General features: G+C 37.6%; 1 protein-coding gene and 1 long non-coding RNA gene across 26 annotated transcripts; one reads left to right on the top strand and one right to left on the bottom strand.

Moving 5' to 3' along the window:
• The first annotated feature begins 5,742 nt into the window (after nt 1–5,742).
• LOC145505986 (uncharacterized) lies at nt 5,743–11,603 on the top strand. Its single transcript, XR_014053436.1, has 2 exons — nt 5,743–5,928; nt 11,485–11,603. It is a non-coding gene; the product is annotated as an uncharacterized LOC145505986 (long non-coding RNA).
• A 10,588-nt stretch (nt 11,604–22,191) lies between these two features.
• SUCO (SUN domain containing ossification factor) lies at nt 22,192–107,139 on the bottom strand. 25 transcript variants are annotated; one of them, XR_014053417.1, is made up of 25 exons: nt 106,787–107,139; nt 84,945–85,053; nt 82,995–83,105; nt 80,547–80,707; nt 76,188–76,325; nt 75,802–75,955; nt 71,829–71,952; nt 71,022–71,146; nt 69,905–69,972; nt 63,196–63,303; nt 62,253–62,358; nt 59,624–59,644; nt 59,366–59,421; nt 58,567–58,658; nt 57,618–57,683; nt 51,804–51,872; nt 50,776–50,866; nt 45,987–47,150; nt 39,638–39,725; nt 36,829–36,933; nt 34,679–34,833; nt 34,137–34,228; nt 25,430–25,485; nt 23,731–24,235; nt 22,192–22,394 (listed from the first exon to the last, which is right to left on the bottom strand). XR_014053417.1 is itself a non-coding variant. In XM_081489429.1 (24 exons), the coding sequence occupies exons 1-24, from the start codon at nt 106,846–106,848 to the stop codon at nt 23,792–23,794; spliced, it is 3,759 nt and encodes a 1,252-aa protein (XP_081345555.1). In that variant the 5' UTR covers nt 106,849–107,139; the 3' UTR covers nt 22,192–23,791. The 25 variants fall into 25 exon arrangements, 21 of the variants coding, with proteins under 21 accessions (XP_081345555.1, XP_081345552.1, XP_081345553.1 ...); XR_014053419.1 differs by lacking the exon at nt 106,787–107,139 and adding an exon at nt 106,364–106,595; XR_014053418.1 differs by lacking the exon at nt 59,624–59,644.
• Between the last annotated feature and the right edge of the window lie 20,338 nt (nt 107,140–127,477).

Genomic DNA, 127,477 nt, shown 5'->3' on the forward strand with positions numbered 1-127,477 from the left:
TTCACCCAAAACTTACTGCATGTTACAGGTGGTGACACTGCAGGCTGAGCTCTGGGACCAGATCGACTTCTGAACAGGAAATAACAGGAGACCTGCACTCCTGTCACCTCGGGGCTACAGGTCGTGCTCTAACTTCTTACCCTTATTCTTATCAACCAGCGACCATCTGGTGCCCCCAGCAATGCTTATTGAGTATCATGAGTGTCACAACAGGGCTTAAATCTGTACCTATAACTAAACTACATTATGATGGATAAGTTACTTAATGTTTGTACCTTAGTTGTCTTATCTGTGAAATGGGGTTAATGATGATAATATACTTCATATGGTGATTTGATGATTAAATGAGAAAATACACAGTGAGCATCCAATAAAACATCTATTCTCTTAACCTTTCCTAAAAATCAAATGGAATATGTATGCAACTTTTAGAAAAGAGTGTATCTGGTATGCTACTATAAAAATATTTAGCTGTTGTGTCTTTTGTGAGACAATGGGTAACTGAGAAAGTCCTTATTCAAAAAAATAAAATAATAAATTGTAGCCAGAAAAAATAGGATCCTGAGTGTCACAGAGTACCCAGATACTGAATCAGATTCTTTATGTGGATTATCATATCAGTCCCTCAAAATAACTCAGTGAGGTTAAATGTCCCCATTGGCAATAAGGAGACCAAAGCTCAGAAAGATTAAATCATTTTTCAAAAGAGTGGCAGGGCCTGGATTCAAACCCAGGCTGTCCAGCTCCAGTGTCCATAACACACTGCATCCAGGAATGGGCTTCTGTTCCCCCATCCCTGAAGCCCTGCCCTCATGCCCATTCCTTTCACACTCGGGCCTGCTTTGCTCACCATTGTCTTCCCTAGGCCTGTTGCCCTGCCAGATTCTCCTTCCAGGGCCATGCCCTGGCACCCTGCTCCTGTCCCCTGGTAAATGCCCCATCAGTCTACCGAGGCACCTATCTGGTATCTCCTGTCCCATGCTTCACCACTGCAGAGGCCAGCCTGCCTGCCTTTTTATTGCCAGCTCCAGAAACCCGTCCCCATCACCACTACAGAGGTTAACTTCTGCATCTTGCTGTCCACTGCAGGTCTGTCCTGCCCCTGAGAGAACTGGTTTTCACGTACACTGAGATACCTAAATGCATCCCCAGGACAGTGACTGACCTGCTGGCTGAATCAGCTTCCTTTCTGCAGATACCTAACTGGTGAGAACCCCGATCCTACAATGCACTTCAACTTTACATATCACATCATTCACATATCAAGGTGATTTGACTGTACAAAAAGGGAGACCTCAGCCCTGGGTCTGGCACTCCTCGGGCTCCAACCCTCTGAGGGTAGGGATTCTGGCTGGGAGAGCAAAGGTGCTAGGGTTTCCTTTATCTTGCAGCTCTGCATCGTCCTTGTTCCTGCACAGCAAGGCTTGCTCTCACATCTGCATCCTGACTTGTGTGTGAACCTACATTCTGACAGCTGACACAGAATGCAAGTTCACACACAGGTTAGGATGTGTGTATGTGTGCAATGTGAGTGTGTTTAACAGCCTGCAATGGCCCTGCTCACTCTCCCTGGGCTCAGGTTAACCCATACCACCACACAGGACAGAGGGAGGGCCCGGAGAGGGCTGGGCAGAGAATAAAGACACAGACAAGGACCCAGTGACAATGGCCACTGAAGCAGTTTCATCTCCACAATACTCCTTCAGTCAATTGTTTCAACTCCAACTCCACAGAGTTAAAGAGCAGGGGGACTGTGGTGGGAGGGACACTGAGGAAGTGGTCAGAGGGCAGCAGGAAGTGCTTCCTTTCACAGGTCTCAGGGGCAGAAGCTAAGCATTATGACCTCTCAGTTCAAACATCTCTTCTCCTGTCCCACAGCCCCTTTTTCTCCAGTTTATAGACACGTATTTTCTGTGTTCTCCATTTTTTTTTCCCACATCTTCCTGGGCCTATGTGCTGTCTTCCCTCCTGAAAAGAGATCCCCGTGCTCATGCTCGCAGAGCTGGAACTGAAATTCATCTTAGCATCCAGCCATCAGTTCATTCTTTCTCTCTTTCACTCTGTATCTACCATGTGCCTGTCCCAGGCATGGACCTGCCTTGGGTTTCAACACAGTATGATCATCCAGGATAACTTCTTAGTTTTCCAGTTGGAAATCTGAGATGAAAGACCTTTCCAAACTGAAATGAGCATCATGGCTGGCAGTATTTCATTTCCATTAATGAAATACCTCAGAATGATTAAACATGAAATAGACACAATTTCCTGTTTCCTGTGCATAAATGTCTCTCTCCCTCCCTGTCTCATATCCTCCATGTTTAGGCATGCAGGGGGCATCTGCTAATTTTTGTGGGCAGTTTCATGTCACAAGGTCAGTGGACAATTCCTAGTTGGTTGACTATGTCCCAGAAACTAAGTCTAGCCCACACTGAATCTGAAGATATCCATGACTTAGTGACATCTCTTGTCCTGAAAGAAGTGTTGAGCATTATTGTCACTCACACTCCTCTTCTTGAATCAAGCAGAAAGGTGTTTTAAAAATTTAATCCTGCAGTGCCTAAGTTTTGCCATATACAAATATGGAGGAGGTGTAACCCAGAGTATTTATTAGAGACTTGAATGTCAGCCCCAGATCAAATACTTTAGAAATAAAGTGCAGTACACTAGAGATAAAACATCCAAAACCTAACATTAGAGATAAGAGAACTGAAGCCCAAAAAAGCCTTAGTGACTGGGTCAGAGCTGGCCAAGTGTCCCAAGCTAGGGCATTACTGAGCAGCTCTGGAACCTTACTGGAGCTATTAGGAAAGAAGTATTCTTGTTCTTCAGGGGTTATTTGTAACACAGAGAGGAGGCCTAGACCTACGTGTCTAGTCATCTATGTGGTAGTGTCTAAGAGAGCAAAGCTGAGAGAGAGGCAAAGGTAAGCACCTGGGGATAGTACCAGAGTATCTGATTCTAAGGGGCCTTACCCTTGGAGATCTACCCCTAAATTTTATAAACTGAGAGGGCCATAAAATTTTCTTTATTTTTAAGTCTAAGCCTATTTGAATTGGGTTTCTGTCACTTAAAACCAAAAGAGACCTAATAAACCCATAACAAGGAGGGTGGAGGAATAGACAGAGTTGGGAGCAGAGGAAATATTTCACTGAGGAGCTTAACTCTGGGATGGGACTTTAAGAATTATCTTCACTGATTTAATTTGATGTCTTAAAAAAAAAGTTTGGGTCCATTCAACTGAACGTTCATATGAAGCAAGTAAACAATTCAAGAGAAAGTGCAAATCTCTGTGGCTGCTTAAAGGGAGTAAGAACTTTAATGAAAGGGCAGTGACAATGTTTGGGGCAACTGGCCTAAGTCTTGCCAGTACGTGAGAAGAGGAAAGGTCAACACCACCCAAAAAATTAGGGCTGCCGGGTGGCAGAGCAGAGCTCACCAGGAGAGCAGGGCTCATCCTGAGCTGACAGAGACACCTCCACCCACCTAACCTTCCAGTGAAATTCAGTGTGAGAACATGAAACTGCTTTTGATGAGGTTTCACCTCCTCTAACTCCCACAATGCTTTCCAGGTCCCCAGAACATAATTTGTATTTTAGAGGCATCTGAAGATGTCTGAATCAGGATTTATCATCAGCCACATTTTTCTATCGCTCAAAACCCAAGGTATGTTTTTTTTTTATAAAAGCTATCCCCGATCTCAAGGTCCTTTCTTTTCCATGACTTCTGCCCCTCCCTGTGTTTATCCAGAACAAACAGGGTGGATATTGTCCTTTGATAAAAGCACATTAGACCTTCATGACTGACTGCAACCCTACTTTTTGGGCAGATGGCTTGAATTCTCATTGCCCTTCCTGATTGATTTCCTGATGATCATCAGTCCCACCCCCACCCCTCCAGCCCCTGTATCTGAAGTTGAGAGAAAAAACAAATTAGACTGAGATGTCACCATAAAGGGGAAAGCAATGGCAACCCACTTCAATACTCTTGCCTGGAAAATCCCATGGACGGAGGAGCCTGGTAGGCTGCAGTCCATGGGGTCGCTGGGAGTTGGACATGACTAAGCGACTTCACTTTCACTTTTCACTTTCATGCATTGGAGAAGGGAATGGCAACCCACTCCAGTGTTCTTGCCTGGAGAATCCCAGGGACAGGGGAGCCTGGTGGGCTGCCATCTATGGGGTTGCACAGAGTCGGACACGACTGGAGCAACTTAGCAGCAGCAGCAGCCACCATAAAGCCAGGAGCCGATCAGTCATTCTATCAATACCTCTGAGCACCTGGCACCACAAACCACTGTAGGCATACAGTGGAACACAAGCTACACCCTGTCCTCAGGGAATTTTCACAGTAAACCACCAGTGGGGATCTTGTTTGTAGCTCTCAGATTATAAAATGGCTATAAAAGTTGGGGGCAGTCAAAAGACTTCACAGTGATGTCATGATGTCATCTATTAGTAGTTATGATTTCATAAAATACTAACTTAAAAATATATATAATATGCATGTATGTACAAATGTGTTTGTATATACTTATATATCACATATAGCATTCGTTCCATTGAATATTCTTAATAATTAAACAATGTCAAAGTGTAAAAAAAAAAAAGACATGATACATTTCTGAAGCCATAGCATGCTGTGTGTTCTACCAACCTCATTTATTTCAAATGTATTTAAAAGATCTCCTGGCCATCTCCTTCCCTGAATATGGCCAGTGCTGGTGGTCGATTACCAGCAGTGGGCCAGGGAAAGGAGCACGTCTAGGAGCCCCTTGGTTCCTCTCTTCATCACTGAGATCCTATGTGCGGTGCCCTCACCACCCACCTCAGGGAGGCAGACAGAGCAAGCCAGTCCTCCAGCTCAGGTTCCCCATGGTTAGAAAAGCTGCGTTGAAGCAGAGAAATCCTCATGTAACAGTAACTGAATTACAGGTGTGATAAATATTCTAGACACCTTCAAATTAGTGTTGTATTAAAAAGGAGGTAAATCTTACTTGGACTGAGGGTGGAGGAATGGACAGAGTTGGGAGCAGAGGAAATACTTCATCGAGGAGGTTTACTCTGACCTGGGACTTGAAGAATTATCCTCACTCATTTAACTTGATGTTTTTTTAAAAAAAAAAAAAGTTCGGGTGCAGTCAACTTAAAGCTTATAGGAAGCAAATAGACAATTGAAGAGAAGAGAAACTGCAGATTTGATCTGCGACCCGAATCTCCCTTGCTCAGTGTGATCAGAACCCCTGGGCAGTCCTGCCAGCCTGGCTCTGCCTGTTCCCCAAGCAGCGAGGTCAGCAGCAGCTGCAACTCCGACTGTCCCATCCACGACCAGCCTTCCTCTTCCAAGGTAAGGCATACACAAGTAATGCCCATCGGAGCCTTTCTCTGCTGCCACCCTTTCAGGGCACAAGCTTCCCAGCCAGCTGCCCAGCTGCCCAAGGCCACTCCTTCCTCCTCCCATCACCCGGGGTTCAAGCCTGGTCACTTTCTTCTGGGGCAGCTCTGACACAGCTTGAAAGTCAGGGTTTCCAGAGATGAGACACATCAGAGGCTGCTCTGCCCACAGCCCTCTGTGGTCTGGCTCCAGATCTCAGGTGTTCCAGAGTGCAGTGGAACAAGTGTGTGCTCCGCTCAAGAAACAGAAAATCAGCCCTCATCTTGTTCCAGGGGTGGCAGCACACAGGCAGAGGGAGCCCCAAACCTGGGTCTTCTAGAAAACCGAGCCAGTCTCTAGGCACCGGCACTGGGGTTCTCAGAATTTTAGACAAAGGAGGCTTTAACCACGGAAACTCAGGCGGCAGCAGCCAGATGCAACCACAGCGCATAGCAAGTCAGACACGCTGGTCAGAGGTGGAGCTGTGCCAGGAGTAGCACTCAGTGTTTGATGCTTGTCAGTTACAAATATGCATCCTGTTTACCTAAGTCATACAGTGTAAGTACACATGGTTAAGTCCCAGCCTGTTGGCACAGGACATACATTCTTCATCTTAAGTGTGTGGATGTGTGTATGAATATGCAAATATGAATGTACAAATATGATATGTGAATGTGCAAACATGATGGGTATACTAGTATCTGTTTCACAACCAGGTAAAGTCAGCTTTGCCTCCTTTGACTCACTGATAATACAAGACAGTATTTTATACTCATTAAGAAGCTGCCCCTAAACCAAAGGACACAAATGTGTGTCCTTTAACTTGGTTTTCTAGGTAACCACATGCACCATTCTGTGTTTTGACAACAGAAAAAAATGCTTTTCTTGCTGGGAAAGGGCATGAAGAAAAGAGAGCAGGAGGATTTTCCTCCCACCCAGCAACTCCCTTACCAAAGATCTTAACAAAGATGTCCCTTTGATTGTCAAATATTTAAAAAATATTAAGGAAATACAGAAGCCCTCGAATGACTATACACTATCTGGCGGGAGATACTGAAAAGTAATTATAAACTTAAACCTCGTGGTGAGAGCAGGGACAGGTGCCACGGAAGCCAGGATGAGGGTCACCAATGTTCCATGGGCAGGGTGGGGGTCAGAGAAAATATTGCAGAGGTTGTGAGGCTCATTAGGTCTTGAGCAGCTAGGCCCCAAGGAAGTGAAAGTGAAGTTGCTCAGTCGTGTCCGACTCTTTGCGACCCTGTGGACTGTAGCCCACCAGGCTCCTCCGTCCATGGGATTCTCCAGGCAAGAGTACCGGAGTGGGTTGCCATTTCCTTCTCCAGGGGATCTTCCCGACCCAGGGATTGAACCTGGGTCTCCTGCACTGCAGGCAGACGCTTTAACCTCTGAGACACCAGGGAAGACAAAGGGAGAGTCATTCCCAGCAGACACAGAGCAGAACAGGGAAGCAAGGCATGTTCTGCAAGCTGCCAGGCAGGAGCTTACCCTATGGTATTTGGCACCATCTGCCATTTTTTACCTTCACTTGTGTATTGTCTATCTCCCTCAACTAGAACATAAGCCGACTGACAGCAGGGACTTTGTTTTGTTCTCTGCTATATCCTCAGCACCTAGAACATGCTTAGAATGTAGTAGGAATCATAAATACTTGCTGAATACATGGATGTTGGCAGGAGTGTGAAATGAAACTGGACAGTCAGGAAGAGTAGCCCGCGCCTCCATGAAGGTCTTGTGCGCTCCGCTAGTGAGTGTGGATGTGAGCTTTGAGACCTAGCACGGCATTTACAAACTGGCAGCCCATAATTTACAGACTGCTCATACAGCTGAATATCAAAAACACAAACAACTCAATCAAAAAATTGGCAGAAGACCTAAATGCATTTCTCCAAAGAAGACATATAGATGGACAAGAGGTACACTCAACATCTCTAATTATCAGAGAAATGCAAATCAAATCTACAATGAGGTATCACCTCACATCAGTCAGAATGGCCATAATTAAAGTCTACAAACAATAACTGCTGGCGAGGGTATGGAGAAGAGGGAATCCTTTTACACCGTTAATGAGAGTGTAAATCAGTGCAGTCACTATGGAGAACAGTATGGAGGTAAAAACAGGGCTACCATGCATGTTTGCATGCTAAGTTACTTCAGTCATGTCCGACTCTTTGCGACCCTAGGGACTATATAGTCCACCAGGCTCCTTTGTCCATGAGATTCTCCAGGCAAGAATACTAGAGTGGGCTACCATGTCCTCCTCTGTTGGAGTTGCACTGAAATAATTCTCACAAACACACAGGATTATGAGAGACAGTGCAGGCAGAGCTCGTGAAAGAGTAACTCCCTGAGGAAACTGCTGAGAGTATATTTATTAGAAACTTATCTGACCGAGCTCAGTGGAGTATCACAAAGACCAGAAATCAGGAACAAAGGCAAACATCTGAGGGAAATGGAATGCACATGTACACTATTTCCTTGAGCTAGTAAAGGATTATGTGGGAATCATAAGGGATTGTTCTGTGTGCAGAACAACATCTGTAGCAGGCTGATATGTCAGCCAAAATATTTGTCTTAGGGGCATGAGAATGGTTACACAAGAAAGAGCACAGCTACAAGATAGCAGTATCAGGAAGCTTCCATAAGCCTCTCATCCTTATTCATCAGAGGGCAGACAGAATGAAAACTACAATCACAGAAAACTAACCAAACTGATCACATGGATCATAGCCTTGTATAACTCAGTGAAACTGAGCCATGTCATATTGGGCCACCCAAGACAGATGGGTCATAGTGGAGAGCTCTGACAAAACATGATCCACTGGAGAGGGGAATGGCAAACCACTTCAGTATTCTTGCCTTGAGAAATCCATGAACAGAATGAAAAGGCAAAAAGATATGACACTGAAAGATGAACTCCCCAAGACGGTAGGTGCCCAATATGCTACCGGAGAAGAGTGGAGAAATAACTCCAGAAAGAATGAAGAGATGGAGCCAAAGCAAAAACAGTGCCCAGTTGTGGATGTGACTGGTGATGGAAGCAAAGTCCAATGCTGTAAAGAACAAAATTGCATAGGAACCTGGAATGTAAGGTCCACAAATCAAGGTAATTGGAAGTGGTCAAGCAGGAGATGGCAAGAGTGAACATCAACATTCTAGGAACCAGTGAATTAAAATGGACTGGAATGGGCAAATTTAATTCAGATGACTATTATATCTACTACTGTGGGCAGGAATCACTTAGAAGAAACGGAGTAGCCCTCATAGTCAACAAAAGAGTCTGAAAAGGAGTACATGGGTGCAATCTCAAAAATGACAGAATGATCTCAGTTTGTTTCCAAGGCAAACCATTCAATATCACAGTAATCCAAATCTATGCTCCAACCAGTAATGCTGAAGAAGCCGAAGTTGAATGATTCTATGAAGACCTACAAGACCTTCTAGAACTAGCACCCCCAAAAAGATACCTTTTTATCATAGGGGACTGGAATGCAAAAGTAGGAAGTCAAGAGATACCTGGAGTAACAAGCAAGTTTGACCTTGGAAGCAGGGCAAAGGCTAATAGAGTTTTGCCAAGAGAATGCACTGGTCATAGCAAACACCCTCTTCCAACAACACAAGAGAAGACTCCACACATGGACATCACCAGATGGTCAACACCAAAACCAGATTGATTATATTCTTTTCAGCCAAAGATGGAAAAGCTCTATACTGGTTGGACTGCAAGGAGATCCAACCAGCCCATCCTAAAGTAAATCAGTCCTGGGTGTTCATGGGAAGGACTGATGCTGAAGCTGAAACTCCAATACTTTGGCCACCTGATGCAAAGAGCTGACTCATTTGAAAAGACCCTGATGTTGGGAAAGATTGAAGGCAGGAGGAGAAGGGGACGACAGAGGATGAATTGGTTAGATGGCATCACCGTCTCAATGGACATGAGTTTGGGTAAACTCCGGGACTTGGTGATGGACAGGGAGGCCTGGAGTGCTGCAGTTCATGGGGCCGCAAGGAGTTGGACATGACTGAGTGACTGAATTGAACTGAACATTAAATGTCAGGCACTGTTCTAGGTGCTGAGGATACAGCAGTAAACAAAAACAGATAAAGGCTTCTGTCCTAATGGAGCTTCCATTCCACTGTTGGAGAAGATATCAAACAAATTTTAAAAAGATGTAGTATGGCAGATAGTGATAAGTACAATGAAAAAAATTAAGTAAGCTAGAGTGATAATGTGGGTGGGGTGGAAGAAACTGGGTTGTAATTGTAAGTAAGTGGGTCAAGGAAGGCCTCCCTGAGCATAGCAGAAAGTGAAAGAGGTCTCTGGGATGGAGAGGGACCATCATATAAAGACCCACTTTGTCCTGTGAATGTAACCTGTAAGTCCTAACATTCTCTGTTTCTGACCGATTCATTTAATAATTCATTGCCCTTGTAATAATATTTGAATTGTTATCTGTTTTCTGAAAAGTATAATATTTAGGAAGTTCTTTTTAAAGTAAGAACAAGAGCTTCGGAATTTCCCTTTTCTTTCTTTTATCATTAAAGATTGTCATAAATCTTGAAAAAAAAAGAAAGATCCAAACATAAAAATGAACTGAAGTCTCATATTGTTACATCTACTGTCAATCACAACTGATAAATATTTATGTCTTCTCCCAATAATTCTGTGAGACAAATGCTATTATATATTATCCTTAATTTACTCAGTTACTTTTTTATCCTATGGTGCTCTATTTCTCTTTTAAGCTACTTTAACTTCTTTTTGGAGCAAGGCAAGATGACACGTTAATCAGGTGAAGGTGGGTGAAGCAACAAATAACCCCCAAGTCTCACTGGCCTAACACAACAGCATATTTCTCATGCACAGAAAGTCCACAATGGCTGGGCTCCACTATGTCTTCATTCAGGGACCCTAGACAGCTGAGGCATCACATTTACACTGTCAGCAGGGAGAAGGAAAGATGGAACACTGTCCCCAGCTCTTCAGTGTTTCTGCTGAAAAGGACACAAGTCATCACCTCTCCTCAGTGAGGGAGGGTGTTCTAAATGCCTAGAAGTAAAAGAAAATAGGTACTGATGAGTAGTTTGTCTAGCATAGATGGATAGGTGGAAATGATAGATGATAGTAGGTAATAATTGATGGAAGGGAGATAGGGACAGAGGGAAAAAGAAAGAAAAAGGAAAGGAGGAAAGAAGAGAGAGAGAAAAGAAAAACTAGGTAAAAGAAAGGAAAATTGAGGCTTAGAAATGGTCAAACATTTTGCACATGGTGAAAATGTTTATAAAGAGCCAAATCAAAATCAGAACCAAATTCTACTTGCTTTTTCATACTAGTCTTAGAGACAGAATACCTGGACTCCCTGCTGCTGAACACAGTTCTCTGATACCAAGTCAGATGTTGTTTCATATCAGGTCAGGCACTGAATGTGCCTCTCTGACTGGGTGTTAAGTGAACCTCTGAATTTTGTTTTCATGAAACACAATTTGAGAACCTCTACATTTTTTTTCCAGTAAATTTTAAAAACTATCATTATTCAAGTATCAATCACCATGGAAAATCTCAGTCAGGCCCACAAACATCACTGTGCCATGGGAATGTGCTTTGAGAATCACTATGATGAAAGTCTCACTCTGGAGTATTTTCCACTACCAGCAACCAATTCTCTGATACTCCAGACACCAATTGTGTATTCAACAACTCAGTGCAGTTCTGACACTAACTTCCCAGAGTACCTCAGCATTTAAGGGCTCAATCTCACAGACTGTGTTCCACTTCAGGTGCCAGTCGAAAGTCCTGGGCCTCCCATACTTCTGACTGACTGGCTATAAAACAGGGTTCAAGCTTCCATGCTGTTTCGGGTCACACCACCCTCCTAGCTCACCTTGTGCTTACCAACCTCAGACTCTCCAAACGCCACTGATTAGGGGTTCTTAATGGAGGTTTCATTATGCAGGTGTGATCAGGTAAAGCACTGACCACCGGTGACTAATTCAATCTCCAGCCCCTCTAACCTCCCCAGAAATTGGGGGTTGTCTTTCTGGCAACCAGCTCCCATCCCCTACTTTGCATAAGAATGTCTTTTCTTACCTCTCCAGGCTGAGACAAGATGCAGTTTTTCTGCTGGCTCTGTCATCATATCCTGAAATGAAGATCCTGCGTGCCGCAACAAAGACCTGGCACAGCCAAATAAATAAATAAAAATTTTTTTTTAAAAGAGGAAATCACTTTCTTAAAAAAAAAAGAAACTTCACCAGATTTGTTTCCACCACCAACCCTGACCCTAAAAAAGGGGAGCGGGAGGGGCAGGAAGGACTTAAAATAATCAAACTTGGGGTTTTAAACCTGTTTGAGAGTGAAAGAGTCCTTTGAGAAACTGATAAAAGTCAAAGACAAATAAGAATTAACTTGAAATTCTGCATGGACTTTCAGTTTCCTCAGACACCTTCTCCAAGTTCAGATGAAATTCCACCCCGGACCCTTGCTTCCCAAAGGTTGGGGGTCCAGGGAGACCCATCAGATCCCTAGGCAGAGAGATTCATACTCTACACCACGCTCCCCACTACTGTAAGGCACACACCTGGAACCACCATCTAAGAAACCTTTTGAATAATTAGAAGTGGATCCCACATGTGTCCTCAGTCTTTGAGTTACTCAAGGAAAATCCTTCCTCCAGGTAGGTCACCTCTTTGATGTGAAGTAATTCTTCCATAAGGGAGAGTCATTATGGAAGAGGGAAATTTTCCTGAAATAAAATTTGTGTCAGGATTTATCTTGGTTTTGATCCAGACTTCTGAACTCAATCTTCCTGGTCATTTGTGTCTTTAGTTTTTTCCATGCCAATTACTGGGGCTTCCCTGGTAGCTCAGGGGTAAAGAATCTGCCTGCAAAGCAGGAGACACAAGAGACATGGGTTCCATCCCTGGGTCGGAAAGATCCCCTGAAGAAGGAAATAGCAACTCACTCCAGTATTCTTGCCTGGGAAATCCCACGGACAGCGGAGCCTTGAAGGCTCCAGTCCACAGGGCTGCAGAGTCAGACACAACTGAGCACAGCACATGCCCATTTTAAAACTTAGATTTTTCTCTTATTTGACTCTGGAATTTTTTTCTATGTCCTTCATGGAGAAAGGCAATGAAGAAAATGAGGAAGTGATCCTTTTCCCCACCCCTTGCCTGAAAGAGATTAAAAATTCCTAAAGTGTCACATATTATAGATATATAAATTAATTCAGCTGATTAACCCAGAATAGAAAGGATCTGTATAGATCCTTAATCACAGCAAAGGCTACTTTCTTAATCCCAGTTGGTCATCATCTCAAACATAAGCCTCCAGTCTCAATGTAACTGAGCGGGACCCTATAGGGATCCCATGTCCTCTGCTTTAGCTTCTCTTGGAAGTACCTAGATAACAGTATCTGATGCACATTTCCCAAGTTGTTTTACAGATGCTAAAGCGAAAGTGAAAGTGTTAGTTGCTCAGTTGTACCTGACTCTTTGTGACCCCCCAGACTGTGGCCCACTGGGCTCCTCTGTCCAAGAATATTGGAGTGGGTTGCATTCCCTTCTTCAGGGGATCTTTCCAACCCAGGGAAAATCTACCACCAAATGGAAGAAATTACTTGATACTCAGGAGCACAGAGGCTCTGACCTACTGGAGCCTGAGGATTAACAATGTTAACCCTGTGACTCCACCCTATTACCTCACCATCAACCAATCAGAGAATTGCCCATGAGCTGATCCCATGCCCTGAGATGCAAAATGCCTTGCTGAAATCCACTGGGGAGTTCAAGCTTTTGGGGCACTAAAGTGAAGTGAAGTGAATGCTCAGCCATGAGCAAAGTTACTACGCCATGGACTGCACCCCCCCAGACTCCTTGGCCCATGGGATTCTCCAGGCAAGAATACTGGAGTGGGTTGCCATTCTCGTCTCTAGGGCATCTTCCCAAACCAGGGATCGAACCCGGGCCTCCTGCATTGTAGGCAGATTCTTTACCGTCTGAGCCACCAAAGAGATTTTGAGCACTAGCTGTCTCAAACTCCCTATTTAGCACCCAGCAACCAATGCTGCACTTTCTTTCACCACAACCTAGTGTCTGGAGACTGGCTTTACTGCCATAGGCAAGCAGACCCAACTTTGGTTTGGTAACAACAGAGAAGGGATAACATTTGGAGGCCCCACGCCTATTAATTAATCTCCATAAGCAGAAAAACTCATGTGGTGTTTCAGTAATGGCATCTTTGTATAATAAGAGAAAGCCAAGAGGAGAGGTAAGAATCTAATGATCTTTGCCTTGGGAGAGAAACTGAAGTCCATCTGGTTAGTGACCAGATATGGTCATGAAGCTCATTGTGCTTTATGCCTCTGAGCTTTTCAGGGCTTTTTTTGGGTAAAATGCCCCCCTGATGGACACTCAGGGTAGTCCCAATTCCTACGCTTGCCCAACAATGTCCACTACCACTGCTTCCATTGCCTGGGAAACTCCTATTCATTCAATTTCTCTCTGAAATCTGCTCTGCCCAGACAGTGGTACACCCTCTGTGTTCCTACCGTTTTTCATCATACCACTACTAGAGCACTTAAACATGATATACTATTAATGGCTGTTCCTTTGCATTTCTCTTGTCAACCCCTGCTCACTAGACTGAGGTTCCTAAGTTTAGGGACTGTCTTAAAACAGCCCCACCTGAGGCCTCTGCATTTTTTCTTGGGCAAGCTTCATAATTGCAAAGTAACCCAAATGATGTTTTAGACAGAATTTAACTAGGAATACATGAGTTAAGACATAACTGAACAAGGCATATCCTTTGAGGTATTTAATCTCAGAAACCTTACAGTTCTAGTGAGGGAGAGGAGACAGAGATATCTAAGAAAATTTTTATCATTATACTATAATGATCAAATAGTACAGGGATACGTGAAAGGACAAATGTTAGAACATCTTTTTCTAAATGAGTATGTACACAGTCTTCCTTTGAAAGTTATGAGGTTTGTTTCATGGAAGTCACATGTATGTGTGCAGGCAAGTGTGTGGATGCCCATATGGACTTGTCCAAGCTGTGCCCATGAGAGACAGAAGCAGGCTCAGACTAAGGCAGGAGGTCAGGTGGACCTGACTTTCTGTTCTTCTGAGGCTATGCCATGAAAGAAAATGAGACAAGACTTGACATAGCCCAGCAGCACCTGGATTGGGTCTGCTTGGCCCTTCTAAAGGGCTCCTCACATTAGGAAAATGTATTCTTGGCTATGGGAATTTTCAAGTACTGGGTGGCATGCTGAAATGTTAATATTTTGGTTAAATTATATTTGGTTAAATATAAATATAAATATATATATATTTGGTTAAATTATATTTGGTTAATATATTTGATTAAATTAAAATTTTATTTAAATTTAAAAAATAAAAACAAAGTACTGGGTGCTGTGTTACTCAGGAAAAGTTTTGAAATGGGTCGGGCAATAAAGGGTCATCTGTTGGATCCTTTATGAACTAAGGGTAATAAATCAGTTAAGTGACTTGATTCCACAGAAAGAGTCCTAGACCTATAAAATTTGTGATAAGGGGGAAATAAGTTCATCTAACTACCAGTGGAAGTTTGCATCTGTAATTGTTCTTATAGGAAGCTGAAATATATTAGCAAGTAATGTTCCCCAGTGGCAATCTTGAGGGCAAATCATTTCGTTAAATTTCATTTGTCTTTCAGTTATGTGACTCCTCTTTCATGAATAGTGCAGAATAGAAATACAGACCCACAGCCACTTTTCAAAAATAGATGAATTGATCATTTCTTTACTGTAAATAATAGTCTCTGAATCAGTTTACAATTCACTCTCACTCCTGATAACATGCAAAGAGGATTACTTATTTTTACAATCAAACAGCTGTGTGTGTGTGTGTGTGTGTGTGTGTGTGTGTGTGTGTAGCAGTGTCTCGACTCTTTTGTGACCCCATGGACTGTAGTCTGCCAGGCTCCTCTGTCCATAGGATTTCCAGGCAAGAATACTGCAGTGGTTTGCCATTTCCTCCTCCAGGGCAAATTCCTGACCCAGGGACTGAACCCACATCTCCTACATTGCAAAGTAGATTCTTTACCACTGAGCCATGGGAGAAGCTGTCAGAGATAGCTCTAAACTGATCCATATTATATTAAAAAAAAAAAAACCAACACACTCTAAAATGCCTAGGGTTCTTTATTTGCTCTAACTATAATTAGGCAAACAATGGCCAGGGGTTCCCAGACAGCACTAGTGGTAAAGAACCCACCTGTCAATGCAGGAGACGCAAGAGACGCTAGTTTGATCCCTGGGTTCCCTGGAGGAGGAAATGGCAATTCACTTGTCTTCTTGCCTATAAAATTCCATGGACAGAACAGCCTGGTGGGCTCCAGTCCATGGGGTCGCAGAGTCAGACACGACTGAGCAACGGAGCACACATAATTAGGCAAACAACGGCCAGAGTTAGCCTGGGATAGACAATATGGCCCTGTGATAAATATCTAAGGTATTTCTGAGTGATTTGATAAACTTGGTCACTCTAAGATTCCTAGAAACATGCAGATCAAAACCCTAGTGAGGCTCATGCGATTCATGTGAAGGGTGCTCTGGGGCTGTAGGGGGGAGATCAGAGACTCTTGGGGGAGAAAAGAAGAGCCACAATTTCCGTTCTCCGCTGTGTTACTAGTTGTTTTATTTAAGCTGAGCCTCTTTGATGTGAGACACATTAACATTTCACACTCCCTCAAATCAATCTTCTTTTTCATGTGGGGATCTTGAGTCATTTTTATACTTACTCTTTAAAGTTCCATAAACCATAATAAATAAGAATTCTGATTGCCTGCTCCTGGGGAGAGCAGACCTTTCGTGACCAGTGATAAAAATGATATTGTTCATTTCTACTGAATGTTGCCTGGTACTTAGAATTGGATTGTGCAAACTTCCTTAAGTTTAAGGGTTGTGGTGGTCCATCCCAAATACATAATGATCACAAAATATTTTATCTCATTGAATAAAATCTCTCTTAAAAGAAAGACCCATCCTTTTTCTTTTTATTGAAGTATAGTTGATTTGCAGTGTTGTATTAGTTTCAGGTGTATAGTCCAGTTATACATATATTTCTTTTTCATACTCTTCTCATATTATGTAACAGTGACTATAACTCCCTGTGCTATACAGTAGGTTCTTGTTTATCTATTTTATGTATAGTAGTGTTCATTTCTTAATCCCAGATTTACAGTTTATCCCTCTCTACTTCCCCTTTGGAAACCATAAGCTGGTTTTCTATGCCATGATTCTACTTATGTTTTCTATGGTTTACTTGTATCATTTTTCACATTTCACATATAAGTGGTATCATACAGTTTGTCTTTCTCTGTTTGACTTCCTTCACTTAGTTGGATAATCTCCAGGTCCATCCATGTTGCTGCAAAAGGCATTATTTCATTCTCTTTTAAGGCTAAATAATATTTCATTATACACACACACACACATATACATACACACACACACATACATACATATAGTTGTTCAGTCGCTAAGTCATGTCTGATTCTTTGCAACCTCATGGACTATAGCACTCCAGGCTTCCCTGTCTGCACTATCTCTTGGAGTTTGCTCAAACTTGTCCACTAAGTCGGTGATGCTATCCAATCATCTCATCCTTTATTGTCCCCTTCTCCCCCTACCCTCAATCTTTCCCAGAATCAAGGTCTTTTCTAATAAGCTGGCTCTTCACATCAGGTGGCCAAAGTATTGGAGCTTCAGCTTCAGCATCAGTCCTTCCAATGAATATTCAGGGTTGATTTCCTTTAGGACTGACTGGTTTGATCTCCTTGCAGTCCAAGTGACTCTCAAAAGTCTTTTCCCACACCACAATTTGAAAGTATCATCTCTTTGGGGCTCAGCTTTCTTTTTGGTAGAATTCTCACATCCATACATGACTACTAGAAAAATCATAGCTTTGACTAGATGGACCTTTGTTGAGCAAAGTGATGTCTCGGCTTTTTAATACACTGTCTAGGTTTGTCATAGCTTTCCTTCCAAGAAGCAAGTAATTTTTAATTTCATGGCTGCAGTCACCATCCACAGTGATTTTGGAGTCTGTAAGAAAATAAAATTTGTCACTATTTCCACTTTTTCCCCTTCTATTTGCCATGAAGAGATGGGACCAGATGCCATTATCTTAGTTTTTAGAATGTTGAGTTTTAAGCCAACTTTTTCACTCTACTCTTTCACCCTCATCACAGTGCTCTTTGCTTTCTGCCTTAAGGGTTATCTGCGTATCTGAGGTTGTTGATATTTCTCCTGGCAATTCTGATTCCAACTTAGATTCCTCCAGCCCAGCATTTCACATGATGTACTCTGCATGTAAGTTAAATAAACAGGGTGACAATACACAGCCTTGATGTACTCTTTTCCCAATTTTGAACTAGTCTGTTGTTCCATGTCTGATTCTAACTGTTACTTCTTGATCTGCATACAGGTTTCTCAGGATACAGGTAAGGTGGTCTGGTATTTCCAACTCTTGAAGAGTTTTCCAGTTTGTTGTGATCCACACAGTCAAAGGCTTTAAAGTAGTCAATGAAGCAGTAGATGTTTTTCTGGAATTCCTTTGCTTTCTCTATGATCCAACGAATGTTGGCACTTTGATCTCTGATTCCTCCGCATTTTCTAAACCCAGTTTGTACATCTATCTGGAAGTTATCAGTTCACGTACTGTTGAAGCCTAGCTTGAAGAATTTAGAGCATTACCATGCTTGTATGTGAAATGAGAGTAATTTTATGGTAGTTTGAACATTCTTTGGCATTGCCCTTCTTTGGGATTGGAATGAAAACTGACCTCTTCCAGTCCTGTGGCCACTGCTGAGTTTTCCAAATTTGCTGACAGATTGAGTACAGCACTTAAACAGCATCATCCTTTAGGATTTTAAATAACTCAGATGGAATTGAATCACCTCCATTAGCTTTGTTTATAGTAATGCTTCCTAAGGCCCACTTGACTTCACACTGCAGGATGTCTGACTCTAGGTGAGTGACCACACCATCATGGTTATCTGGGTCATTGTTTTTTTGTAGCTGTGTATTCTCGCTGCTACTTTTTAATCTCTTCTGCTTCTGTGAGGCCCTTACTGTTTCTGTCCTTTATTGTGCACATCCTTGCATGAAATGTTCCTTTGATATCTCCAATTTTCTTGAAGAGATCTCTGGTCTTTCCCATTCTATTGTTTTCCTCTATTTCTTTACATTGTTCACTTAGAAAGGCTTTCTTATCTCTCCTTGCTATTCCCTGGGACTTTGCATTCAAGTGAGTGTATCTTTCCCCTTCACCCTTGCCTTTCACTTCTTTTCTCAGCTATTTGTAAAGCCTCCTCAGACAAACACTTTGCCTTCTTGCATTTCTTTTTCTTTGGGATGGTTTTGGTCTCCACCTCCTATAAGTTACAAACCTCCATTCATAGTTCTTCAGGTACTCTGTCTACCACATCTCATCTATTGAATCTATTCATCACCCCCACTGTATAATAAGGGATTTGATTTAGGTCATACTTGAACAGCCCAGTGGTTTTCCCTATTTTCTTCAGTTTAAGCCTTAATTTTCCAACAAGGAGCTCATGATCTGAGCCAGTCTGCTCCAGGTCTTGTTTTTGCTGAGTGTATAGAGCCTCTCCATATTCTGTTGCAAAGAATATAATCAATCTGATGTTGACCAACATGTTGTTGTCCATGTGTAGAGTAGTCTCTTGTGTTGTTTAAAGGGGTGTTTGCTATGACCAGTGTGTTCTCTTGGCAAAACTCTGTTAGCCTTTGCCCTGCTTCATTTTGTACTCCAAGGCCAAACTTGTTCATGTCCAGCTCTTTGTGACCCCATGGACTATAGCCCGCCAGGCTTCTCCGTCCATGGGAATTCCCACGGAAGAATACTGAGGTGGATTTCCATTTCTTTCTCCAGGGGATCTTTCTGGCCCAGTGATCGAACCCACATCTCCAGCACTGGTGGGCAGATTTTGTACCACTGTGCTACCAGGGAAGCCCCTGCATACATAGTGCGGGCTCCTATGGTGTCACTCCTTTGCCCTGGGTCCCAGTGCATGTGAAATCTTGTATGCGCCCTCCAGGAGTGGAGTCTCTGTTTCCCCCAGTCCTGTGGAGCTCCTGCATTCAAGCCCCACTGGCCTGCAAAGCTGATGCTCTGGGGGCTCCTCCTCCTGATGCCAGACCCTCAGGCTAGGAATACTGATATGGGGGCTCAGATCTCACTCCTGGGGAGAACCTCTGTGATAAAATTACTTTCTAGTCTGTGGGTTGCTCAACTGCCAGGTATGGGATTTGATTTACATAGTGAAAGGGCCCCTCCTATCACATTGAGACCTCATCTTTGGATGTAAAGTATCTTTTTTGGTAGGTTCCAGTCTTTTTTGCCAACAGTCTTTAAGCAGTTATTTGTGATCTTGGTGTTTTTATGAGAAGAGGTAAGTTCAAGTTCTTCTACTCCTGCCACCTTGTCTGGAATTGAAGGACTGCTTTTAGTTTGGATGCTTGCTGCCTTTTTTGGCAGTGTGTGCTGGCTGTTATTGCCTTGGTATTTGGTATGCAAGCACAATGCACGAAGGCCCACGCACACTCCCAGTAAGCAGGGACCATGATCAGGACCCCCTCCAGGGCCTCCCAGGGGCGGCAGTGGTCCATGATGTCCCGGGATAGCAGGGCTAGCAGTTGGCACTTGCTCCCATGTCTCTAGTAGCAGCGACAGGCTGCCTACTCCCAAGGACAGCAAGGACAGCAACTGGCGCCTGCTCACGGGTCCGTAGTTAGGGGAGTGGCCTGTGCCCATCTCTGGAGCCCATAACGGTGACAGCAGCTTGCACCTGCCCCCGGAGCTCATGTTAGGTGGTGTCCTGCTGCCTGAGAGCCCAGGTACAGGAAACAAAGCTCCTATGGTGGTCCTGCCTCTCTTCTAATGTGCCCCACCCTTACCTAACAATGGTGTCTTGCCTCTCTGGCAGGCCCCCACCTCTTCTGCGTGCACACTTAGTTGCCCCTCTCCAGCCTCTTCAGGCTGTCTCTACACCGCCAATCCCTCTCTCCCTGGGTCTGACTCTGAAGCCTGAGCTTTGGCACCTAGCCTCACCACTCCAACAGATGAACATGTCAGCCAGCATACACAGGGCAGAGGTATGAACCATCTGTGCAGGTCCTTCCACTATAACCAGTTGTTGCACTCTTCCTCCAAGGCTCTGAAGCTCCCCTCCATCTAGGTAGATCTCCCTGCAGGTGAGGGGACTTCCCAGGGTGGGGGAACCTTTCTTCCTTCACATCCCCGTCCCTGGGGTGCAAGTCCTGTCCTGATTCCTTTCTCCCTCTTTTTTCTTTTGTCCTACCTTGTTACATGAAAGTTTTTTTGCCTTTTGGAAGTCTGAGGTCTTCTGCCAGCATTCAGTAGATGTTCAGTGTGAATCATGCCACTCATAGATGTGCTTTTGCTGTATTTGTGGGAGGAGGTAAGGTCCACGTCTTACTCCTCCTCCATCGTGATTCCTCTCCTGTAGCTGTTGACTTTGAAGGGTGTTGAGTTGAAATGGTAAAAGGGAAGTCCATCTTTCAGCCACTCCTGGAAGTCAAGGACAAAGACAGGAAGCATTGTCTTTGCCCTAACAAAAAACAAGGCTTATTTGAAAATCTTATTTGGAGAGTGTCAGTTTTTCCCCTCCCCTACAGCAAAGAGAACTTTTCTTTTAGTGAAAGAAAAGTGATTTGGGAATGGGATAAGAAAAATCAGGATGTAAAGGGAGCTTAAGAAAGCCATCATTGTTGTATTGTTTGGAGGCATGTCTCATGCTTCTGTTGCATGGTTTTGTTCTATAAAATGGAGAATTAAAACAATTCCAAATGGACATGTTGCTTATTATACTGTGACTTTAAATTTGTTTGACTAGGGTAACAAATATACATTTATATCTACTTTATATTCAGGCCGACAAGTTTACATATTCAAATTGGGGGCACATCAAAAACTGGCAAGTAAGTAAGTGGCAAAATAAGCACAGTGACTGGAGATACAGTGCTGAAAACAGTTGCTGCTAGGGAGAAAGAAATCCTTGACTGGCAAAGGTCAGGGTGCAACATGGGGGGGGGTGTAGTGGCAGAGAATAGAGAACTGCTACCTTTCTGTGCAAGGCTTACCTAATAAAATGATTTCATTCCTCAAATTTTATAACTCTATCTGAAAAAAAAATCCAATTAAAAGAACTTCTTTACTTTGTATTCTTGCTCTTACAGATCCCCCGGTTCCTTCTTACTGTTTTAAAGCTTTTCTTAATATCAGAAGAAATAAAATGAAGCTGATTACCAAGGAACATTGAAAGCCTATTTTATACACACACACACATATATAATTTGCTTCTCACCAGGCAGGCACAAATCTATTACTGGCAAGACTTTTTGCTTTTATCCCTTATGTAAGTATAATCTCAGAGAGGAAAAACAAACCCAAATTGTAAAATGTGCTATATTTATATATGTAAAAAATTTAAAAATTAGTAGTCTTACAGATGGCACCTAGTAAGAGAAAGGCACATACGTGTAGTCCACTGAATATTTAAAACTCTCTTTCAGTGTTTGAAATAGAGCAATTCTGACTGTATAGGGAACAAAATATTTATGTGAAAGTTCAATCAGTTTGTAGTCGGCTGAATGTAATCAAGTATTTAACAAGATGCTGCTGTATTTAATTTTAAAAGTGGCAAAAATGAATCTATGTTCAGAGTATTAAGTATGTAAGTTCTCCTTCAAAGAATAGAAGAGCCAGTAATTAATAAAGACAAGTGTTCAGATTTATTTGGAAATTCACAGTTTCTAATGGCACTACAGCTCCGTAGTTACATTATTGAAAGTCTTCTTTCCACAACCCTGGATGCTGCACACAGATGCTGTAACTTCCCGCTCTACCTCTGCTCTCATCTGGACCTCTTTTCAATGGGTTTCTATACAATCAGGCCCTCTTGCTCTGAATGGCTAATTGTACAGATTGGAAAAAAATGTAAATCATCTAAAACATACTGTTAACCTAAAGCAGCAACTTAAACAAACAAAAGAGGCTTTAAATAAGTCACATTACGAACAATACCCCCGTAAGGTATTAGACAAGTTTAAAAACAGTTATTACTAAAAGTGCTCAATAACTTATAACTTAAATCTTACAACACAAAACAGTGAATTCTCTCCCTTTCAAAAAGAAACTTTCCATTTTCACTCCATTACTGTATAAACACATACTTAGAAATCATTTGATGCAAAGTCACTGCCAATTATTTTTAAAGAAAAGAGACAAAATGAATACAAACACATTGACAACACACATGTATATCTGCACATTTGTAGCCAATACAAAGCAAACACCAAGGAGTAATAATCCCTTTAGACTTGACCAATTAGACAAGGCTCGACAAACTCACTAGCTGGTTCTGTGCATATGTACAAAGGCAGTGATTATGAGGCCTGGACTCACTGGATAAATTTTCAAATTTTCCATTTGTAAGAGAAAACAACGATCTCAAAGTCAAGAGGATTAGTGCTTACTGTGAACATTTAAAATGTAACATAGCTAAAGGAAACCCTTAAAAGTGGCTAAACGTGTTTAACACGTGAATTTATAAAAAAAAAATTATTCGCAAATACCAGTCATTTGAAGAAAAAAATCATGTAGTTTCTTTTCCTCTCACTGAATTAGTAACCAAAGAAAATTAGTGTGAATAAGTTAACTGAAAATAACATTAATAAAAGTATCACCACTTACCTAAAAGAACAGACCCAAAAATTCCATCAAGTGTCTGTTTCAGGTGAGTTTGCTAAACAAAAGTCTAGCTGGCCAAGTCTTAAAGGATCTTTACACTGTCTTTACTGATCTTTACTGAACACCAGGCGCAGATCACTTTAAAGCCTTGTAGTGTTTGCAGCTTCAAAAAACTAACAAAGTTATAAAAGAAATCAAATGACAGAAAAAGTTCTCCCTCCTCTTCCAGTGGCATTATAAATAGACAAAAGGCACATAAATATGGGAAGGTGCAAGAACTAGGAACAAAGCTAAAGGAAGAGGTTTAGGCTTTCATTCCTATCCCACCCAAGGAACTGGGCATCCAAATTACTTTTGTCCCAGCAATTAATTAATCTGTGAAAAAACATCTTTATAAAATGTCTACCATTGTCCTTGTAGGAAGTGATCAGTCTTGTAAAACTGCAGCTCATTAACCAAGATTGACATAATCCCACCTACTTTTTATAAAGGCAGAAACCATAATTTCTGAATACTTTTCCCATTAATATTTTCTCCCTCCCCATACCCCTCAAATACCACAGACTGTTCTTCAAAGAACAACAACGAAAAGTCTCCAATATGAAAAGTTCGATTAATTTTAGATATGTCCCGAGACTGCTGTAACACCAAATGTTCCCACGGTGATCTCTTTGTTTCCTTTGATTATGTCATGCAGGCTTGGCAGTGATCCTGACTTAGTCTGTATCAGAGTTTTTATCAATTTTCCTTGGTCTTGGACTTTAGATCGCCTTCGTTTCAAAGCCCTCTTCTCAGTTTTTGTCTTTTGGGACTGTCCATTGCACAAACTTGTGCAAGCTGAAATGCCACAAAAATAAGACTCTTCTGACTGTGATGAAGTTTCTGAGCTTCCTTCAGATGGAGGACCCTTATAAGAAGAGTGATAAACTTCTCCCATATTAGAAAAATCTCTCTGGTTTGTAAAAGGCTTTCTTCCTTTTATGTCTCCATTGGCTACAGGGTGCAATGGATCAGCTGGCTTTATGGTCTCAATTTTTTCAGTTTTGTACTTGCAGCGTTTCTTCTTTAACACAAGTAAAAGAAAGGGTAGGAATTAGACCTCTGAGAGTTACCTAATCAAACATTCAGAGAGCTGAGCTACTGGAGTAAAGTGCCACCTCCTGGTGAAAAGTGAAAGTATTATAAACAGCAAAACACAGTTATGTTCTATACAGGTACTACCATAATTACCTTTCCACTTTGTAATACTATTTAACCAAATTCTTCATTTATCTGTCACCTTTGAATATAGATTAGGTATCTGAATGCTTATTATGTGCCATATATTCTTCCAGTTGCTTTCATGTGTATCTTACTAACCCTGAAAGGTGAGCATTTTGTCCTTGGTTACCAAATGAGAAAACCAAGGTTCACAAGTTTCATTCCCGGTCAAAGTTACACGGCAGTAAGGGGCCAAGTCAGGAATGAATCCCAGGCTATTTGGTTTTAATGGTCAAGTTCTTTAGCCTAGAGACAAACGTTGTTTGCTTAGTCATTAAGTCGTGTCCAACTCTTTTGTGACCTCATGGACTCCTCACTCCATGAGATTTTCCAGGCAAGAATACTGTAGTGGGTGGCCATTTCCTTCTCCAGGGTATCTTCCAGACCCAGGGATAGAACCTGTGTCTCCTGCATTGGCAGGCAGATTCTTTATCACTGAGTTACCTGGACCTCTAATGAATACAACTTACTTTCAGAGGCAAAATGGGAAGAGCCCACACTTTGTAACCAAAAAAGCCTAAGTATATTTTGATTTTTGCCACCTCTTTACTGGGTCATTTAAAGAAGACACAAATTCTGAGTTTCAGTTTTCTCACTTAAAAAAATGGGGAAAGTATCATTTTAAGGTTGATATGAGGATTACAGGAATAGGTACACACACTGCCTGACATGCACTGATAGTAAAGAATGACTATCAACAAGGGGTCAGCAAGTTTTTTCTGTAAAAGCCAGACAGTAAGTATTTTAGGCTTTTCAGGTCACATACTCTCTCTCCTACATATTCACTTTTATTTTATAACCCTTTAAAAATGGTTCCAGGATCATAATAAAACAGGCCATACATGGCTTATGGGACACAGTTTGTGGACCCTGTAAACAAATCATTATCATAATTGAAAATAAGTTTAAGGACCAGTAAAGGTTATAGTAAAACTTTCACCTATTCATCTACACCCACATAACACACCAATACACCTGAAAGGAAACAAAGCATTACCTTTTTTTCTGGAGAGAACTTGAGGGGTTCTACAATGTACAAATCACTTGGGTCTACTGTAAGAAAAAACAAAAAGGCAGATATAAAATGTAAAGTAGATTATACTATGATTAAATACTATAACTATTATCCATTTATGATTATTTTCATAACAGAACCAACGAATTTATATTTGTAACAGGTTAAACATATATTTATGTATTTGAAATTAGTATGCCCAAAGCAACAAGGTAGAAGAGGGCACCATTCTTATCCTGGGCTTGACTGGTCATCACTGAATCACTTAAGTTTAACTAACAGCTGGCTATCACCCAACACCTTGTTTGGACCATCTCTACCCTCTTGTTGTTTAGTCACTAAATCGTGTCCGACTCTTTTGCAACCCCATGGACTGTAGCTCACCAGGTTTCTCTGTCCATGGGATTTCTCAGGCAAGAATACTAGAGTGGATCTTCTATCCTGGGGATAGAACCAGTGTCTCCTGCATTTGTGGGCGGATTCTTTACCACTGAGCCACCTGGGAAGCCTCTACCCTCTAAACTTGATAAGAAAAACAACATTACCAGGTAAGCTAATACCAAATTTACAGATCATATGAATATTTTTCTAAAAGACTAAACTCCACACTGTGTTGCAATTATGGGTTAACTAAGTACAACAAACACATAGTATGAAAGTCAGTTCAAGGAACATACTCACAAAAGGAAGTTTAAGAAGTTTTTTCTAATTGTTTATTACTATGATTTACTGTGATCAAAACCATTGATTTATTGTGGTCAATACCAGAACACTCTGGTACAATAAGAAAATCAGAAATACTAGGTTTCTAAGGTTTAATTATTTTAAGAACATTCAAGACAGCCTTACTGACAAGATAAATGTACATATAAAAGAGGGGCTATGAGATTTTAGTCCTATTCAACCCACTGAAAGTAAATGATTTATGGTCTGATGCAGGCATAACTTTGTAAGTAACAAATTCATAATAAACTTCATGTGCCAGAAGTTTACTAATAACATGATTCAATGTATTACAATTTTTCACATTATGTCTTAGAAACTTGTAGAGAAAGTCATCAAATATATAAAAATATCTAATGATTCCTTTTAACAGTCATTTCTACTAGATTACTAATCTCATTCAAATTGCTTTTTTTTAAAAAAACATGATGTCTACTTCTAGGAATGATTGCTAATGGTTTTCAGATCAAATTTTCCACTAAAAGTAATTAAATACAAATGTGTTTTGTAAGTCACTAACAGCACTTACTTAGGCTGTCAAGACTAAGTAAGTAAGTAATCCCAGGCCACAACTGAAGGAAAAGCAGGAATCCAGACCCGTCAAGTGAAACACAAGTCATTTTTGCCCAGAGAGCCTGCCACCACTGTCGAGCAACATGGAATCATACTGTATATTACTAGCCAGGGAGACATCAAAGTACAGTACAACCAAAGTACAGTTTCTACTGAATGCACGTTGTTTTCACACCATCATAAAGTTGAAAAATTAAGTCAAATCATCATAAACTAGAGATGATCTGTACTCCTCTTTCAACAGAAAATTACAAGGCATTTTAAAAAGGGTAAACACAGTTTGAAAAGACTAAACAAGCATCAGAACCAGAGTTAGATATGACAGAAATGCTGACATTATTAGATCAGAAATTTTTTAAAAAAATACATTAAGGATGTAAATTGAAAAAAAGCAGATAACATGCAAGAACAGATGGATAATATAAGAAGAAAAATTCTAAAAAGGAGTTTAAAAAATGCTAGATAGAGATCAAACACAGGAACAGAAATGAAGAATGCCTCTGGGTTCATTAATAGACTGAGTAAAGAATCACTAAACTTGAGAATATGACAATAGAAATTTCCAAATCTAAAACACAAAGAGAAAAAAGACTTAAAAAAAAAAAAATGACAGACTATCCAAAAACCGTGGGACAACTACAAAAGGTGTAACATACAAGTAATGAGAATACAGGAGGATAAGGATGGGAGAAAGGAATAGATGCAATATTTTAAGTAATAACGACAAAATCTCTTCAAATTGACATCAGACAGTAACCACAGCTCCAGGAAACTTAGAACAACAAGCAGGACAAATGCCCAAAATACTATAACCAGGCATATCATATACAAATTTCAAAAAATCAAAGATATAAGCTAAAATTGAGGACCTAAAATTGCCAACAGACCTGCTTTACAAGTAATGTTAAAAAGCAGTTCTTTAGAAAGGAGGAAAATAAGATAGGTCAGAAACCCAGCTCTGCATAAAGAAAGGAAAAGCATCAGAGAAGGAATAAAGGAAGGGAAGATAAAAACTTTCACTTTTCTTATTCTTAATCCATAACATAACAATTTGTTCAAACAATTATAGCAACAAAGTATTTGAATATGCTTATGTAAATAGACAAGATTAAGTAAAAGTACAAAGAATGACAGCACTGATACAAGAGATGGAAGGGAGGAATTCAAAATAGTTTGTTATTATAAAATATCTGTACTACCTCTAGAGTAATACAGTGTTATTTTAAAGTTGGCTTGTATTAGCTGTAAATGTATACTGCAAACTCTGGGATCCTAAAAAAAAGTCATAATTTTTTAACATATGAAAGGAAAAAAACGAAACCATGTAACATGCTCAGTTAAAACCACAAAAGGCAAAGAAAACGTGGAAGACAGTAACAGGAATAAAGAATGAGGGCAGCAAATAGAAAACAGTAACAAATATAGCAAATATAGTTGGATAAATATCAAATCACTTTAAATTTTAATGGTCTAAATACACCAATTCATAAGACTGTAAAAGTGGATTAAACAACAAGATTCAACCATATGTTGCTCATAAGAAATCCACTTTAAATATAAAGATACATATAGATTAAAGACACACGGATGAAAAAAGATATACCATGCTAACACAAATCAAAAGAAAGCAGGAATGGCATATTAATTTCAGAGAGAGTAAACTTCAGAGCAAGGAAATTTATTCAGGATAAAGAGGGACATTTCATTATGATAAAGGGGTCCATTATCCAAAAAGCATAACAATCTTTAATGTGTATGCATCTCACAGAATGTCAGAATACATGAGGCAAAAACTGGTAGAACTATAAGAAGAAACAGATGAACCTACTATTATAGCTGGAGACTTTAACACTCCTCTATCCGAAGATCCAGCAAGCAGAGAATCAAAGAATATGGCAAATGTCAATAGCACCAAAATCCACTGCGTTTCTACATACCAGCAATAAACACACACACACAAAACGCCATTTTCAACAGCATCAAAAAATATTCTAGAACTCAAACTTTCAAAAGTTTGACTTTTTGGAGTACACAGAGATGCTATATTCTTCCCAAATTGATATGCAGAGTCAATGTAATTGACCAAAAGCCTAATAATTTTTCAGTGAAACACTTAATAAATGATTCTAAATTTACATAGAAACAAAGACCCAATAACAGCTGAACAACCTAAAACAAATGAATTTCATACAAATTTTACAATGGATTCCTTACCTAAAACCACATACAAAAGATCAATTCCAGGTATCTTAGAAATCTAAAAATAAAAACCAAACTCTAGAACTATAAGAGAATATCATCCATTAACAGTAAAAAAAAAAAAAAAAAAAAAAATTCTGTTTAAACAAGACAGAAAAAGCACTAACCACACCGGGAAAAAAAATTTCATAAATTTGATTACAGTAAAATCAAAAGCTTCTTTTTCTTATTTAAAAAGACTCCATGTAAAAGAAAAGAAAATAAATAGCTTCAAGAGTGAAATAAGATTATATGCAACGTTAACGAACTAACAATTAGGATACAAATTTTAAAAATAACTATAAGCCAGCAGGAAAGAGATAAACAACCAAATGAAAGAACAGGCAAAAATTTCAATGTCCAAGAAAGTCAAATGATTAAAAGGCCTAAGTAAGCATGCTCAACTTCACTAGTAATCAGGTAAATGCAAATTACAACTGAAACGAGGTTAACAAAAACACTTTAAAACTTGACAATTCTGACTGTGCACTGGCAAAAGTGTAGAAAATGGAAATTCTCATGGTACTAGTGGAAGGATAAACTGCTATGACTACTTTGGAAAAGTATGCCATTATCGTATAACTTATAGATTAGCATACTCTACAACCCAGCAATTTTAAATCTACGTAATATTTCTAGAGGGGGCTTCCCAGGTGGCTCAGCGGCAAAGAATACGCCTGCCAAGCAGGCAGCTTCAACTCCGGGGGCAGAAAGATTCCATCCCCAACTCCTTCCACCCCAGATGGAAATGGTAACCCACTCCAGTATTCTTGACTGGGAAGTCCCATGGACAGAGGAAACTGGTAGGCTTGCAAAAATCCATAGGCTTACAAAAGCATAGGAATTGACTTAGCAATCCAACAACAAAAGTATTCCTAGAGAAACTTATGCAACTATGTGCCTATATACAAACAAAGGGAATGTTTACCCCAGCATTATCTGTAATAGCCCCAGACTGTAAATAACACAGCAGAATGGATAACTACATTGTGATTTAGTCAGTTACTGAAATACTATACAATACTGAAAATGAAGTACAATTATGTATATGAACCTTACAAATAGAATGCTGAAGGAAAGAAGGCAAAAAGAGCATATATGGTATAATTTCATTTGTCAAAAGCTCAAAACCAGGCAAAAATCCAATTATATTGCTGAGGAACACAAACACTGATGGTAAAACTTATGAAAATGAAGATGACAACTAATCCAAAAGTCAAGATAGTTACCTCTACAAAAAGCAATACCAAAAGTGCTGGTCTTGCTCTATTTCTTGATCTGGGTGTTAGTTACACAGGTGTTCACTTTATAATTACTCTGCATGTTGTACATTTCAGTTTTATGCACTTTTTGGTATTTCACATATTTCACAACAAAAATGTATTACAAAAATCAAAATAGTTTAGGTCTACTTGGATGGTCAACAAAAGTCAGAGATGCAAATCTAAGTATTATCTATAAAACACTGATGAAAGAAATTAAAGAAGGTACAAACGAACTGAACAATATCTCATGTTCACGACTGGAAGACTTCATGTTGTCAACATGTCCATATACCAGCAAAACAATCTATAGATTAAGCATAACCCCTATCAAAATTCCAATAGCATTCTTTTTTTAATGAAATGCATCTTAAAATTCATATCAAATCCCAAGTACCTTAAATAGGCAAAACAATTGTGAAAAAGAAAAATAAAGTTATAGGACTCACACTGCCTGATTTCAAACACAGTAATCAAACAGTACTGGTATAAAGACAGACATACAGGACAACAGGGGGAAAAAAACAGTCCAGAAATAAACCCTCACACAAATGGTCAAATAACCTTCAACAAGGGTGCCAAGACCATTCAATGGGGAATGAACAGTCTCTTCAACGAACAGTGCTAGAAAAGCTGGATGATGCTAAAGAATGAAGTTGAACCCTTATCCTACATCATATACAAAAATTAACTCAAAATAGATGTGGTCCTCTTTGTTTTTGCTTTTGTTGCTTGTACTTTAAATGTCACATCCAAGCCCAGTGTTACAAAAGTTTTTTTTTCCAAAAAGTTATAAAGACTTTATAACACTGGCCTTGGCAATGATTTCTTGGATGTGACAGTTAAAGTACAGGCAACAAAAGCCAAAACAGACAAAGAGGACTACATCAAACTTAGTAAGTTTTTGTCCATCATAGGACAAAATCATCGGGGTGAAAATGCAACCTACAAAATGGGAGAATGTATCTGTGAATCATATACTTGACGCAGGATTAATATCCAGAATATACAGAACTCCTACAATTAAGAGAAAAATAACCTGGTTTAAAAATGAACAAAGGACTTGACTAGACATTTCTTCAAAGATGATTTACAAATGGCCAACAAGCATATGAAAAGATGATCAACATCACTAATCATCAGATAAACACAAATCAAAAGCAAAATGAGATAGCACCACACACCCATCAGGATGGCGACTATCAAAACAGGAAACAAGTATCAGTGAGGATGTGGAGAAATCTGGAACCACTATGCACTGCTGGGGGAACTGTACAATGGTGCAAGCACTATGGAAAACACTGTAAAGGTTCTTCAAAAAATAGAACTACCATATGATTCAGCAATCCCGCTTGAGTACACAGTTGACCCTCTAACAACATGGGTTTGAAGTCTACTTATACATGGATATGTGAGTCTATTTATATATGGATTTTTTTCAACAGTAAATACTACAGTACTACATAATATGTGGTTGGCTGACTCTGTGGATGCAGAACCTCGAATATGGAGGAACCATGGATATGGAGGGCTAACTATAAATTATACATGTATTTTCAACTGTACAGATTCGGTGGCCCTAACTCCAGCACTGTTCAAGTGTCAACTACATATCCAGAACTGAAAGCAAGGACTTAAAAGACATATTTGCACACTCATATTCACAGCAGCATTATTTCACAATAGCCAAGAGGCAGAAGCAACCCAAGTGCCCATCAACAGATGAATAAACAAAGTATAGTATCTATCTGTACAACATAATATTATTCAGTCTTTAGACAGAAATCCTGTCACACATTACAACATGGATGAAACTTGAGGACACTATGCTAAGTGAAATAAGCCAGTCAGAGAAAGATGAATAGTATATGATTTCACTTATATAAGGTACCTGAAGTATTCAAATTCACAAGATCAGAAAACACACTGATGGTGACCAGGGGCTGGGAGGAAGGGGAAAAAAGGCAATTGTTTAATAAATACAGTGTTCCAGATTTACAAAATGAAAAACTTCTGGAGACCTGTTTCACATCATTGTGAACATACTAAACATTACTAAAGTATATACATAATAATTAAATTTCTAAGAGAAACTTAAATTTCAAGATGGTAAATTTTATATTGTGTGTTTTTTTACTATAATAAGAAAACAAAATAAGAAATGGACCCTTCTCAGAGAGTCTGGAATTAAAAATAAGGCCAGTACAAGATGGCTAAAACCAAAGTAGACAATAGTAAATGTCATAAGAAGAGATTTAATTCAAACAGGAGAAGAAATAAATGAGTTAATGAATAGCAGAATCAGAATTAGTTTCCTGACTATTGTACTCAACTTTTTAAATTATAAAGATGAACCAAGGTGATTCTTGGTTTAAAATACAAGTAATACTACTATCAGGTACAAAAGGCTATATTCTAGCTGGCCTTGAAGAGTTACATAAAGAGAAGAGAAACAGTCAGGCTTTCAACTAATTTAGAATGGGACTAGAAATGCTGAGAAGGAAAAACACCTCAACATATTGATATTTCATAATCACATGAATACAGCTAAAAGATCAACAATACTAAATGTTAAATCTTAATATGGATGTGGAACAAGTGGAACTCTAAAAAACAGCTGAATGTTCACACAACATTCTTAGCAAACTGTGTGGCAGTATTTACTAAAGTGGAGTAGACACAATCTTATGATCCAGCAATTCCATTTCTGCTATATATCCAACAGATGTGTGTATGCAAGAAAATAATCCAATGGAAACAAATAATGAGTAGTATGTTTGCATAAGGCAACACTAACTACAACTATACTCAACGACATGGTGAATCTCACAATGTCAAAATATGCAGTGACTCTACTGAGAGGAAATGGGTAGTGACTAAGGAGCACAAGGAAGTTTCTGGGGTGCTAGATAATGCTGTACTTCTTAATCTGGGTGTTGGTCACACAATTATGTGTCGTTTGTAAAAATCCACCAAACTTTATAAATGATTAAGTATAAAATCCTGTGTAAATTATACGTCATTAAAAAAAATTCAGTTATAAAAGACATATCAGCCAAAAGAAAAAAAAAAAAGAGCAGGAAGTAGGAAGAAATTTACTAGTTTTAAGTAAACACACATATAATGGATTAAGTCCATAAAGTTTCATGGTAACAGTAAACCAGAGCAGCATAGGAATGATTGCCTGAATGATTTAATCAATTGAAACACGCTGCTCAATTGCTAAATCCTAAAGAAAGAGAATCCAATGATTATTAAGAAAGAATTAGCTGAAATATATAATTAATTTGGTTATTTTAATACTGCTATGAAGATATGTCTCAGTAAGCACTAATTACAGTACTAATTATTAAAAAGCACTGATACAGGAAAGCCACTCAGTACACATTCATTCATTTACTAAATTTAAGTATTCATCAAGTGTTAGACTATAGGATACTATTATAGACTCTGGACTGTAAAAAAGAAAAAGATTTATTTTTCATAAAGTTCCTCACAGTCCTAGAGACAAAAGGGGTCCTACCTGCATAGGAAGAGGAGGCAGATAAGCACATGATACTATGGGAGCACATTCAGGTTTTCCATATCTGCTGAACTTTCTCAAACACCCCTTTCTAAAAAGAAATACTTCTAAACAGGAGCATGTGCAAACAGGCCATCAATGGCTCATTAATGGCTAATTAAACTAAGCCCACCTGCCCCACCCTCTGGGCTTTTAGGAACAAAGATAAAGTGTGGGAATGGTAGCGGCTTTGACACAGCACAAACGAAGGCCACTCACACCCACTGTTCGGTTGCAGATGGTCTCCAACACAACATCGACATTATACTTGTTCTAGAAGGAGGCTAGATTCACTTTTCAATATACATGTTACATATGCACAAAAACCTACCTTCTTTCCCAGTTAACTGTAGAGACTTGGATCTAATGAGTGGAAATGAAGTTCTCCTTTTCAAACTCATATCATCATAGGAAGAGAAACACCTAACATTAAGAAAAATCAACATTGGGAACGATGAGTAAAATACATATAATTTACTCTGTATTTGGGGTTAGGTGAATGCTAGAAAACTGTACATGCCATATAGGACTTATCTCTAAGGTAACACTCCAGTTATAGATAACACATGTAAAAAAAAACTCACCAATTATTCTCTGAAAGGTGCTGTATTAAAATACCTATTCTCCTCCTCCCCCTTTGAATTCCACATTGAAGTATCTTTCACAACCATTACATGGGTTTTTTATGTACTTAGTGTTTTCTCTATCAGAGTCTACAGAACCTTCCAGGCACAGGAACCTCTCACAAGTTTCAATGATATTTTTAACATTTTGGTTTCAAGATAATCATATGGGGAAAGAAATTATCTCAGTATCTTTTACTTGCCCAAGTTTCTCAAATAAGAAGACAATTGTAAAATAATGCTGACTTACCTTTTAGGGCTTGGATACTGATTACTTTTAGGAAGTTTTGAAATATAATCTCCATCAAATTGAGAAGTGTTTCGACAACGCTGCATACAAAGCATCAGTCCCAAGACAACACAGAGAACCAAAGATATGACAAGATAGCTTTGTCGATCTGAAACCTGAGATGAGAAGAGAGCTTAATAACAATTTGAAAATCGTATTAGGAAAAAACACTGAAATCTAAAGTTTAAAGGACAAACCATTTTAAAAATTTTTTTCAAAGTTCTTCAAAACCATAAAGGCAGGGCAAGTCCTTTGAAAATGTACTACAAAGGCAACATTTTCCTTTTTCTTCTTTCCCCCTCTAATTTTTTAAAAATTTTCAAACCCATGGAAAATTTTTTTTTTTTACTTTACAATAATGTATTGGTTTTGCCATACATTGACTTGAATCCACCATGGGTATACATGTGTTCCGAAAAGTTTTAAAAATAGTACAATGAACATATGTATGCCTTTCACCTATGTTCTCCAATCTTACATTCTACCACATACGTTTCATTTTTTATTATTTGTACTATCCTTTTGAGTGAGAAAAAAAAATGCTCCTACCTATCTCTCTCATACAAAACTAAACCACCCATTACCCAATGATTTAAGCCTAAGGATCACCCTTAATCCCTTATGACTTACATCCAATTTCCCAACAAGCTTGTCCTTTTACTTCTTAAATATATTCTGAGTTTAGCAACTCCACACTATCCCCCACTTCTAAAATCCCAAACCAAGCCAATATCACCTCATTCAGGCTATTTCAATCACTTCCTTAATTGGTTTCCTCCCTACTTGCGCTCTAGATGGTCTCTAAGAAGCAATTTTCCACAGAGCAACAAGTAGGGAGTTCTCAAAAGTGTTGTTGATGAAATGATCCATGTTACTTCTTTACTTAATACTTTCCAATGACTTGCAATGATGAGAATAAAATTCATCTCTAAACTCTTAACTGCCTACAAAGGGCTATATGACCAGGTCTCTGCCGATTAACTGAACTCATTTCTTACCTTCACCTCTCACATTCACTCTGCTCCAGCTACACCAACTTTCTTCTTCCTTTTTTTTTTTTTGGGTGAATTAAGACCTTTGTTGCAAAATTAATTATCAAGCAAAACATTAGAAACTATGTACTTGGCTTCACGGGCTAAGTGCATAAACCCACAGGAATGCCAGGCCACAGTGCAAACTATAGAATCCGGGGATGAGGGAGCTCTCCATGAACGAACGTGGAATGATGTCTGTTATGTATTGCACACCAGCCTTCTTTCCAACCCCAAACACATTACACTGTTTTTAATCACAGGCCCTTTGTCCTACTTCTGCTACTAACAGGCTTGTTCTGACCCCAAGCTCTGTGTGGATGCTATCTTCCCTTGAGCACTCAGTTCTAAAGCCACTTCCTCAGGTAAGCCTTCCAACATCACCTGAGCTAAAGCAGCAACACTTAAAGCACCACCAGTCCACACATAAACATTTCCTTCTCTACCAGGGGCTACTGACTGCTGTATGCCTAAACCAAGGATTGGACAGCTCATGGCTGACACACATTTGTGTTGCAATAAATGCTTCTTAAATCAATGAAAAGTTTGTTTCATTAAGCAGCTTAATTGGGCTTCCCAGGTGGCTCAGTGGTAAATAAAAGAATCCACCTGCCAATGCAGGAAACACAAGAGACACAGGTTCAATCCCTGGATTGGGAAGATCCCCGGAGGAGGATATGGCAACTCACTCCAGTATTCTAGTCTAGAAAATCCCATGGACAGAGGAACCTGGTGGACTCTAGTCCATGGAGTCGCAGAGTTGGACCCAAGTGAGCAGTAGCAAGCAACTTAATAATAAGCCTTTCTGAACTGAAAATGAAGTATATATTGCAACTACCAATGGTTTTCAAAAGGCCTAACAGAATTGCTTTATAACTGTATTGTAGGTAAGACCTAAGCTATGAAAGCCATGTTTTCCAAAACATTATGATAATTAATGTATTTCCATAACTTTAAACTACCACATTCTGGTGTTCTGAAAAAGTTCTCTATAAATGACAATCTTCTTGGATTAAAGTTCTTAGATATGAAGCCAACCTTTATGACACTGTTTCCTACAGTACCATCAATAACAATTACCTCATGTTTTAATTCTGCTACTGTTGTTGATAAATTTGAAACAAGCCGTGTCATGTTGGTCAGCTGTGCTTGCAGCAATTGGATGGCTTCAGTTTGCCGCTGATCCTATAACAAAGGAAGAAATAAATATTTTCCTTTGTGTTTCATGTACACATTAGCTACATTATAAATTCAAATAAAATAATCTAGAAAAACTGTTAAGTTCCTCAAGGCGGGGTGACATATTAATAGGTAGCTCTTAATGAATACATTATAAATCTGGACCAGAAATCTAAAAAAAAAAATCTAAAACCCTTAAGAATCTAATTAAGACTATTCAACCTTCCTCCCCAATCTGAGCAAACAAAAACACCTTTTGCCATTCACTGCTACCATGTAGAATACTGCCTAGCAAATTGTAATAAACTATTTCTCAAGTTAATGTGGGCTCTGTATGTGTAAACAAGTATATAACCAGCTATCTGCAAAATCGTCATTTTGTCAAGTGTGATTTTTCTAAATCAAAGCAGTCAATACAAAGACATACTGAAACATTTTTGAAGAATGTTTCTGGATACAAAGCTGGCTCATACCAAGAAGTTTTTAAAAGTTCTATTTCACCGCATGATAGGATGAAACTTAGGAAGTCACACAGTCAAAAAATGACAATGGATCATCTAATCAAAGCTAGGTTATCACCAGTGAAAAGAAATTCATCAAGAACACCCATCTATCAGAATTTTATAAACTTATAATCAACAAACATGTCTTTATTTAAAATATCACTCACATGCATATTTTAGAAGCTTATGCAATATGCTCATGGTCATGAACTTACACTAAGCAGACTACTGAAAATGTGTACTTACTAGTGAATTTTGGAAGAAGGAAAAGAAAGCAGCAGGAAGTCAAGGAAATCTAACACTTTAATTTAGGATCCTATATGAAATATCTACATAGCCATTTATGATTCTAAAGTTAAATGTTTCAACTTTACATTTAAGTAAGTTTTAAGTCTTGACTATGTATGGGGGGTGGGGGTGGGAGAGTAGGTGGATGTTGTAAACTGTAACAAAAAGTTTCACTTACTTCCCTCACTGTGATCCACTGTGGTACTTTCTATCCTATTTCATCTTTTTAAAATGCTGAATGTGAGTCATTAAACTGTTTCTTTTGACTCACATTTGATAAACACTGATAAACTATAGACAGTTTAAAAGGACAAATTATTAAATTTACGATATTGGTTAACACTTTTAATCAAGATTTACTTCCAATAGTGCTAATGGTACACAACATTATTTAAAAAGTACTTAGAAAAATCTTTCATAAAACATAGACTTACATATAAAGCAAACAGAAAATACAGAGAGAAATATTAAAATTAATAAAGAACTAAATAAATACTGTGTTCATGGGACAGAGGACTTAAGACTACTAAAATGTCAACTCTCCAAATTGATCTATAAATTCAACATAATCCCAATCAGTATCCAAACAGGTTTTTGTTTCTGGTAGCAACTGACAAATTGATTCTAAAATCTGTGTTAGTCAAATCCGGATTAGCCAAAACAATTTTGGAAAGGAAGTACAAAGTTAGAGGATTTACGCTATCTGGTTTCAAGAGTTCCTATATAGCTAGCCATCAAAACAGTGTAGTATAAACAAAAAGATAGACAAGTAGATGAACAGAACAAAGAGAAGCCCAGAAACACAGCCACATGTATATGGCGAATTGACTTAAAATAAGTGCAAAGAAAATTCAGTGGAGAAAAGATAGTCTTTTCAACAAATGATGCTGGAAGAAAGGAATATTCATGCTTCTCAATCCCCTAGCCCTCACAAAAAAGCACTTTGATCCATACTTTGTAACACTGTAACACAGAATTTAAAATAGATCATAAACCAAATGTAAAACTAAAACCATACAAATTTTAGAAGAAAATATAGGCAATCTTTGTGACTTTGGGTTAGGCAAAGTTTCTGTACAGCAAAGAGAAAACAGGTAAACATGGCTTTAACAAATTCTGCTCTTTAAAAGGTATCTTATTTAAGAGAATGAAAAAACAAGTAATGGATTGGGAGAAAATATTTGCAAAGCCTGTCTCTGATAAAGAACTTGTACTTAGAATATGCAAATAACTTTCAAATCTCAACTGAAAGAAAAAAAAAGGGTGGGTTGGAAGAACTTTACTTGGAACCACAATTATGTGTCACAAACTCAGAGTAAGATGCAACTCTGCAACTTGGGACTTCTTTACCTCATTTCATCATCCTTTAGTCCCAAATAGCCTTTAGAAAAGTATAAAATTTCTTCATCATGGTAACAAACCATAAAAAAATTATTCATGAACATCACATTTAATGGTGAAATACAGAAATCAATCCCTTAAAATCAACAAGACAGGGAAATGGCTACTATCACCAGTCCTATTGCATCACTGTATAGCTCTAAGTAAGAGATAAGAGAAAACAAGAAGAAAAAAGTACAATGATTACAATGAAATAGAGCTGTTCTTACTTACAAACAAAAAAATTGTCTATATAGAAACCCACAAATGATTTTAGAGTTTAACAAAATTTCAAAAAAGTCCACTACACTTCTACGCACATATATATACATACAAATCTTGAAATGTAACATGAATAATGCTCAAGAAAATTTTCTCTTGGGTATATACTGATACTAAGAGCTAGAAAGCATTGTATTACAGAGTAATCATCAACTATCAGGGAAAAAGTGAACGAACATTACTGATCTTCTTACCAGAGAGAGCCTATAAAATTCAGTGGAAATTTATGTAAAAAGGAAGACATGAAGATGACCAACCTGCTCCTCTGCTATTCTTGAAGTATTCTGAAGTTTCACTATTGTTTTATTGAATGCCTTTTGCATTTCTTCCATTTGTTTTCGGTACCTACGGAGTAAGAATTGATTTAAATTGGTTTTAATTTCTTATTTACTTATTTATTATTGGAAATACACTTCTGATTTCAATATATGAGATAAAGCCATATTTCTGAAAATGACTCTTATTGAGGTCTGTGCAATAAAGGAAAACTTATAAAGGTAAAATATAGAGGTCCCTTGAGGTATTTGCTACCTCAACAGCAATTCTATGCTCCTCGTTGCTCTAAAAGATTTACTAGTCAAATACATAGTCAATTTATAACAAAAGATCTATGAATACACAATGGGGAAAGGACAGTCACTTTAATAAATAGTGCTAGGAAAACCAAACACCCACAGGCAACAGAAACTGGACCCCTATCTTACACCATACACAAAAAACTCAAAATGTATAAAGACTTAAATGTAAAAACGGAAACAACAGAACTCCTAGAAGAAAACATAGGCAGTAAGTTCCTTGAATTCAGTCATGGAAATGTTTTTTGGATTTAACACCAAAAACAAAGGCAATAAAAGCAAAAACAGGTTGAACTATATCAAACTGAAAAGCTACACAGCAAAAGAAACCATCAACAAAATGAAAAGGCTACCTACCAAATGGGAGAAAATATATGCAAGCCATTCATTAATCTTATAAGGGGTTAATATCCAATATATTGAGTACATACATAATTCATACAACTCAACAGCAAAAAACAAACCATTTAAAAATGGGCATTTTCCCAAAGAAAACAAATAGATGGAAGAAGATGAAAAGATACTCAACATCATAAAGAACATGCAAATCAAATCACAATGAGTTATCACCCCCCCATCTATTAAAATAGCTATTATCAAAAGGACAAACAATAACATGTTGGAGAGGATGTAGAGAAACAAGAACCCTTGTACAGTTGGTAGGAATATAAATTGGTGTAGCCACTACAGGAAACAGTATGGTGGTATCTCAAAAAAATTAAAAACAGAACTACCATATGACTTAGCTATTCCACTTTTGAGTATTTAACTGAAGAAAACAAAAAACACTATCTTGCAAAGATACCTGCATCCCCATTTTCACTGCAGCATTATGTACAATAGCTGTGACATGGAAGCAAACTAATCAACAAAAGAATGGATAAAGAAATGTGGTATGTGTATACCAAGGAATATTATGCAACCATAAAAAAGAAGGAAGATTTGCCATTTGTGACAACATGGATGGACCTTGAGGGCATTATGCTACGTGAAACAAGTAAGAGAAGGACAAATATCATATGATCTAACTTACATGTGGAATTAAAAACAAAAATCTTAAACTCATAGATACAGAGAACAGACTGGTGATTGTCAATTGCAGGGGGTAGAGGTAGGCAAAGGGTAAAATTTTAAATGATTAAGTAATAAGAATATATGAAAAGGCAAAAAGATAGGACACTGAAAGATGAACTCCCCAGGAAGGTAGGTGTCCAATATGCTACTGGAGCTCAGTGGAGAAATAACTCCAGAAAGAATGAAAGGATGGAGCCAAAGCAAAAACACCAAGTTGTGGGTGTGACTGGTGATAGAAGCAAGGTCCGATGCTGTAAAGAGCAATATTGCATAGGAACCTGGAATGTTAGGTCCATGAATCAAGGCAAATTGGAAGCGGTCAAACAGGAGATGGCAAGAGTGAACACTGACATTCCGGGAATCAGCGAACTAAGATGGACTGGAATGGGTGAATTTAACTCAGATGACCATTATATCTACTACTGTGGGCAGGAATCCCTTAGAAGAAATGGAGTAGCCATCATAGTCAACAAAAGAGTTCAAAATGCAGTACTTGGATGCAATCTCAAAAACGACAGAATGATGTCTGTTCATTTCCAAGGCAAACCATTCAATATCACGGTAATCCAAGTCTATGCCCCGACCAGTAAGGCTGAAGAAGCTGAAGTGAACGGTTCTATGAAGACCTACAAGACCTTCTAGAACTAACATCCAAAAAAGACGTCCTTTTCATTATAGGGGACTGGAATGCAAAAGTAGGAAGTCAAGAAACACCTGGAGTAACAGGCAAATTTGACCTTGGAGTACAGAATGAAGCAGGGCAAAGGCTAATAGAGTTTTGCCAAGAGAATGCACTGGTCATAGCAAACACCCTCTTCCAACAACACAAAAGAAGACTATACACATGGACATCATTAGATGGCCAACACTGAAATCAGATTGATTATATTCTTTGCAGCCAAAGATGGAGAAGCTCTAAAGAGTCTGCAAAAACAAGACTGGGAGCTGACTGTGGCTCAGATCATGAACTCCTTATTGCCAAATTCAGACTTAAATTGAAGAAAGTGGGGAAAACCACTAGACCATTCAGGTATGACCTAAACCAAATCCCTTACGATTATACAGTAGAAGTCAGAAATAGATTTAAGGGACTAAATCTGATAAACAAGAGTGCCTGATGAACTATGGATGGAGGTTCATGACACTGTACAGGAGACAGGGGGCAAGACCACCTTCAAGAAAAAGAAATGCAAAAAAGCAAAATGGCTGTCTGAGGAGGCCTTACAAATAGCTGGGAAAAGAAGAGAAGTGCAAAGCAAAGGAGAAAAGGGAAGATAGACCCATTTGAATGCAGAGTTCCAAAGAATACCAAGGAGAGATAAGAAAGCCTTCCTCAGTGACCAATGCAAAGAAATAGAGGAAAACAACAGATTGGGAAAGACTAGAGATCTCTTCAAGAAAATTAGAGATGCCAAGGGAATATTTCATGCAAAGATGGGCACAGTAAGGACAGAAATGGTATGGACCTAATAGAAGCAGAAGATATTAAGAAGAGGTGGCAAGAATACACAGAACTGTACAAAAAAAGATCTTCATGACCCAGAATATCAAGATGGTGTGACCACTCACCTAGAGCCAGACATCCTGGAATGTGAAGTCAAGTGGGCCTTAGGAAGCATCACTACAAACAAAGCTAGTGGAGGTGATGGAATTCCAGTTGAGCTATTTCAAGTCCTAAAAGATCATGCTGTGAAAGTACGGCACTCAATATGCCAGCAAATTTGGAAAACTCAGCAATGGCCATGGGACTGGAAAAAGGTCAGTTTTCATTCCAATCCCAAAGAAAGGATATGCCAAAGAATGCTCAAACTACTGCACATTTGCACTCATCTCACATGCTAGCAAAGTAATGCTCAAAATTCTCCAAGCCAGGCTTCAGCAATATGTGAACTGTGAACTTCCAGATGTTCAAGCTGGTTTTAGAAAAGGCAGAGGAACCAGAGATCAAATTGCCAACAACCAATGGATCATCGAAAAAGCAAGAGAGTGCCAGAAAAACCTCTATTTCTGCTTTATTGATTATGCCAAAGCCTTTGACTGTGTGGATCACAACAAACTGTGGAAAGTTCTGAAAGAGATGGGAATACCAGACCACCTGACCTGCCTCTTGAGAAATCTGTATGCAGGTCAGGAAGCAACAGTTAGAACTGGACATGGAACAACAGACTGGTTCCAAATAGGAAAAGGAGTACGTCAAGGCTGTATATTGTCACCCTGCTTATTTAACTTCTATGCAGAGTACATCGTGAGAAACGCTGGGCTGGATGAAGCACAAGCTGGAATCAAGATTGCTAGGACAAATATCAATAACCTCAGATATGCAGATGACACCATCCTTATGGCAGAAAGTGAAGAAAAACTAAAGAGCCTCTTGATGAATGTGAAAGAGGAGAGTGAAAAAGTTGGCTTAAAGCTCAACATTCAGAAATCTAAGATCATGGCATCCAGTCCCATCAGTTCAGTCGCTCAGTTGTGTCCAACTCTGCGACCCCATGAACCACAGCACGTCAGGCCTCCCTGTCCATCACTAACTCCCAGAGTCCACCTAAACCCATGTCCATTGAGTCGGTGATGCCATCCAACCATCTCATCCTCTGTGGTCCCCTTCTCCTCCTGCCCTCAATCTTTCCCAGTATCAGGGTCTTTCAAAAGAGTCAGCTCTTCACATGAGGTAGCCAAAGTATTGGAGTTTCAGCTTCAGCATCAGTCCTTCCAATGAACACCCAGGACTGACCTCCTTTAGGATGAACTGGTTTGATCTTGCAGTCCAAGGGACTCTCAAGAGTCTTCTCCAACACCACAGTTGAAAAGCATCAATTCTTTAGCGCTCAGCCTTTTATAGTCCAAGTCTCATATCCATACACGACCACTGGAAAAATCATAGCCTTGACTAGACAGACCTTTGTTGACAAAGTAATGTCTCTGCATTTTAATACGCTGTCTAGGTTGGACACAACTTTCCTTCCAAGGAGTAACGGTCTTTTAATTTCATGGCTGCCGGTCCCATCACTTCATGACAAATAGATGGGGGGACAGTGGAAACAGTGGCTGACTTTATTTTTCTGGGCTCCAAAATCACTGCAGATGGTGACTGCAACCATGAAATTAAAAGACACTTGCTCCTTGGAAGGAAAGTTATGACCAACGTAGACAGCATATTAAAAAGCAGCATTATTTTGCCAACAAAGGTCCGTCTAGTCAAGGCTATGGTTTTTCCAGTAGTCATGTATGGATGTGCGAGTTGGACTTTATATAAAGAAAGCTTAGTGCCGAAGAACTGATGCTTTTGAACTGTGGTGTTGGAGGAGACTCTTCAGAGTCCCTTGGACTTCAAGGAGATCCAACCAGTCCATCCTAAAGGAGATCAGTCCTGGGTGTTCATTGGAAGGACTGATGTTGAAGCTGAAACTCCAATACTTTGGCCACCTGAGGCAAAGAGGTGACTCATTTGAAAAGACCCTGATGTTGGGAAAAGATTGTGGGCAGGAGATGGGGACGACAGAGGATGAGATGGTTGAATGGCCTCATCAACTCAATGGACATGAGTTTGGGTAAGCTCCAGGAGTCGGTGATAGACAGGGAGGTCTGGCATGCTGTGGTCCAGGGGTCACAAACAGTCGGACATGACTGAGCAACTGAACTGAATAAGAATATAAAGTATAGCATGTTGACTACAGTTGATAATACTGGATTGTATATTTGAAAGTTGTTAACAGATTAGATCTTAAAACTTATCACGAGGAAAAAAACCTGTAACTACATGGTGATGATATTAACAGATTTACTGCGGTAATCTTTTAGAATATATAGAAATATCAAATCATTGTTATACCTAAAATAATAAAATATTACACATCACTTACATCTCAATTAAAAAAGGAAGGTTTATCATGCATGATTTCAGTGGTTCCTTTAGTGGGGGTAAAAAGGGTGGCAGTGGGGAGAGGCTTGAGCGACTATGATGTAAGCATGCACATACACCCACATAAAATTTGCCAATAAATTATATGTATGAATTAAGAAGTAATATCTTTTAGCATATAATACTGACTTTAGGGACATTTCATTAGTAGCATTTTAATTTAAGAGGATTAGGAAAAGGTAGCATTTCAGAAATTCTGGGCACTGAGTGCCTTGTAGTTACAAAATGTTGGAAAAGTCCTAAGGAACAATGACACTTAAGGAACAACAACAATAACAAAAATTGGCTTTAAAAAGTGGAGAACTGTGCCAGGGGTCTTCATCACTGCATAAGCAAACTGGCATTGCCTCTGGCATTTTATAAGCACAAGAAGATAAATTATTACAACTAGGAGTAGGATTCTGGATACTTGCTGAAAGAGTTCAAATGTTGCCTAATCATCTAGTTTAGTCTATTTCAGTCTTCACTTATTTAAATTTTAAATAATACCTAGTCAAGTTCCACAAAGAGCTTTAAGGTCTATAAACTTTAATTTTTCCAGGAGTGCTCTGGGAATCAAACAGCAAAAGTAGCTAAAGTTAAGCAACAGGAGAAAGGAGAAACCGATTATAGATAATTCAAATTTGTTATGTCACTTAGTATTTCTAAAAATGGAAATCACTTCTTAAAATTACTGACCAACATCCAAATAACTTTCTCTCTCCAGCTAAAATGCTGCTTATTACTATTACATTTATTGTTTAGCCGCTAAGCCGAGTCTGATCTCTTGCAACCCCATGGATTATAGCCTGCCAGGCTCCTCTGTCCATGAGATTTCCCAGGCAAGAATACTGGAGTGGGTTGCCATTTCCTTCTCCAGAGGATCTTCCTGACCCAGGGATTAAACCCATGTCTCCTGCATTGGCAGGCAAGTTCCTGACCATTGAGCTACCAAGGAATCATGAGATAATTAAATCCTCTCCTTTAGTCAGATTATACTCTGCTACTTAACTCACCGTGCAAGGTGGATTGTGCTAAATCATTAAGAAAGCTTACCTTTGACTAAGTTCCTCCAAGTAGCGACCACTGAGAGACATGTTAACTTCTAAGGCTTTAATACGGTTATTAAGTCTCATAAATACTGATTCCTTTTGGTTTGATCCATGTACAAGATTTCCATTAGCATATCCTAGATCTGAGGAGTTTTGCAATTCAGCATAAAAATCTGTAGCTGTCCTCTGTAACCCTCTTAAAAGGACATCTTCTGGAGACTGTTCATCATCTTTTACTTCAGGTAATGAAGAAGAATCCACAACAGGAGTTGAAATTTGCTTTGGTGTGTCAGCTATGTTCATTTTGGCTTCCCCATCTTCAATGTCTGGCATAGTAGCTGTGTTTACAGGTGGCACTATTGTTTCAGATAGCTTTGTGGTAATTTGCATGGAGTTTATGTCTTCTTTTACAACATTATCCATTACTTCATCAAGTATTTTTGTTTCGTAGATCACAGTTGGTTTCTCTATAGAACTAAAACTCTCTGACCTTTTTTCTGTTTCATTATCAACCTCAACAGAACTCTCTTGGGGAATCACTTGTGATGGTGAATGCCCTGCCTCATATTTAATAGGCTCAGATACTTCTATTTTAGATAATGAGTTAATTTCTGGAGTAACATCTAAGAGAACAGACTGAGAAAGAGTTTGAGGATGGCTTGGTTCAAGTTCTATTGCATCTAAAGTGTGATTAATCAAATCTTCCTGGAGCACACCACTAAAATCATCTAGAACAATGGTTTCAGCTTCCTTTTCCTTATTCTTACTGTCTGGTTCTCCACCTGGAGGCTGCAATAGTGAAACATCTACTGGTTCTTCAGGAAGTACTAGTCGTGGTTCAGCTGACATAAGATACTCTTTTTCTTTACTCACAGTAGTTCTGCTGCATTGCCGATAACGAGCAACTCTAACTGAACACCATTTATATATATATTCCGAAAAACTAGAAATACAACAAATTGTGGTGAGTTCACTGCAAAATATTTGTGTCTCTGACTCAAACCAAGGTGATGTTTCATCCTCTTGTTCACCACTACCCAGAAGGGTCACTGTTGAAGGACTTGCCTCCTCTTCTTCATCTTGAACTAGTTGTACAATGGGACTTTCTTTTGTAGTATCTGGTGACAATGACTCGGTGTCACGAATGTGTCCTTCAGTGGTTTCAAACCTAGAAATACATATCCGTAATTATGCTTAAGGAAAATAAATGTATCACACATAAGATAAAAAGAAGGGGAAGTACAGAAAACACTCAAATTTACTTTGAATGAATTACTGTCCTTCAAATCACTTTCATTATAAAAACAGTATTATTCAGGAATGGTAACAGAAAGATAATCTATCAAGTGACAAGCCAGATGATTCATATCACCGTAGTTACCAAATCAAGTTTTTCTTTAATCTCTATTTAAGAATAATTTGTTATGTGAATATTTCCATTTACTGAACATAGTACCTTTACTGAATATTTCCATTTAGTGAATATAGTACCCTTCCTCCCATATTCACCAATATCACAAGCTTTATCAGCCCTTATATCAGAAATTGAGCTACCCAAGGGCTATAAAAGTCCCAGTTAGAACAAGAAGCCAGGACTCTTACTCTGAATGCACTTTGTGCCTGAGTATCCTATTTTCAACAGTCATCCTACAGTTGACCCTTGAACCCGTATGCAGTGAGTCAGAGTTGCTGGCCTTACACACTGTGTAACTTACAGCCTGTCCTCCATATCCACAGTTCCTCTATATTTTAGTTCTGCATCCACAGATTCAACCAACTGAGATCATCTGTACTGCAGTATTTACTAATGAAAAAAATCCATGTGTAAATAGATCTGTACAGTTCAAACCCATTATTCAAGGGTCAACTGCAGATTTCTCAAAGATCATTTCTCTATGGAGATTTGAGGAATTTCAATGTGGCATCACACACACACACACAGAGGATTATCTGCTCTAGAAAGAAGAAAATATTCCTACGCCCCCCAAATAATCTCAGTATTATCTAGGCTAATTTTCAATTATTGAAAGCTAAATACTTAACCGCTGTAATGAAAATCCTGGCTAATAATAAACTACTAGTGTCACTAACTTAGTCCTATCTTTGGGCTCTGGAGTATGCGTGTCCAGTAGGGAAGAGTGGGGACATTCAAGCTGGTGGGAACAGCGTTGTAAATTATAATATCTGTGGTCCCTTCCAAGATAAAAGTAATGAATTTCCAGGTGCAGCCTTTGTAGCAACAAAGGTATAATTTGAAAAAAAACAAAGTAATTTGAATACCAAAAAGAAATCTTCATATGCAAATTTTCCTACTGTGAAACACTACTAAAATTGCCAGGAAATGTCTTTAAATGAAGTCTAATATCACAATAGCAAAAGTAGGAATAAAAAAAAAAACCCAGTATCTAGGGACTTCCTTTGCAGTCAGTCCAGTGACTAGAACTTTGCCTTACAATGCACGGGTATGGGTTTGATCCCTGGTCAGGAGGCTAAGAGCACAATGCTCAGAGTCAAAAAACCAAAACATAAAACAGAAGTAATATCATAACAAATTCAATGAAGGCTTTAAAAATGGTCCACATTTTTTAAAAAACATGTTTTTCTACAGAAATTTTTTTTAAAAGACAGTATCTAAAACCTGGACTTTCATTTTGTTGACAATAAAATAGTAAACAGACTAAATTAAAACATAATTAGGCTAAGCTTCCCTTAACAGATGATATAGATACAGACAGCTGTATATAGTGTCTATACAATATTTCTTACAACTAAATTGAATTAATTTGGTAAAAATTAAGTTATACTATCTTTGTGGTGTGCTGTGCTTAGTCGCTCAGTCGTGTTCTTCTCTTTGCGACCCCATGGACTGTAGCCTGCCAGGCTCCTCTGTCCATGGGGATTCTCTAGGCAAGAGTATTGGAGTGGGTTGCCATGCCCTTCTCCAGGGAAGATCAGGGATCGAATTCAGGTCTCCTACATTGCAGGCAGATTCTTTATTATCTGAGTCACCAGGGAAGCCTTACCATCTATGTATACACTCTAATCAGAATTACACTTTAAAAAACTCAAACCTGGGAAAAGAAAGTAAGTCATCGTTTCATAAAAACTTTGAGTGATACCGTATCATGGGTTCTTTTATTTTTTTCAGAGAACTGCCACATAATCTTCAAAAAGAATTTAAAACAAACATACATGAAGAAACATTAAGTAAAGAAAGTTATGCAAGAATATCTACTAAAAAACAAAACTCTAAAGCAGAAGAGTAAAAACTGCTACACTAGCCTGATGTGGTATCTTTCAATAAATATTTACACACACACATACACAAGGGGGTAAATGTATATATATACGTACATATATATATGTGTATGTGTGTGTACATGTGTAAAATCAAATTAATTTAGGTTTGAAAAATAAAGACATGCTATGTGTTATTCACTGAAGAACCTAGTTACAAAACCGAGACAGATCCACATAATTAGAAACGTCAAGAATTTCTATCCCAAAGTGATTTCTTAGGACCATCTAGGAATCAGTAACACATAATGCTATATTTCAGGAAAACACAAACTTGACACTGTGCCCTTCAAAGCACAAAAATCTCATTTTTAAATTAACATAGTACCTTGGAATTACAGCTCAAAAGCATACTCACTGCAGGTTTCATTACTTATTACCTTGAACGGTTTCATGTAAATATCTTATCTCATTATGTAGAGTTCCTCTAAGAGAAATGTCTGTCAAAGTTTACAGGGAGTATATCTAATGAAATATATATAGCTAAATTTATAATAACTATAACCAGATTATCCCAATAACCCAAATCATTAATGAGCCTATCTATTTTAGATCAGAGGTTGAGGTAAAAACAAACCTTAATCACCTCCACCTCTGGTCTAGAAAAGACCAGAGTTTGAGTAAGCTCCAGGAGTTGGCGATGGACAGGGAAGCCTGGTGTGCTGCAGTCCATGCAGTCACAAAGAGTCAGACACGACTGAGCGACTTAACTGACTGACGCATATATATCCCTGCCCAAAGTAACCACTGCAACCTGGGGAAAGACCTGTATCATTCAATTTCAGAAATTGAACACTCTAAGAGTAAGCTGTGTGACCAACACATCATTTAAAAATCACTGCTCTAAGTATTTCAGGTACCCTTTATAGCTTTCTAGGCATGGCACAGATATATAAATAATCAAGGCTTTAAAATCTGAACTTAATAAAACAGGCCTTTAAAATTTGTCCTCAAACCTATACCTGCAGAGTTAATTATCTGCAATAAGGAAAAGATTAAGTATTGTAAATAATAAAAGTAACACTATATCAAAATAACACACATTTGGTCTATCTACGGTGAACTGTTGCTGCTGCTGCTGCTAAGTTGCTTCAGTCATGTCCAACTCTGTGAGACCCCATAGACGGCAGCCCACCAGGCTCCGCCGTCCCTGGGATTCTCCAGGCAAGAATACTGGAGTGGGTTGCCATTTCCTTCTCCAATGCATGAAAGTGAAAAGTAAAAGTGAAGTCGCTCAGTCGTGTCCGACTCTTAGCGACCCCATGGACTGCAGCCTACCAGGCTCCTCCGTCCATGGGATTTTCCAAGCAAGAGTACTGGAGTGGGGTGCCATTGCCTTCTCCAGTATACAAAAAGCAACTTGAAGATGTTGTAAGTGGCTGCGGAATGTCTGTCTCATGATTCAGAGTTTTTCATTTCCCACATATCACAAGTACCTTTTTATGTACAAGTATATCTCCCTTTTAATAGAACTCTAATATCCCAATATAACTTACTCATGTGATGGAACAGGAGCTGAAACAGGAGCTGATTCAGGCATTTTGGGTGCAGCTGTGGCAGAAGCATTCTCAGATATAGTTTTATTTCCTATTTTAAGAAAGATGTCGATATTGAGTTTAATTTTAAAAAGCTATACCATGAAAATATTTCACTATAACAAATAAGGAACTTTAGATTCTCAAGGGAGAAGAAAAAAAGTCAAACAGGTTTACTACTGCAGACTCTGTTTTTTTCCATCAAGTTCTTTTAAAAAGAAATAATCGTCGAAAGTCACAACTATAAGTAGTGCATATTCTTTCTCAACTTCTCAGAAAATCAAAGCAAGTAAGATAACTATGAGTTTTGTGTAATCTTACATGATTAATAAGACACCGGAGTTACTAAAGAGAATAAGAAGAAATAATTTTAAGTTTGCACTTAGAACTAAATTTTATTGAAGTATATTTGACATACAATATTATATTCATTTTCATGTATATAATGTAGTGATTTGACATTTGTATACACTGCAAAATGATCACCACAATAAGTCTAGCTGCCATCTGCCACCACATTGCATTCCCCATGTTATATATTACAACCCCATGACATAATTTATTTTATAACTGGAATGAAATATTTTTGAAAACAAAAAAAGGGCAAGATTGTTTCCCCTTGCTCATAATATTCATATTTCCATTACTTTCTAAATTGAATTGCTATTTGATAAATAAAAGCATACTTCAAGTAACCATTAGAGCATCAAAACCTCAGGAAAGAACTAGGGATAAAATCATTACTTCAACACCAGCTTAAGACTGAAAAATCAAATTAATGATTTTTATATAGACAAGATCCTATTTATTAAAGAGAATTTGTGAAATTCAAATAAACAATGAATAATAGAAGACTGGCAAGTTCCTCTGAATGGTTTCTGTATTTCTAAATAAAAAAATCAAACTGCTTGGCTAATTAATTAATTTTACTAACTAGGAAGACCCCTGGAGTATCATATATTTAAAAGACCCATAAAATGATTAGGTACCTTCTGTCAGGTCTTCAGTTTTTGCTCCCAGAATATTAGCGGCAATATTCACCATATTTAGAATGGCATCTAAAACAAAATTCAATCAGAAAAAAATACTAATACACCTAAATATTTTCATATAACTTGATATCAGATAGTAAAAAACCATTTGTAATGGTCTTTTTGCATTTTTTGGACTAATTACCTTTTTGCACACCTTACTATATTAGTCCAAAACAGGATACAAATTTCAGGCAAAAAGTATTATATATAAATCTGAACTTTTATGTTCAGAAGGATTTTAAAATCTAATTATACTTTTTTTTACAAAACTTCCCCAAACCTTTCAGCAAATACTACCTTCAGCATATCATAAGATTCAAATATAATTCAGCATATAGCCTGCACTGAGACAGGAAAGGAACGTGACAACCAAAATCCATAATTTACAGAAAAGCCTTTTTTTTAAAAGAAAAGGTTCTACAGTTTAAACCAAAAACAAACAAAAAATCCTTTTCCTAAACATGTGACTTTCATAGGTAAAAATAAATAAAATGGGAAGATTATTATTCAAAGGACAGCAGAAAGACTGTTTTCAACTATGAATATAAAATATCTAAGTAATATGGTTAAATCCCAAATTGACACTGCATAGAATCATGCCTTTGATGACTTGTAACGTTGTTTTATGGACAAATTCTTTTGTGAACTGGGTGAATATGGGCATGGGAAGATGAATTAAAAGTCAAAGTCATAAAACTTAAGTGCTGTAGGTAAAGCAATCTGCATTCTTTCTAATTATTCCTCTCTTTCTAAAGAGGTTATCTCAACGATGAGTAAAGTGCTACAAACCGTAACATCTACATAAATGGCTGAAGATACATGAGGACCATGAAATATCATAACTCCATAAAGAGCTGGCTTGGAACAGAAGACTTCCTCCTAGTAATTTAATGTAATTTCACAGGAAATTAAATTCCAACTCCAATCTAATCTCTGAAATTCTACTAGAAGGTAATTCACCAGGTTTTTCTACCATTAAAATACTAACATCTGGCAGGGGCTCATCACTTTTTTCCATTTTGGTTTCCTTTCCTAAAAGAGATCCGAGTTTTCATCGCACTTTCATGAAAACCAGAGATGTGAGAAGTAGGGAAGGATCTAGAGCAGGAACAGCTAGCATATCCAGGAGGCTGGGAACAGCCAAGCATCGTCACCTGGCGCTGATGCTGCAAATGCTTGCTTTATGACAGGTGGAAACAGGAGATTTTAGGCTTTTAAATGTGATGACTAGTAGTGCATAATTATTCATTTTAAACTTTACATAACTATGATTCTGTAATCTGAAAGACAACAAGCAGTGGTACTTTGTTTCCAATCATTATTTTTAACACACAAAAGCTTTGTATTTGCTTTTGAAATATCTAGGATTATAGGTCAACCTTGTCCTTTCACCTGGGAAATTGTTAAAACAGAGAAGCAATCTTAGATCTTAGGCCAAAGAGACACCTCAGCATAAAAACAGGAAATGGAAACTCCATTCCCTTATAAACAAAAATAAAGTAGCAATGGAAACTCGGTATTTCCTCATAAATCAAATTTTAATGTCAACCAATACTCCAAGGAGATAAAACCAGTCAATCCTAAAGGAAATCAATCCTGAAGATTCATTGGAAGGACTGATGCTGAAGCTCCAATACTTTGGCCACTTGATGTGAAGAGCCGACTGATTAGAAAAGACACTGATGCTGGGAAAGATTGAAGGCAGGAGGAGAAGGGGATGACAGAGGATGAGATGGTTGGATGACTCGACGGACATGAGTTTGAGCAAGCTCCAGGAGTTGGTAATGGACAGGGAAGCCTGGCATGCTGCAGTCCATGGGGTCGCAAAGGGTCGGGACACGACTGAGCAACTGAACTGCACTAGTATCTGATCCTCTACTTAGCCTGACAGCTGAAGTTCGATCAAAACTGACCACTCACAGAACCCAAATTCTGAAATTAAGTCTATATTCTAAGTCTCTTGTGCTTGCTTCAAAGGGCAATCTTACCTGAGATTTCAAATTTTTGCATTTAAAATTTTTGGTATTATTATTAAAAGCTTTAAAAATCCTTATCTGTTAATCTGTGTAAAGAAAGAAGTTTTAGAGTATTACTTTTTAACGTACATTTTTATACTAGTACCTAAAATAAGGAAGATTTATACTACTCATCATTTAAAAATATTGTTTATTATTTCAGAGGGCCACTTGGTAACAAAAGCAAAATCTGGCAGATTCTTCTTTCTCAGCCTATCTAACCTATAAGAAATAATCTTGCTATGTTCACAGAATGCTGTCAAATACAGTCTTTTTCTTTTGAGAGAAAGCAGCTTTGTGAATTTTCTTACCAGTCTCACTTTGCATCCAAACACATGACTACTTGTCATGTTCATAATCTAATCACTGAAAAGCCTCCAGAAAGGCTAAAGGGTAATAGCAACAATTTGGAATATAGTGCCATGCTAGACACCTGCTCTCAATTTCTCATGGATTTGCCAACTCCTTTCTCTTGAATTGGGTAACTTTTTCATCCCATCCCACTACTTTAGGAATGAAACTCTCTCCTACGGACCAAATATCAACATGTTATATACACTAAGCCCTCAACACACCAATGGATCTTTTTGATACAGAAAACCAAATGCTTATACTACAACACAAGAATACAAACCAGTGAAAAAACTACTTCCTCCTATGTGTACTGAGCTACTAACTCTGCAACACGCCTACCTTCATTCTCTGTTCCTTCTAGGATCTTAAAATAAATACATTCATAAAAAGTATTCTGACTTCAAACAAAAACTACACTTTGTCTTGAACTTATACAGAAAAAGGAGCAGAAATCTGGCCCTTAGCAAATCTGATGACTCTAATAAAACACAGATCATATTTAGGAGTAAAGGCAGACTTGCAAGAATATCAAAGTAGAGAGTGGCCTAGAAGACCCACATGACCAAGCACAAGTAGAGTAGACCGATACGAAGAATTTCTGTTGATGTAAAATATTTAAATGTTCTGGCTCAAGAATGTAAACAAAAGATTCAGGCAGAAGAGTCCCAGAACTGGCATACATACAAAGCCAAGAACGCTGCTCTAAGATAGTAGTCTCTCCCTTTCTGGAAGTTCAGTAAATTACACAATATCAAAAATGTCTAAATAAGCAGCATACATGTTCTTTGACAACCAAGTCCATTAGAAGCAACATACTCTGGTGACATATATTTCCTGTGACTACCAATTACTCAATAGCAAAGGAAAAAAAAGAGTTTCTCTTTTAAATTAAAGGCACAGAATTCTGTTTTGGAGACATTATGTAAATATTAAAAATAAATTAGGTGCAAAATTGGCCAATTTCAAGCTAATTTAGAAAGTGGTGATGATTATAGTCAAATTCAGACATTCCACTGCCAGAGACGAGCTCTTTGGCCTGATTTCACCTTATTATTTTTTCCTAACATTATATTACATTGGAGGAAGTAACTAGGTCAAGCTCAAAACCAGTCTAGACTATTCAGAGAAAACCAGAAGGATACAGGTATCGAAGGCAGCAGTATTAGGTCATGCTTATTAACTTAATGACAGCAAAGTCTTATCACTCAGCTACTACTGCCTCTCTTGTTCTGAAACATCAAGAAATGGATATCTTTTTAAACCTCTCATGCTTGGGCTCAGCTGATATCCTCCATCCACCTTGTCTCACTATATAAAATTTTTCAATACCTAGGAACACTGGAAGATAAATGGACTGCTCTTCCAGAAAGCCATAGAAACAAAAATGAAATGTGTTACCAAGAAACATTTCTTCAAGGAAAAAGATCCAGAAAATAGGGTCTAAAAAAATTCTATGTCTCATTAATTAAAATAATGCATCAGTCAGAGAAGTGATTACAAATAGGGAAATGTCCTCTAATGAGAACATTTTAATGCTATCTTGGGAGTTAATTCCATAGGAAGATAGAGAAAGAAAGCAAAATATCAACAAAATTTTCCCTTATCTAAAACTATAGTAAATCATTACTTCTAGAACCTTCTAGAAGTAACCAGTAACCACCAAAAACTAAAGAACTTTTAGTCTGGGGCTATTTTCTGACCCCATAAAATAACAATGCCACCTCACAGCTAAATCAGCATTACTGAATTATGATATGCTGACTATTACATAACATAGTTTTTAAAATACAAATTTAAGGACATGAATAAACATATTAACATCCAACTGAATAAAATGGCATCATTGTCTCACTCCTAAAAAACTACCCCATAGAAGTGAATGAGGCACCTGTTTTTAATGCTATCATCAGCAGATATTGCTAACTATACACTTAAAAGTAGTCAATAATATCTAAAAAGTCAGTTGACTAGCAACAGAGTAAAAATATATTAAGCTAACCTATAACAAAGTTAAATATTACATAAAAGCATTCCCTTTATGCAGTTATTTTTTAACATTCTTTTTCCTATTCTCTAAAAAAGTTCACTGAAATCTATAGTCTTCTATGCAGAGGGAGAGGACAAGAAGGGAAGAAAGGGAAAAAGACACAAGATGAAAAGAAAGACAAGTGACTCTTAATTCCATATAGTGTAGCCACCCAAATATCTACCTAAGTATAGGTACTACTGGTTGAGTACCTTAAAAAGCTATGAGGACAAGATACACAGTGAGACTGGGATTCAAACAACTCAAGAGTAAAAGAAAAATGCACAAATCGTCTTCTATGTTACTAAGATTTACTTTCACTAAATTCAATTACTAACCTCCAAATAAAAAGTCCTTATTTGGGGGGACTAACCAAAAATAACAAATGTAAAATATACCTACCTGCATTCTAAAAATAAAGTGTCAGTCGGTAAAGGTCTTTCCAGGAGTCTACTTGGCTAGCCTATCTATAAGTTCAGATAATAGGTTGGCAAGACAAGAAGCTAAACAACTAGTATCTTAGTCACTTTTTTTTTCCAGTTTACAAAGAGTGTATTATTATTACTATTATTGTTACTGCTTGGGAATCATCATTATCATGAATAAGAATAGCCTTTATGCTTTATAATTAATCAGGAAACTAACCATACCCACACATTAACAAATCCTCATTTGGTAGGATTTCACTGATGAGTACCACTTCTAAAATAAACTCCTTTCCTACCAAGTATGATTACCTAGGTGGTCTTATTTATATGGTCTGCTGCTGCTGCTGCTAAGTCGCTTCAGTCGTGCCCGACTCTGTGCGACCCTATAGACGGCAGCCCACCAGGCTCCACCGTCCCTAGGATTCTCCAGGCAAGAATACTGGAGTGGGTTGCCATTTCCTTCTCCAGTGCATGAAAGGGAAAAGTGAAAGTGAAGTCGCTCAGTCGTGTCCGACTCTTAGCGACCCCATGGACTATAGCCTACCAGGCTCCTCCGTCCATGGGATTTTCCAGGCAAGAGTACTGGAGTGGGGTGCCATTGCCTTCTCCGTTATATGGTCTAGGACCTCTTTAATAATTCTTTCCCCAAGTAAATTCATATCCCATTCTTCACTCTAAGGAGTTTGCCTAAAAATATAACTACTTCATTTTTGTAAAAGAACCGACTTATGCTTGCATTTTTCCTCTCTTCTTTGTTTACATATATTCTTTCTATTTTATCCTTATGAAAACACTTTTGAAAAGTATTCTTTGATTTCAACTCAAAGTTCAACATTAGGACAGAAGGAGCCCCCTAAACTTCAAAACAAAATGTTCACATATGCCAGGAAACAAAAGTTGAGATATACTTTAAAACTAGTGACTAGAAAAACCCCCAAATACTCACTTGTAGCAGAACCAAGAAGGTTTTTTGAGGATTTATCCTCCCCAGTATTATAATCCAGTGGGTAATCTGTTCAAAGAGGAAATGAAGGTTAATTACACTGAGAACTATCTCAGATGATATGTTTAAAAGCACAAATTATGTCCTGTCAAGTCAGTTGACAAAACAATTTTACAGTTTTCATTATACATTCAAAGCACATTAACAAAAAAGGAAATTCATAGGCCATTTATCAAACAGATAAAAACCAAAGACTACATGTCTACTGCTTACCAAAATTTTAATCACATTTATAAGACTTTTATTCAAGCTTTCAGTGAGGTTTACCAAGCCCTAGTAAATGACTTCACTTCACTTATGGGAAAACCAGGGAATGCAAAAATTAGATTTTTCAGACTACAGTTTAAGACATCTTAAAACAAGAACTTAATAAAATAGAAATGGAAGGTGTCATAAAACGTTCTCTGACCTCTGCAGGCTCAGGGGAATTTCTCAAAAACTCATGCTTCAATATGCTTGCTCTTAGGCTAAAGGCAAATGAAAATTCATGCTCAATTCTACTATGTCAGTTGCCTTTGAGTAACAGGCTTTTGGGCCTGGCATAGGGATATAACTATAATTTATTAGCACTGGGGTAATGGAACTGGAGAATCCCAGGGACGGGGGAGCCTGGTGGGCTGCCGTCTATGGGGTCGCACAGAGTCGGACACGACTGAAGCAACTTAACAGCAGTAGCAGCAGCAATGGAAGGGAGTTTCAAGTCACAAATAACTGATCAACAAGCAGAAACTTATTTTAGAAAATAGGTTTAGGAGAAAATTAGTTACTAGGGTTAAAAACAAGGAAAAAACTAAAGACTAATCATCATGGAGATCTTTTTAAGTGACCTACATTTACCCATTTAAAAAACAAAAAAATATACATAAATAGTTACTTTTTAAAAATCACTCACCATAGTCCTCATCAAATAGTTCTTGACGTTCTGACTGGTACTGGGAATCAGCAATCTCTTCATATTCTTCCACCATGCTAGTGCCAAATACCCTGTTAACAATAATTTCATTGAAGTTTTTCATTAAAGTCTTGTTAAGATTCATCTCTTCATAATAATGACAAACTATAATAATTTTGGTTATGTTTTGTGGATCATTAACTTCTGGACTCAAAAATAATGACTTTCTCAATCCACTGTTTTCATCAGAATGTTAATCTATTTAACGCATTTAAAAATATAATGACTTATTGGTCTAAAATGTTTCCATTTATTATCATCCTATCAAGCAAGCTAAATCGAACACATAAAATGAAAGTTCTTTTTTCCTAACAAGGAAATTTTTTTTTTTTAGGAGGATTCACAAATTGTGGTTTATTCAGATTGTGAAACTTACATAGCAGTTTAAAGAAATCAGAAATATACTATTATGGTCATTATCAAATCATACTGATAGATACAAAATGAAACTGCAAAATATATATAGCTTAGCATAAAAAATTTAAAATACTTTTTTCAAGGATATAATTATGCATATAAATTCTCAAAACAATTTAGAAATGATACATGCCAAATTCCTATCTAAATTTTTACACTTTTCTAAACTGTATGCAAAAGGAAGAAAGGTTTAGCAGCATATTTTTTACGGTGTTATCTGCACGTAATAACAAATTATTTTTTCACTTTAAATATACTGGGATTTTTATGTTGCCTTTTTTTCTTTTTAAACCACTCAGTAAATGTTTTTGCTCTGTATTACCTTATAAGGCTTAATGGACAAAAGTGCTCTGATCCAAAATGTGATACCAACTCCACCTAAAGAATAAAAGCACACAAAATGGGAAGTCAGCACAGTGTATGTGAGATTATCTAACAAAATACTCAGTTTTTTCATTATAACATTTCTAAAAATAAAGTCCTAATTTTCCCCAAAACTAGTATTTGTAAAGTTTTGCTTTGCCATGCAATAATGTGCCATGCCCTATTATTCAATATTGCAAAAGAGAAGGTTGCTAACCTTTATGTACTTGATGAACATCTGAAGCAAGAGAAAGGAAAAGAAAAAGAAATCAGTTCCAAAGTCTGAATAACATGCCATAAGCAACATTCAATATTTGTAAATTATATTGTATAATTAAAGTATAGAAAGCAGTATACTGTGATGGATAACATTGTAGTACTCATTTCTTTGCAGAAACCAAAGCAATGATTTACATTTATTTTTACCATCACAACTAGAAAATATAGTGTTAACTGTAATGAAATAAATTAACTTTAACCTAAAATAAACTGCTGCTGTTTTATTTATCCATTAGATATGAAAGCATTCTAAAAGTAATTAAAGCATATCTAGAAATAACCTTATATTATACTAAATATTATAAATGTCATGTATATACCTACATATTAATTAATACATTGATACCTATATGTGGCAATACATATCTATGAACATACATACTGATAAAAAGATTAACATAATAAAAAATAAGATTTATTCTTGCACAATACTGTACACAAACTATTTTGGGGAAAACCTGGATTTCTGATATGCTGCTATTTTAGGTATAACTTATAGAACCAGAGGATATTTATCAATTCATTTTTAAAATGCTAAGTCGCTTCAGTCGTGTCCGACTCTGTGCGACCCCATGGACAGCAGCCCACCAGGTTCCTCCGTCCACAGGATTCTCTAGGCAAGAATCATTTTTAAAATATAAGCTATTAAAAAGTATTTTTTAAATATGGGTTTTAATTCTTTTGGGATGAGCAAAACTCAGGTAAACTTATATAACATTTATCAGTATAAAATAAGAATCAGAAGTAAATGTTTTTTGCTTTTAGGTTTAAATCTACCAAAAAGGGCTTTTAAGAAAACCAGTCATCAAAATGCTCTATAGTCTCCCATTATAAAGAGGACAAAGTAGGGAGCTTTATATAGGATTTTTTTGTATCACCAATAAAATGTTCTGTTATTAACAAAGTAGACACTATAAGAATGATTCTTGGAACTATTTCATAACATGCGAATTGTTTTAATTGCAAAATCAGGTACAATTGTATCATCTGCCAAAATATTTTAAATATTTTTTTCGGCATCCCAGTGTAGAAACTGCTACATAAAAAGGTCATTAAACTGGTTCAGAATTCACTTTAAAAAGAAACTGAAAATGTATCATCATTTTTCTGAACACTGTTGAATCATTAACTGAAAATATCAATTGTACTTTAAAAACAGCATTTTTATGAAAGTATTTTTATATTGAGAGTAGGAATACTACAAGTTTACCCACTTACAGAAGCCAATTTAATACATGCTTACAAAAGACACAGACAGTAAAATCCCAAGAGACAAGTAGGTAGGTATAAGTTTTCACATTTAAAGAAGAAATAATTAGGAAGAAAATTAGAGCTGCTGTCATTCCAAAAGGTCTTACTAACAACACAGTTGTACTTTAAGGTATGGCTATAGTATTATAAAGAAAAAAAAGGAGGAAATAAAGAGGAGTAAGAAATTCCCATATTTTGTCTAAATTCAATTCAAGAGTGATAATTGTATTTTGGTAGATAACTCCACCTCAACACTGGTGAGGAGGCAGTAGGAATTTATTTATGGCTTTTATTAGAGTATAGTTGATTTACAATGTTGCGTTCGTTTCCGCTGTACAGCAAAGTTTATCAGATATATATATATATATATACACACACATACTCTTTTAGATTCTTCACCCATAGAGGTCATTACAGAGTACTGAGAAGAGTTTCCTGTGCTATATGGTAGGTGCTTATTGGTTACCAACTTTATGTATAGTAATGTGCATTTGTCAATCCCAGTCTCCCAATTTCTCTCTCCTCCTAGCCTCCACCTTACCCCCTGGTAACCGTAAGTTTGTTTTCTACATCTGTAGCTCTATTTCTGTTTGTAAGTAGTTCATTTGTACAATTTTTTAGATTCTACATATAAGCAATATCACATGATATTTATCTTTCTCTGTCTTATTTCACTCAGTACGACAATTTCTAGGTCCATCCGTGTTGCTGCAAATGGCATTCTTTTGTTCTTTTATGGCTGAATAATAGTCCATCATATATATGTATCACAGCTTTTTTTATCCATTCTTCTGTCAATGGACATTTAGGTTGCAGCAGGAATTTAAATGGTTAAAACTTTATTTGAAATTGTTACTTAGACATATAATATTTCACCTGAATATACAAAAGACAAAAAGCTATAAGGATAAACAACTGGGCATTAAAATAGAAATCTCAGAATCAGATGCTAATAAGAAACCAGACCAGCTTTTAGACAGCAGTGAGTAACTGATTTGGGTTTTAAAATATAAAGAAATATAATACTATAAAGATGACATTTTATATCAAGACTTCAAAAATATTAAGAGTTATAATTTGGAATTTCATCAAAGCCACAGATATCAAAAAACTTGCCTAGGTTTCCAGTTACATAAAAGGGAATGTATTAGTATCTGTCTCATAAAATAACACATTCAAGGAAGAATTGTTTTATTAAAAGGAATACAGCAATACATTTCCTCTTAATTTTTCTTATTTCTAAACAGGTGAGGTACCAAGTATGAGTAATAGGTATGTTTCATTATAGAACATAGTTCTGTAAAGATAAACATTACCTTCACATATTTTGCATACATCTGTTCATCTAAAGGGAAACTCTGGACATTCCTCTCATCTCTACCATGGAAAGTACCCAGCTTAATCCATTTATTTGTGGGGTATCTAGAAAATAAAAAAAAAATATTAACATTTCTTTTTAGAAAATCATAAATCACACATTGAGAGGTCCTATCATTTTCAAATGAGGTCTTGTACATTTTTATTTTCCCCTCTCCAGGTAACACATTCACTTAACATAGTTTAAATATGAGTTAAGCATCAAGCTGAATAAATACATTTTCTTTTCCAACTAAACTTTGACAGGTTTCTCCTTATGAAGAAAGACTTGAAACTGATTTTTGACAGAACTATAAATACATAAATGTGTAAAAAAGACTGGAAGGGATGTATTAAAATGTTAATATAGGTATCTTTGGTTGATAGAACTGGGATTCTCTACCAAATTCCTTAGAATGTATGTTTCTCTTATAATCACACATATACACCAAAGTTTTTAAAATATACTTTAACAAAAACATATGCTATAAAATGATGTAAAATGAAATACTCATATATGTTTTTAATAACTTTTTAAAGAAATGTTTGGAAGCAATACAGCGTAATAATTAAAAGTAAAAACTTCAAAGTCATAGAGATCTATGTTTGAATCTTGGTTGTCCAGCTCACAAATCATGTGACCTAGAAAGGCTATTTAATCTCTCTCTGTTTCCTCATCTCATTACATAATAACATCTAGGGTTGTTATAAGCACTATATAAGTTAATGAAAGTAAACTAACAAATGACTACCCTACAATAGTATTATTACTGTTCTTACAAATGGATACAAGTTGATTAAAACAAAAAATAAAATAATTAAAGTATTAAAACATGACCCATTTTAAAATTTTTATTCTGAAAATCCAATATTAACTCCACAGAAACCAGCTTTAGAATTTACCTGTCACTGATAGAAACCAGAAAGTCTTTAGGAGTAGAAGAAAATAATTCATAATTTGCAATATCAAACTGTTTTACTTGAATTGGTTCACAGAGTTCAATAACAAACCTTTAAAAAGAGCACAAGACAATTATTTAGATAAACCAACTAGAATAACAATTCATATTAAACATGACATTAACAGCTTACATAAACTAGACCTCCATTAAGTTATTCATTAAAAAATGCAAGGAAGGAAGAGGATTTGAAAAAGAACACCCCTAAGTATTTCCCAATCATGGCATTAGTGGGAAAAAAAATACTGATTTTGTCCTACAGTATTTTTTTAATAAAGATTCTTTTCTAATGACAAAGCTCATTCTTGGAGAAGGAATGACTTGACGAAGAACAGCTAGTAAGAGTGTAACCTAACTAGTCTAGAGAGCAGTTTAGCCATATTATTGCAAAAGGTTACCACAGCTGTTGATTAAGCAATATACTCTTAGAAAGTTAATCTACGGACACACAGTTCCAAATGATCACTCTTGTGTATGCATCTTAATAAATATATCGAAGCACAGTCTATAAAAGTGAGGGCTAGGGGGCAGGAAGTCAACCTAAATGTTTAGTATAGAGGATTGATTGACAAATTATGGCCCCATTCAGACAATGAAATACCAAACAGCTATTAAAAATGGTACTAAAACTATAACAAATTATGGCCCCATTCAGACAATGAAATACCAAACAGCTATTAAAAATGGTACTAGAAACTATATATTGCATTTATATAAAAATATAGAAAATACAGACCAATGTATAGTGACAGAAAACAGATCTGTAATTGCTATGGGAGTAAGGGCTGGAAGAGAAAAATTATAAAGGAGCATAAAGAAAATTTGGGGGGAGACAGATATGTTTATTATCTTCACTGTGGTGATGGCTTCATAGATGAATAAATATCAAAACTTATCAAATTGTACACTTTAACATTTTACTATTTATTTTATGTGTAGTTTTTTATATGTCAATTACGCACCAATAAAACTGTTTTTAAAAATAACAACACACTAGTGAGTAAAACAAAAAAGAAGCAGACTCACAGGTATAGAGAACAAACGGTTACCAGTGGGGAGATGGAACAGGGGATCGCAAATAGGGGTAGGGAAAGAAAACTAAGTGTTATTATGGAACTATATGAAATCACGTGTGTGAAATTTTTGAAAAAAAAATGATATTTGAGATACGTATCATGGACCTGGAAAAGATGCCACGAAATATTGCTATTTAGGAAAACATTAACAGTATGGTTCTACATGTGTAAAATAAAACTACATCTAGCATGGCATTTGGGGAAAGAAATACTCATGACATCTAGGACTCTAATCAATACTTTAATAAACTAATTATTATATCAAATGAGATTATATACACTGACAAGTAAATGTTAAATTAAAAGCATTACAATTAACATACTGTGTTAATCTTGGGGAGCAACAGAACTGAATTCCAGAAGATGGTAAGAACAGCCATGATTCAGAGAACAGGTCCTGATGAAAAGTAAACTAACAGTTGCTGAATGCTTAGTCTGTGTCAGATATCATTTTAGATGATTTATGTCCATGGTCTGATTTAATTCTACAACCAAAATGCATAGGAGATTATCTCTATTTTACAGAATCATTCAATTGGTTACTTCACATTTTTCCTTTCTGCTTTTTAAAACAGAACTTGTTCCCCTCTCCAAAGATGTAGCCAAGCATACAGTCACTAATCAAAGACTGTTTTTCCCAGTCTTGGCAATGTTACTTAATTATGGTGACGGGATATGGGCAGAAGTGTCCAGTGCAACTTTCAGTTCAAGCCTTCAAAAGGAAGCTGCTACCTCTACTTCTGCTTCCTCTCACCTTACAGGTCAGAATGAGGATGTGATAGGAAGAAATCATCACAGCAATGCAGGCAGGGACAACATCTCGGGGGTGGTAGAAAAACACGACAGAAGGTATATGTGTCCTTTAATTGTTTTCTACTATACCCCCGCCCCGCCTACCAACTTGAGGTTTTTGTGTCAGAGAAAATTAACTATCTTTTTCAAACCACAGTTCATTAGTCTCTGTTAAAACGGCAAATCAAGAGCCCTAAGAGTCATTTAGCCAGCAACTAACAAAGTTAAAAGTCAAAAGACACATCTATCTGGATCCAAAGCCTAAACACTGTCTGTACCACCACCCCAGGGAGAGGAAACTAAAAATCAGACTCAGATTTTGCTTTCTATTTACAAATCTAAAAGAGCACTAAGAAGAAAAAGCAAATTCTCTTCTACCTCTTTTGCATACAACGTTCTCAATTTCTAAGATATGAGCTATATTATTGATATTATTAAAATAAATTTTTGGACAAATGTATTACCAGGTATACTGTCAATCCACCAAGAAGATTTAACATTTCTAAAACTTTTATTAAAGTAGTAAACACTCATAATATATACAAAATTAGTAGTACATATGCAATTGTTCCTCATAAAGGTTGATTTTAAAATGCTTTTTTATCTAAGCCTCATCTTTTATATTTTCTTAGAGGTAGATAACACTGCATGTAAATTAGTAAAACTACATATAAAAGCTGACACATCTAATTTCATCATACTTCTCTTAATTAATAGTAGGCCAGAAATTTTAAAAGATCAGTAAAGTAGCAGACCTAATCATAAGAGTATTTTGATAAAATACTATGTGTCAAAATTTAGATGATATGAATGTATTACACAAGGCAATCTACAAATGCAATGCAATTCCTATCAAAATACCAATGACATTTTTACAAAACTAGAATACATAACTCTAAAATTTATGTGGAAACACAAAATACCCCAAATAGCCAAAATAATCTTGAGAAAGAACAGAGCTGACCTTAGACTAATCTGCAAAGGTACAAAGAAAAGATCTTTAAACTGTAAGAGAATATCATAAACAACTCCATTACAAAAACTTTCAAAATGGATTAAAGGCAAATTTCTAGAAAAACATAATTAACCAAACTAATTTACTAAAACTAAGTTGAGAAGAAGTAGGAAACCTATACAGTCTCATGTATGGGCTTCCCAGGTGGTGCTAGTGGTAAAGAACCTGCCTACCAATGAAGGAGACTTAAGAGACAAGGGTCTGATCCCTGGGTCAGGAAGATCCCCTGGAGGAGGGCATGACAACCCACTCCAGTATTCTTGCCTGGAGAATCCCATGGACTGAGGAGCCTGGTGGGCTATATAGTCCATGTGGTTGCAAACAGTCGGAGATGACTAAAGCAACTTAGCACACATACAGTCTCATAATTACTTCTTTTAAATATGGTTTCTAAACCTTCCCATCTATTCACACAAGTATAAAACAATGCATGCACAATCTTATTTATAATAACTATCTGTTATGGCAAAAGATTACCATAAACAACCCAAATACTATCAACGTAAGACTAGTTAAATCTTGGTATAATCATATAATGGAATTTCATGAAGTTATCAAAAAAAAAGAAAAGTTTTACATATGAATGAAACAGAAACATGACCAGAAAATTTTAAGTTAAAACTTAATTCAAGGTGATAAATATTATGTATAATATGCTGCTGTGAAAACTGAGAGATAAATAAAATCTCTGTTCTTTTGCATAAAGAAAATAAAAAGGTATCTAAAAATTTAACACTGAATTGGAAGATAGATGACAGATTGGAAGTGTAGTTCTCATCATAACTCTTCTACCTCTTTTAAATACCTTTTTGAGTTTGAGCCACATGAATGTCCTATTTTTGAAATCACATATTTAATTTAAAATTAACATCTTCCCTGAGGCATGGAAGGCTTTACAGCTCAGATTCAAACTTAGAATATCTTGAGAAAAAAGAAGCTTGAGATATCATGCTCCCTAATTTCAGATTATACAACAAACCTACAGTAATCAAAACAGCATAGCAGAGATACAAAAACAGATACACAGATCAGCAGATCAGGACAGAGGCCAGAAATGAACCCACGTACTTAACGGTCAATCAATCTATGACAAGAAGACAAGAATAAAATAAACTCATGGCTAACAGGAGGGAGAGGGAAGGGGAGGGACAAGAGAGGGGCAGAATTAAGAGACACAAAATACTATATATAGACTAAATAAGCAACAAAGATATATTGTACAGCATGGGAAAATATACTCATTATTTTGTAATAACTTTAAATGGAATATAATCAAGAAAAATACTGAAGCACTATTTTGTACACCTGAAACTAATACAATTTTGTAAATCAACTATGTGCTTTAAGTCACTTCAGTCTTGTCTGACTCTTTGTGGCCCAATGGGCTGTAGCCTGTCAGGCTCCTCTGTCCATGGGATTCTCTGGGCAAGAATACTGGAGTGGGTTGCCATGCCCTCCTCCAGGGGATCTTCCCAACCCACGGAGTGAACCCACATCTCTACATCTCCTGCACTCACAGATGGGTTCTTTACCACTAGCATCACCTACACTTCAGTAAACAAAAAACACAAAACACATATCTTATAAGTATTAGGTTAGATGCACTGCATTCAAAATAAGGAATAAGATGAAAACTGCCCACTATCACTATGCACAATTTTCTCAATGATCTAGCCAGCATGTGATGACAAAAAGAAAGTAAAATACAATAAAAAGGATTAGAAAATTTTAAAAAGGAGAAAAATATGTAGGGAAGCTGTAAGTTTCTATGCAGAAATCCTCAAAGATTCTACATATAAACTATTAAAATAGGAGAATATAAAAAAAAGTAGCTGGATATAAGACTCATACATTAAAAAAAAACTGGATATCTAAACAACAAAACATCATTTTTTAAAGATATTTAGAATCGTAAGAAAAAACTTAACCACCAATGAATTTTTTATTAATTTTTACTGGGGTATAGCTGCTTTACAATGTTGTGTTAGTTTCCTGCTGATACCCACAAATGAATTTAACAGAAGATACACAATACTTTCATGAAAAGTTAAAAAAATAATAATAATTGAAAGACATTAAAAACAACTTAAAGATATGCCCTATATAGGATAAGTAAACTCAATATCAAAAAGTCAGCAAAAGATGCAATACAAGCCCAAACAAAATCCACTGGGACACTTGGGGAACTCAACAGAATAAGTCTAAGATTTAACAGGAAAAAAAACAAAACAAAACAAAGCAGTGGCAGAACAGCCAAGTCAGTCCTGAAGAATATGATACAAAAACTTGCCCTACCAGGTATTAAGATTTATAAAGCTAAAGAATGTGGTGTTTCTGCAGGTAATGATAAACTGACCAAAGGAACAGGACAAAGAGTATAGAAACAAATTCCCACACATAAAAGAACTTTATGATAAGTGCATTATTGTAAACCAGAGGGAAAAGTGTGAATAAACAATTATCTAAAGAGGAAAATGGGCTTCCCAGGAGGCTCAGTGGTAAAGAATCCACCTGCCAAGCAGGAGATGCAGGTTCAATCTCTGGGTTGGGAAGATCCCCTGGAGAAGAAACTGGCAACCCACTCCAGTATTCTTGCTTAGGAAATTCCATGGAGAGAGGAGCCTGGCAGGCTACAGTCCATAGGGTCGCAAAGAGTCAGACACGACTTAGTGACTACACCACATCATTAATCAATCAGTAAAATGGTGGTGATTTACCTCAATTCGTTTTTAAAATAGCTGCTTTTGATCAATGAAATCAAGTAATCTAATAAAATCTAATGTTGGCATATTAAACATTATTTCCCCTATATATCCCCCATAAGTTTCTTTGTCTATATTCTTAGTTAATGGAAGAATTAGATTGAAGCAATGAAGCCAAAATCCAGGGAGATTTACCAGATGCCTCTGCCTTCTTCACATCCAATTTCTAAGCAAAAGCTGTCAATTTTAACTGCTATAAACATTTTTCAGATTTTCTTCTCTCTTCTTTATCCAAATTGCCATGCCTTAATTAAAGCTCTTATTTTCCACATGAGCTATGACAGCAGGTTCCTAACTGGTTTCACTGCTTCCAACTGCATTATGCTGTAGGCCATCTTTTGAGGATAAGCCTTCCCAAAATGCCAGTGAGGTCATGTCGTTTCCTTACTTAAAACAAACACTACCCTCCGTGGTCTTTAAGATAAACCTCAGAAACTTTTAAGCTGTGTATACATAGCATGAATGGCCTAATTACTGCTACACTGAGTCTCTTGGCTCACCTTCCATGGTTATTCTAGTGGTACCTCTATTCTTGTAATCACTAAAGCAGGTTCTTCAGTTTGCTCCTACTTACAGCTGCCCAGAAGGCATTAGCGCTGGTCCCTTCTTACATTTCCTGAATACCTCTCTCTCCCTTATCTGTGACTTACTTATGAATTCAAGGAATTAATTCTCCAAGATTCAGCTCATAAATCACTTCTTCTACCAAGCTCCTTCTCTTCTGCAGTTATATATCATCTCTGTTTCTATAGTATCTCTTCAGCCATACTTTTCATACTATTTGATAATTGTTGAACTAGATCTGTCAATTTTGTGTGACATTCTTAAAAGGAAAGACATTTTGTCTTCAGCTTTATACCCCAGGACCTAAGGAAAGTATAGTATCAGCACCAATCATAAATGCTTATTAAGTGATATATGAACAAATCAATCTAACCCTAACATAAAAGGTTAATATTTTCTATATATATATATAAAGCATACTTTATTAAATTTTATATTACTTACCAAATTTTAGTGCTGCAAGGATTCAACATATAAAGATCCATATTTTCTATAAGAATAGCAGATGTGCTCTATTTTTAAAAAAGGGGAAGGGAATAAATTACTTAAAGAAAAATATTTATTTCAACTCAAGTTTTCTAGGTTTTCTATATTTTTAGATCTTAAAATATACCTAAGAGACTGAAACACCTGGGAAGAAAGCATAAAAGCGGCTAAAATTTACAAGTTTTGTCTATACTGTGCTAAGTAAGGCTTGTAATAAAACACCTAAAATTAAATGCCTGTTGCTATAGAAGAAAAATGATTTTTTCTATTAGCTATTTCCTTTTAAAACACAGGTTTTAAAAGTTTAAAAACCAAGTGTACGCCCTTCAGTAGGTGAATGGATAAACTATGGTACATCCAGACAATGAAGTATTATTCAATACTAAAAAGAAAGGAGCTATCAAGTCATGGAAAGACACGGATGAAACTTAAATGCATATTACTAAGTGAAAGAATCAGTCTGAAAAAGCTACATATGGTATGATTTCAACTATACGATATTCTGGAAAAGATAAAACTAGGGAGATAGTGAAAAGATCAGTGGCTGTCAAAAGTTGGGGGAAGGAAGAAGTGAATAGGTAGAGCTCAGAGGATTTTTAGGACAGTAAAAATACTCCATATGATACTATAATGACAGATATATGTCATTATACATTTATCCAAACCCACAGAATGTATAAGAGTAAACTCTAATGTAAACTATGGATTTCAGGGGATAACAATCTGTCAATATAAATTCATCAACTATAACAAATGTACCACTCTGGTGGGAGATGCTGGTAAGGGAGGAGACTAACACATGTGGGGACAGCAGGTGTATGGCAGATCTCTGGACTTTCCTCTCAATTTTGCTGGGAACCTGTAACTGCTCTTAAAAAAAAAAAAATGGTGCAATGCATCAACCAATACACTAAGAATTCATGCAAGAAATTATGTCTTTAAAAGCATAATCTTGCACTTATTAGTGGATTAGGAAAATAGTTCATGTTAAAATATAGTTTCCAGGAAACGATTGCTTATATTTAATAAAATCTCTAGCTTCCTATATGTATAGAAGAATTTTACACTTAAGTACCTTGGCTTCAGGGTTAGCTGCCAAAATTTTGGCACCACATTCTACTGAAGCATAATTATTTCGATTTTTCTGGACCTTTTTTGTGGCATGTAGACCTCCATTAGAAGATGGATGCATTGATTGACCTGCAGACAAACCTTATTATGAACATATATGTATGACGATTATGATTGAAAATACCAACAGCAAACAATCTCAAGAACAACAGGCTGCCATCTGGAGTCCAGGTTTTAATATTAAAGAGAATATTTTTAAAACCCATATGAAATAGCTTTATATCTTTAGTAAACAAATTAACTACAAAAATCCACATTACTTGACTTATGCTTAGTTTAATTCACAAAATGAAGTTTACTATGAGAATCAAAACTTTTGCATATACATTTTATTGTATTAAGGATAGAAGTTTATCCATCACTAACCCCAACAATAATTTTTAACTCTGAGACTTTTACAACAACAAAGAGAAAGTGTAATATTTTAGTCCAATTCTGTTTACAGTTTAAAGCTTTATGACTGAGAACTTTCCATGCTTAAACTTTCCTCTTATAAACTGAGATGGAAAACCACTGCTTTGCGCACTTTATCTTATTTTAGCCTTGTTTAATAATTTACAATAATGGATTTTAATTAAGATCAATAAGACACAGACACAGATAAATTCCATGTGGGTAACCAAAAGCATATTGGTAAGTTTCACCTTTAAAAAATTTTCAGAAGTTTTACTTTATTTTACCAATTAAAAAGAGAAACTGCATATTTAAACCAATCCCTTAAAAAAAAAAAGACATTATAGTGCTTCCTTACTTTTTTCTTTTTCTACTTCCATAACTTTCTTCTTCCATTCATCAAATGTTGGTATATCTTCTGGGTCTTTGGAATTTGTAACAGGTGTAGGGTCAATTTCTCCTGGCTTTGTATAATCAGAACTCTGAAAGAAATGTCAAAAATAAATAGATTTCAGATTTCAAAGAATATAGAGAAAATAGAATAAATTATACTAGTAAATACAAATGTTTCTGTCAAATTAAACTAGAAGTCCAATTTTATAATGAATGGAAAACAAATGTTTTGGAAAAACAAAAACATACAAAGAAAAGTTTTGGCTTAACTTAAAAGCTGAGTTTCTCTTTGAAGAATTAAAACCTACCTGAATACCACAAGATGAATCCCTTCATATGTTAGCAATATTAGCATGGGTTGTAAAAAACTCTATATAATTTCATAAGCCAACAATTACCCATACAAAAACTGTACAGATACTATAATTACTGTGAATCTACCTTAAAATCTACATTAAAATAATATATATATTAAAGCAAGCTAATTTTAGATGTAGTACTGAGCAACTAAGCATGCATGCATGCATACTATTTCTACTAAATCCTTAATAAAAAGTACCATTTATATAACTAATAAAGACCTACAGTATAGGCACATGGAACACTGTAATAACCTATATGGGAAAAAAATCTAAAGTTGATATATGTATATATACAACTGATTCACTTTTCTATACAACAGATTCACTTTTCTATACAACAGAAAGTAACACAGCGTGCTCAGTCACTTCAGTAGTGTCCAACTCTTATACAACACTATCAATCAGCTATTGTTGCTGTTGTTATTTAGTCACTAAGTGATATCCAACTCTTTGCAACCCCATGGACTTTACCCGCCAGGCTCCTCTGCCTATGGGATTTCCCAGCAAGAATACTGGAATGGGTTGCCAGTTCCTTCTCCAAGGTATCTTCCAGACCCAGGGATTGAACATGCAACTCCTGCTTAGGCAGGTGGGTTCTTTACCGCTGAGCCACCAGAAGATTTCAATAAAAAATTTTAAGGTGGCTGTAAAAGCTTAAATGTGAAAAGCAAAGCTTTAAAGAAAGTATAGAAAAGATATCTTCATGATTCAGGCTATACCAGGATTCAGCAAGATGAAGGAAATCATTTTTCAAAAGGCTGATACATCTGGCTAGATTAAAATTTGAAAATTAAATATATCAAAAGACCATAAACCACACAGTTCAATAAGCCACAGACAGAAATATATGAAATACATTCAGACAACAAAAGATTATTACTAACCATAAATACTGCCTGTAAATCAATAATGGGGAAAAGTGGAAGAGGAACAACAAATTGAGTAAAGAGAAAATACAAAATGCTCACTCTCAGTAAAATCAGGGAATGCAAATGAAAACTAAAGATAATAAATTATACCAATCTGATGGAGGTTAAAATGTGATAGCCTATTGAGCCATGGGACATCTATGAGACTGCTAAAGTAAGTGTGACATTTAGTAATATTAAAGATATGCATACTTTATGACCCAATAATTTAATTCCTATGTATAAATATCAATGAAAACATACATATGTGCCTAAGAAAATATGCATAAGGACACTTATTATAGCACTATTCATAATGTCAAAAAATTAGAAATAATCTAAGTATCTATGAATTGAAGAACAGGTAAATTGTGGTAGAATCAAATATAACAGTGAAAACAAAGAATAAACAAAACTCAAAAACAATGTTGAGTAAAATGATATTTAAGAATGATATCATTTTATGTTTCAAAATATGCCAAGTAACAGTATGTATTGTTTATAGCAATGAATATTTGAAAAAAGTTTAAAAACATCCTCTAAAATGTAAAAAAAAAAAACAAAAACAAATTCAAGATAGTGGTTATATTTGAAGCAGAGAGAAGAAATGTAACTGAAGAGGGCATACAATTCAATCCGTTATTTTAACCTTAATTGGAAGAATATATGCAAGGATGTTCGTTCCATTTTAACATTATTTCTGTCTTACTAAAATAATACATAATGCATTAATTAATAGGGCCTTGAGAAGTATACAAAATCTATTTAGACCGTAAATCTTGGAGAAGGAAATGGCAGCCCACTCCAGTCTTCTTGTCTGGAGAATTCCATGGACAGAGGAGCCTGGTGGGCTCCAGTTCATGGGGTGCAAAGAGTCAGACACGACTGAGAGACTATCACTCACTCACTCACTCACTTCAGGAAATGGCACAAATATCATATTAGGGTACATTTTTGAGTACTAATGCTAATCTGTATATTAGTATAATACAGCAACACAAATTTCTATAACCTCTCTTTAGGAAGACCAACTAGCAAATTGGTTCCTCTACAACCTCCATGTTGGGAGTGTTTTGCAGAACACACAAACTTATAAAAGTATGTAGCTATTTAAAAAATAATACACAGAAAATAAAACTAAAAAACCAGCATTACACTAATTTAAAAATTAAATAGTAAAGATTTAGTCTAAGTGAGAAAATAAGCAAATATTTATAAAATTAATCTAGTTGAGATGCTTGAGAGTAAAGCCCAAATACTAAAAGAAATACAATAAAAAGTAAGAACACACACATACTCTTTGAGGGCCAGGCAGAGCAATCACTCTCACCTCTTAGCAACAAATAAAAAAACTAAACTGTAACACAATAAAATTACTTTGCGAAGCATTATAACAAGCAAAGGAAGGGAATTTTGAATTAATTACCTCCTAAATTATTTAATACTCCAGAAAAACTGTCAGAGAATGAACATATCATAGTGTCCAGTAGTTCTATACACTATCCAGTTCAGAATAGTTCGCCCATTTAAGTCTGTGTGAGTAGGAGAGCTTATCCCTGTTATCTCAAGGATCTGCAAGACACTGCTGTGAATGGTCAAGGCGAACAAGCAAATCTTGGACAAAACTAGCTGCCATGCTTGAGTTCTACATTTGGTACTTAAATAGCTTAAAGAAGACATTTTTGTATTGTCTAATTTTATTTATGCCTGTGGTATTTGACAACTGAACTGTAACACACACTTAACTTGGTTTCACTGGGAAATTGTTCCTACAAGATCTCGGACTATGAAATATTGACCTCCTACATTTATAAGAAGCATTATACAAACAGCTAGTCCAATGATAGTGAGGTCTCCAGAATGAAGTTTAATTAATGATGAATGTAGATTCACAGAAACTATGTAAAAGAAAAGGTGGAGAACAGAAAAGTTAAATGAGAAACAAACAAATACAGACGAGGCACTTAGTACTTTGAACTCTGATTCCACGTTTTGTTTTTGTTAAGTTCACAGTGGCCTTTCTCTCTTTTATTTAAGTATTTCTTAGATGAAGGGAATATACTTCTCTGCCAACATTCTTTCAGGAAATTCTGTACTGGCCTGTGTACTGGCCTCTACATGAAGTCAAAGTAAAACTCAAAAGGAGAAAAGAAAATAAAACTATTATACAGGGATGAGCCTTGCCTTTAAGAATCATATTCGTTAATATAAGCCGGTCTAGTTGAATTTTGCACACAAATAACAAAGGGTAAAATGTCCCTTTAAAATAATTCTAGTTGAAGAGCCTAAATTTAATCCTATATTACTGAGTTATAGTCTAAAGATACTTAAAACAATCATAACTTCTGTAAAGCTCTCTTTAAAAATTGCTTAAAAAAGGACTTTATGCATCTGGTACCAGTCTATGGTGGCAGAAAACCATTTATAATTAAATATAACCAAAGAGAGTTCATACTTGGGATGACTTTATGTATGAACATTACATTGGCAATAGTTTCATGAAGTAACCACTTGTTCTCTGGGAGTACACTTCACCTCAGTTCCACATTCATCACTAACTATTGATCCCCTAACTTTATGGCAAATATGATTAACAAATTACAAGATTAGTTAAAAATGAAAACACACTGTGTAACAAAGTAGGAGATAGCGCATGTTATTTACCTACCTCATTTTTTAAATTATCTGAAGAAGCATTCAATGCAGATTTTGGATCACTATCACCCTGATCACTTGACGAAACTTTTGATTCAAATTCTGATTTTGTTATCTTTCCTTTGCCGTGCGAAGATGACACATTTTCTATATGTTGGCCGACGAGGCTATTTGAAATCAAAAGGCGTATTAAATCAACAAACTTCAGCTGAATAACAAGTATACACAAATCCAAACCATAAAAAGTATACATGAATACAAAGTAAACCAAGAAAGGAGAACAGAGAAGTAAGTTTTCTCTCAATCATAAAGTTGAATTAAGTATGCACCAAAGTCTACTCAAAGGTGACACTGCCGTTTATTATAGATTCATATAAAGGGCAAACAGCTCACACTCACCTTTCAGGTGGACTGACAAAGGAAGGCTGGTCAACTGGAGCATTTGCATCAAGGGCCTCACCAACATCACAGTCAGTTTCAGACTGCTCAGTTTCCCCTGGCTTGGCTATAGGGATAGTACCAGAGTCTTCTATTTCACTAAAATAGAAACAAAAAAGACCATCTGACAATTTAATGGACATAATACAGCATAAGTTAAAAGTGATGTTAGTGATTTCCAAAACAAATCCAAGCCAGGAAAAAATGCTTTCAAGTTCTACAGAGGGTTTTCAAGAATTCACATATTGTAAGTTGTGTAAAGATTTAAAACATGTGAACTGTGGACCCTTGATCTGCTGGTGCCCTTGCCTGGCCTCTAAATAGTAATTACCAAAATTTAAAACAAAATATTATAGGTTAATATATGATTTTGTCAAAAATAAGATTTTTAAATTATTTATTCTAAATGCATCTTCTCCCATGTTTCACTTCTATTAGTACATCCTAACAACATTAGAGTTATTGCCTACAATATCAAGAAATCATCTATTATCTCAAAATGTTTCACTAAAGTTCTTAAAGCACCTTTATAATTTCATTTAAAATATATATAACTTAGTATTTCTCCCTACTTTACTTTCATTTCACTAGACAATCATGTTCAATATAATGAGAAAATAAGATGTACTGTTCAGATATATAGTATCTAGGCTTAAATACTAAGTGTTTAATATTTAAAAATTTTAAAAACCATCATTATTTCTAAGCATGTCTTCTGTTTCCTTGTCCCTTACCAGGGCAAACTCCTAAATGATAACTGTACCATCTTTGTGTACAACTCCTTCAACCCAGTCCCTCATATTCTAGAAAAGAATATGTATCTAAAAAGTGCCTGTGGAAGAAAAATAGTAGTGATGATAAAAATTATATTAACTGACGCATATATTCTTACTCTATGCCAGATACTGTCCTATACGTTTTATATAAGCTAACTCATTTGACAAAGGATATGTTTAATATACTATTAAAAGATAGGGGTTTTGTTCTTTGTAATGCTGCTGAAGCTAGGAGTACAAAAGACACTTTCTAAATTAAGGAAACTTTCAACATCACTATCATCAGGGAAAAGGAAAATCAAGACCACAAAGAGATATCTGTCAGATGGCTATTATCAAAAAGTTTACAGGGATTTCCCTGGTGGTACAGTGGTTAAGAATCCACCTCCCAATGGAGGAACCTGGGTTAAATCCCTGGCCTGGAAACTAAGATTCCCTATGCTGCGAGGCACCTAAGCCTGTGCACTACAACTAGAGAATAATCCCCACTTGTCGCAACTGAGAGAAAGCCCATGCACAGCAATGAAGATCCAGTGCAGCCAAAACTAAATAAATTCCAAAAAAAAAGTAGTAAGTAACAAATGTCGGCAAGGATCTGGAGAAGAGAGAACCCATGCACACTGTTGGTGGGAATGTAAATAGGTGCATCCACTGTGGAAAACAGTATGGAGGTTTCTCAAAAAACTAAAACTATGACCCAGCAATTTCACTTGGAGTATGTACTTGAAAAAAAAACAGAACACTAAATTGAAAAGATACATGTACTCGATGTTCAGCGCAGCATTATTTACAATTCCCATTCATGGAAACAACCTAAGTGTTCACCAACAGATGAATGGATAAAGAAACTGTCATATATATATCCACACATGCAATGGAATACTACCCAGCCAAAAACAAAAAAAAAGGAATGAAATCTTGCCATTTGCAGCAAATGGACTTGGAGGGCATTATGCTAAAAGTGAAATAAGTCAGAGAAAGGTAAATACTGTATGAGTTAGCTTATATGTGGAATCTAAAAAATACAACAAATTAGTGAATGTAACAAAAAAAAAAAGCAGACACACAGATACAGAGACCAAACTAGTGGCTACCAATGGGGAGGGTTCAGTTCAGTTCAGTCGCTCAGTCGTGTCCAACTCTTTGCGACCCCACATACTGCAGCACTCCAGGCTTCCCTATTCCTCATCACCAACTCCCGGAGCCTACTCAAACTCATGTCCATTGAGTCGGTGATGCCATCCAACCATCTCATCCTCTGTCATCCCTCGCTCCTCCTGCCTTCAACCTTTCCCAGCATCAGGGTCTTTCCAAGAGTTGGTTCTTTGCATCAGGTGGCCAAAGAAGTGGAGTTTCAGCTTCAGCATCGGTCCTTGCAATGTATATTCAGGACTGATTTCCTTTAGGATTGACTGGCTGGATCTCCTTGCAGTCCAAGGGACTCTCAAGAGCCTTCTCCAACATCACAGTTCAAAAGCATCAATTCTTCAACACTCAGTTTTCTTTACTGTCCAACTCTCACATCCATACATGACTACTAGAAAAACCATAGCTTTGACTAGACAGATCTTTGTTGGTAAAGTAATGTCTCTGCTTTTTAATATGCTGTCTAGGTTGGTCATAGCTTTTCTTCCAAGGAACAAGCATCTTTTAATTTCATGGTTGCAATCACCAGCTGCAGAGATTTTAGAGTCCCCAAAACTAAAGCCTGTCGCTGTTTCCATTGTTTCCCCATCAATTTGCCGTGAAGTGATGGGACTGGATGCCATAATCTTAGTTTTCTGAATGTTGAGCTTCAAGACAACTTTTTCACACTCTCCTCTTTCACTTTCATCAAGAGGCTCTTCAGTTCTTCTTTACTTTCTGCCATAGGGTGGTGTCATCTGCATATCTGAGGTTATTGATATTTCTCCCAGCAATCTTGATTCCAGCTTGTGCTTCCTCCAGCCCAGCGTTTCTCATGATGTACTCTGCATATAAGTTAAATAAGCAGAGTAACAACATACAGCCTTGATGTACTCCTTTCCCAATTTGGAACCAGTCCTTGTTCCATGCTCAGTTGTAACTGTTGCTTCTTGACCTGCATACAGGGTTTCTCAGGAAGTAGGTCAGGTGGTCTGGTATTCCATCTCTTTCAGAACTTTCCACAGTTTGTTGTGATCCACACAGTCAAAGGCTTTGGCATAGTCAATAAAGCAAAAATAGATGTTTTTCTGGAACTCTCTTGCTTTTCTATGATCCATCAGATGTTGGCAATTTGATCTCTGGTTCCTCTGCCTTTTCTAAATCCAGCCTGAATATCTGAAGTTCACAGTTCACATACTATTGAAGCCTGGCTTGGAGAATTTTGAGCATTACTTTGCTAGCACGTGAGATGAGTGCAACTGTGTGGTAGTTTGAACATTCTTTGGCATTACCTTTCTTTGGGACTGGAATGAAAACTGACCTTTTCCAGTCCTGTGGCCACTGCTGAGTTTTCCAGATTTGCTGGCATATTAAGTGCAGCACTTTTAACAGCATCATCTTTTAGGATTTGAAATAGCTCAACTGGAATTCCATCACCTCCACTAGCTTTGTTCATAGTGATGCTTCCTAAGGCCCACTTGACTTCACAATCCAGGATGTTTGGTTCTAGGTGAGTGATCACACCATCATTATCATCTGGGTCATGAAGATCTTTTTTCATATAGTTCTTCTGTGTATTCTTGCCACTTCTTCTTAATATCTTCTGCTTCTGTTAGGTCCATACCATTTCTGAACTTTATTGTGCTCATCTTTACATGAAATGTTCCCTTGGTATCTCAAATTTTCTTGAAGAGATCTCTAGTTTTTCCCATTGTATTGTTTTCCTCTAATTCTTTGCATTGATCATTAAGGAAGGCTTTCTTATCTCTCCTTGCTTTTCTTTGGAACTCTGCATTCAAATGGGTATATCTTTCCTTTTCTGTAGGAAGGAGCAATACAGGGGTTGGGGAGTGGGAGGCACAAAGTACTGGGTGTAAGAGAGGCTCAAGTATGTAGTATAAAACATGGGGAATATAGCCAATACTTTGTAATAACTGAAAATGGAAAGTAGCCTTTAAAAATGGTATAAAACATTTTTAAAGAGAAAAAGAAACCAAAATATTCCAAATATATCTAGATATTCTGAATATTTATTATCAAGCTTGAAAAAGTTAGCTATCATACAAAGATATACTATGAATGGAATGACACAGTAATACTTAATGGAAATGAATACTCTGACATTGGAATTTTTGATAATTATAGGAAAGATTATTCAGTTAAGTACCATGTTTCTTAAACAAGAATTTCATTTTACCTATATTATGAAGATAATTCATGGCTGGGATACAATCAACTTCCCTGAGTTAGAAGAATAAATACCCATTATGCTATAAGATCATTATATTAAAAAAAAAAAACACAAAACACATGCACTATTATATATGTCTGCTATATAGCCTAAAGGTCAAATTTAAGTATCAAAGAAATTTTTCTGTCATTATCTAATGATATTCTTTTTTTCTTTGTAATGACTTACTCAAGCTTTGAGATTGGAGTGATCTCTGAGGTAGATGAACTGGAAATATTTTCAGTATTTTCACTGTCCACAACTACACTGGAAGAATCTTCATGAAGATCAACTGTAGGGAGTGTCTCAGTCACAGATGGACTTAACTTTTTTGACTCTGTATCCTGTTTCTAAAAAAGTCAATCATATTTAATGTTGGGATTAACAAATTCTCTCTTTATTTGAAAATGATATTATAAAAAGTATGTCTCAAAAGTAACAATATAATGTTCACTAAAAAAGTACTTTTATAAAAATCCCTTCTTCTAACATGACCACCCTAAGGAATATATTTCATATTACAATACAGGCTCTACAGATTTGTCATGGCACTTCATAAACCAGGACAAAGCAGCTTGTCTTTCTTCTTTCCTATTTTGTATCAGGACCTATTTTGTATTTGTACTTCTCTCTTACTATAATTACCTTAATGTATCCTACAGTAACACAAAAATCCTATATAAATATATAAAACAGTATATATTAAACAGTATTATTATTTACTGGTATAAAATACTATATACTAGTATTTAATATATAATAGTATACACTAAAATAGTATAAAATAGTGTACCACATAGTTTTTTGTCCCTGAGCAGTTTAGAAGATAATGTTTATCAACAAATAACAATACAAGGCATGTATAAATAACATTACAAAGCAATACACGATTCTGGCTGCTCTTTTAAGGCCTGTATGCCCTGTTTCACTCTTCCAAAACATAATCTGAAACGTACTTAATACCTACTTATGTTTGCAAACCTCTTATAAGTACTTCCCCCCACCAACCAACTCCATATAGAATTAGCCATTCCCCTTCTTCTATGCCTCCAGTGCTATCTGTATTGACTTTAATCACAGCATCTGTAACACCTTAATTGCCCTCATTTATTTATTTCTCCTCTTCAATTCCATTATAAATGTCTTGAGTAAGGACTACGTTTTCTTGATCTTCATGCTCTTAGTGCCTAGCATGTACTAGTGCCTAGCACACAGTAGGCAATACTTACTGAGTATCAAATGAGAGGTACTCATGCTCAGTTCAAAGAAAAGAGAAACTAAGGACTGCTATGAACTAGAACTAGGACTTTGAAGAAAAGAAGAAGCCAGTACAGCAGCAGAAAGAAAATAAGAGGCAGAGTCAGAAGAATATAAAATAAAGAATGCGATATAAAATTAAAATTCTTTATAAAATAAGAATGTAAAATAAAATGTGATCATTTGAGGAATTTATACTGGAATGAAAAATTAGCAAAGGAATAGAAATAGTTTGCATTTTATGATGGAGGCTTTGAGAAAACAACCATTACCTTATTATCAAATATTGCATTATCATTCAACATAAAAAATTAATAAGATATTTTACACTCCTTTTTCTCTTTTATTAATACTAAGTCTCCAAAATCGATGTGAATCTTATAGCAAATCTCAACTAGGACTATCCACATATCCAATGTGCAAGAGCTACATACAGGTAGCTAGTATGTACTGAACAGCACAGGTCTCTAAAGATGCAGTAAGTACTTCAATGTATTTGAACAAGAGGATACCATGATAAAAATTCAGGAAAATGAATAATGGCAAGACTGTTTGGGATACTCATATAACTGAAGGGCTACAGAGATCACTTTTCCCTTACTCTTAGGCACAAATCTTTTCCTAATGTCCTCCAAAATTCATTAAAATGAAACGTACCATATCTCCTTATATAACCCAATTAAATCATAAAATAACTCTGGCTGTGTTTTTTTAAAGAGCATTTCCCCTCCTTTTAAGCTGAAATTTATTTTTGTTAATATTTAAGATATTTAGTTTTTACTTAGTCCTTCTTCCTTCCAGATCAAATATCCCCAGTTTCTTCAGTTATTCCTGATATTAAATGGTTTCCAGATGCATCAGCATTCTGATCAACTTACACTCTGGCCTAGTTTTAAATATTTCCTAAAATCTGGTATAAAAATGAAAAATAATGTTTAGGATATAATATGAGAGAAAAGGGGAAAAACATAATCTATTAGTTAATGATTATTTATTAATATTCCACACTAAGTGATAAAATTTTGGTTATCAAAATACTCTGTATTCTACATACAGATACTTTAAGTCAGAAAAATGTCCCCTGACATCTGAAAACCTGAGAGAAGATAAATTATACTGAGCCAAAATGGAACCTAAAAAGAAAGATTTACAACCAAACTTACACTACAAGGAAAATGGTCACATTTACTATTACATCGGTAATTTTGAATTTTCTCAAAAACAGGACCTAGCAGGTGACTAGTGTTAAAGCCAGTTGAATGGTATCACAAAAAGAAAGGGGAAAAAAAACACACAATATGTTGACCAAATAAAGGTATTCTATGTTGTGAAGTGGTTTGAAAAGCCATATCATTAAAAAATCAAAGCAACAAATCTTACCTGTACATTCACAATGTAGTCATCTTTTAATTTGTTTTCTTCTGGAGGAACAGGTAAGCTTGAACCTACTTTTCCCGATAATTCAGCATTGACAGGTCCCCCTCTTTCATCCTATATTGCAACAAAGAAAAGGCCGACTGATAAAATTGCTTCACAAACTAGTCCTGAAGCAATATTAAGACTGTCTTTCTATGCAACCAAAACACTTTATTGTGATTTTAATAATTTTGTTTCGATGCTTATTGTCTACCTTCATGCATTATTCTCCTCATTGCTTCACTTCAAATGTATACTACATGTATACACTAGCGGTATAGTAATGAGCATAGCTGCCTTCCAAATATACACTACATTTGATTTCTTAATAAGCACTTTACTCCTATCACCCAGCACTGTATGTTAGACACACAGTAAGACCAGTAAATATCTGGTAAATACATATGCTTATAGCTTTTTATGTCATCTCTTCTGATACTGTTAAGTTAGAATTTCAGATATATTGTCTTTAAATGTATATTCTAGCATATAAGTTTCATAAAAGCAAAGTTCATATCCACCATATTCTAACCCTGTAAAGAACATAATAGATAACCAAATGTTTGCTGAAAGAATGTCTATTTCCCCTTCCTTAACGCTTTGCTTAAATTCATTCTTAACAACATTTAAGTCTTAGTTCTCATCACAGAAGAGATTAGCTTTAAGTCTTACAGATTGTGCATAGAATCATACAATTATACTTTTTTTGGAGAGGTATCCAGCAAGAGTCTTCAAAGTTTTAACTGCTCCATCCTTGAAACAGATCCTGTATAACTCAGAAATTTAAATCCATTCTAAACATCATGCCAAAAAAAGAAAGCACCTAAGCATGTAATTAAAAGTTTATGCATTCACACACACACAAATGCAGACACAATCATGCACGTATAAACACAGCTGAGGGCCTGTCAATTAAAAAAATGCTTAAATAAATTCAACATATCCATATAATGGAATAAAAATGTAGCTATTCAGAATAATACAGTAACATACAAAGGTATCCACGAGATATTGCTGGGGAAGAAGGGAAGTCAACTTGTGCAATATTTATGGCATTTTACTAAAATTTAAAACATTAATTTGTGAGCTGTGATGTACCTATACCCAAAGAAAATGGTCTGAGTGTTTTAAAAAGAAACAGCAAATTTTTGTTCCTTTGGGAATGGGAAGGGGATACAAAGATGAGTATCTTACAAAGATGAGTGTGTATAAATTATTCCTCTAATTTAAAATAAGTACATTGATTTTCGGGGGGGATGCTGCTGCTGCTGCTGCTGCTAAGTCGCTTCAGTTGTGTCCGACTCTGTGCGACCCCACAGACGGAAGCCCACCAGGCTCCCCCGTCCCTGGGATTCTCCAGGTAAGAAAACTGGAGTGGGTTGCCATTTCCTTCTCCAACGCATGGATGAGGGGGAGCCAAATCTAGCTGAAGTCAATAATCATCTTTTATCATTTAAAATGATAAAATAATAAACTATTTAGAGACCATCAGATTTTTTAGACTCTGCCTATTCACTCTACCCAATTATATGAAACAAAGTACATAACCATTAATTTCAGATTCTCCCTATAATTCTCATTTCTAATAGTTTTTAATTTATAAGACTCAGGTTTCTTTAGAAACACTTTAAGTAGTTAAAGTATTAAAAAGAGAGTCCTAGGTTTTAGTTCTCTGAACAGGCACTATTTTTCTCCTTAGGACTACAACATTCCAAATACAAGCAATAAGAATAAATAAATAAATATTTAGGTTAATTTCAGAATTACCTAAGTAACTCCTCAGAGTACAGCAAAGAAAATTACAAATCTCCATCAAAAATAAGTCATAGTATTTTTGAAATATTTTTATTCCAAATGTTTTGAGAAGACAGAGAGCTAATACACAAATTACAACTTCACCTTTATTTAAGGTACCTTTTTCTGGGATTGTACATCTTCATTTTCTAGTGCACAATTGTCATCTTGAGAGTAATACGATGAAGCTGAAGAACTCTCTTTACAACACACGTGCCAACTGGGAAGCCTGTAAAACATCCACCGTCACCATCAAAAAAAAGAAAGTAATGTTGTTAAATCAACATATTCCATACCATGAACTAGAATTTGAGGCAATAGACAAACAGATGGTTCTTATCCTAATGTTCTTGACAATTTGACAATTTAATGATGAAGACAAATGTACATAAGACAAAGGGTTTTTATTTAATACCCTAAGAAAAATATAAACAGTGTTATCAGCACTCCAAGTAAGGCACCATGAATCTCACAAAGGTAAAAGAGGAAATACTTCACAATAAGAGTATCTGACAATTATCACAGGAGGAACAGAGAAAGTTGACAAACAGCTAACCTCCTCAAAAGCACCAGATGCCACTGATATTCTAAATTCTACCAAATATTTAAGAACAGATAATGCTAAAGCTGACTGTATAGAGCTTCTCCATCTTTGGCTGCAAAGAATATAATCAATCTGATTTTGGTGTCGACCATCTGGTGACGTCCATGTGTAGAGTCTTCTCTTGTGTTGTTGGAAGAGGGTGTTTACTATGACTAGTGTGTTCTCTTGGCAGAACTCTATTAGCCTTTGCCCTGCTTCCTTCTGTATTCCAAGGCCAAATTTGCCTGTTACTCCAGGTGTTTCTTGACTTCCTACTTTTGCATTCCAATCCCCTATAATGAAAAGGACACCTTTTTTGGGTGTTAGTTCTAGAAGGTCTTGTAGGTCTTCATAGAACTATTCAACTTCAGCTTCTTCAGCGTTACTGGTCGGGGTAACTGGTCGGGGTTACTGGTCAATAGCCTCAGATATGCAGATGACACCACCCTTATGGCAGAAAGTGAAGAAGAACTAAAGAGCCTCTTGATGAAAGTGAAAGAGGAGAGTGAAGAAGTTGGCTTAAAGCTCAACATTCAGAAAACTAAGATCATGGCATCTGGTCCCATCACTTCATTGCAGATAGATGGGGAAACAGTGGAAACAGTGGCTGACTTTATTTTTCTGGGCTCCAAGATCACTGCAGATGGTGATTGCAGCAATGAAATTAAAAGACACTTACTCCTTGGAAGGAAAGTTATGACCAACCTAGACAGCATATTAAAAAGCAGAGACATTACTTTGCCAACAAAAGTCAGTCTAGTCAAGGCTATGGTTTTTCCAGTGGTCATGTATGGATGTGAGAGTTGGACTATAAAGAAAGCTGAGCACCGAAGAATTGATGCTTTTGAACTGTGGTGTTGGAGAAGACTCTTGAGAGTCCCTTGGACTGCAAGGAGATCCAACCAGTCCATCCTAAAGGAGATCAGTCCTGGATGTTCATTGGAAGGACTGATGTTGAAGCTGAAACTCCAATACTTTGGCCACCTGATGTGGAGAGGTGACTCATTGGAAAAGACCCTGATGCTGGGAAAGATTGAGGGCAGGAGGAGAAGGGGACCACAGAGGATGAGATGGCTGGATGGCATCACTGACTCGATGGACATGGGTTTGGGTGGACTCAGGGAGTTGGGGATGGACAGGGAGGCCTGGCACGCTGCGGTTCACGTGCTTGCAAAGAGTCGGACACAATTGAGCGACTGAACTGAACTGAAATGAATGCTAAAGCTACCTAAACTATTTCAAAGTATAGAAGTAAATAATACGTATGAAATCAGACACAAAAGTTCTAAAGAAAAGAAAAAAATCTCCATTAACATACCAAGGATGTAACACACCACTGTTATTTATGGTCAAGTAGAGTTTAGCTCTGATATTCCACAATGGTTTAAAATATATTTACTTTGCTATGCAAAAATATCAAGGAAAAATAATCTCAAGATTATCATCACCAAAGGACATTTGATAAATTTATACAGCCATCAAGATTTTGAAAGTCAATAAAATAGTAATAAGTAGATATTTAACATGGGGAATACATAAAACATGCATAACACATAAGCCTAAGAGTCACTATCATAATCAGTGAAGAAACCAAAATACCCCTATTTAGATCTGAAACAAGACAAGAATGTCCGTTATCACTAGTATTACATAATACGAGGACAAAGGCAGTATAAAAATGGGAAAGGATACAGTAGAATTATCATTAATTGCAGATGAGTTTTTACGGTTGGAAAACTAAAAAGTAACTGTTAAAAGAAGGCATGGGTATAAAATAATATTCCTAGGTATAAAATTAAGAAAGAAATCAACAGATACTCTACTCATCACCACCAGTTGTAAGAGTTAACAAAAGAAAAGTCCCCATTTATAATAGAAACAATAAAATACCAAATATAAACTTAGCAAGAAATGTTCTACACAAATACACATACGTGTTCTATGTTCTTAATAGTAAAAATATTTGAAATTGATATTATTGAAGTTGAAAAAAAAGCCAATTTTATACAATTCAAGGTTATATGGAAGATTTGTAAACCACACACTGAAGCTGCAAAAAAGAAAGCTTTAAAAAAATGAAGACAAACTGACTCTAAAGTTTACATAAACAGAATAGTCAAGAAGATTTTAATGTGGGAAATCAGACATCTAAGAAACCACAATAATTACAACAATATAGTAGTGAGATGAAAGAGCAAAAGGGAATTCCCAGGGTGACTGCAAAGAGAATTCCGTGGATGACAGCTGTACGTACACAAAGAGGGCAATTGAAACTAAATTGGAGGTCATCAGAAGCTCAGGAAGAGTCTTCTTTTGGAGGATGGAATTAACAGCACAACTTAGGGGAGTCTCTGAAAATCTCAAGAACAGATCTACATAACTAGCAGATAATTTGTAACTAAAGAGAAAAATAAGAACACAAGTCAAATATTAGCCCCACGAAAATGGAAAAGTAGAACAGAAAAAGGAAAAGTAACCATGTTTTACTACATGGCTCAGTTGTATCATTTATAGTCATGAATACTGATCTAATCCAAATTATGACTGAACTACATTACCAGGAGAATCTGATCATTTACAGTAACATACCTAAAACTGACATTAATATTTTAGAGACAAAGAAGTAAACAAAATTCATCAGCTAAAAGATCAAAGTGGTTTCCTTGAAAAAGAAAAGGAAAGAGGGATGAAGGACTGACTTCTTAGCAAAGGCAAATAAACAAAAATCCTTGTAGAACTATCTTTTTGTTATGAATACATCATTTTGATAAAAATTAAAATCAAATAAAAGAGCAAAGTACATAATAACATATACATGTAGTATGCTACTATGTGTGCACATGTGTACTAAAGGCACCTGTACGTGCATAAATTTCTCTGAAAGAATTAAAAACCAAAGGGAAAAAAAGCACCACCTTGGTTGCCTCCAGGGTGGAAAACTGAGTGACTGAATAGATGGATATCTTTCACTCTATAATACCCTAAGCCTTTTGAATTTTGAAGCCATTAGAATATATTAGTCAAATTTTCATACAGATATATCATTATGTATTAAATATTTCCTTATTGACAGACTTTTGCATTGTTTCTCACATGGGTGTTTGTAGTTGTATTTATCAGTGTATATATACACATATTTGGGACAGCAAAGTTTCAGATATTCAAAACTATGGGTGTTAGAATTTTGCTGATTATGCCCACTTATTTTCTTTATTCTTTTTTATACTTTCTAAATTTCTACTACAAATAGAATCTGTAATTCGGCATGTGTATATGTATATATAAATCCCAATATTCACAGTTAGTGTGAAGACAGCCAAAAGACATTAAATCTCATGAGACTTATTTTTACTATCACATAATCAAATTCCATTATCCGAAGTTAGGAGCTTTTTGGGTGACATTAGCATTGGAATCTGCAGTCCATGAGGTCGCAACTAGTCAGACACAACTTGGCAACTGAACAACAACAGGAAGATGAATCAGTGGACTCAGTAGACTGTCCTCCCCAATATGAGTGGGCATCATCTAATCCTTTAAGGGACTGATCAGAAGAATTTGTCCTTTTATCCCCTGCCTCACTATCTGAGCTGTGGCTCAGAGTCTCATGTTCTCTACCCCTTTTACTGGGATTATATCTTCTGCTTCACTGGTTAATAGGCGTTCAGACTTGATCTGAATTATACCACTGGCTTTCCTCAGTCTCCAGCTTTAAGACAGTAGAACTTCTCAGCTTTCATAATCGTGTGACCCAACATCTCATTTTACATATAAAGTGGGTTTTATTTCTCTGAAGAACCCTAGTACACCTGACATTAGTATGTAATACATTATTAGCTTATCTACTCTATTGATAAAGCTACCCTATAGCTTTATCAATAGTATCACTGTTTACCTCTAATATATCAGTCCCTATATAAAGACAGATGCTAATTAAAGACAGACCTATAAAGATATCCTTAATTTTGTGTATAAGAAAAAAAGCCTAAAATAGATAAAAATGATCACCAGCTAAGAACTGTCAAAAAATTTTAAATCACCAAAGTAAAATGAAATACCACAAACCCACACCAACTACATTGAAGAAGAATGAATCTCTATAATGCAGTCTTTACTGTCAACAAGTTCTCCCAGGTGAATTAGATATGCATGCCCCATCATTAAGAATCCGTGGGTCACATTAAAATAGCTGAGGGCACTTTGCTGCACGACTAAATGGATCTGATTCCATACTACTGAAGCAACTTTCAAAAACTGTACTGTGAAAACCCCAAGCCTGATGAAATTACTTTCAAAACTTTTAAGAAATTCAGCACCAAAAATCACATCAAGCAAGATAAATGGCAGTCTGTGAGCCACTGACACTCTTCCCTCAGACTCTATTCAGTTCAGTTCAGTTCAGTTCAGTTCAGTCGCTCAGTCGTGTCTGACTCTTTGCGACCCCAAGAATCACAGCACGCCAGGCCTCCCTGTCCATCACTAACTCCTGGAGTTTACCCAAACTCATGTCCATGGAGTTGGTGATGCCATCCAGCCATCTCATCCTCTGTCATCCCCTTCTCCTCCTGTCCCCAATCCTTCCCAGCAGACTCTATTACTATTGATTAAATTGATTGTGAGCCAAGTATATCCTCTTACACTTAAACTCTCTGAGAATCAATTTCATATTCCCAACTACTTTAGCCCCTCCCTACATAGCCAAAACCTACAAACATTAGGTGTTTAATAAATACTTACTAATGAGGGTTCTTAGGGGAACTGTTTTGTAGCACACAGCAGAAACAAAATTCAATCACTTTTCATTCCTCTTCCCATCAGCCCCATCTCCTGCCTCGATCACTACCACTACCTCCCCAACTCAGATACCCATCCACCACCCCCTCACACAAACACACAAACTCAAAAAATAGAATCTGGAAAATAAGAGGACATTTGTTTCTTGTTGGGACCTCCCCCTCCCCGCACCACCCCTCTGCCCCCCGCAATGTGGCATGGATTCACCATTCATATGGAAAGGTATTAACTTTCAGAGTAGATGTAATTAAAAGTCTTGTAAAATTTGCATTTGAGTGTCATTTAGGATACAAACAGCTAACCACCTTCTAAAGCCTGTAAACTAAATTATAAAGCAGATTATTAAAGAAGAAAATACAGGGCACATTACAAAATATTAGAGCAGAAGACTACAGGTCAAAACTGGTAGGATGCAGGTAAAACAGCAGCAGGAAAACTATCCTTCTAAGCATATCTGGAGACGAATTACAAAAGAGCTACTCTTTCAACTCAAGAAGATAAAAGAACAGTTTAAATCTAAGGAAAAAAGGACGACTCTTAAGGACAGAAATCACTGAAATAAAAACCAAACCAAAAGATTAAAACCAAAAGTTGGTTCTTCAAGGAAAATATTAAAAAGACAAACCTCTGGAAAAACTGGTAAAGGAGAGTTGGTGATGTGAATTAACAAAATATGTTCTAAAAGCATGAAATAACCATAGGCAAGACATATTTTTTAAAATTATAAAATATTAACAGCTATATATACTAATATATTTGAAAACTCAGAAGACATGGATGTTTCTAGAAAAATAACAAAATTGGGACAAAGTATACAAAAACTGGAATTCACTGACTATAATCTAAAAATTTTGAGTGGATTAATCAACACCTTATCTAGAGAAAAGGAAATCCCAATCTTTTTTCCCCCTACTTTTTATTTGGAAATAATTTCAAGCTTTCAGAAGAAATGCCAACATAGTACAAAGAACAACTGCAAACCCTCTCTACCTATTGTGACCCATTTGTCCCATCATTTGCCATTCTCACAGCAAGTTCATGGCCCTCTCTCTTTCCCCACTCCATGTAATCTATCTCGAAGTATCTCTGTACATGTTTCTTCAGAATAAGGATCTTTTCTTACACAACCACACTGCAATTAACAACCTGAGTAAATGTTACATTGACACAATAATCTATGTCCCCAGTAGTGTCCTTTCAGCATCCCCCCTCTTCCCCTCAACCCCAAGCACAGAATCAAGTCTAAGACCATGTCCTGTGTCTTCAGCCTCCTTTAACCTGGAACAGTTCTTGGCCTTTATCTTATGTCGTACTGACACTTTTGAAGGACATAATCCTTTTATTTTTAAATACCACGGTCCTTTTTTGAGGTGTGTCTTATGTTTCATCATGACCAGATTCAGGTTATATATTCCTGGCTGGAATCCTTCATAAGCAATGTGTCTTTCTCAGGGTACTAGCTCCAGAAGCATAGGATATCCATCTGTTTCAGTACTTGCAATTCCCCTTTTAGGTACTTCTTAAGAGAAATGAAAACTATGTGTACAAAAATGTCTCTAGTAGCTTTCACTCCTAATAGCCAAAACCTGGAAGCTGTCCAGATGCTCAACAACAGGAGAATATAAATAAACTGTAATATATTCATACAACGTATTATACTAGTTCTCACAATAAAAAGGAATGAATTACTAATGAATGAAATAAGACAGATAAATCTTGGAAACATTACACTGAGTGAAATAAGTCAGACACAAGAATAAATACTGTATTAATTCTATTTAAATAGGTTTCCAGAAGTAGCAAAACTAATCCATGGTGAGAGAAATCAAATCGCCAGTTGCTTCAGGGAATTCTGTAGAATGCGACATAAGAAAACATTCTGGAGTGATAGAAATGCTCTGCATCTTGATGGGTGTGAGTTACACAGATGTATGCATTTGTCAAAACTATACAGTTGACAACATGTGCACTTAGCTGTATGTAAATTATTGCAATTTAAAAAATAAGCAAAAAAGTCAATATTTTCCTCCCTAGCAATAACAAGATCGAAAATAAACCATTAGCAATAACATTTTTTTAATAATTTAGAAATTAACCTTAAAAACTACACAACCATTTATAGAGGAAAAAAGGTTAACTCTAATAATGACCATAAAATGAAGAGACAACTGAAGATCTAGTATGTTCATGGGTGGAGTGCTGTTGACAGCAAAGTAAAGACAGCAATTCTCCCCGAACTAATTTAGCACTCCAATATAATTCTTATCAAAATACCTGAAGGATTCTTACCATATAGCACAGGGAACTCTACTCAATACTGTGTAATAATCTATGTGGGAAAAGAAAACAACAAAGAATAGATACATGAGTTATGTATAACTAAATCACTCTGCTGTACGCCTGCAACTGACTCAACACTGTAAATTTACTATATACTCCAATATAAACTAAAAAAAAAATTTTTAAGAAAATCCTAGAGAAAAAAACCTGAAAGATGTTCTAAATATGGAAAAACTTATCTAAGAATAACTATATTAACAAAAAAAGCAAAGGCAAGTGGTTCACCTTGACAGATAATTAAGATTTATCACAAAACCACTCTAATTAGTCTATAGTACTAGGATAGCAAAAGATAAGCAAATGGAACATAATACTCCCAAATGCATTTGTTGGTATGAAGTCTCTCTTTAGAAGCAGCATACATGCAAAGGGCTCAATAAATACTCAGTGAATAAATGACATCAGCCCTTCCTGAGGCATCTGCCACACTACTCAGAATTCACATAATGGTGATTCCAGTAACTAGAACAAGTTAGCGTTTTTTTTTTTTTTTTAAGTGTTAGGTAGAAGGAAATAGGAAAAAGAATGAGATTAATAGCATTATACCATTTATGCAAATTTTAAAACATATAAACAAAACATTATTTTTGGAAGAAATCAGAAATCTAAGTAAATACATGAAGATTAACTGGAAAAACACATCAAATATACTCCAGGGTAAATGCCCAACATGGAGGAGATAGAAGCGAAAATGAAGATAGAATATAAAAGAGTAATGATGTAAAGTGGAGGGAAAAGGGGGGACCTATAAAGAATGTAGCATAAACTGAGTATGACCAATCCGATCTTAAGTATTTGATGTCTCTAGAAGAGAACACAGTCTTTCTTTAATGTGTCAAGCTGTTTACATAAAATATTAATTTAACTTTTACCCATAAAGAAACTTAACCTCAGAAGTTAATTGGTCCAAAGTCACTCAACCAATCTAGATCTGTCTCTCCAAAGCCTATCATCTTTCTGTACTGCTACATTTCCCATGTCATATTCTCTAGTCAACGGATAAATGAAAAGAAAGGTGAGAAAATAACATTAATCCATTCTCTTAAGAATTGATCATGTTATTAAGGCTAGTTACTGCAGGTACAAATATAAGATCACAAAGGAGGGGCAATGTTTACCTCTTGATTTAGATAACAGCCCCAAAAGACAAAGTTTTGTAGTGAGTGGCTAGGGCATGGACTTCAGAGTCAAAACTTGTTGTTCAGTCACTAAGGCCTGTCTAACTCTTTGTGACTCCATGGACTGCAGCACTCCAGGCTTCCCTGTCCTTTACTATTTCCCAGAGTTTGTTCAAATTCATGTCCATTGAAATGGTGATGCTATCTAACCATCTTATCCTCTGCCACCCGCTTCATCTTTTCCTTCAATCTTTCCCAGCATCATGGTCTTTTCCAAAGAGTCAGTTCTTCGCATCAGGTAGTCAAAGTACTGGAGCTTTAGCAACAGTCCTTCCAATGCATACTCAGGGTTGATTTCCTTTAGGATTCACCAGCTTGATCTCCTTGCAGTCCTGGGGACTGCAAGAGTCTTCTCTAGCACAATAATTCAAAAGCATCGATTCTTTGGTGCTCAGCCTTCTTTATAAACCAACTCTTACATCCTGGGTTCCCCCTTTTATTATGTGCATTCTCTTGGACAAACTAATTACAAAAGCCTTAAGTCTCAACATAAACACTGTAAAACAGGAAAATGAAATAATGTATGTGCAATGCTTCAGTTCAGCTGCTCAGTTGTGTCCGACTCTTTGCGACCCCATGGACGGCAGCACGCCAGGAATCCCTGTCCATCACCAACTCCCAGAGCTTGCTCAAACTCATGTCTATTGAGTCAGTGATGCCATCCAATCATCTCATCCTCTGTCGTCCCCTTCTCCTCCTCCCTTCAATCTTTCCCAGCATCAGGGTCTTTTCTAATGAATCAGTTCTTCCCATCAGGTGGCCAAAGTCCTAATGGAGCTTCAGCATCAGTCCTTCCGATGAATATTCAGCACTGATTTCCTTTAGGATTGTCTGGTTTGATCTTGCAGTCCAAGGGACTCTCAAGAGTCTTCTCCACACCACAGTTCAAAAGCATCAATTCTTCGGCACTCAGCTTTCTTTACAGTCCAACTCTCACATCCATACATGACTACTGGAAAAACCATAGTGGCTCAGACGTTAAAGCGTCTGCTTCCAATGCGGGAGACCCGGGTTCAATCCCTGGGTTGGAAAGAACCCCTGGAGAAGGAAATGGCAACCCACTCCAGTATTCTTGCCTGGAGAATCCGATGGACGGAGGAGCCTGGTAGGCTACAGTCCATGGGGTCGCAAAGAGTCGGACACGACTGAGCGACTTCACTTTCACTTTGACTAGATGGACCTTTGTTGGCAAAGTAATGTCTCTGCTTTTTAATATGCTGTCTAGGTTGGTTATAGCTTTTCTTCCAAGAAGCAAGCATCTTTTAATTTCATGGCTACAGTCACCATTTGCAGTGATTTTTGGAGCCCGAGAAAATAAAGTCTGTTACTGTTTCCATTGTTTCCCTATCTATTTGCCATGAAGTGATGGGACTGGATGCCATGATCTTCATTTTTTGAATGTTGAGTTTATGCCAGCTTTTTCACTTTCCTCTTTCATTTTCATCAAGAGACTCTTTAGTTCCTCTTTGCTTTCTGCCATTAAGTGGTGTCATCTACATATCTGAGGTTATTGATATTTTTCCTGGCAATCTTGATTCCAGCTTGCGCTTCATCCAGCCCAGAATTTCACATGATGTATTCTGCATATAAGTTAAATAAGCAGGGTGACAATATACAGCCCTTGACGTATACTCCTTTCCCAATTTGGAACCAGTCCATTGTTCCATGTCCGGTTTTAACTGTTGCTTCTTGACCTCCATACAGATTTCTCAGGAGACAGTTAAGTGGGTCTGGTATTTCTACCTCTTGAAGAATTTTCCACAGTTTCTCATGATCCACAGTAAAAGGCTTTAGTGTAGTCAATGAAGCAGAAGTAGATGTTTTTCTGGAACTCTCTTGCTTTTTCTATGATCCAGCGGATGTTGGCAATTTGATCTCTTGTTCCTCTGCCTTTTCTAAATCCAGCTTGAACATCTGAAAGTTCTCAGTTCACGTACTGTTGAAGCCTGGCTTTGAGAATTTTGAGCATTACTTTGCTAGCATGTGAGATGAGTGCAACTGTTCAGTAGTTTGAACATTCTTAGGTATTGTCTTTGTGATTGGAATGAAAACTGACCTTTTTCAATGCTGTGGCCACTTCTCAGTTTTCCAGATTTGCTGGCATATCGAGTGCAGCACTTTCACAGAATCATCTTTTAGGATTTGAAATAGCTCAGCTGGAATTCCATCACCTCCACTAGCTTTGTTCGTAGTGATGGTTCCCAAGGCTCACTTGACTTCGCACTCCAGGATGTCTGCCTCTAGGTGAGTGATAACACCATCGTGGTTTTCTGGGTCATGAAGATCTTTTTTTTACAGTTCTTGCCACCTCTTCTTAATATCTTCTGTTTCTGTTAGCTCCATACCGTTTCTGTCCTTTATTGAGCCCATCTTTGCATGAAATGTTCCCTTGGTATCTCTAATTTTCTTGAAGAGATCTCTAGTCTTTCCCATTCTATTGTTTTCCTCTATTTCTTTGCACTGATCACTGAGGAAGGCTTTCTTATCTCTCCTTGCTATTCGTTGGAACTCTGCATTCAGATGGGTATATCTTTCCTTTTCCCCTTTGCCTTTCGCTTCTCTTTTCTCAGCTATTTGTAAGACCTCCTCAGACAACCATTTTGCCTTTCTGCATTTCTTTTTCTTGGGGATGGTTTTGATCACTGCCTCCTGTACAATGTCACGAACCTCCACCCATAGTTCTTCAGGCACTCTGTCTATCAGACCTTATCCCCTGAATCTATTTGTGCAATGCTTAGTCTGGCATAGAATATGCATTCAAATGTCAGCAGTTGCTATCAGCTGCTGTCCTTCTCATCGTCTTTCACTTACCAAATTCCAAAGTAGTGAAAACAGTTGTTCCTAGGTATCTTGGTTCTAGGACCCTCTTTAGATGCCAAAATCCACGGATGCTCAAGTCCATTGCAGGAGGCCTTCAGCATCTTTGGATTCAATCAACCTCAGGTGGAAACGGGTTGGATAATTTGAAGCAAATCAACCTCAGATGGAAATGGGTTGGACAATTTGAAGCATACAGGAGGTTACTCCAACCTCTTGCATTCCTTCTGGCTGCCAAACAAATGTGTACGAACTCACACCTACCACTCTTCAAATATTTTCTATTTCCACTCACAAAAGTTTATCAATCACCTCTCTCTCTTGAAAACAGGTCCTTTTCTCAATTTTCAAGCTTCTCAGGCTATCTGACACTTTTGTATTTCTGACCTCATTAAACTTCTTTCCCTATTTTCTTCCTTCTCTTCAGAGCCTTAGTTTGCTTGTCACTTTCTTTGTTTTAAGTATCTGCAGCAACTCCATGTTCAGTTAAAAGGTTTTGTTTCCTAAATGATCCCCTCTACAAGAACAGCTCCAGCCAAAGTGTCATCTTTACTGAAGTCTGCATTTAAGTCCCTATATGACGTCTCCCTTGTACCTTCCTTTGTGGTTCAGCTGGTAAAGAATCCACCTGCACTGCAGGAGACCTGAGTTCAATCCTTGGGTTGGGAAGATCCCCTGGAGAAGGTAAAGGCTACCCACTCCAGTATTCTGGCCTGGAGAATTCCATGGACTGTATCGTCCATGGGCCCGCAAAGAGTCAGAAACGACTAAGCGACTTTCACTCATACAACGTCTCCACTAGGATATTCTACTCACCTCAACTAAAAACTCCTTCTCTTTTAAAACTCTTTGCAACTCTTCTAATTCTTTTTTAACACCTTCAATTCCTCTAGTTGCTCAAGTTAAAAGAAAAAAGTTCACTCCTCTCTTTGAACTTTATTTCAGATTCATAATTTTAGACCCTAGAATTTATTTTCTCAACCATAGTCGGCTCCAAGAAAACAGCTACTTTGTCTGTTTTGTCCACCAGAATCCTGCATAGAACACAGCAAACAGAAGCCTCAGTAAACATCTTTTGACACTGAGATAGATGACAGAAAGGCAGGGTCGAAGGCCAAGAGCTGGTCAGAGGCAAACCAAAACTCAGTTCCTTTGAATCATAGCCCAATGCTGTTTCTGTTGTCCTGCATTGCCAACCTGCCATCCTATCACCAAACCTGATCACTGACTTGCTCAAAACCTCTGTTCAACACACCCTTTTCATTTCTACTGCCAAGTTAAGTCCTTGTTATGACAAACTTCACCATTCCAATTGCTTTTCATTTAGTATTCATCCCTCCAGCCGTTCTTCTCTGAGAAATATCTAGTACAATGATGTCAAAATAATAGTCTCCAAACACCACTTCTCTTGCTGGATCTTTGCTGCCTAACTCCTTGGTTTAACTTGCAAAACCCATCACAATCTCCAGAAAACATCTGTCCCTCCACATCCACATGTTCTAAATCCGTTTATACAGAGGGCAAAGTGACTATGCCACTTTACAAAGCAGACTTAAACATCGAGGTGGGGTCCTGGAAGCAATCCCCCACAAATACCAAGGAATGACTTTATTTCCTACTCAGGCTTGTCTGCTTACTATCATTTCCACCCATATCAAGTACACTGTCTCCTTTACCCATAAGTCTTTCTCATTTCTCCTGACAATTAAGTACTATCTGCCCACTGCAGGCAGGCAAGCAGGAGCATACACACACACAACCTAGGGAAAGGCCACTAATAGCACCAGTATATCTTCTTTCAGTTTGTGAAGCGCCTGTATTCCACAGAAGCAAAGTTTTATGAACCACAGACGTCATTTCTCTTAAAACCAAGTCTTACCTGACAACTCTTGTCCAGTTTTTCTCTTCAAGCTCCTATAACCAACTCAGCTTTTTGTACTGTTCACTAATGCTCAAATCAGTGATTTTAGAATGTTAAAAGTGCAAAAGAAAAATCTCAGAATTCATTTAATTTAGTAGTAACTACTGGAACACACAAAAGAATACTCCAAACTTATCAAATCTCCCAAGGTAAGTGGCTTAGGCATTTTTTTCTTAAAGCTTCATGAATGAGGAATGCCAATATTCATTCCTCATTGAGTCAATCCAGTCAACCTCATTTTTTAGATAAGAAAACTGACAAAAGGTAGAGAAACTTGCCTACGGCCACCTATCAGCCTACAGGTAGCACAGGGTAGTGGTTAAGAGCACAGGCTCAGATTCAAAGGCTACTTAAATTCCAGCCCATTGCTTACTGATAATTTTGGCAAGTTGGTTAACTTTTCTGTGCCTTTCTTAATCTCTTTAAAATGTGGCGACTATCTCAAAAAGAGTTTAATAAAGTCAAAATGAGTTAGTGTATATAAAGCACTTAGAACAAAGATAAGTACCCCAAAAGGTTCACTGCAAATACAGGAAAGAACGGATTACAATCAAGCTCTAACTTGGTTTCATGCCCTTTTCATTACACCAATACCTTTGTATATTCTGACATCAACTTGTATACTCCTCAGGGCAGAGCTCAAGTCTCCTGCTTCTTCAGCAACCACCACCACAACCAATATATTGTTGGCAACCAAATAATATTTTGAACAAACGTATGGATTCCTATTTCTGAACTCTGATACCTCAGCCTAGGATCCAACTTCTGCCAAAGTATCCAGACTGAGTGAATAATAAGAACTTACCTAACAGGGCTTACTAAGAGCAAAGCACTGTTTTAAGCACTTTACACATTTTCTCCTGTTACTGATTTCAAATACTCCATAATAAGAAATACAAAATAAACTTAATACTTACGGGCTATGTCAATGCTACAAAACATTTTCTAACAAAGTGTTACTTTTATGAAAAATATAAAATAATTTTTAACTGAGTCATTACAAAAACAAAGTCCTAAAACTAAAATCAAATTTTCTTTCAAAAAACTCAGCATTTATGAAACAAATGTATACCAAAGGACTGACATACTGCAAATACTCAAAAGCCATTTTCATTCCCTTGAGACATGTACAATTTTATTTTCTGAAACTACTTAAAATACAGCCTTGAAAACAAAACAGGTGAACAGACACCTGGCACTGAAGTACAATCTGCAACACGTACAGGTTTCCAACAAAGAGTATTTAGTTTCTCACAAACGTATTCCAAATATATAAATGTTTCTACACAAAGATGACTTGAGAGAATAATAAAGCACTTAAATTTCTAGTAAACTTATCTCTTTCCTTTCACTAAAAAGCACTAGACTATTAGGTATACATGTAAATTCATTTCTCTATTCAGATTGTTGAGAAAAGTGAAAGAATACTTAAAGAGTTCATGAACAGCTGAAAAATGAAAAGGTAAGTTTGGTGCTGACATCTTTTGTTTTTTTCAATGTCTGCCAAGACATTTTTTACTGTCTACTACTTCCATCTATTACAATACATCCTCAAATGTTTAATAATCTAAAGAGGCTATTATGATATACATCCAGTTCTTCAAAAAATAATTCCAAAGGATATTATAAGTAAATTATTTACCATTTTTTACTGAAGACACATGTTCAGCTTTTACACAAAGACATCGTACACCTTCTTTCACAGATTTTTTCCTATTTAGGCAATCTGGTTTCATCTCATTTGTCTGAAGGGATCTGACACTGTTTTTAACAACCCAAGACCTCTTTTAAGTACCAGATATTTGCTATGGAATGTATATACCAGACTAAAAATAAACTTTCTTCCCAAACTTTTTCACATAAAGTTCCATAAGAAAGTATTTAATTTTTTCTACTGAGATATAATTGACATATAACATTATATTGGTTTCAGGTGTACAATATGATTCAATATTAGTATTTATTGCTATACGATCACCACAAAAGTTTAGCTGACATCCACCATCACTAGTACAAATGCTTTTTCTTGTGATGAGAATTCTTAAGATCTACCCTCTTAGCAACTTTCAAACATACAATATACTATCATTATGTACACTCACCATGCTGAACATTACATTCTCAGAACAAGACAGACTTTTTTTTAAAGTCATCAAATGATTTGGAGAAGAAGGGCTATTTTATTATTTTACTTATTTTGAATATTATTTGATTCAGAAAAGAAGCAGATTTACAGTCTTTAAAAAGTTACAGAAACAAAACATAGGGAAAAAAATCTCCAGATCAAAGATAGAGTTGGGATTTTTCAAGGAAAATTTTTTCCCCCAAGGAAATTTCTAATCATTATCTTTAAAAGGAAAAAAAAAATACTGCTTATAAAAATATAAGCACAAAAAAATCAAGTTTCTTATTTTTCTGCTCACTTATGCATATTAACAAATGAGCAAGAAACTAGCAAAACTGTCAGAGAAAAAGCAAAATAAAAGTACAGAGACAAAATTACAAATCAAGAAATAAACCTCTTAAATCAATGAAAACTAGGTGACAGACCCTCAGAAAAATTACTATTAATACTAAGGCCGAAAAGGCCAGCAAAACAGACTACCCTGAATTAGGTTATCTATCAACTCTCCCCTAGCGTGCTGCCACTTCACCATTCTCAAGCCATTTTATGGATGAGAACTGAAGCTCACAGAGGTAACTTGTCCAAGGACACACAGCTAGAGATAAACCATATCTATTATAGAATACAAAGTCTTCCCTTCGAGTTCCTAAAGATCTTTTAAACTATTTTTGAACTATTTTTGGTAACTATCTGTCAAATGTATGAGAATCGTTTAAATGTCAGGCTCCTCTCTCATTAGCTCTAAATATGAGCTCCTCAAAGATGATCCTTTTCGGTGCAAAAAGAAAAAAATAGATTTTTTTAGTCTTAAATAAATTAAACCACTCTGGTGGGAGATGCTGATAATGGAAGAAGTTATACATGTGGTGGGGGCAGAGATCAAGTATAAAGGTAATTTCTGTACCTTCTGCTCAATCTTGCTATGAACCTAAAAATGCTCCAAAAAAAAATTAACTTTTAATTTATTTAGCTTTACCAAGATTAATATAAGGATTCACACTTCATCTAAAGGTCAGTCAGTCATAACAGCAGAGACTATACAGTCTGAAAGTCAAGGAAAGAATGAAAGTTCCACAAACAGTAAACCATAAAATAAACTTTACTTCCAGCAAATTGTGATGCAATGTCATTTACATGTGCCCAATGAAGCAGATTTAGGGGTTAAATTATTTAGTTTTAACTAAACTGATTCTCACAACATGGAAAAGTGGCTCTGAAAAAAAATTCCCACAAAGATAATAATAAGGCAAGCATAAGCCAACAACAAAATCACAGGGCTAAGTACAAGCTATCTACATTATGATGTAAAATAATCTAGTCAGTCAATTACACACCTCTCACCAAATTATTACTTTTTAAATAAGAACAAAAAGATCTGTTAACAAAGTATTAGATTATTTTCTTTCTCACCTTTCTTGATCACCTAATTTGTGTCACTTATTACATACACTGCTATTAGTATATAAATATACTAATACCATATTTGCACATGTATAAACCTTATAAACAATTAAGTACATAATAAAGCTACATACACAATGTTTTTCTGATGAGTTCAGTTCAGTCGCTCAGTCGTGTCCAACTCTTTGCAACCCCATGAATCGCAGCACGCCAGGCCTCCCTGTCCATCACCAACTCCCTGAGTCCACCCAAACCCATGTCCATTGAGTCGGTGATGCCATCCAACCATCTCATCCTCTGTCGTCCCCTTCTCCTCTTGCCCTCAATCCTTCCCAGCATCAGGGTCTTTTCAAATGAGTCAGCTCTTTGCATTAGGTGGCCAAAGTATTGGAGTTTCAGCTTCAACATCAGTCCTTCCAATGAACACCCAGGACTGACCTCCTTTAGGATGGGTTGGTTGGATCTCCTTGCAGTCAAAGGGACTCTCAAGAGTCTTCTCCAACACCACAGTTCAAAAGCATCAATTCTTCGGCGCTCAGCTTTCTTTATAGTCCAACTCTCACATCCATACATGACCACTGGAAAAACCATAGCCTTGACTAGACGGACCTTTAATGACAAAATAATGTCCCTGCTTTTTAATATGCTGTCTAGGTTGGTCATAACTTTCCTTCCAAGGAGTAAGCGTCCTTTAATTTCTGATGAGGGGAGGACACAAAAAAAATCTGAATATCTACCACTTAAGGCAAGTGTTTTTTTTCCTTTTTAGAATGGTGATCAACAGAATGCAAGCAGCCCCAAGAAGCTGAAGTCAAGAAGTAGATTCTTCCCCTTAGAGTCTCAAGAAGGAACCAGGCATGCTGACACCTTGACTTCAGCCCAGTTAAGACTTATTTTGGACTTTTGGCCCCCAAAACTGACAATAAATGTATGTTGTTTTAAGTCACTAAATTTTTGGTAACTTGTTACAGCAGCAATAGGAAACTAACACAGAGGATTCCTGGGACTTGGGGCTTTTACTGCTAAAACCAGGAGTTGGTCACCCTATTTTCAGGTTTTCAATGCCAATAACAACATCTGGTACATAATGAGCATGCAAAAAAACCTTTGTTGAATGAGTGAAATATATAGATAATGGTGAAATGGTGAAATATATAGATAATGTACCCTTACTATGTTACAAAGATCTACCATATATATTCTCTCTCGTATTACCATCTTAACAACCCTGTGGGCTGTAAATGAATTAGTTTTCCCACTTTTAGGGTATAAGAAATAAGATTCGAAGATACCACAAAACATGTCCAAGGATGCAGATCTACTAAATGATGGAGCCATAACTACAATATAGGCTTTCTGGCCCACAGTCAAAGGATTACAGCAGTCAGGATCCTATGAATCAGGCAGCCTAGGTTCAAATCCAAGCTCCAGAACTTAATAGCTGCTTTGCCTTAGCCAAGTTACTTCTCTACTTCCTCAACTATAAAATGTAAAATTAATTTATCAATAATACACATAGGGTTGTTGTGAAGATTAAAGGTGCTGAAGAATAAAGGTGCTAAAATGTGCTAAGTACACACCACAGGCTTGACAAAGAGGTAGCTGACAATAAATAATAGCTATCATAATTATTCTTGCTGTTAGCTATAGTACATTTACGCCTAAAATACTCTGTGCTACTTGATAATCACATAAAAGTATGAAAAAAGGAAAAAAACAGCAACCAGAATGAATAATAAAGATTGGATGGGTCTTCTGTGAAAGTAATCTAAGGTTAGGACTCCAGGCTGGAAAGACAAAAGGAGAGGGGAGACATAATCAAGATCTGTAAATATGTGACAATATAAATAAGGTGGTTACAAAATGCAGTGATATTGGTAGGATGAGGAGGCTGGAAATTTAGAAACTAGAGTGTTGTAGTATAAACATATAGCACTCAAAATTCTAAAAAATGATACAACTTAAAAAAGAAATGAATCACAAAATCTTGGAACATTTTATGAATGACAAAGTCAAAAATGCTGCTGCTGCTGCTGCTAAGTCGCTTCAGTCGTGTCCAACTCTGTGCGACCCCATAGACGGCAGCCCACCAGGCTCCGCCGTCCCTGGGATTCTCCAGGCAAGAATACTGGAGTGGGTTGCCATTTCCTTCTCCAGTGCATGAAAGGGAAAAGTGAAAGTGAAGTTGCTCAGTCGTATCCGACTCTTAGCGACCCCATGGGCTGTAGCCTACTAGGCTCCTCCGTCCATGGGATTTTCCAGGCAAGAGTACTGGAGTGGGGTGCCATTGCCTTCTCCGAGACAAAAATGACTCTTTTGCAAAACCTGCTAAACTCTACAGTGGCATTAGGCTAAGGGAGAATGGAGATGTTGAGAAATGACCTAACAGACCAGACTGTAGCAAGGGCCAGATCGTCAGGTGAGTCAGTGACTTAATTTCATTATTCCAATTTCCCAAGGAAGAAAAGTCTCTTTGCCAATCACACCATACACCACTCCCCTTCCTGATCTCATCATGGCCCTTCCAAAAAATTCTCAAGCCTTAATATTCTACTTTAATGCCTTCCCACCATTTCAGTAAAGAGCAATTAAAATCTCTATGATTTTGGCAGTGCAAACAAATCTCAAAACAAACTAACCCAATTGTTTCTTAAACAAAAGCTTCTTATTCTTAAATTTTGCATTACTTAAACCCTCAACATCCATTTTTCATTGTGAAAATCAACAAACTTTACAGAACTTTATGACTATTATTTTCAATAGGCCAACTGATTTCTTTTCCCCTAAGAGGTCATGGCATCATCGACTCAATGGACACGAGTTTGAGCAAATTCCAGGAGACAGTGAAGGACAGAAGCCTGATGTGCTGGCAGTCCACAGGGTTGCAAAGAATCGAACACGACTGCGAGACTGAACAACAAGTCATGAGCTCATCACTATTTCTAATGAATCAAGTTGAGAAACCATATTGAGATTAGCTTAAGCAAAAGACAGCCAGAAATTAAACAAAGTAATAGAAGCACAGTTAATTTAAATCCACAAATGATTTTTAAAACTACACTGAAATGCTTGATTTCACTGCCACCAACCAATTAATTTTTTTTCAGTTCCATTTAAGGGCAGAAACTTGCAACTGGTAGATAAGTTAGTCCTGAAGACCACTGTATAGTTAGTATAAACAACACTACTGTATGATAATTATCAACTTGCTGAGACTAGATCTTAATTATTCCCACCACAAGAAGGAATGGCTATGAAATATGATAGAGGTGCTTAACTACTGCTATAATGGTAATCATATTACAATATGTAAATGTATCAAATCAATATGTTCTACAACTGAAATTACACAATGTTGTATGTCAGGTATATTTCAACTTAAAAAAAAAATCAGAGATCCTGGTGTGTTTTAAATGTGAATGAAAAGTGTAACCTCTTTGCCCTAAACCATTTCAGAAAGTAATGAAGAATAATAACATGGTCTAAAGATGGGTAAGATCAGGAAGAAAGAGAAAAGATACATAACCTACAACTAAACAGCCAACAGAAAGAAGTGGTTATGAATACAAGGTTTCCCTCTCTCATGTACAAATTTGAATTTAAAATGAGGTGAGTGTACTCACTTCCTACAAACACTTTTTGTATCCAACATGATGCTGGTAAGTATTAAGGTGAGGTAACACTGTTCTTACTAAAGGGTTGAGAGTAAATGTCAAAAAGGCCAAATTTCTTGTTCTCTAAAACGTCTATCAACCTACCAATCAAAATTCTTCAGCCAGGCAAGTGTTCCCTTTTCTTCTTATTTATCTATTATTTTCTGGTACAACTTCAGTGTCTTTGGAATCCGTTAGGCACCCCACATTAATGAAAAAAATTGTTGGTGTTTTGCAGAAATAAGCTAAACAAGAAACTTAGTTTACCTAGATTTTAATGTAACAGCAAATCACTTTGACTGAAGAAGCATCTGTTCAATCAACAAACATCACACAGCTCTGAAGAAATCCCCTCGAAGTACAGAAGGGATTTTTCAAGTGCAATGGTAACGATCCTTTGACTGATAAGCTTTCTCTGCTCCTCCCAAAAACCCAGATGTGCCAGGGATTAACAGAAACTCCATACATAAACTTATAGACAAAGCACTCTTCCCGCCTTCAACATGCAGGGCTTATCCTTCCATTACTAAGGGACATTATCCATGGCACACTATCAGAAACTCCCGTGCACACTACACCTAAGACACACTCCACTGAACAGCTTCTTATCATCTACCCCTTGAAAAAGTGCTTCCTAACGCCCCCCAGAACGGCAACCCCAAGAGTATCCGAGGCAAAGACCAGAAGAGAAAAGGGCCAGGAGAACTACTGTTTGTACATTACTCACCTTCACAAGTCACGTTTTTAAAATCGCCTGTCGGGAACACGCCACATTCGACACGCTTTCTGCCCTTCGCACACCATGAAAACAAGTGGCTGGTACTAAGCCCGAACAACTTAGCCAGTCTCTATCTGAACACTACCCAAACACCCCTCCATCACCAAGGGCCAGGGTAACTGGGTACAAAGGCACCCGGGCGCTTCCTCTGCCACTTAAGACTCTGTAAATTCCAAAATGCACCATGAAAACCTCCATACAGAGTGCTGCCAGGCCAGTCCGCCGGGAAGTCACGGAATAATGTGTTTGTTGCTTCATAGGTGCCTCGGAGACCCGCATCCCAAAAGCCAGGATAATTTGGGGGTGTGACCTGGGCCGCTCCCTGCCCCGTCTCCCCTCACGGGAAACTCCCGTGTGGTCGCGGCTACTCACCAGACCAGGGAACACAGAGAGAGGCAGGAGACCAGGGCCAAGGCCCGCCGGTACTTCTTCATCTTCTCCTCCTTCTTCCCCCTGCCAGAAGGCGGCACATCCTCCCTGCAGCTGCCACTGCCGAGGCCAAGATGGAGGAGCCGGAGCAGGAGAGTGAGGATGGGACCGAGAGTCCGAAGGGCTGCGGCGCTGGAGGACCGGCTCCCGAGCGGCTCGCGCGCTGGCTGCCCTCTCCTAGGCGCCCACAGGGGCGCCGACGGGGGCGCTTCACAGGACGACTCCGGGGACTGCCGCTGCTGCCGCGGCCGCCGGCTCGTCCGCGCCCGCCTTCTCCAGCCGCCACCGCCACTGCCGCCCCATATCCCCCCCGCCCGCCCCGGCTCTCGCTCCGTGCTGCCGGCGACCAACGGCCGCTGCGCACTCGCCTCTCAACAGCCAATCGCCAGCGGAGCCGCGACACCTCACACACCGCTGAGCTGGAAGGAGACGCGTCACCCACGTCCCGCGGCGCTCGCACCCCCACCAGCCTCCGCGCGGGCCACGCCCCCTCCGACGTTTCTGGCTGCTGAGGCCGAGGGAGGAGGACACAAAGCGGGAGAGCCGAGGTGGCCACCGCCCCGCCCACTTCAAGTCCCGCCCACTTCAGGAAGTCCTAGAGCAGCCTCGTGACCCTCAGCCTCCTTCCTACGCTGGTCCGCCCTCTTGCTCGGGGAGCGCGGAGTTCGAGCAAAGGCCCTTGGGAGTTGTAGTTTTCTCTCCAGAACCCTCATTTCCCTGTCCCTGTCCCTCTTAGTATCACTAAGAGGTCTGTGGTTTCGCTTCTCACCGCAAGACTGACCAGCTTTGGAAGCATTACATGCAGTTTTCCTTTTTTGACCGCAGTTTGTGGAAAGGCCTAGAATGACGGTGGGGGGGTGGGGAAGCCATACTAATAAAATTTAAAAGGCGTTTTCCCTGTGTCAGTGGGCCGGGCCCATCGAACTATATGCTAATTGGCTGGCGGGAAGGGGGTGTGCCACGATGTCCTCTAATCTGATTGGTGGGGGTGGGACGACTTTCTCATCTTTTCCGCCTCAGGGAGAGTTTCGCAGCCCGCTGGATTCCTCTGTTGGAAGCGGCTGGATTCATCTCTATTCTTTTGGATTCGTGCTTTGGGTTTGCTGTGGTGGGGCCAGAAAGGAAAACTGCGGCTCCTGCTGGGGGAGTTTCAAGTTATGGGGTTCACCGAAAGCAGGGGAAGTGGTCGCCTTCACAAGTCTTTAGCTACCGTCTGAGACCAAAAACTGACCGCTTCTCAGGCTTTAAAACGAGCAATGTACCCATCCGAGATTTTTATGCCCCTGAGGCTTCTAAAGATCTCTCAGAAGCTAGTTCAGGGACCCTCTGCCTGAAAGTCTGCAATTCTTAACCACTCTTCTTCCCAAGCGCCCCTTAACGTAGCTCTCTTCTTGTAGACTGTATAGAGGAAGAGGCATTAGCTTCTGATTTGGGAAGAAGACATCTGGCCTCTGGCCTAACGTGTTCTTTCTATCCCTGGTGATACATTTGTTTCAGACTCTTGACACTACCAGGGAAGTTAGTCGCTACCAAGCCGCTTATTTCTTTTATAAAATAAGAAATATAACTGAATGGTGTTTTCCTTTTTGTCTTGGCTACCTTCTCCAGAAAGCATCCAGACAAATGGGAGAATGGAGACTCCCAACTGTCCGATTGTCCAATGGTCAAAGCAAGTGTTATTAAAGTATGAGGCATTTATTGCTTATGTGATTGAAGGAAAAAAGGCTCCGTAAAATGTCCATCTAATTTTGAGCCATGTAATTTCCTTGTAAACCTTCTAGGTTGAATTGTTCGTTAATTGTATTCCCAGGAAACTGAATGTTTTGACTCATTCTAAAATTCTGGCTATAAGTTAACTGGATATTTAAAAAAATTCTACAAAGCATGATCTGGTTTTAGAGAAATTCATCCTAAACTAATTTTTCTTGCAAAAACTAGAATGATCTGTTCATGGACCTTTTGGCATATGACAATAAAGGCTCTTCATCTCTCTCACTGCAGTAGGCAAGCACTTAACTAGCCCAAGAGCAGTATCAAATGATTAATATGTAAATTTAAAGGAAGGTAGGGACAAAAGAAGTACGGGGATTATTTTACATTCTTTACCATGTTGGGCACCCTTTTCCTTTCACTCCAGGAACTAGGTTATTCAGGACAAAGCTGAGCTGATTCTCCATAGATCACAGCCAACAAAGTTCTGTTAGAAAACATACTCATCTCAAGCCTGACAAGTTATCAGGTGCCTCCCTTGTATCCTGTCCTTCTCACTCCAAACCCACAAGTCCACATACAACTAGTAGATAGAATTTTTCTTCCTTCTTTTCTCCCTCCCTTCTTTCCTTTCTTTCTTCGTTTTTCCTACAGTTGAGGCTTTAGAGTGACCGCTGTGGTAGGGTTGTCATTCACTTATTATTAACGAGTCATTGGCTACTATTGTTTCAAGCAATAAATATCCTTTTCTCTTTTTGCTAGTTTCATGTCCATAGCTTCATGTTAAGGTTTAATCTTCAGTCCCTTTAGCTTTTCATTTTTCTCTAGGATTTTTCATAGTTTCAGTTCTCAGCTATACAGTTGACTCCCAGGTCTAGATCCCAGCCTCTATTCAAGTAGTGGCTGGACATAACACTTATTCTACCATCACTACATAAAATAAAACTTGCTGCTTCATAAATTTAATTTCCCCATAAATTAAGTTCTTCACTTGAGTTTCTATTTGCATTAATTCTTCTTTGTTTTAAGGCCTCAGATAGTGAGGATAAGAGGAGTTCTGTGGAGCTGACCTTTGAAAAACTGGTAGATGTTTTTCTGCATGGTTGTTAAATATAATGAGAAAAAATAATGGAAGAAATTTTATTATAACACAATAAATATTATAAAATAAGTAAGTATCATATAAAATATATTGAGTATAGATAACTGCCCTCATACTCAAATATATACCATATGCCAGAAAATGGCAAGAAAACTATGTATTTAATCTTAGTGCAAGCTAACTAACCACCATTTACCACCTCTTAACTGTACTACAATGATTGCCAACCAGCAGCAATTGTTTCCCTTGAGGGTAAATTGGCAATGTCTAAAAACGTTTTTGGTTATCACAACTGAGGAAGTGCTACATCTAATGGGTAAAGACCAGGGATGCTACATCCTACAATGCAGAAGGCAGCCTTACACAACAAAAAATGATTTGGCCTGAAAAGTCAAAAGTGCCCAGCTAGAGAAACCCTCCTATAAGAGAATCACCCAATTCTATAAAATCTATAAAGCATTGACTACACACATATAACTTATGTGCCTTGCAGATCCTTGGATTATTTAGGAAGTCACCAAGGACAAGACACATGGTGAACAAGAGTTCTCCTGTTCTTAAAAGGTTAAAAACATAGAAATTCTGGACAGGTTAAGTCCCTGCCAAGATAAAAATCAGATACTCTGTTTGCTCATGGTGAAAAAGAACAAGCAGATCTCAGATAAGAAGTCAACCCCCCTGGCCAGCTCCTTTGTACTTTGTCTCATGTATAAATCACACTTAAAAAACCCCAGAGAAGACATATTTGTTCAAGTTGGTGGTATATGATGAGCAAGCTTTGACATATTTTGAATTTGTTGAAAACTTATCTGCCCTTTTCAATATTATAAAATACTGAGACACTGTGTATTACAGAAGAACAGCTGAGGCTCAATGAAATTAGATGCTCGCAGAGTAAAACTAGTTAGGACAAAAGTTCCCTGGAAATCAGTGAAAGCCCAGAGAACTGAGAAAAGACTAATACAGTGACAAGGAAAGGGACTAAACCAGAAGGGAAGAAGGGTGAATGTGGTGATCAGCACTTAAAAATATTATCTACATATAGATACAGTAGAGAGAGAGATTTGTTACTATTTGTATTCACTCCATTTGCTGCTGTTTCTTTGAGTGTGTATAGATATGTGCATAGAATAGCACATGCCTGTTTTATTTAGCCACTCCTTGTTTGAGGAGAGCTTCCCCTATGGCTCAGCAAATAAAGGATCTGCCTGCAATACAGGAAACATAGGGGATGCGGGTTTGATCCCTGGATTGGGAAGATCCCCTGGAGAAGGAAATGGCAACCCACTCCAGTATTCTTGCCTGGAGAATCCCATGGACAGAAGAGCCTGAGGCGCTACAGTCCAAAGCATCACAAAGAGTCAGATATGACTGACCAACTAAACTTGCTTGCTTGCCTGAGGAGAGCCTAAACTACTTTACCCAATCTACCTTAGAGCGCTGATGATGTAGCTACTTGAGGAACTAAAGGTAGAATTCAGAGGGAGATAAAACTTGCTTCTCTAGGACAGCCTGAGAACTCAGTTTCTTAACAGAAGAACCACAAACTGTAATGTCAGTCTGTTTAGTTCTGTTTATATTGCAAATAACAAAAGATTTCTCCTTAAAATCTTTGCACTTGATGACTACCAGTTTAGTCTTCTATCACTGGTTAACCATGCTATAACATGGTTTCTCAACCGGGCACATTGGCTTTTCACTGTCTACTTTGAAAATATATGAGTTTAGCAGTAATGAAATCAGCCAGAGAAAGGATTACTCAGGAAGTAGATGATGGAGAGGGAGAAATCTAAGAGGATTTCTGAGAAGGCATGTAGTCATGACATGAATAGAAAAGTCAGGAGTTGCAGGTTTGTAGGGAAGATTAGTTTGGTTTTAGAAATGTAGTATTGAGCTTTAGGTTCTGGTGGAAGCATCTGACAAGCATTTACAAATATATATTTCCCAAAAAGGAGAGAAACAAAGCAACTGATGATGACGTGTTAAGAGTTCTAACTGCTATGTCCTTCAGGGGTGCTAGTAGTTTAGTTGTGTCCGACTCTTTGCGACCCCATGGACTGTAGCCCAACAGTCTCCTCAGTCCATGGGATTCTGCAGGCAAGAATACTGGAGTGGGTTACCATTCCCTTCACCAGGAGATCTTCCCCACCCAGGGATTGAGCCCAGGTCTCCTGAATTGCAGGCAGATTCTTAACTGTCTGAGCCACCAGGGAAGTCCGTGTCCCCCCCGTACCTCCTGTATAATGCTCTCAGGTGAAGTTTCCTAAAACATTACCTCCTTCACATCCTTTTTTCTGGATGAAGTAGAAAAGGATAGCTTTATTGCTTTGCCAGGCAAAGGGGGCCACAACGGGCTCATGTCCTCAAAATCATGGGTCCTAACTTACGGAAAAGAATGAAAAGTTTTATATCAATTGTCCAAAGAGGGCGGGATCAGCTCGTGGACATTCTTCTGATGTGATATTGGCGAGCGAAATAGGAGTCAGCATCATCAACCCTCATGTCCAACTGGTCTGGGGTCTACATGCTTGTGGGAAACCTACCATCATTAATTGTTAACTTCTCCCACGTAGAAGGGGTTTCAGTATCTACAAAATGACTCAAAGATATTGTTGTGTGTATCTTTTTATGGGGAAATAGGACCTTGCCCAACACTGTTCTTAACAGTTTTTTCTACCTGGTCTCCCTTCCCTAATCAAGAACTACTTGTTTGACTCTGCCCATTGGAATTCAGGGAAGTTCATGGAGGTTAAATGAAGGCTATTTCCTATAATCAAAGAAATGGGGGACACAGAAAGGCCTTGTGTCCAGGAGCCCCACAGGGCCCTGCATGGTATCATTACCACGTGCTGGGGCTATGCTAAGTGTTTTCACATATTAATTAATTTAATCCTTATGACGCTATGATAGGTACCAGCCTTGTCCCCATTGTACAAATAAAGAAACAGAGGCGTGAGCACACTAAGTAACTTCCTCAAGGTCACCCAAGCATCAAAGTTTAGATGTGAACCTAGGATGTAACGGGTCCTAATAGGGCCCATATCCTATGGGAGGAACACAGCACCTGCTTTCTCAAGACCTGTGGGTGGCAGTGCTGGCAGCCATGTGGGGGATGGTACTGCCCATGTGGCCACCTGCCACTGGCCAGGCACCATCCAGCGAGGAACCTCGCATAGAGGACAAGATGCCGGGAAGAAGATGCATAGACTGAGGGGTGTGAGGGTGCTGATAGGTGGATGTCTTGGGTGAGCAAGGGTCAGGGCAGGTCTCCCTAGGAGGGAACATCTGGGTGGAGATCTGTAGCTACCCAGGGATTCAGGGAAGGAGCATTCCAGGCCAAGGAAAGAGCTCATGCAAACACACACAAACATCTTTGCCCATCACATCCTTTCTTTGATGCCAAAAGAAAAAAGAAAGAAAGAAAATCTCCAATAGCACTTAAATATTTGTTGAATAAGGTCCTGTTTTTAAAGCTTCCCAGGATCCAACTCAGCTGACAGTGTAAGACATATCTTCCACTGTTTCCTTTCAGGACTCAACCTTCTCACAGTCCATGCTGCTTGCCAAGTTCTGAAACCCCTGTGTTCTCAGTTCTTATAATGTCTATCTCCCCAAGCGGTGTATCAATTCCTTATGCAAAGAGGTCATGTGTTATATATGTAAAACACAATGTTTTTTTTTTATTACAGAGGCCAAAAAAATGAGTTTTTACTTAGTTACTATTTCATTTGTCTAATCATACCAAATTACAATCTGCCCAATATTTTTAATTCCTAGGAATAGCAAACCCCTAAGTTTTAGCAACTGACTAGAGATACTAGCCAACTATCTCTTCCACTGCTGCTACTGCTGCTAAGTCGCTTCAGTCGTGTCCGACTCTGTGCGACCCCATAGACGGCAGCCCACCAGGCTCCACCATCCCTGGGATTCTCCAGGCAAGAATACTGGAGTGGGTTGCCATTTCCTTCTCCAGTGCATGAAAGGGAAAAGTGAAAGTGAAGTTGCTCAGTCGTGTCTGACCCTTAGCGACCCCATGGACTGTAGCCTACCAGGCTCCTCCATCCATGGGATATTCCAGGCAAGAGTACTGGGGTGGGGTGCCATTGCCTTCTCCGTCTCTTCCACTACAAGTAGCCAAATTAGCTTTTTAGCATAACACTGTTTGACGTGTATGTGACTAAACTTTTCTGGGTTTAAATTATCCTTGAGTAATCTGGAGAAACAACGTGTTCAGCAAATATTTATTGAGCTTTTTTTATATGAAAGGTGCTGCAGTAGATTATTTGTCTCCAGGAAACTCAGTGTTCTTGTAGTTTCTCAATCTTCTTCCAGACTGCACCTTTTTGGCAGGCTCATGATACACATGAGTCCCTTCTCAGAGTGTTTTTAGGCAGATTCTTCACTGTCTTAATCACCAGGGAAGCCCTCAGAGTATTTGTAAGGGAATAAAATAAAATAATAGATTACAAAAGAAACCAATTAAACTGAAATACAGTTGTGAAACTATTTCAAAGCAAATTTGTGATTAGTAATTGAATCTACCTGCCAAGAAGGAGGCGCTGGAGGTGTGGGTTCTATCTTTGGGTTAGGAAGATCCCTTAGAAGAGTAAATGGCAACCCATTCCAGTATTCTTGCCTGAAAACTCCCATGTACAGAGGAACCTGGCTGGCTGCCATCCATGGGGTCGTAAGAGTTGGACACGACTTAGCAACTAAACTACCATTGCTAGTGGTAATTTTCAATCATCCAAAGAGTGATGAGTTTAAAATGTATTTTAAAATACCTACAATATGCATCATGTGACATGGAGACTTCTATTAGTGACCAATTTCTGAGATTAGTTACCTACATTCTTAATAAGAGAGAATTCTAAATTTCAGTAAAAGGTTAGTGAAAGTAAAGACATAATCATTGTTTGTCCAAATTCATGGACCAGTGAATTTGTATTTGGATTCTAAGTCAAGAATCCCTGCAGTAGGGCATTATTTTTTAAATTGTGAGTCACAACTCATTAGAGAGTCAAGTAATCAATTTTCAGGGACATCAGAAATTTTTAAAAAGCAAAAGGTAATAATTTATAAAATATCAGTGTCTCAGTAAGGGGTAGTATTATCTCAGTTACTCCTGTTTCAGTGATATAAATGTCGTATATATATGCACATGTATGCATGTGTGTATATTTGTGTGTGTTCTGTTATATATGTATATGCATATTAAGTTGCAATGTAAAACATATGTCTTAGTGTGGGCTGCAGTAGAAATAAAGTGAAAGCCATTGCACTAGGGGAAATAAGATACATAAGACATGGAATAAATGCAACAAACAATACAAATCATGTGTGTCACAAGATTTTAGAGGAAAAAGAAAATTTTTTTCTTTCAAGGAAATTATCAGGGAAGACCTGAAAATGTAGTAGATTTAAGGTGAGCTTTGAAAGATGAGTAGTATTAGAGATGTGAGGAGAACCTATTTCAGGTATAGAGAACAGTAAACTCTATAATTTAATTAAAAACTACCTTAACAATTTTTACCATGTACCTTATAATTTTGGTTTGTCTGACATTTATTTGGTACTCTGTGTTTGACATAATCAGTGATGGTGAGTTCTAAACAAAAAATAAAGAAACAGGTATTTGTTGAATATCTACATAAAATAATTCATGTTAGGTCATATGATAACTTTAAAGACTAAGTGTTAGAGATGCTATCCCCTTTGATAGCCTTCAAGAACAAGAAACAAGACATTCAAGAACATTAAAATACCAAAAAGTGATGCCAAGTACAAAGTGATCACAGTGAGTTCAAGATCATTAAATTGGGTAAAAATAATACAGTTGAACACACACAATTACCTTTATTCACAAAACTCCATAAAACAACAGGAAAGTTTTATTTGTTCTTTGTACATAAAGTCACAAGGATGGAGAGGTCAGGTGAGAGAATCAAAAGAGCAAAACTTTGAAGCTGAAAATTATATTGGTAAGGAAACAACTTCCTAATGTGACCTTCCAAGGACAATTCTGGTTTACCCTTATTGATGGTCCTGGCATAATTAATAATAGCGGGAACTTTTACTTTCAAATATGTTCTGGTTTGAACAATAAATAATAATCTTCAACATAGCAGACATGAAAAAACTGAACCCTAACTTAGCAACAGGAAATGGCAAAAACTGACTCAATTTGTGACGCAGAAAGCCCATTCAGGAAACAATACACAAAGTATCATGGGAAGTAAGGTTAATGGTATGTGTGTTTGGTAGTGTGGTAGTGGAAAGGGGTTGCAAATTAAAAAATAGAGACCCTCCACTGCTCTCCATGGCTAGATGAGTGCCCTTCCCCTACCACCACCAACAAAAAAAAAGAAAAAGAAAAAAAACCTATAGATTTATTATCAGTGGAAGATAAAGGTAAAGCTTGGATTTGGGAACATCTAGCATAGTTTAAGCAAGCTCCAGGAGTTGGTGATGCACAGGGAAGCCTGGTATGCTGCAGTACATGGGGTCACAGAGTCGGATACAACTGAGCAACTGAACTGAACTGAGCATAGTTTAAAGCAAAAGTATCATGCAAAAAAAAAAAAAAAAAGAGTATTTTTTTGTGACAAACTTGGGAAAACTTGAATAAGGACTGGTCATTAATTAATAAATTATTTTTTCTTAGATATGATAATGCCATTATGTAGGAAACGTCCTCACATTAAGGAGACATATGCTGAAATATTGAGGAGTGAAATGTCATAGTGACGGCATCTTACTTCCAAAGATTCAAAGAGAGAGAACAAATAGGAGCAGCTGTTAACTTCAAGTGAGAAGAAATGAGACTATGAAGTGAGAAGAAATCTTAAACGAAAGAAAGAAATTCTAACATTCTAACTTGCCAGATATTGCCACCATAAAATAGGAGCAGGATACTAAAAAGAAGGAACCTGTCAAGAACAACAACATCTTCCAAGAACTCTTAGGAAGTAAAGCTATGAAATAAAAAAACTCGACAGAAAGAAATTGGAAGATAAAGTTGCGAAAATCATCTAGAAAGTAGACAGAAAGATAAAGGACTCATCCAGGAAGTCCAGACATATATCTGTAATAGAGGAAGAGAGAAGACATACATGAGGTAATAAACAATTTTCAAGACATTTTCCTAGAGTTCAGAGTTTCTGTATTGAAAGTTCCCTAGTCAAAGTGACCAGCATACTCGATAAAAATGGCCAACACTAAGGTGACTCACTGTGAAATTTGAGAACAATGGAGGCAAAGAGAAGATCACAGAAGTTTTAGAGACAGGAGAGAAAAATAGACCATGCACAGAGAATCAGGAATTAATACTAGTTTCAGACTTGTCTACAATTACATGGAAAGCGGAAAGGCAGTGGAGCAGCATGTTTGAAATACTGGAGGAAGGTTATTTCCAACCAAGGATTCTTTGCTCATTCAAGCCATCAATCAATCCCCAAGTGCCAGAGGGAATAAAGACATTTTCAGAAAGGCAAGATCTCAATAAATTTACCTGTTGGGAATTTCTCATGAAAAGAGATTTTGCTCTACCAAAACAGGGAGGAAACCAAATAAAGAAGAAGACATTTGATACAGGAAACAGGAAATCCAGTACAGAGGAAAGAGGTGAAAGGGATCCCCAGGGTGATAGTGAAGAAAGAACCCAGCATGACAGCTGAGAACCAGACATAGGAAGGAGGCAGCCATGCAGACTGACACAGGTCAGCAGCCCTGAGAGAGATGTCAAGAAGATGACATCTGTAGAACATCTACTGGATCTGAGTGATTTGGTGGGAACTTAGAAGTTTATGAAAAAAAGAGTTGAATTAGTGAGAAGCACTTAGAAAACTAAAACATAACAATTTAGGAAACAGCCATGCAGGAAAGTTTCATCTGTGATTAACATTTATATGATCTTAATAACAAACAGTGAAATTAAATCCAAACAAAATTATAACTGCATGAGAAGGATGGGAGGATTGGAAAGATTATAGGTTTCTGGTAGGAGTTCTTGGTCAGGAAAAAGGAACAAGAGCAAAATCCTCAGCTTGCATAACTGAAAGTCAATCAATAATGCCTAAAACTTGGAAAAACAGAAACAAAAAATAACAATGCGGTTTTTAGGATATGGAGGCAAATATGAAAATAGCTGACAATAAGTAGTAGAAGCAGTTGATTTTTGAACAGGAAGAAATAGAAGGTGAGCAGTAGGGAATTGCTTTTTTCATAACTTTGTTACAACTATTTGATTCTTCTGTGCATGTATAACTTTGGATTTTTAAAAAATTAATATTTATTTTTGGGGGGTCATGTTGCATGGTTTGTGGGATCTCAGTTCCCCGACCAGGAACTGAACCTGGGCCACAGCAACGAAAGCCTGGAATGCTGACCACTAGAATACATCCTAGTTCCCATGAGGGTACTCCCCCAAATTAAGATATTTTATTACAATGTTTGTGATTTGTGGCAAAATAAGTTCATATCTTTCATGTATTCACATTTTTCTCCTTTTCCATTTGTCTGTACTGGGTCTGTGGAACAAAGTAAACTACATGCTATGATGTGTAGGTTTCACAATTGTTCATTCAGTGCCTAGACTTGAAAATCTGAGTCAAATATAAGAAGATAATAAAGAGTGGAGATGTGGAGCAAATGAACACTTTCCTATTGATTATTTTTCTCTTTTAGAATAGGAAAGCCAGTTATTAGAACTGTTTCCGCTACCCCTGCTTTCAGAACCACCTATTTAGTGTTTAAAATGTAACTTTTTCCAGGCCTAAAAGTTTCTGCTTCCCTCTGTTATCTGTGTCTATTTTTAAACCATCTTTCTACTGTTCCATGAAGTGAAGCAACTACTTGGATAATTGAGGCATACTTACTTTGCCTCCTTGTTCAGTCATTATCCTGTTTTGAGGCCTAAACTGTGAAGATTGTTATATAGATCAAGTAATTTCACCTCTTCATTTTGCACAGGGAGATAATGCGATATTAAGGCGTGTCAGTCAGTAAATCTTTAAAGGATCTGCATGAAATGATATTCAAGGTAAACTAGCATTGAAGAGCCTTTGCAGTTTCCTTCCACAAAACAACTTTCAATACGTGACCCTGGAACAACTCAAACCATTTAATTGAACTCATTGGGAAAGTCTGTTCCATAGGAAAGCATTAAACACTCATCATTCCATATCACTAAATATTTAATGAAGAGTAACAAGGATGCTTCTGGGGAAAGTTGTTGAGATTTTTGCATTTATACAGAAACTTTTTGTAGGCTGGCTGAAAAGCCACTTTATAAAGTGTGGCAGAATCCTGCTGTGCAATCCCTCCACTTTGTGAACGTCATAGTGTGCATTATTACATTCTGACATACACTACAGTTAGTGTGTCCTTCACTGGAGGGATGGGAAGTATCTTATTTCACCTCTGTCACCCCCACAGCATGTAGCATGATTCTTGGTACAAAGGAGCCATTTAATCGAGTCAAACTATGAGGAAGATACTGGTGATGCTGGCAATGACTCACAAAGTGGGACACTTAAATTTACTGGGCATCTTTTATATTCAGAGTTAGAGCTTTTGTGTGCATTCTTCCATTTAAAATTACAACTACACTGAAAAAAAAAAAAATCACTCAAAGCTACAATGAAGCAATACAACCCTCCTTATATTACTTACATAAGATAGAACATTAGTCTCATGTTTTTAGAATGTTTAGAAACATTCAGTCTTTATAGGACTTTATTAGGACTGTCAGTAGTTAAAGTCCCAGGACTGTCAGTAGTTCAAGTCCCATCTTTCAAGATATGATTGAAAACAAAAACATACTCTAAGAAGTTTGGAAAGAGAAAAAAAAAAGGTTATTCCTGAAGAATAAGGATGAAGATGAAAGGGATTTTTGATCATTATGAGAAGCATTTAAATTTTGAATCCTTTAAAATGACTTTGATTAATTTTAAACATTGTATGTTTTTGATTTTACCTTTTTTCAGAAAACTACTTATAGGCTAAAAAAATTAGCGTGATGCATTTATTTGCACAGTTGTGAGTAACTATCTACTTTTTAGTCAGAGACTCACATTTGTTGGAAATATCTTGACAGATGTATTTTGAATTAATTTATTTTTACTGTATTTATCTGCAATCCTGCTGACGTAGATTCAGTCAACTTGTGAAAGGTGCACAAAGCATGTAATGAGCTGTGCTTCTGTTTTTTTATTTGCACAAGCAGTTCTTTGGGATTTCACTCCTCTTTGGTCAACTACAATTTCTCCTAGATCTGAATTTTCTAAATTTTCCTTGTAATGGAATCCTCTGTAAAAAGTATAGTTTCTTAAGCCCACCCTACAAACACAAAATCAGAATCTCCAGAAGACAGTCTCTGAAATCCATATATAAGAGGTGGTTTTTGCTGTCAAATAAGTTTGGAAACATCTATTGTAAGACATTCTTCCCTCGTCTCCTTGAGCCATTATCTGTACAGGACTATATAAAGCATCTCCATTGTTTTGGACTAAAAGTGTGGCTGTGGGGAAATTTGATAAACTTGATTCTAATTTCAGTCAGTTTTTAAGTTGTACCACCACTCTGATTAATGGACAACTCCCATTCTCATTATAGAGTGAACAAGTGAAGTGTAAGAGATTTTCCTTTGCCCTCCTCCTCCCCACGCTCATTGAGACAGGTAAACACCCTAAGGCTGGAGTCTCATTTTTTATTTTACCTCTGCATCTCGCAGACCTAAGCAGAATGGTTTGGAGATCATTCTGCTAATCTTCTGCTGACCAAGACCCAGCTGCTATCAACCTAGATCTCTCACTTGGCACGATGAGTGGGAGATACTTTAAAAAAAAAGTTCCTTCCACTCATCTTCTCTCCCATGTACTCACTTTCCTTCTTTCCCTGCTCCCTCTGTTGGGTCTGTTTTGTCCTTCCATACTCAAGTAATGGCTTTATATCTGTATTTACAAATATAACATAAGGGACGTCCCGTGGTCCCTCAGTGGTTAAGACTCCAAGCTTCCAGTGAAGAAGGCACGGGGTTTGATCCCTGATTGGGGAATGAAGAGCCTATGTACTATGCAGCATAGCCAAAAGAAAACAAAAAATCTGACATAAATATAACACAGAACATAAATTTCAATAAGACAGGGTATCTCTCAACAGAACTTTCTGGTCTTGGTCAACATATTAATAAGCAGCAGTTCCCGGACTATAAACCAAACCATTTCAGTGATGAAAGTGAGGCCTTTCTTTAGCAGAAAAGCAACTTGCAGCAGACACTTGATAACACTGCACTAAGGAATCTCTCAGCTATCAAAAAAAGATCTGGGCCTGAAAATCTGGCTCATCTGGGTTTTTCAGCAGCAATTGGGTACAACTGACTTAACCGCAAGAAAAAGCATGACAACAGCTGTGGTAGATTGTATCTTCCCAAAATTGCCCTTGTCAGGAGAAGGACGGGAGGAAAAGGGAACGACAGAGGATGAGATGGTTGGATGGCGTCACCGACTTGATGAACATGAGTTTGAGCAAGCTCCGGGAGTTGGTGATGGACAGGAAAGCCTGGTGTGCTGCAGTCCATGGGGCTGCGAAGAGTTGGACATGAATGAGTGATTGAACTGAACCGAACTGAACTGAAAACTGTCACATAAACTTGTCTAGTTCCCCATGTTTTTCTGGAACCTTGTCACTCCTCCATTAAGAGGCAGAGACTATCTCTCCTCCCCTTGAAACTAGAGGGGGAGGTGGGCTTTGTGACTGCCGGACCGGTACACTGTGGTGAAAGTGAGGCTGTGTGATTTCCAAGGTTGTGTCATCAAAGATCTGAAAACATGACACAGGGACTTCCCTGGTGATCCAGTTTTAAGATTCCGTGCTCCCTATGTGGGGGGCCTGGGTTTGATCCCCGGTCAAGGAACTAGATCCTACATGCCACAGCTAATACCTCTTGCAAATAAATAAATAAATAAGGAGCTGTGGATTCTGCCTGGTTCTCTTACTTGGAAACACCCTCAGAAAATGACTTCCTATTTACAAGGAAGCCCAGGAGACACAGAGGTCGCATGGAGATGTTCTGGCCGATAGCCTCAGCTTACATTCCAGTCAACAGTCAGCATCCCCTGCCAGATATCTGAGTGAAGGAGCCTTCAGACAATTCCAGACTTCAGCTGTTGTCACCTCAAACCTTTCATCTTCCAGCAGAGGGCCCAGACATCATGGTGCAAAGATGAATCCTCCCTGCGTACACTTATGTCCGATCCGTGGAACCCATGAGCACAGTAAAGCCCTGTTTACTCCACTAGGTTTGGAGATGATTTTATTACTCAGAATATAACTGGAACAATGGCTAATATGCTGAAAGGAAGAGAACACAAAAGCTACCTAACATATCAAACAAAACATTAATCATGGAAATCCTCCCCCACACACATTTCTGAGAGAAAAATAATTGAGTGGCCTGTTGTAAACATGAGCTGGGAGAAATAATCCTGTATCGTCACTAGAAGATTTGCGAGCAAAAAGTCAACAGAGGTTGATGCATGATTTTTCAGTGTTTCATCACATCTTATTCTTTTTAGGTTCATGATAGTTAATTTGGAAAATACAGATACTACCAAGAAAACAATCATTCCACTGCTCAAAATCAACCAGCTAGTATTTTTCTGTATTCCTTGTCCTTCCTTTTTCTAAGCATCTGTTTTTAAAATCTCATTGAGATCACATTATTGATACAACATTTTAACCTCACGTACAGTTTTTTAATCCACTATTTAGTTTAGTTCCCACCATCAGAATGGTCCTGCATTTCTCTTTTCTGCCCAGCTAAAACTCTTCCTTGTCTAGGAAGCCTTCTGGGACCACCTAACCCACAAAGATGTCTACCTCAAAATCATAGCACTAATCCCCCATGCCACTTATTTGTTACACAATCACATATTACTTCATGACATTTTATGTATTAATCTTTTAATATCTATATCATATAATCTTTTCCATCATTCCTTATCTTCCTAACAAGACTGAAAGTGACTTTAGGACAGAGATGGGTATTTTAATCTTTCTATTCCCTACAGTACTGAATACATATATAGCAGGCTCTTACCTGAAAATACCACATACAGAGGAGCCTGGTGGGCTACAGTCCAAAGGGAAGCAAAGAGTCGAACGCAACTGAGCGAATGACAGTGAGGATGAGCATTCCCTATAGCAGCAACCACATGTATGTATGCACTGCTGTGCTCAGCCTTGTCCGACTCTTGGCAGCCCCATGGACTATAGCCCGCCAGGGTCCTCTGCCCATGGGTTTCCCAGGCAAGAATACTGGAGTGCATTGCCATTTCCTTCTTCAGGGGATCTTCCTGACCCAAGGATCAAACCCACGTGTCTTGCATCTCCTGTACTGGCAGATGGATTCTTTACCACAGTACCACCTGGAAAGCTTAAATATTATACACAGTAGGTATTAAATATTTGTTGAAAGAAAGGAAAAGTGGGAAGGAAGGAAGGAAAGATTTATTCCTAATATTTTACATATTTGTTTCACTGTTCTTTCATCTCAAAACTACATGAATAACAGATGTTTGGACTCAGTGGGAGAAGGCAAAGGGGGGATGATTTGAGAGGATAGCGTTGAAACATATATTACCATACGTAAAATAGATAACCAGTGCAAGTTTGATGCATGACACAGGGTACTCAAAACCGGTGCTCTGGGACAACCTGGAGGGATAGGGTAGGCAGGCAGGTGGGAGGGCAGTTCAGGATGGAGGGGACACATGTATACCTATGAAATGTGTTAGTCACTCGGTCATGTCCGATTCTTTGAGACCCCATGGTCTGTCCATGGAATTCTCCAGGCAAAAATAGTGGAGTGGGTTGCCATTCCCTTCTCCAGAGGATCTCCCCAACCCAGGGATCAAACCCAAGTCTTCTGCATTGCAGGCAGATTCGTAACCATCTGAGCTACCAGAGAAGCAAACTGATGTATAGCAAAGTCATAACGATATTGTAAAGTAACTATCCTCCAATTAAAATAAATAAATAAATAAACCACATGAGTTATTAATTATCATGTTTGACATGTGTATGGCAATGAATATATATATATATAAATCCTTTTTAGGATTTTGTCTGAAGGTCTACAAGGTTTCCATTATCTTTCACAAATATGTCTTTACTATAGAAGCAAAATAGGGTATTCAAAAATGCTTTTTAACAATTTATTTTTCACAACTTATTAAGAGCATGTTATCCCCAAAATTGTAAGGATATGGGTACATACACACTAGAGAACCAAAGTGCCAGGTGGTTTTGTCTGATGTGTCAAAGCCTTTGGCGTACGTGCAGACTAGACTGCAGGACAAGACTGAGACTGCCTGAAGCTGTTCTAATACCAAGTTAGAACTTTCAGGAAAAGGCTAGAGAAGGGAAGGGAGAAGAATATAATATATATATTCAGGTTTTAGTTCTGGCCAAGAGGATGCTGCTGCTGCTGCTGCTGCTGCTGCTAAGTCGCTTCAGTCGTGTCCGACTCTGTGCGACCCCATAGACGGCAGCCCACCAGGCTCCGCTGTCCCTGTGATTCTCCAGGCAAGAATACTGGAGTGGGTTGCCATTTCCTTCTCCAGTGCATGAAAGGGAAAAGTGAAAGTGAAGTCGCTCAGTCGTGTCCGACGCTCAGCGACCCCATGGACCGTAGCCTACCAGGCTCCTCCATCCATGGGATTTTCCAGGCAAGAGTACTGGAGTGGGGTGCCATTGCCTTCTCCGCAAGAGGATGCAGAAGGAGCCAAAAGCAACATCAGCAGCAGCATTTAGGAAGTTAAGCACAATTTAGTGGACATTTGGCCAACTGGGGTATAGAGTGTGTGAGTGTGTGAGTGTGTGAGTGTGTGAGTGTGTGTGTGTGTGTGTGTGTGTGTGTGTGTGTGTGTGTGTGTGTGTGTGTGTGTGTACGGTATGTATAGTGGTCTCTCCAAATGGAAAAGATGTTTCTAAAAGGTTGAGCTGGAGTTTGAGAAGTCTTGTTGAGTTTCTACTATCAATAAGACTGACAGCTGCAGGATGAGGCCAAAGTGAAGAAAGAGAGAGACAGAATTAGCACAGCTATACAAGAGGACTAGTGAAAAAGGGTTCTATAAGGTATACAATCAGGACCAGAAGGTGATGTTTTACTTTCATCACTTCTCTCTAATTAGTCTCTCTGTTTTCATCATCTACTTTCCTCACCCTCCCTTCACTAAGACACACACACATACCACTTTTTTAAAGCATGCTAAATTTTATGAAGAGCATCATCTTCAGGTTCACTGTCAGTATGTTTTCATCATGGAGATTAACTTTTGCCTGACACAAGTAAGTGCCACAGGTGTTCAGAGAAGAAAAGAAGAGATGGAGCAAGGTGAGATACTCAAGGAAGGCAGAGGAAGAGATGGACCTAGGATGGGACCTTCATGGATAGATGCACTTTCCCCAGCAGAAGGAGTATGTGAGGTCCCATGTGTGTGCCTGTCATGTTTTAGGAATGGGATGGTGTTTTCCAGGCAGTGGGAAGAGCATGTAAGCTAAGGTCTGGGACCTGCCTCATAGACTAAGGGAAAAGAAAGAAGTTCAGTCTACCTTGAGAGAAGACTACAGGCGTGTCAGGGGACTACAGGAGACAAGGCTGTAAAGGTAGTTTGGGGCGTATTACAGAAGGCCTTGAATGCCTTTTCAATCTTCCAATAGTCCTGTTCTCCTCTTTACCCATGGACAGCAGCCCTGGGTAGAACTGTTTCCACTTCCTTCCAGTAAGGAGCCAATACAGATCCTTGGCCTTAATCTTGAAAAAAAAAAAAAAAAATCACCTAATGAATCTCTTACTGCTCAAAGACCAGCAGATGGTTATCTGGCTGGAGAAGAGCTAATATGCTTGATGGATGAACAGTTCACTCCCAGAGAAGACATCAGTTATGAGAGAACAAGGAAATCCAAAGAACCTTCCTCTGAGGTCATCAGAACACTCAAATATTATTTCATTAATCTTAATATTCTTACAGTATTAAAAACCTGTTCAGATAGAAACATACAAGGGAAAGAGGGCAGAAGGGAGAATACGGTCAAGGACAGGGAGAAAGAAAAACAAAAGAAGAGGGGGGAGCTGGGGGAGAGGAGAAAGGAGTGATTAAGAAGGGGGCAAGAGACTTCCCTGGTGATGCAGTGATTAAGACTCTGTGTTCCCAATGCGGGGGGCTCAGGTTTGATCCCTGGTCAGGGAACTAGATCCCACATGCTGCAACTAAAGATCTTGCATGCTACAATGAAGATAGAAGATTCTGCATACTGCCCCTAAGACCTGGTGCAGCCAAATGAATAAATAAATATTAAAAAATATAAGGGGGTGAGTCCTGCAACTTTGTGTGCATTAAGATCCCCTTTGTGAAACTATTCCTCTGTCCTCCTGTGTGTTTCCAGAAAAACAAGCTTGGAAGTGTTGACCTACTGTCGAAGGAAGCCTATTGAATAGTGGAAGAGCTCCTATACCTTTTTCCTTTTTCATTGCTTTTACTGGCAGCAATGAGTGTGCAGTTTAGAGTATGACTTTTCTATTTTAAGAAAAAATAAGAGATTTATTTAAAAATGTAAAAATTAAGAGCTGAATACTGATAGGAGCAATGGGCTGACAAAAATAATGCCTCTTAGGAAATAAGGCCTTGTCTCACACCTTCCTGTTGCAGTTGCTTAAGAAACTAAAAACGCTTGATCAGGAAGCATTTTGTACCAGAAATAACTGGGCAGAGCTGGGCTACAGAGAAATGGTTGTTACTTAGCACACTCACTTTGTTCTTAGGATGTGGGTTTGAACATCTAGATACCACCAGGGAATAAAAAAAAACAACACCATGCAATCATGCTGCTGAGGGCCACAGCTTGCAAAATAAACCACAAGGTCAGGCATTCCAACTCTTGCAAACTGTCATTTATCAAAAGAGATCACAGGAGCCAAAGTGATGCATCCTAAAGACAGTGATGTCCTTAGGAAGGGAATATACAAAAGTGAAATTAGCTATAGTATTAGGGTGATATGTTTAGGAATAACTGACCTTTGTTCCTTAATAGTCTACTTGATAACTCTATTTTAATTGGAGGTAAGAACCAGCATGTATCCATCCTATATTTCCCTAAGAGAACCTTTTTATTTGCCAAAGGACATTTCATGTGAAGTTGGCACATTGTGTACTGATTGGGACAGGCTGTGCAGGAGTGTTTTTATCTTAAGGTCCCACATGGCTCCGTGACCCGCTGATATCACCAGTGTGATATCGCTTCGTTCAAGACCCAGCTGTCTTTGAACACATGTTGCACAAGGCTTTCAATGAGTAAATAAAATTCCCTGAGTTGGGGGATAGGCCAGACCCATACAACTCTGTAATTCAAACCTGCTGTTTCATCTTTCATGCCTTTCTGCCACAAACAGAACTTGTTGACACTACAAAAAGCAAACACACACACGAAGACATGGGAAAGAACAGATGGTTTCAGATCATGCCTCATGACTGCTCAAATTATGCTTGCTCTATTCTTTGCTATTTCTCTGCAAATGACTAAATTTTTGTTCATAAAATTAAGATTAGCAAAGAAAGAATACTTTTCTGCTCACTCCTACTCCTATTTCTATTTGATGTCTACATGTTGACACACCTCACAGACGCCGATAAAATGGAAAGTGTCAGAGGAAGGAGCTCAGGTTGTAGTATCAGGAAATACCATATTCTGATGCCAGAACCCCAACTCCTCACTCCACACTGAGGAGGCCTTACTTAGGCTTGGAATTTCCCTAAGTCTCC

Source organism: Giraffa tippelskirchi, chromosome 5 (assembly GCF_054371585.1).
Source record: "Giraffa tippelskirchi isolate mGirTip1 chromosome 5, T2T-mGirTip1v1.2.pri, whole genome shotgun sequence".
In the NCBI taxonomy this organism is placed as follows: Eukaryota; Metazoa; Chordata; class Mammalia; order Artiodactyla; family Giraffidae; genus Giraffa; species Giraffa tippelskirchi.

Excerpts from the sequence above, each read along its gene's own strand:
- SUCO (XM_081489425.1), bottom strand. The coding sequence starts at position 106,848 with ATGAAGAAGTACCGGCGGGCCTTGGCCCTGGTCTCCTGCCTCTCTCTG. Across the intron at positions 76,326-80,546 it reads ACTCCAATCTCAAAGCTTGA|TGAAATAGAAGACTCTGGTA; the intron begins GTAAGTCATTAC and ends TTTCTATTTTAG. Across the intron at positions 71,159-71,828 it reads GGAAGTAGAAAAAGAAAAAA|GTTTGTCTGCAGGTCAATCA; the intron begins GTAAGGAAGCAC and ends GTTCATAATAAG.